Source organism: Dermacentor andersoni, chromosome 6, assembly GCF_023375885.2.
Source record: "Dermacentor andersoni chromosome 6, qqDerAnde1_hic_scaffold, whole genome shotgun sequence".
Lineage (NCBI taxonomy): Eukaryota > Metazoa > Arthropoda > Arachnida > Ixodida > Ixodidae > Dermacentor > Dermacentor andersoni.
In genome coordinates, this window is record NC_092819.1 from 185418818 (window position 1) to 185562996 (window position 144179).

The 144179-nt window shown below is 45.5% G+C and overlaps 3 protein-coding genes and 3 long non-coding RNA genes across 28 annotated transcripts; 2 read left to right on the forward strand and 4 right to left on the reverse strand.

Annotated features, from left to right (window-relative positions):
- Positions 1–33957: 33957 nt before the first annotated feature.
- LOC140219051 (uncharacterized) lies at positions 33958–37329 on the reverse strand. Its single transcript, XR_011895342.1, has 2 exons — positions 37160–37329; positions 33958–34122 (listed from the first exon to the last, which is right to left on the reverse strand). It is a non-coding gene; the product is annotated as an uncharacterized lncRNA (long non-coding RNA).
- Positions 37330–38811: 1482 nt separating this feature from the next.
- Positions 38812–41137, forward strand: LOC129382830 (uncharacterized). The gene is made up of 2 exons (XR_008610875.1): positions 38812–39723; positions 40786–41137. It is a non-coding gene; the product is annotated as an uncharacterized lncRNA (long non-coding RNA).
- Positions 41138–49520: 8383 nt separating this feature from the next.
- Positions 49521–86932, forward strand: LOC126524019 (uncharacterized). 9 transcript variants are annotated; one of them, XR_011895356.1, is made up of 4 exons: positions 49521–49800; positions 55433–55597; positions 67796–67936; positions 77636–81371. It is a non-coding gene; the product is annotated as an uncharacterized lncRNA (long non-coding RNA). The 9 variants fall into 9 exon arrangements; XR_011895354.1 differs by lacking the exons at positions 49521–49800; positions 55433–55597 and adding exons at positions 83925–84347; positions 85988–86932 and having other exon boundaries at positions 67597–67936; positions 77636–81247; XR_011895359.1 differs by lacking the exon at positions 55433–55597 and having other exon boundaries at positions 49528–49800.
- On the reverse strand, positions 74765–107440 carry LOC126524009 (uncharacterized). 15 transcript variants are annotated; one of them, XM_055067028.2, is made up of 6 exons: positions 107225–107439; positions 103409–103696; positions 94562–94638; positions 93248–93299; positions 87971–88037; positions 80512–80640 (listed from the first exon to the last, which is right to left on the reverse strand). In XM_055067028.2, the coding sequence occupies exons 1-6, from the start codon at positions 107261–107263 to the stop codon at positions 80594–80596; spliced, it is 570 nt and encodes a 189-aa protein (XP_054923003.1). In that variant the 5' UTR covers positions 107264–107439; the 3' UTR covers positions 80512–80593. The 15 variants fall into 15 exon arrangements, 5 of the variants coding, with proteins under 5 accessions (XP_072145006.1, XP_054923001.1, XP_054923003.1 ...); XM_055067029.2 differs by lacking the exon at positions 80512–80640 and adding an exon at positions 84311–84393 and having other exon boundaries at positions 107225–107440; XM_055067026.2 differs by lacking the exon at positions 94562–94638 and having other exon boundaries at positions 79047–80640; positions 107225–107429.
- A 27984-nt stretch (positions 107441–135424) lies between these two features.
- Positions 135425–138629, reverse strand: LOC126524004 (uncharacterized). The gene has a single exon (XM_050172389.3). The coding sequence runs from the start codon at positions 138610–138612 to the stop codon at positions 135523–135525; it is 3090 nt and encodes a 1029-aa protein (XP_050028346.1). The 5' UTR covers positions 138613–138629; the 3' UTR covers positions 135425–135522.
- A 440-nt stretch (positions 138630–139069) lies between these two features.
- LOC126524018 (uncharacterized) lies at positions 139070–141160 on the reverse strand. Its single transcript, XM_050172398.3, has one exon. The coding sequence runs from the start codon at positions 140891–140893 to the stop codon at positions 139070–139072; it is 1824 nt and encodes a 607-aa protein (XP_050028355.1). The 5' UTR covers positions 140894–141160.
- Positions 141161–144179: the final 3019 nt, after the last annotated feature.

Sequence of the window (144179 nt, forward strand, 5' to 3'; positions counted from 1 at the left end):
AGAGCTTCATGAATAAAAAATAAATAATGAGAAACACTCAGGCCTTAAAGGTCTGCAATTTTCGGTCGTTCTTGGCGTTGCGTAATTTGTCGTTTTCTGTGCGGCACAAGTTGTTCAGCAGTGTATTCGCTGCAGCACTTACAACATGCCCCATTACCTCCTGTGCAGGATGACCGAATTCACACACATCGACATCCTCAAAATCATGAAGGGTAGCGAATACAAGGCGACAAGAGTATCTTTCTGCCTAGGAAGGCTGAAAAATCGTACGGCATATTCTGGTGTCCTGAGCTTGTCCAATATAATTTCAGTAAAGAGTACAGCATTAACTACAACTGCTCGTGGAAACTTCAGGCCACCCCTTGTCATCTTCGTGATTAATGCATTCTCAGGGTCATCTAGATCGACGTCTTGCATCACAAGGCTTTCACTGCAAGATGCGCATGTCAGCTTTTTTAGAGCTGCATGGGCACAATAGCCGGCAACATAGATTAGTGCCGGTAGCCTTGACGTCTTTTTTCTCAATGTCGGAGTCGGTCACAGTGACTTGAAACTGGCCGTTTCCTGAATGTACACTTGTCTCCAACGTGTTCGCGCTCGGTGGTAGTAGAATGTCCAAATCTGGCAGGTCCAGAACCTTCTGCAAACGCAATTTGTTTTCAGATTCGTATATCTGCCTTGTAGACACGTGGTAATTGGCACCAGACAATTGCCGGTACTTTCCAAAGCGATCCTCTAAGCTATCAGTTTGAAATTTGCCCAAAAGAACATACTCGAAATGAAGCTCTTTGAGACAGTATATGGCAAGTTCGTGCAAGGCATGGGTAGTGTGGCTGAAAGCTATGTGCGTTTCACGTGTCAAGCGGCCATTGTCATGTTCGAGGCTTCTCCAGTGATCAAGCCATTGAACTATTCTCTCTAAGAATTGTAGTTGAGGACATGACGATGAAACTATTGGACCTTGCAATTGATCTCGCAACCGCTGTCCTTTTGTTGGCGTCTTGACGTTAACAATGTTCCACCAAGTCAAAATGGTGTCGACATATTGAGAGGTTTCCTTTGCATGCTGGAACGTTGCAACACTGAGAGCAGCAACAGTAGATGAGTTAAAAATCTGTAAGGCCAGTTTAACGTTCTGCCGTTCCATGTTTGAGGGGTTCAGTGCCTTCAAAGTGAGCGTTGGTGCTAGTTTCAAGAGCTCATGCTTTTCAGCTTCGTGCAGCTGGCATAATACCTTGAAAGATGCTGTAAGTATCTTTGGTTCAGCCTCATCACTCTTCAGTTCAGGAAAGTACGTACATGCATTTGCCAATGTTTCTTTGATTCAGCCAGTTATTTCTTATACACTTTAGTATGTGAACTGGGTCCACCACAAAAAACAGGGGTCGTGATGGGTCAGCAGGATGCTGGTAAACAATGCTGACACTTGCCGGCTTAGCGAAGTAGGACATGGCTTTTCTGTTCATGGAGTTATTGTCCAAGATCACTGCGATTATTCTAAAACCAGATGCCTCTAGATCAAGAACAATCTTCCGAAGGAAGTCGTGCAGCGCTTTAGCATCGATTTGTGCCATAGGAAGGATGTGTACAACATCCTTGTTTGAAGAAAGCAGGCTCTGTATCATAAATACGTGGGCAGTTTTTGCTGCAGTCGATGAATTTACCGCAGCACCAGTAACCAACCCAGCGTTGTAATCAAAAAATGATTGAAGGTGAATCTCATCAATCATTAACGTTACAGTCTTTTCATGCTCTTTATATGTGCTTACAATACGCTTTGCATAGGAAAGAAAGCTACATTCTTGCTGCTCCGTTTCAGGGCGTACATCGTACGATGAACACAGTCTTCTGATCGTATCAGGATGCGGCATCTTAAGCTTCATCGAACTTCTCAGGAATCTATATGCATGAGGTGAAATTGTGAACAAAAGGCTAGCAAAAACCAATAAATCGGGGGGATATCGGCCAGCATCATTCAAAACAAGATCAACTTGACTCTTCAAGAATTTAAGCACTTCCAAATGCCATTCTTGCAACTCGTATGCGAAATGTTTTCCACTTACTTCCTCTAGCATTGTCGAAACCAATGTCAGTAGATGACGGGCCTTTTCAGAACGCTCAATGCTGATATCCTTACGTGTCTGTTCGATCATGTGTAACACACTTTTCAAATCTCTCAAGTCGCACAGCTTTTCAGGAACTAAAACATCACCACACTTCCTCACACCCGTTTCACAAAAAAATTCTTCGACGCGCAGGTCTGTGGACACGATCACCGAAGTACGGACTGCAGGAGCAAATTGTAGCGACAAGTCCAAAAAGAAAACCTTGGAGCCCTTGTTCAAAACTGTCCAGAAGTCCGAACACTGAAAGCTTGGCAAGGCCTTCAGCAAGTCCGCAAAGCTACCAACCAGATTTTTGGCATCCTCTTCTGCTTGGGTTTGCTGAGAAAGCATTATTGCTTTTTGCAAATATGTGGCTTCCAAGCGTGCTCTTTTGGCACCCGGCGCTTCTCGAACGCAGGCTTGCGGACGCGATAAATAGGCAGGGCAATTGGGAAACAAGCTCGGAACTGCAGTTTTCTTCAGACGGATGTTTTTCATAGCAACTTCGACCACTTTTCCTGTCTTGACGTCCGTGTAAGATGTCGTCTTCAAGTAATCCGATGGCAAGAAATGCTTTTCACAGAGCTGAAATAAAAAAAAAAAAAAAAACAAGCCGTTACAGGTATGAAGCACGACGAAAACGTTGAATTTACAAGCGCGTCGACAGGTGCAGAGACCCATCTATTGTGCACGCGTGCACGAATGCATTGCGCACTATGCTGACGATACCTATTCGTCTGGAAACCCAGAATAACAATAGAGAGAAGAAATACTTACCACTGTGTACTTCGTTGGCGAGAAGTCTTTCCGAGCAACTGCTCTCGTCCATGCTTCCCGAGTGGCTCGGTAAGATGGGAACTTGTGCACTCGGACACTTTGTCCTCCGTCATAATTGGACTTGCAGTTTGGCGCGCAACAGCCAGACATCGTTGCGCTTCCGTGTACGACGAACCACGCACAATCGAAGAAAAGCAATCGCGTTTACGGTGCAGCATGCCCCACCAAAGCCACCAAGCAAATGCTCCACGCGTTGCCGCTCTAGCGTTGCTGCCACGGAGAAAATTTGTTTTCAGAACGCGCGCCGCGTTCTAGAAACGCAGCGCTCCCCCATCCACCGCTACCATCCGACTCTCGTGACGTATTGACAGGGGAGAGGAGGTGATGCGGAGGCCTTACATTTTTTTCTAGGTGGCTTTGGCCGAACTCCATTGTTGGGCCTGCGCGACGAAAGTACGGCAGGCGGACTGACGGAGTGCGTTAGCGTAATAGAATGTGTAGAGCCGAGAACTTAATTGTGGTGCCATGCTGCTGCGCCTTCAGTTGCCGCAACAGACACAGCGAAGGCAAAAAGCTTTTTGCTTTGCCGTCCGACGGGCGCAACGCAAAAAGAAGTGTGGATTCGCAGGATCGGGCGGGCTGACTTCGAGGAAGTGGCAAAGAACGCACGGCTTAGTGAAGTAAGGGCCACGGCTACTCACAACCTCTTATTTCGAGCCTAGTTCACGCCTTCCGCTTCGAAAAAGTGTGTGTTCATGCTCTGCGTGGTTTTTAGCGCGTTGTTTGACTTTTTTTTTCGAATGTGCTCTCTTTGTTTCATGTAGTTTCGTCTTGCGGTGAAATGCACGCATCTGCAGCTGGCCTGTGACATAAAAGCGACTTTATTCCGGGTGTGTTTTGAGCTCCACCAGAAGTTACCACATTCTCGACGCTTTTGCAAGGCTCAATAGGACTTACGATGCAGTCTTTTAGCTTCGAATCTACTGCCGCATGTGTTGATGTGGTTTGTGGTGATTAACGTTTTTAACGTTCCGAAGCGACAGTTCAGTATACGTAGAGGACAACATAGAACCGGACCTTCTCGAGGAGCGATGGCTAAGCGCTCTGACTAGCTCAGAACTAAACGACCAATTATGGGCTATCCAGCGGGCCCGGGCAGCGGTGGAAAGGCTATGCCTCACCGCACACAATGCCCGGGTGGCCTGAGCCCGGGCTGGCAACCTCGCAGGTCCTTTTTCCATTAAAGTTTTTTCCGTCCGTCCGACTAAAGGTAGGATGCAGGTCGTAGTGGATGGCGCCGGATAACTTTATCTAGCTCGCCTGGGGATGTTTAACGTGCACTTTGATCGAAGAGTCATATGTGGGCCGGTAAATTCCTCGTTGGCGTTTCATAATACTCGCGTGGGCGCGCTAGCGCTGCTTTAGAAGTTGGCGCCTCGGCGCGATTGTATTTCTTCAATATATGTTATTTACTAGTTGTAACATTTTGTCATTATTTCGTATTATTGACGGCGCCTCCAGGGCACCAAAGCGGCAACGGGAACACCAAAGCTAGAACCAGGGCTTGATGGGGCTCGCCGAAGCCTGTGCATGCCAAGGGGGTATAAGATCGCGGACAGCCAATTTTAACGCGTGAATGCGGTGTTGTCTTAGAAATGTGCCGTACAAAGTTATACTGCGGTGTATATCGGTAATTATGAGCATGTAACTTACAGAAGTTGCAGTTACACCAGTAGCGAAGTACGTTTCCGCTACGTTTCTTCTGCGCTTTCCGCACACGCAGAGCCATCTTGCGGCAAACACAGAAGACTCCCTCCTTTCAATGTACGGCGCTGCCCCGACAGATGGCGCGCCACGCGCGCATTGGGGCTGTGCGGGGACCGCTGCGAGGCGCGTCGCGGCCCCGACTCCCTCTCCCCTGACGACGCTTCGCCGTGCTCTCTCACGGGTTGCAGAATCAAGCGTCCTTGCTTTCTTTAGATCACTATCTATATATCTCTCTGCCCGTGCCGATCACGACGTTTGGCTGGCGTAGATCGTTTCCCCCTCCGAGACACCGAGTCCTTTGGTTCGTTCCGCTTGCTCAGGCGCACGTTTCGTTGCCGCGCCGAACGCTGCGTTGCTCGACCCTCACCGCGTGATTGGTGGGTGCAAAGTCCGATGCGGGGCGCCTCGTAAGTGATCGCTGCGCCGTAGCGCATTGTCTTACACCCCTTGGCGGGTCGACGGGAACGCTGTCGCGTTTCACTCTTCAAGGCGAAGCTTAAGCGTCCTCCAATTTTAGTATGCGAACACTCCCTGCGACGCCTGCATTATTGTAATGTCATGTGTTCTTCAGAGGCCTCCGTTAGCCATTACATGTGCCCTCCTGGAGCAGTACTTGTAAAAAAAAAAAACAATCTATCGTCACGATTACCAAAGCACCCGCAATGAAAAAATCGGCCCTGTTGCCAGGCATTGCTGACCGCACACAGCCATTCAGGCTGTGTGCGGTCAGCAATCTCTCACGCGTCGGCCGAACAAAAGTATCCTGCAGGTAGCTAAATCAACCTACGAAACCAAGTACACATATTTTCACGCTGTCAACACCTCAAGCTTTGGTAATTACGCCCGTGTTTGAGTACACCGCGTGCTTGCGTCGTGTTTCAGCAACACGAACTCTCAACGTCGCGCGCTTTACGCTTTGAATAATGGTCCTTTTCTCTATTTCTTCCGCAATTCCAACACGAAATTCTAAAGGCCAGTTACCGACTCACGAAGAAAGATGTCGATTGAAAAAACTGCTCCGCAGGGCTCGAACAAACTTTTCCTCTGATTTCCTCCCGTAGCCGTCGTCTGCTACGGCTGGCCCACCGCCAGCGGCGCCACCGTCGAGGCCACGCCGAGCGGAGGAGGAGGGAAGTCAATGGCGCTACTTTGGGAGTTGAGGGGTTTTAAGCGTCTTGCGCTGACAGCGCCACTACGGCGTCTAAGAAAAACGATTAAAAATAATTAAATAAAATATACCATCTTAAGATATGAATAGCAATTTTGACTTGCGTGTATTCGCGTTTAATTACAATTTAGAGGTTATTCTTCATGCAGCAAACAATTAGTTGTGCTTAGTTTGGAGCAACAAAACCAACTTTACGTGCCTTCACCAGCCAAGCTTAGCCGTGTTAGGCCTACGAGCCATAAAATCCACACTCGAATTCGGAATCAGCGGCGTCTAATGAATCAATCTTCATAACACACGCTAGTTGAGAGAAAGCGATAACTGCAGTCACTTCTCCTAGCTTGCGAACTTCACGCATTACCGCGAATCGAACCCACTTTGGTGCTAGGTTAGAGCCGTCGCTTCGATGGGTGCCGCCATGTTTGTTGACGCAAAGCTTTTGGGAACGCCATAGGAACGCTATTTGAGCTCCCGCTAAATTGGTGAAATAGCGTTACCAACGCATAACCCAAACGCAGTTTGCGTCCCGCGCATGCGCAGTGGCTTCGACGCTATTTCTTTGGGGCCCCAAAATGTTTGGGGCCCCTATTCTAAAACTCTCTATTATTGTTCTAATCGTGAAGATGTCAATTAGGCGGTTGTAGAGAATCATAAGACACGTCACAATGAGGTGTTTCTTTTCCTGCAAGGTACACATTGTGCGTTTACTTTTTTCCGGAAAATGGAGAGAGCCCGCGAAATATGAAAAATACCATGTGACTGCGCACTAAGGTCCCTGGATAAACAAGCGCGCACTAGGGTCAGGGCTGGACAAAGATACTTTGCAATTATATCGTGGTACGATACAAGATACTCTGGAAACAAGTATTTGAGATACAGATACAGTATCCTACCGCAATTATTGTATCCGATACGATACCTTCGATTTGTATCTAAGATATACTTCGATACTTTCGCAAATTTCTTAGACGTACAAAGTGTAGCAGCAAATGCGTATGCACAAAAATGTTCGCTTGGAAATTCCTTAACTGCGACCAATGTATAGCCCTGCACTGTGTGCTTTCTTTTTCTTTGTTTTATTTCTCGATTTCAGCCGTAACTTCAGATTCTGGTCCTGTTCAACCATGTAACCACCCCAAAGGACCTTAGGGTAAATAAATAAACCTCGTTTTATTTGAACGATATATGTCTGTTAGTATCTCAAAATTTTTGTCTTTTTTGCTCAAAGCATAATATTTACATTCCGAAACAATTTATTGCAGTTGTTTTAGCTGCTTAACGTGAAAGCTCTTTATACGCTGCGCCGTCAGCGGTCCTTGCTTACGATTTTGTAATCGATGGGAGTCACTGCTCAGCTTGCCGACCAGCTGGCTGGTCGCCATCTACAAGGAATGTCAATAAGCCTCTGCACGATGGCGCAACTACCGCTGTGGAGTTTTACCTGATGCGTAAACGTGTTACTGTGAACGGAATACCGAATCAGCGGACGGGTGTACGCTGTAATGGTTGGAGTCGGGCATGAAGTAAATGGTAGCTGGCCTATGCCGTCGTCCAACTTATCCACGCTAGCCGGGGACCTTGTTGAACGGAAATACTTGTTCTCATCGGGAACGATGAATATGGGTTTATTTACGGCATTTACATGAGAACGTCACAGTTCATCAGTCTAACAAGACTGAAAGAGGAATGCACCCTGAGGAGCCACCAACAGTTCTTAAGGGACGCGGCTTTCGCATCGCGAAATATTGCCAGAAAATCGATTTTTGAAAATCACATTTTCAGTTTCTATAACCTTCCTTCTATCTGATACCCAAATATCATCACTGTAAACCGCTTAGAAGTGCTCTGAAAGTTCGTTTTATCAGCCAAGATGGCGGAAAATCTCGCGGAAATCAAGAAAGAACATCGTTTTTCAAGCCACAATATCTCCGGAACGGCGCGACCGAGCATCTTGGTCTCGTTGGAAAGCGCGTTTCTCCGTCTTCAAATTTGCCGCTTCAGCGATCTCCTCCATACAGAAACAAGCGCGCAAAAAGCAAATGAGTGAAGGTTGTGCCGGAGTATGCGATTGGCCGCACCCGCCACGTGACTCCAGCGCGGTTCGCCATTCGTCCGGTGTTCGCGTCGTCTGCTCGGCTCTTTGCACCTCGCGAGTCTGGACGTCTCCACTCGCCGTAATCTCGACGTGTCAAAACGGGCGCTACGCGGACATCGAAGTAGCGTGGCCGATCCCTACGCTTGTGGACGTTTCAGCTTCGCGGCTAAGCATGCCGAGCATCGGCGATGCGGACTTCGCGACCAAGATTCACACGCGGAATCCTCGGACATGCGGCTAAGCCTTTCAGCACTCGGTGTTTCGGAATTCGTGACGAAGCACATCGCGCACGCAATCCTCGGGCACGCGGCTAAACATGTCGCGCATAGGGAGTCTCTGACTCTGCGATCATGCACACCGCGCGCGGACTTCTCGGACCCCCATCTAAGCATTTTCTGCACCGGCGCCTTGGACTGCGCGAGTAAGCGTATCGAGTGTCAACTCCTCGAGCCCGCGACTAGGCATTTCGTGCGTCGGCACCTCGAACTGCGCAACTAAGCACATTGCGCGTCGGCTCCTTTTATCTGCGGCTGGGCATGGACAAGAACGGCACCGAGAGCGGCGCTGCTGCGCCGGCGTTGATAGTGTTCCTGTATATGCTCCCGCAGGGAGCAGAGTTGCGCATACCTTTTCCGGCGCCGCTCGCACCGCTATTGGCCGAGCGCGAAAAATGACGTCAAATGATCCGCGCCGCTGCGAAGCCAACTTTACGGGCGCATCGCCGACTCTTGCGAACTCGTCGTTTCCGTCAGTACCATCGCCATTGCAATCAGTGGACCGTCGCTCGTGCGTTCAGAGGAGCAGCTAGAAGCTCTTGCATCTTGAATCTTTTTCTATTTGCAGATTTGCTGCTACTAAATAGTAACCACTACTAAATAGTAAGTACTACTAAATAGTAATAGTAAATAAAAGTAAGCTTTACTTAAAATGTGCACATGTCAACATTTGAAATGCGCTTAAATCTGTGTCTGCACCGCATGTATCGAAAACGTGCAGCTGTTGTGAACGATGGTTAGTGATAAATGGCGCTCTGTTAACGGTCACTGACATAACTGCAGGCACGATAGCTCTCTTGGCGACGGTCATTAATCGGCTGGTTTCGGCAGCCAAAATGCGCTAAGTGTCCACCTTACGTGTGTGAAGTTTTAAACACTCTTTAAAACATTTCTTGCGTTCTGGCCATGATAAGACAACTTCATATGCATGCTGAAAATCATTGCACCGCTGTTTGTGGCAACGCACTGCGCGTTTGCGAGCGAACTTTGGAGCTGTTCGAGCCACGGGAGTATATTATTTTGGGGAATCGAAGGCGGTCCCACCCCATATTTGTACGTTCGTGTGTGTGTTTGTATATGCGTGTTTACATAGGTACATACAAAGTTTCGGTTGGTTGGAAGCCCACCCCCTCCGGCTGCACGAATGACTCGTTCGAGCGTAGCCTGTATTAACAAGTGCCCTTTGCTAAGCGCCTGCGAACAATTAGCGCTTGTAGCTCGCGACCACCAGAGAAAAAGGCGGAACACCGCGCGGCATTTGGCTCCTGCGCGCGCGAGGAGTGGCTTCGCTGCAGAGCTGGATCACGGCGGCGGAACTATGCGCAACTCTGCTCCCTGCGGGAGCATATACAGGAACACTAGGCGTTGAGAGCGCCGCATGCGAAGCAAAATTCTTTTAGCGGGTGGTACCCCTCTCCCATCTCTCGTTCGCACCGCCTTGATTGCCTCCTGCACTGCGCGTGTTTGGGCACGTTTCGTGCCGCGCGCGGTGTCTGCCTACGGGTGTGCGCGTGGACATTTCATTCGAAGGGCGATGTACAGTCTGTTTGACATTTAGGGGGAAACTCGGAGCGCATTGCATCGCGATGCGGCGAGCGCTTGAGTCCGGCGGCGGCAGCAGCTCGCGCAGGTGCTCGAGGGGCGGGATCTTGAACGGCGTCGTCTGCTACGGCGGCGCGCGCTGGCCGCACTGTCGGGAAACCGTCTACTGTCAGTTGCAGGGCGCCCATCTCATCGTTACTGCGTGAAATGAGCCAGTATTCTTTACTAAGCGTTGTGCGACGCCCACTGATACGCCTCGAAGGTAAGTTCATCGCTGCAGGGCAGTCATAGACGACGTACTGATTCCATACATTCTTGACGGCCCGTTTCTGGAAGGCGACTACATATTCTAACGCGATAGGTCGCCGATCCACACTGCTCGCGTTGTGCAAGAACTGCTGGAAGAGCGCGCAGTCACTCTCTTGAAGTAGTCGCCTCAAGCCCCGGGTGCCAACATCATTTAAAATGTCTGGGGCTCGTTGAAAGTGTCGCTGCCGCACCATCCCCTCTATCAGTCGCCCGAAGATAGGCTTCGATCCACCATCGTTAGCGACTGAGACGTGCTGCGAATGAACACATCCCTGATCAAGTCATTCTACACTTCACTGCCTTCAGGATGAGCGCTGTCATCGCTGCCGCTGGCGACATGACGAGATACTAACCGAAGTTCCGAGCGTGACGTGTCCAATTCCCTACGGGCGGGCAGGGTCTGTCTGGTGTAGTGATTGATTGTCGAGAAAAATCACTTCCACCTCATTGTCTTAACCTAAAACATTCCTTTAATCGTACCCGTTTGTTTCATCGTGTTCGACCCCCATAGTAATCATTATTGAGTGCTTTGTTTTCCTTTCGAGTTAAACAAAGACTGAGCACGTTGCGCGCACATCTTGGTGCGTCTTGTCGCTGCTTATTAGGGTAGCACACAAAGTGAAGAAATATACGTGCACGTGCTCAGTACCCCACCCTTTCGAAAGAACAAACGAAGCATGCTGTTAAAAGAAGTTTGTGGAACTCCATTATTGCTAATGAAGGCTCAGAGTTTGGCGACGCACAACGTTTAGTAAAGAATATCAGCTCAGTTCCCGCAGTACCGATGAAGTCGGTGCATTGCCCCCTGACAGTAGCACGCTTCCCGACAATGCGGCCAGCGCGCGCCGCCGTAGCAGACGACGCAGATCACGACTCCGCTCCTCGAGCGTCTGCGCCTGCTCGAGCTGCTGCCACCGCACGACTCCATTGCTTGCCGCATCGCAATGCAATACGTTCCGAGTTTTCCCCTAAGTGTGAAACAGACTGTACACGCTTCTATTTGCCTTTAAGAAGATCGGTACGCTTGACGATTATTTTTATGGCTGCAATGCGGCGAAAGGGCAGCGTCTGCTTAACCATGTAAGTGACGCTGAGCAGGTAATTGGAAACGACATCGTATGTGCCGCCGGAAAAATCGTCAGCACATACGATGCGGCACATGCATACGGCACATACAAGCTAAAGTCATTTTTGCAGTTTCTCACAATATGTTTGCTACAAATCCGTGTTGTCTCTTATGGCGACAACGGATTTCCATCGACACTGTGCGGAAATAAACAAAATATAGCGCTGCACAGCACAAGTACGACATGCGCACACAACTTCAACTAGTACGTCTCCTACGATATGGAATAGAGGCAGCAATGTAGACAGCTTGGCCATTTTTTAACAGTGCTCAAGAGGCGGAAGTTGAAAGTATTAGTAATCATTGCCGCTTCTGCAATGCCGGCGCGACCAAGACGCGGGCGTGTATCGTCCAGTAACTCGATCGATCGGTGCAGTGGTGAAACGGGAATGAACTCCGGTCATGATCAATGCATCGTGCACATATTCAATTCCTCGGCACGCGTGGACTTCGGCCACTGCTAGCGCATACAACAAAAGTGGTTTCCATTCTTGGGCAGCGCACACACAAACGAAACACGAGAAAGAAGACAGGACAAGCGCTCGTCGAACAAATGAAAGTTTTTATATGAATAAAAGGATTATGTACCGAGTAATTCTTAAATTCATGTGGGTTACATATAAAAACCGTCATACACTTAGGAGTGATCAATGAACGAGCTCGCTTCGTTTGCCAGTTGTTTACTTCGCTCGGCGCACCGCAGTAATCCATGTCTGTCGTCTGCTTTTTTCGTACCATTTTCTTGTGAATCGGCAGAATTTCACTGGTGACATCAACCCTTTCATGTTTACATTGCTGTCGTGACAGTTAACAACACAATAATAATTTCCGGTCATCCGAAGAGGCGCCGTCGCAAACAAGAGACGTTTCGCCCGCAGCGCGAACTGAACGCGGGCGCGATCGCGAAGGGATGCGGCGGCGGAAACCTACCCCCGTTGGAGGTGAAATCGTTCCGCCAGGGGAGAAACGAGCGCTGGCGTCTAGGATGAAACTTGGCGTGCGGTCGTCCATTTCGCGCGTCGTCATCTCGGACCCGCAACCAAGCATATTGCGCGTTCACTCTATTGTCACGATACCTCGTAGCAATATCTGTCATATCACCCCTTCATAAAGAGAACCTCATCATGAGCTCTGTTCACTAGGCCCCTTGGGCTGGCACAGACACCTGGCTGCAGAAGTGATCGAGGCATCATACAAAAGTACAATTCTGGAACGCACCTAGCAGCTGCATATCTATCACTGGCTCTCTGATCCTAAGTTTTACAGCCATTGTCAAGTAAAGATGACTTGGGAGGCTGCTGACACTCAGAGCCTTCATTCAGTAACATGGTCAATTCCACACACACAAGAAAAAGCCTCACTGGTTGTACTGGAGATTGCTATCAATCGGGCAGCCTGCGGGTACAGGCTGCCTGAATGTACACTGGAACTATATTCATGCCCACACAGAGTTCTGCACGCCACTTGGTTTGTGCGGTAACCCATAAACTTGACAAGCAAGCTATTTCCTTTAGTGCGCACGTGGGCACTCCTTCTGTCGCACCTTCCCTCTCCCCTTACCATTTCCGAGCGTGAATAAACCCGGCGTTCTTCGGCTGGCAAGACTGTCTCCTTCACTACGCGAGGGCCATTGCCTGCGCCCGTCAACCATCGTAACAGTTTGAAACCTAGACACCATGCTCTTTGTAGAGCAAAAGCAGCAAAGAATGCCCTCTAAAAAGAAAAAAGGGGGGGGAAGCACACCAGACCAGAGGCCACATGCACAAGATCACACGTACAACACCCCCAAGACTACAATTATGCTGCCTTTTAGAGAACTGGTGAAAGTTTGAGATCCGTTTTCTCAAAACTGTTTTTCTGCCTTTCTGCTCAGTTTCTGGAGCTGATTTCTTTGTTACCATTTAACATATTTTGACTCCGTTTTTTTGTCACGTTCCTTGGGCTGCTGTGCAGGTCGTGACATTATCGCTTTCTTATCTTGACCCTTTGTAAGTTTACGATATGGCTATTCGTCTACCCTGAAAGTGTGCTTGATGTGAAGGTAACATAAAATATGGCACTGAAAAAATTTGTGTTGCGAAAAAAAATGCAAGAATGTCCCGACCTTCAGCACGTATTTAGCTATGCAGTCAATACTTAACAAGCCTTCTATCACATTTTTTTAAATTTCCCCAGGCTTTTCAGAAAGTAAGAGGGAGAAAAATTCTGCTCAATAAAATTGAATAAAATGTTCTCAAGATATCACTCTAAAACATTTATGGAAGCATCAAGAAGACATTCTAAACATTTGTGCCAATTTTCATCAAAATCCATGAATGAATAAGGAAGTCGATTTTCAAAGCCACGTCTCCCTTAAATACACTCTGTCCTCCCTAGATCCCTAGGTGAGGGAAAACGGCCGTTCTACCAAACGGAGCGTCCAAAGCCATCGTAGCCGACCCACCCGCCTTCGAGGGGAAGGGTTGACGCCCTCACTTCCGCACAGGTATCACTGACCACACCGAGGTGAAAGGGTTCTCGCAGACACGGGTCCTGCCCCGAGCAGGCGCCTCTTCATCCCAATGTTAACCCTGCAGACAATGGCCGCCGTGTCTGTCCATGACTTCTAAGCCCCGTGAGACGGCCGCAAGACATCATCTCCCAAGATTTCCACCGCTTCTAACAAGCCGTGACGGCGACGGCGAATCCACTAACAATACTTGGTCCGCCGACCGCGTTTAGTCATAGTGGCGCCGAGGGAGTGTTGATGCGGCACATCGTCGCCCCTACAATACGAGTCGCCGCAGCAGGTGGGGAAGGGTTCCACGGCCGCTTCACGGAAGCTCGCCACCTCCGCAGCTGCGGCTGGCTCGGAAAATTTTGTAGGTCGGTACCCTTGCAGGCCGTTCGTAACAACGCCAGCAACAACGCTGTTATTTTGTGACACATGGTGTACACACAGAGCACACAAAGCTGCAGTCACCTCTCATATTCTACTTATCTACTGGCGTAAACCCTTCGTTAGCAACACATTCATTACAGTGCAATCCTTTTACGAGTTCCCTTTTACGAGACATATCCAAGTTTTCTGGACACGTACCAACTAGCACCCCAAGCGGCCCCAGCCCGAAGTTAGCGCGTTTTCAATGGAACGAGCGGGTTTTTCGCGAATAACAAAAGCTGCAGGTCGGTTATTGAAAAAGGGAGGTAACAGACATGTTCTGGAAGATAATCCACACGAGCCAAATGCAGTGATCACGCTGTGGCAGCCAAGAATTCTGTTCCCAGAGCGGTTAAAGATTCTGCAGGTTTCTTTTACATTTGACTGTGTGTTTCCACTTGACTATACGCAAGATGACGGACGTGATACCTTCACCTTAAAGAATACCAGGGCGTCAAAATTAATCCGGAGTCCGCCAATACCTCATAATCCGATTGTGGTTTATGGCGTTTTTCACTGGTCGATCTGGAGCGGCCGCCGAAATCCTCGAGCGAGCGCTCGGGTTTCACAAATCCGAATCGGCCAGCGGAGCGCAAGAACGCTCCGCGGTGGATCACACAGGAAGTCTGCGTACACGTCGCACGAACCGGTTCCGAAAACTATGCCCGACTTCCGTTCTGTACGTTTCCACGGCAACCAAACTCGCCGTCCCCCGCGAGTAATTTGACCGTGGCAGTCGCATAGTCCGTCATTTCCATGTCGCGCCCGCAAGGATTGTGCATGGACAACGTGCATAGAAGGCTTCGTACAGCACCTGCGTCACTTCGTAATCGCTGTCGTCCGAGCTCTCATCGCTAAACGCGAGCGCTGCAGCAGCACCGAACGGCCGCCGTTCCTGCGACCCGGTCGACGGAGTGGAAAGGGGGGGTAAGCGTTATAGTGCCCTGGTCGTTCGAACGCTTAGGGCCCGAAAGCGTTAGGTTATAGTGCCTAGAATATACTGGCTAGTGTGCCGTGCACCCGCTCTTTTCAATGGAGGAACGTGGCGCCGCCTGCGATGAATGCCCACGGTGGCCGACAGAGGTCGCTGCCACACGGGTGGGTGCAGACTGCGCGTGTTGTCTGCTTCGCATATCAGTTTCGCAGCTGTTGCGTCGGTTTCTATGTTGGCGTTTTCAGTGTTATTACAGCGTTGCGTGTTTGTTCTTGGTGTTGTCAAAAAGTGAGTGCGTCGCTGCTGTGTTCGTGTGTCTGTCATTACGAGAACTATGCGGCGGCGGTGAAAAAATGCCGAAGAGACAGTGCAATGGAGAGGACCTGCTTTGTGCCGTTGTGTCGAAGCGGTTACCGCTCGAACAAAGGGCGTGTATCCTTGTTCACTCCACCACTGATACGAAGCGGCAGCAGAATGGGCAAGAATGATCAGGAGAGCGTACAGAAGGCCGGCACCAACTGCTGTGGTTTGTAAAAAACATTTCGAAAACAGCTTAGTCGAGCGCGCGTTCTCTATCACCGTGGACGGCGTTGTCTACGAGATTCCCCGCGATAAACCACGCCTGAAACCCTACGCTATACCCACGATGTTTCCTGAGTATCCTAAGCATGCACCTTACTTTTCGTGAGTTCCAGGGGGAAAAAAACAAGAAAAAAGGAGCAGTAGTGCTTTGATCTACTATACTGTTATGTTGCAAGAAAGATCACTGCCCAAAATTCTTGACCACAGTGTGCAGGCTTCCTTTGCGTGAGTAAAGCTGAAGCTAGTGCCGACGCTGCTTCGCTATTGCACTACGCATTTTGACAATGGAGGCCTTGTCTATCTTAGTCAGACCTTGTCAACCGCTGTGAAGGCCGTGGAAGATGCTTTTACTGTGTTCTTTAGCAAAAACAAGTTACATGTAGCAAGTCTAGCTGATTTTTCAGGTCAGCTGCAGACACTGGCCTTTCCCCAATTAGGGTGCCCAGAGCATGAAAAACCAGCTTTGACAAGAAGTTCTACGTTTTCTTGAGGTTTCGGTTTTTTGTAAAAGGCATCAACAAAGAGAGGGAAGCGCAAAGGCAACGGCAGAAGCTCTTTAAACTGCGTCACGGCCACTAGATCTATCTTCTTCAGGTATGTGTGCATTATCTCATCTAGGGCTGTCTTAAATGCCCGCGTTTGACTGTTGTTACGCGAGAATAAAATATTTGTTACGCTTAAATGAAAGATCTGTTTCCCATTTTCGTTCACTTATATCAGACATAAAAAGAAATCTGCACGTGTTTGCCAGGTATTAAAAAATGTATAGTACACAGAACACCGCATGCAGTCCATTTTACAGGCGAAATTTTTTACTTATTATCCTATCTTTGTGGCCCAATGGGCATTATGAGGAGATGGGTACATGGTTTACAGACAATAAAAAACATTTAAACCTATGAGGACAACAATACGATAATAGGCAGAAATAGCAGCAAATAAAAAGAGAGGACAGTGAAATTCAAGTCATTTCAATGGATGATCGGTTACAGCGGTTTTCAATGGTTATGCATTAATATAACATCAATAGAACAGTAACGTAACCTTAGAATTCCTTTACTTTATTAGAACGATAAATGTAACCTAAAACTTACCCTTAAAAAAATTACGCTGCCATCATGGCTAGAATAAAAAACAAGTGTCCTTAGCTACCGCCGAAGAGAGAGAGAGAGAAAAAACTTTATTTTCATGTTCGGTGGTAACGTGGAAAGGCCCTCAAAAGAAGAGACACGTACGAAGGCGAACGCCTTGTAAAGCCTACTGTAATTCACCTTAATGCACCCTAATCCTCCTTCATCCACCCTAATCCTCCTTAATTAATACACCTTAATCCCCCTAATTCAACCTAATACCCTTTAATCCAATCACTATAATCAATAATTAAATTTGCTAATCATTTAGCATCTCTTATGCACGGCTGGACATGCTTTGGCTCGTTTCTGGCCTTCCTTGGATCGTGTGATGTGTTCTGTACCTCGCAAAACGGCTTTGGAACATGGAGATCTAAGGCATTTGCCTTAAAAATTACGTTTTCTCTTCGCCAGCATAGAAACACATCAGGTTCCCCGCTCGAAGCCGAGCTGAGATAGCACACGCTTTTCACACAAGCGACAAGCGCTAGAGAAGCCTGTTGTTCTCAAAACAAACCACGATTTATAAATCAGCTGCCCACATTAGAACTGTGCTGCTGCTACAGCTTAATAAAAACAAAAAGCGCAACAGCCCGCTAGCCGATGCGGTGGAAACACGGCGGCCTACGAAGACCGGATGGTGCCGCGGCACCCACCTGCACTGCAGCGCTCCTAGCGGTAGCCGCCGGCATTCATTGCATCCGGTGCCACCCGGGAGGCCGTGGACGGCACACTAGCCAGTATATTCTAGGCACCATAGTTAGGTTCACCCAAATAGACGCTAAATAATGGTTTGGCTTGGCTCCGTATATTATTTTTAAATAGGTGGCGCTAAAGCGATGAACGCGAATCGGTGCTTCCGTTCTGCCCGTGCGGTATGGTGCGGTCTTCGCTTGTGTCCGTGGCTGTGGAGTAGTGATTGTAGCTGTTTGATGTCGTTAAATGTGAGAGCTTGTGGCGAAGTCATTGAGTATGGCCGTAGTAGTTCTGCCCATGTAGTGTTTTGCGGACTTCACCTGTGCCTGTGACTGATCGTGTTGCCCAATAGCTTTGTGGAAAGCGACGTGGTTTGTGTGGATGTCATCGCAGCGTTTGCCAGCTCCTGGGTGGCCCCTGTGCCAGTTATTGATGGCGTTGCGCAGAAGCTTTGTGGAAGTTGATGTACCTTGTGTGGATTTCGTTGGCGCTTATGACTGCCTTAATTATAGGTGGTCACACTGCGTTTTGAAGCGCGTCCGAGCGCGAGAAACTTCACCGAATTTTTTGTAAACAACGTGGACGTCTCGAAATGTTAACTAGAAATCAACCAGCAGCAACCAAGTCTGTATTTTGTGGTTTTTCGAGCTTATGCTCATGCGAGCAGCAGAAGGACAAAAGATCCGTTACATAATGTCAGTTCCATAAAATTAGCTTTGCCGCAATACAGTCATGTTATGCGGTGAAGCATACGTAATGTATTGCGGTAAAGTATATGAAAAAGTACGCAGGGACCACTGCGTTATTATGATCATGGCCGTGCGCGAACAAGGAAGAATCACAGTCGAAGCGCATGGCACAAACCTTGCCAATGCTTCAATTGGAAGAAGAAAGAAAACGAATTGGAGTGGGTGATGCCAAAAACAAAGCCTTGACTTTTGTATTATCAAAGCAGTTCCGAGAATAGTCAATCATATTCCAAGCTCCTGCATTATTTATGATTGTTTAAAGTATATGCATATATTGTGCACCAGCCTTAGCACCAATTCTAATGTACTTTAATGATGTAAGTTTAATAACACGTGGCAAATATATAATTTGTGCTGTATGGTGTTGTGCTGTTTATAAACTGCTGCTTTCATGTGGTAATGTGTACATCAATGGCTGGAAGAGTTGATGCATCCTCCTTATAGAACTCATTGAAACCACCTGTCAAGCCATCATTGTTCTTGCAGTTGTACAGCATATTTCACAAACATTGGGATAGTTATATAGAACGAGTAGCTGAGGCTTAACATATCCACATGCATGCACAGGAGTGCGGGAGTCGACCATCTATCTCTCTAACTCAGGTTGAATGTGCATACTTGAGTAACATGTAACACTTGTTGGGTGTCAGGTTTCTTTTATTGTTAGCCTAGTTTGTGTTTTTTCTCCCATTTGTAGGTTTTAGTGTGTGTTGCTGTGTATGTATATAATTGCTTCCAGAGTGGCCTTCTTGTTGCTAATAAATTTAGAGAAGGCAGCGTTCTTCATTTTGTGCATCAGACAGCAAGTGAGCATGTTTCAAAGGATGTTGGATTTTGTTGCCATAAGCAACAAAAAGGCATAAGCATATAGACTGCTTGCTGGAGGTACTCTTTATAGCATTAAGGATATTATCATGCTGATAACTCTGTGCACAATAACTATAAAGATCACATCATGTCTGACATGTCTTCTTGCCACCATGAAATCTTGTCAGATGCACAACACGGGACATACACCACAGATCTTGGCCAGCCATTCTCATTTGTCGTCTCGACCTCCTACCACTGAGCAGACTGGTCCAAGAGACAAAACATGCAACTTTTATCTGATTAAATGTAGTGCATGTTGCACAAAATTAGATGTCAGGTGTTATTGTTGACACAGATACATATCTGTGAGCCTCATAAACTAATGTCAAAAGAAAGAGAGTAATACCCATGAAATGCACTCTTGGTAGCATGGCAGGACCATTCTCTTGCAGAGTTAAATAACAACCATGCAGCAGTATCATGATATCAAGCTGAACAATAATTCACTCCAAGAATAGGTTTCTTCATGCAACATTGCACTGATAGTCTTGAAATACAATACCCATTGCTAACAGAAGGCCTTCCAAATTATGCATGACAGGAGGGCATATTTTAGGAAGCAAGAATGAAAACGGAGCCGGTTAACTATGAAAGTTGTGAATGCAACTCTGCAGAAGTTAGAAAAATGAACCAAATGGAATAGTTTAAAAGTAAGGGGTTTTGAGACAAAAGGCCGTTTTATTCCATGCCAGAAAAGCAAGCATAGGTTGAAATGCTTTCCACATACATACCTTCAAGGTGCATGTACAGGGTCTGTCCTGAGAGTAGTGTCAGTAAGGCGATTAAAAATCATTTATTGAATTTGTTGTTACAAAAAGTTTAAAAATCTTCAAATACTCTCCTTTTGCGTCAATACATCGGCTCCAGCGAGACTTGCAGCTCTCGAATGCGTTGCGGTAGTCCTCCTCCAGAATGGCCTTTAATGCTGTGGTGCTAGCTACTTTGATCACGTCCGCTGTCCCAAAATGATTGCCTTTCAGGGGTGTTTTGAGGCATGGAAACAAAAAAGTCGAGGGGGAGCCAAGCCCGGGCTGTACGGGGGCTGGGGGATCGTTGGCACCCCTTCTTTAACCAGGTAGTCGGTGACGATGAAGGCACTGTGGGCCAGCACATTATCGTGGTGCAAGTTCCAGTTGTGTGCAATGTGTGCAGTTGTGTGCAATTAAATGTTGCCTTGATTGGCTAGGCAACAAGAAAACTTACCCGTTTATTTCACAAATTCTAAATTGAAACATGTTTTTATTACCTCCATGTAGCTCATTGATATATACGTGTGTGCGTGTGTGTGTTCTGAGGCTGCCTTTTACAGGAATAGTAAAGATTGGTTTGGCAAGTTGGCACCTGTACCTTGAGGTTGTAGTTCATTCTCAATGAGATACAAGGAGGTAATAACATATGTTTCAATCGAGAATTTGTGAAATAAATGGGTAAGTTTTTTTGTTGACAAGCCTGGCCAATCAAGGCAAGTTTTAATTGTTGATATGCTTGCGGTATGGGAATAAGCAGCTACAATAAAATTTACAGGTTGGTTTTGTATGGCTTCAACTAAATATGAGAGTTGTGTTTTTTGTCGGTGTATCCCGGATTGATGAAGCATACTCCAGTTTTGATCTTGCAAGCATATTATACAGTATAAGTTTAAGGGAAGCAGGAGTCCAAGAAAACTTGCAGCACAAAAAGCCATGTGTTCAGTTATTAGCATTAGTCAAAAAGTTGATATGCATTTACACTGAAAGATCACTAGCAAAAAATCTGATAGGGCGACCTAATAAAAATTATATCAGTTTTTTTCTATTGCATTATGAAACGATACAACTGATACACTGATAAAATTACTTTTAGTTCTATTCTGGACGTATTTGTGCTATTCTGCTTGTACCAGTCTACTAGTGTATTCCTTTTATTAGTGTAATAATGTATTCATATTAGTTTGCCAGATCTATAGTCTATCAGTATCTATATGTGTTGTATAGGTGTAATGTGCTTCAAGGAGAAGCAAGCTTCCTCATTTGCCCAAAAAATGAGTCAGAAATAATGCATTTATATTATCACAAAAGACAATACATACAAATCAAATATGAAGCCCAGGATTCAGAAAGGAAAGATTGTTGGAACAACTACACACCATGCAACAGCTTAAAAAGAATAAAAATGTGATCACATTTAAAAGAGAAGAGATGTTTACATTGGTTCACAACAAAGTTTAGCCTCTTTAAACAGGAGGTTATTGGCAGTCAAGCCACCGAATTGGTTCACACGTACACCACGAAGATTATCAGACTTCACAATCTGGAAAGCTAGTGAATGGAAGTGGTGGGTTCTTCATTATTCATTACCATGCCTTCATGGCTTTTTGCCAGATAAGTATGTCAGACATTCCAGTTTGCTTGTGGAGGGTGTCTATATACTTCTACTGGACACCGTCACTTCAGATGACCATAATGAGATCATCTGATCTTCTCTCGGAGTTTGTTGTGAGAGCACAGTCTTTGTATGGATTGGGTGCAATGACATACAATGTATACCAAATCCTACATCTTCTTAAAAGTGCGGCTAAACTAGGACCTCATTGGTCGCATTCTTCATTTGTATTTGAAGGCGGAAATGAACTTCTTGTGAAATTGGTACGCAGAGCTAATGATGTTCCTTTACAAATGTTGGAATGTTATGTACTTGCTCGAAAGTTACAGGCAGGTAAAGCTAGTTTAAATCTTTCACCAGAAGCAGTGAGTTTTTTTGGTGTACAGGAGAGGAGAGCTGGTCAGCAGACAGTTTTGTTAGGCACTGGAAAGCTGTGCTTGAACATGGATGAAAGTGAAAAACAGGCTGTAGTCTACAACCGTGGCGGTGACTCAACAAGTGTCACGGAATATTACCGAATGGTCATCAACCAACAAACATTCCACTCTCTCCAGTACACTTGAACTATAAAGACTAAAAACAGTGCATTTGTCAGCTTCTCAGGTGCGTTTTCTCTCATTTGTAGAATTCTTACTGGAGCGAATTCTTGTATAATTCTGAAATGCAAGAAACTATTTCCTGTTGAAATTCTCCATGCAAAGCACCTTTCAGTCTGCGTCAGAAGAGAGGAGTCACTAGTTTACGTAACACCCAGCGAAGTTATGCGCCTTTATGTGTTTATAGAAATAGACAACTATATTTTTGAATGAAAAATATGAAACCATTATGAAAGAGACTAATTCCCGTGCTCAAGACATGACAACGATGAACAGTATGTCTTCAGCCATGGTACATGAATGTCTGGTAATAACAGGTTATAGCTTTAAAAAACAACAGTTGGTAACAGTGCACCACGCTTTATGGCATTCTGTAATAATCAGCTTTTTGATGTTTGAATATATTACACAAGCCAGAGCCATCAAAATTCTAGAGTGTTTATTTTTTCTTGCGATAGCTTCTTGTTTTCCTAATGAACCAGCTAGCCCAATTTGCCACTCTTCATTATTGTACTCTTGTTGATTAAGTGCTTGGGGAATTGCATGGTCTGCATGTTGGCAGTAGTGATGCAGCTGCTGATGAACAGTTGCAGTAGCCAAAACATGACAATATTTTACAGGACTTATGCACAGTTTCGGGTCGGTGTCCTTACATGTAGCGAAGGGCTCTACTTAACCACGTGACTGCCTTGAGTGGGTGATCACAGTGAACAAACAGTGCTTCACTAGCAGATGGTGAAGAGGTAAAGCTTCTCAGTCTGTATGCAGAGGCATAGAAAGCAGCTGAATGTTAAGTGAGCAGTTATGCTACTTGATACAACAGCATCATTTTCACACCATGCATCTGTCTTCCTCACTTTATTTTCTCCTTTGACTCAATGTAGCTGGTGCAAGTTTATCCGTTAACTGTGGCGGCATGACTAAGACACTATCTTTTTTCTGAATGAAACAAGCAAACTCTGAAATTTTATTTTAACAGTGTATTACGGTTTGAATCAAAGACTCCAAACACTATATATGAAGCCTGTTCTGATAGTCTTCTTTGCTGTCGCGTGCTGAAAGCTACACAGGTTAAAATACTTTTACACATTTCGACGTGCGGTGGTTGAACTAGCACCCAGTGAAGAATTGTGTCTTCTGATTTTGCAATATGTGCACTGATGTTTAGCTGTTTTTGTTCATGAATATGTGGTTTTAAAAATGGTAAATCCATGTTCTTACTTGAATAAATTCTCAGATCTGTACTCACTTTTGATTAAATAATATTGCTGTATTGTCATGTTCTGATATATTGCTGTAGATCTTGTACCAATAGCGATGCTTGTCCCGTTTCCTTGCTTCCTGTCAGTGTGCCATGCCAGTTTGTTCTTTTTGCACAAGCTCACTTGTGTTCTGTCACATATCACAACACTTTTGGGATGAATGCAAAAGTGCATAGTCTAAAGAAAATAGCTTCATATGAAGTTGTAATATGATAAAGCATGTGCCAATTAGACCTGGTGTTCTATCCAGCATCTGTGAGCACAAATGGGCATGGTGAAGTTGGTACTTCAGTCTGTGTTCTTCCTCTTATGTGCTTGTTTAAATGTGGCTAAAGTTGCTTGCTTATTCTTTAGATAATGGAGTGTAAAATAAACCCTAGTCATGTTGGTAGTCACGTTGCTTGTGTCTTGTCCTTGTTCCTTTGTGGATGGATGCATTAGCGTTGTCATAATTTTCAAATCAAGTATGCACCAACTAGCCCAGAAAGTAGCTTTAATGAAATCACGCTGGTAGTGTCTAATTTATGGCATTCACAAACTCAGCCTGACACGTTAGACCTACAGTTAGTATCCACAGTCTTGAAAGTGCTTTGTTTTGCTTTTCTAAATAAACTTTAGTACAACAGTAGGAAGATACCTATGAAGAAAGGAGTCAGACAAGTAGACACAATCTCTGCAATGCTATTCACTGCGTGCTTGGAAGAAGTATTCAAGCTATTAAACTGGGGAGGTTTAGGAGTAGGGATCGACGGCGAACACCTCAGCAACATTCGGTTTGCCGATGACATTGTTCTATTCAGCAACACTGCGGACGAGTTACAACAAATGATTGAGGACCTCAACAGGGAGAGTGTAAGAGTGGGGCTGAAGATTAATATGCAAAAGACAAAGATAATGATAAATAACCGGGCAAAGGAACAAGAGTTCCAGATCGCTAGTCAGCCTCTAGAGTCTGTGAAGGTGTACGTCTACCCAGGTCAACTAATCACAGGAAACCCTGACCATGAGAAGGAAATTCACAGAAGAATAAAAATGGGCTGGATCGCATACGGCAGACATTGTGAGCTCCTGACTGGGAGCTTACCATTATCATTGAAAAGGAAAGTGTACAATCAGTGCATTTTACGGGTGCTGACATATGGCGCAGAGATTTGGAGACTGACAAAGAAGCTTGAGAACAAGTTAAGGACCGTGCAAAGAGTGATGGAACGAAGAATGCTAAGTATAAATTTAAGAGACAGAAAGAAAGCAGTTTGGACAAGAGAGCAAATGGGTATAGATGATATTCTAATAGACATTAAGAGAAAAAAATGGCGCTGGGCAGGTCATGTAATGCGCAGATTAGATAACAGTTGGACCATTAGGGTGACAGAATGGGTACCAAGAGAAGGGAAGTGCAGTAGAGGATGGCAGAAGTCTAGGTGGTGCGCCAAAATTAGGAAATTTGCGGGTGCTAGTTGGAATCGGTTGGCGCAGGACAGAGGTAATTAGAGATCGAAGGGAGAGGCTTTCGTCCTGCAGTGGACATAAATATGATGATGATGATGATGATGATGATGACAGTAATCCTGTTTTGGATATGCATTAAATGTTGCACATCCGTCTCGCAAAATTTGTAAATGTAATTTTGTATTAAAAGAACTGGAGCACACCTGCTACAAAGATGGACTGATACTTTTCTCATGCAACTTCCCCAATGTAGTTTCACAGGCTAAGTAACGCTGCTGTGCTTTGAAAACGTGTGCTTTAATTTATGTTGAAACATGTTTAGGATAATATATCTGCATACAAGCTGTAAAAAGTTTTGATAATTGCACAGTTTACACACTTCATTTTTATTTGATACTCTAATATCCCAACTGTGTTTGTTAATCTGTTCACGTGGCAGGCAATGCATTCAGGGTTGTATATTCAGTTCATTTTAAAAACGTCTCTTCAGGCGTGTGGGCACCGGCATGTGTGCTATTTCTAACATGCTTTATCAGTGCCTCAATCAGATTCCTGTATGTCATATGATGATCTCTATCTGGGTTTAAAAGACTGATACATCATGCTATTTGGTCTTGTAGGCAGCACAGTGAGATCTATCTGCTGCCTGCCAGTCTGGTAAAGAGTTCTATGGGTCAGGTAGGAATATATATCACTCTTAGAAGGACCCATACAACCTATACATATTCCTAAGAGACTTGTAGAAATTTCTATCAGTTTTTTTTGCTAGGGTACTGATATTAGGTTTTAAACTAGTGATGGCACTCCGAAGAGACATTAGTGGAGACATTGCCCCACTGGGCACGTGCAGCAGCTAAGCCCAGTGGGGGGGGGGGGATATGGACTGGGCGCCGGCTTGCGAGAGCAAGGATGACGTGGCATTGCGGCGGCGCCCTCTCCCCTCACGCAACACCTGGCGCACTAGAGTGATGGCAGATGTACCCTTTCACCCGATCTGCTCCGTAGAGGCACGCTCGCAATGTGGTCACAACCAATGGGATTTGAGGCTCCATTTCGCTGAGACGACAGACGCTGGCTTTTTTACTCAGTGGGCCATTTGTTTAGTCTGTTTGAACAGAAACGGACCTGCCAGAGTTTGGTTGTTTCACGACAAAACACACAGTCATCAACAGAAAGTTTAGTTTTCTACGTTAAGTTCTTTGCGAGATCTAAAATGAGAAAAATCAAGGGCCTAAACACTCAGCATTGTGGCATGCCAGAAGTGACAAAAGACAGATTTGTGAATTGGAGTTGTTAACATACAAATTGTGTTTAGTCATGAAGAAAGCATTCAGTGAATTTTAGTAATTGCATGTGGATCAATATTAAGTTAGCTTATTCAGGAGAAGGAGGCAGTGGCACAAAGTATCAGAATTTAAAACGCTAGAAGCATCCATTCAACGCAAGAACTAAGTTCAATGGAGGAGATCAAGTTAGTGAACATGACAATATAGTTACGTTTTTCATGAGAGACAAGGTCTTATGGCAACCATGTTGACATTTGTTGTAGAAGTTTTGTGACATAATTTAGGATTATACTATTATGGAGATTGAAATAAATGATGTTAGGGAGGTTTGGCGATTGAGGCCAGCAATTGTTCCGCCCAAGTGTCTCTCATAATATTACTGCGGCAGATCACCACGTGCATTCTGTTCTAGAAGCTGAAAAGGTAATGCTAAGCTGTGTAATGCATCTGTCGAATGCCGACAACAGTATGATGCTGATGCGGTGACAACAATGGCATGACAATTCTAGAGTCATCACGATTGAGGCATAACGACTTTGGGATGATGAGTGCATGCATGGCAATGACTGCGTATCTACCACACAGCGTGAAGGCGGCAGCATCCAACGGCGTGATATTACAACTAATTTGAAATGACAATGCAATGATGGCGACAGATTGAAGACTGTGAATGGTGAACAATGATGCGTCCACTTGGCAACTAAAGAAAAACATATGAGGACAGCTAAGCATGTCTTATCTGAGTTGTGATTGTGAAAGCATTAATGCCCAATTGAACGCCACTGAGCAGTCCGAGTTTTACGCTGCAAGTGATGCACCCTAGAGCTACATTGGGCCCGAGATAGCAAGCAGCAGCAGCCTGCGGTGCCAACACCGCATGCCACCGACATGCTGCATGACCAGAGACCAGGAAACAGCAGTGACCACCAAGGCCGGCAGGCACGCGCAGCAGCTAAGCCCAGTGGAGGGGGGGGGGAGATATGGACCGGGCGGCGGCTTGCGAGAGCAGCGATGACGTGGCATCGCGGCGATGCTCTCTCCCCTCATGCAACACCTGGTGCACTATAGCGACAGCAGGTGTACCCTTTCACCTGCTCTGTTTCGTCGAGGCGCGCTCGTGACGTGGTCGCAGCCAATGGGATTTGAGGCGCTGTTTCGCTGAGACGACAGACGCCGGCTTTTTTGCTCAATGGGCCATTTGACGCTTTCGCATAAATAATCGCTATACAGAATAATGACGACGTGGTTATGTTGAGCTCGCGTTCACACTTCATCTGCACGGACCGCCCTACCTGTGTACTTTTGGTACTGGGGCCAATTCTGTACCATGCAATACACTCAGCCATGGAGCACCCGCAACAATGATGCGATAGGCAAAAAACGCTGTGCTTTAAACATGCACCCATAGAGTGCTCCAATATTGCAACCAGCCAATCCGCGCATAGTGAAGCGTCCGCATGGCCGCGTTTGCCACGTGGCCGTGCTATGCGAGTTTGTGGCTGATATATTAATTGAGTAATCGAAAGACTGGTTCCGAATGCATTTACTAACCAATTTGAGTCCACGGCACTTTTATGTGCTGCTTTGAATAACTGCGTGTGGTACCGCGGTTCCCACAGTTGCCCAATGCATGTGGCGCATACTTTAGCAGCAGCGCTCGGCGTGTTTCGACTAAAGCAATTTTATTTCAATTCTGCTCGCCACTCATGGCGGCTGTAGCTGCTTATAGTTATACAGTACTTTGGTTATAAAGTACAGTAAGTCTAGTTAATAAATTTTATTGGGATGTGAGGTTTTATTTTGTTAAATCGAGAACTTCGTCAAATTGAAACCACTTGATTAGATCACGCAACATGCCATAAAATTGATGCAAGGGCCAAAAATGTCGTTTTTGCCTACGTTCACACTTATTGTAGCAGTTGAGCATGTACTCTGCCTTAACGGAAGAAACGATTAAACATTCTTAAAAGCTATATGTCAGTGATACTAAAATCCCCAGAACTCAATTAGACCTACTATACCCACATTTTTCTTTTTAATTATGGCAAATCAGGCAAGATATTAGTTGATTCTAGGTTTTCAGTGCTCATGAATGTGACAGTGAAAGTATCGAATGTCGTGTAGTGTAATGCAACGAAAACAAGGACACAAGAAAAAGGAAAACACAGACATAATTAGGCGCTTGTGTCTGTGTTTCATTTCTTCTTGTGTTCTTGTTTTTGCTGTGCTACACTACATGCCGTTCCATGATGATCAACGAACAAGCCCACATTGCCACCCCCCTGTAGAGAACAGGAAATTTCTTTATACACTTAAACCTTGATATAACAAAGTAGGTAAAATCGGCAATTCGCTTCGTTATATAGAAATTTCCTTGTATTGAAATTCGATCTGTTATGCAAATGAGTACAGTCGCCGATCGTTTTTGTTGCACGGAGAGGGGCCATGCAATTTTCCGAATTATTGGGCAATAAAAAAAAGTAAGTTTGAATGAGAAAACATTTTATTTTGACAAATATAGGAGTCAGCGATGAATGATACGGTTTCATATGCCACGTTGATATTTTTACATCAGCGGTACGAATTGAGTGGCGCCATGCTTTCGCGTGCACTCCGCCCCCAAAGCGTCGCCCGGTCGCACTGCGACGACGCTATCATGAAAAGCGCCGGCAGCTGGGAGCGAATGCTTCGTCTGCTTCTCGTTCTAACGGGTCATCAAAACTCGAGATTGCGCAACCTTCAATACTAAACGTGCGGGAAAACAGCTTACATGGTGCCACGCCGTCTTGGCATGCCCGCTCTTTCCACACGCAGCAGATTACCTCTAGAGCAGGGTGCGCGGCTGCGTATGCGCCCAGCCGCGTCTCGGCCAGTCATGGCCGAGACGCGCGCCAACTTACCCCCCCCCCCCCCACTCCGCCCCCTCGCGCGCGCTTGATCGCGTTACCGCGAGCTCGCTTTCCTTCCCCACTTTGCCATTGCTCGCGTGGGAAGGCCGCACTTATGAAGCCACCATCTTTCTTGTCTCACCCTCGCACACACTTTCACTCGCACCTAAAGCACAATTAAGTGCACGGGGCGCGATAGGATCTGATCGCACTTGGACTTAATTTATACGGAACATGATGCGGCTCCAAGCTGTTGTTCTTGTCGCGCTGCACGCAGTTTGAGAGGTGCGTTTGCAAGGAGCCGCTTGTAATTCAGTCATTTGACTATCTGCGTCCGCGGAAGTTACCATTGATTGTCTCAAGTGGCACTCCTCTGCGGCAGAAGCGAAATTTCGTTATATTGAAATTGCACACAAACACACTTCTTTATATTGAGGCTCTAATTGCGTGGTGTAATATGGAGAAGAGGTTATGAAAAGTTAAATTCTTCGTTATGTCTAGAATTTCGTTATACTGAGGTTTAACTGTATAGAGATTTGAATTTATATACCTTGTTGTGCAGCTCCTTGGGTCATGGTTTCTATGACTATGACTCTGTATCTGTTGCGTAGGAAACCTCTCTCACCCTGTTTCCCTATGGTTCTCCTTTTGGAGGAGGCCCCCTTTTGATGCTATCCTTGTTCCACTCTTGGCCCACATCATTTCATAATCGAGGCATCTAAGGCCACAGTTCCTTATGCTATGCAGCTCTGACATCATGCGTACCATACAGAATTGTACATGAGCCTGAGCCCATGCATAACCATTCTTCTGATCAAATGTTAATTTTTAGACTGACGTCCTTTCCTCTTGCATGACAGTTATCTCTGCTGTATTGTTGCTGCTCTCTCATGTACGTATACCAATAAATTATCTTAGTCAATTTCTTCTTGAACATTGAGTCCAATCTTTGCCAACTTAAGTGTGTGTTGAATGTTAATTTTTTAAGACCTGCCTTCACAATCTGCCTCCACCTCATCCATTTTAGCATCCTCAATTCAGTCACTTCTCCATCCTGACTTCTAGGTGACTTTATTAAACTTGTTTAGGTTCCATACAGTATTGCTGGTCATGTATTGTCTTATAAGTTTATTAGACAGTGAAAATCTTCAACTTGACTGGAACCTGTGTAACATAAATATCACAATGCATCTTTTCAGTTTTTCCAACCTATGCCGATTCTGCTGATTCTGTGGGCTGTCCAAATTTTCCATGTTGGTGTTTTCAGTTATCATTGAACCAAGGTATCCGTCTTCTCTATGGTTTACCCTCAAGGCTTCCCTTTCATCTACTCTGAGAAATTGGCATGCGGCTACCAGATGTGGGCAGCTTGCCTCACAACACATGCACATGCTCAGCTACTTTCGCCAACCTTTGTGCCAGATGTCAATCAGCATGAGCGAAGCAGTGAGAATGGGGAATTATGAAATTAAGGCAGAGGTTCAAGCATTAAGGGAAGTCATACTTATGAGGTGAGTACATGTGAAGAAAAGTATTCAGAAATGTTGGGAATTTGCAGTTTCCTGTTTATTGGTCTATTAAACTCTCCCTAGCTATTTCAGTTATTTCATCATGTGTTGCAAAATTTAGTTGCAATATGTTTTTCTTAAGTGCTGCCACACTTACTACAAGAAGTTTGAGAACCTATATTTCTTATTCACTTGGTTCATTCATACCTACAAGCAGCAGTCTTTTCACTTTACATCAGCTATTGAATGCAATGCCCAGATATGTTCTCAGTCTACTTCAGTGGGAGTCACTAACACAGTGAATGATCATGAAGCATGTGTGTTCTTAGAAAGTGCCTTCACGTGATGCAGCTGTAAGTTAAGGTAGGGGATGCTTTGGAAAGCATGTTATGTGGCTTACATGATAATTATTTTATGCCAGAAAGCACACAAATATTCGTGTTTATTTCTGGTGTTCTTCTTCCTTAATTACCTTCTTGATTCAGCGCATATATATGAAGCAAGAGATCCTGGCTTGTTCTTTCTTTACATTAGCAAATTACATTAATCATATAATAGCACACTTTACATAATTGAGCACACTAAAAGTCACTTGGCGAGCAAAACATGTACTTGTCTTTTTGAATATCCCAGCTTAATGTTTTAGTGTGTGCAGTTTGGACGTGATTCTTCAGAAGCACTACATCTGCTTCAAGTATATGAGGTATAATTACTTTTGCTTAAAAATAATCCTAATCTTCCTTGATAGCTGTCCTTTTTTTACTAGACAATATAAGCATGGTGCTTAATTCCAAGATAAATATGCCTGCGGTAACTGTATGCATCAGTGTTTGACTATTCGTTACCTACTATTCCTATTAGAAAAATTTATTTGCCAACCTCCAATTATTTGCATTGAAGTAGTGAAGAGTTTGATGGCAGCCTGTCTGGCTTGGTCAAAAGAGGCACGGTAAGTAGTTTAAAATTAGATGCCAGCCGTAAAAATGAAAAATAAGAACTGGTTCAACTGGAGCTTTGTTCACAACCTTTGTGAACAAGGCTTTCAAGTGGGAGCCGAAACATCTATCTTGTATGCCCGATCTTCATTTGCTTATTATTATTATTTGAATTCATCTAGCCCTAAAGAGGTGGCAATTTATTTCGGATACTACTCTTTGCATTTTGTTTCCATTGCTGAGTTGTTTTTTTTTAAAGTAACTTCATGCACCACACAAGTGCAACTCAAACATTTTCATTCTTTCAAGGACGTCACAACTAGTGGAAGGTATTCTGCACTAACATAATTATTTTGAGATTTCCAGTAAATATGTAGTCCTCATAAAAAGTAGCTAAATAATTTTGGCCTAAGCGGTTATACATTAACCATGTAGGCTTCATGAACTTCTGATATCACTTGGTCTTGGCAAACTTGTGAGCTGACAAGTTTGAGCATGCAGTCACTTCCCTCCATATTTGTTTCGATGAAGGCTTGCCCTTTGGTGCTACTCTGGATCCACCCCCGTTTCCTGTGATTACCACTACGGGCTTTAAGGCACACACCCTCAGGAAAACTTTTCATGCACAAACCTGGTTCTTTCACACTTTTACTAAGACAGACATTGAAAGCAAGGATGGCATAGCAGGCATGTTGGTTACAGAAGTACTTTATTAAATAGCTTTGTAAGTATTCATCTAGTGGACATGTCCATATCCTCTTCTGCTGAAGTGCAAATTAGCTGGGGGAGCATGTCTCCTTCTCATGCATACGCCAGCCCAGCCAATCAGAACTTCAGGAGCGGATGAAATGGACATTTCCACTAGGTGGACACAGAATACATCCCCTGTTCTCTGTCCTATCTTTCCACCCTTCTCCATGTATTTTACTCAGTAAACTACTGGTTCAGCATGTTGGTCACCTTAATCAATCTTCCAGTAGCTCAGCACTTAAAAGGTATACAATACAAATAAGGCACTGTAAACCCAAGCAGTTAGGCTGGCGATTGCTGCTGTTATGCACCATACAGGCTGAAGCAATGGCTTCACCGTAGCTTTCTAAGTTAACTTTACTGAACTTTGAATTTAGAGAAAACAGAATATAAAAACAGACTAGCATTTTTTTTTATGTGCTTCACCACGCTGCTTTTTTGTGTTACTAAAATAAGTATATTGAACCTAAATGAAGTAAAAAGACAAGGAAATTGTGTCACTAATTTCATTTCACTGTCTTTTTAAAAGTATAGCAAGATGTTTTAATTGCATTACGAGTTGTTACTTATGTTTTGATCTTAATGTTCATTTCTCATGCTCCAAATAGGGCTACAACTGTTCCCTCATCCACAGCTATCAAGGCCTTATGGCAACCTTGGAAGCTCTCTGAACTGAGTAAATGCTATGCATTGCATAATTTTTTAAAACATTTTCATGGGTGCCTTTAACCTCTATAGTTCCTCATTAAAGCCAGCATCTCTCTTGTGGCCACCTTTAAAGACCTTGTAGTAATGTATACCTAACAAGAAAGATGGGTGCTTTGTAGTGCTAGTATGCTCTAAGTAAATCGTTTTATGCAAAAATTGCTGACATAATTGTCTGACAAATACTGCATCATGTTTGCTATTTTGCCTTCTGTTTCAATTTCACTGCATCTATACATTTTACCAGTGCATGAGTAGGGTTCAAGGCTGTTCTTTAAAATGCTCATGAGCACTTATCATGATCAGTTCCCCATATAAGTGGTTTTGCTGAAGAGAATACAGGAATATGAGCAAAATTGACAAGGAACCAACATATAGATAACGTCTGCATGACTGCCTATCAAAAGTTATATTTTCTTAGAAAAAAAAAAAAAACTGGAACGTGCATCGCGTAATTTAAAACTTATTGCATACACCACCTTCATTAGGATGATACTAGAATATTCAGCGTTGTTTGGAGTCCCCATCAAGTGACGCTTAAGAGGAAGTTGGAAAGAGTCTGGCGGCGCGTTTTATTTGTTCGACATAACGAAGGAAGGAATCGGTCACGCTTATGTTACAGCGTTGCAACTTCGATCTTCTTGAGGTACGTAGGAAAAAATATAGGCTGAAGGTGCTTTATCAAATAATGCAGGATCAACTTAAGATTGATAAGCTCAAATATCTACATGCTCCAGACAAAAGATACCCGCGAACTAACCACGACTACGTCATAAAGCCGGAGCATACCAACAGTGATACATATCGATACTCATTTTTCCTGGATGCGATAGAAATGTGGAACCAATTGCCAAACGCTATTGTTAGCCTAAAAGATGTCACCGACTTTGAAAATGCTGCTGAGGCATATTTATGGGAGTTTTCGATTTAGTTTTGAAGTGCCAAGTGATATGTGCGACTTGATATTCATTGTACGTATTTTGATAAACGTCAGAAGTGTGCTGAACAGCATTCAAGTGAACATCTTATTAACTGTGAATTGACAAGTGTTAAGCAACTTTACGTACATTGACATTGTCCATATTTGATTTATGTAATTGTATTGTCCTCTCTGTTATGACCCTCTATGAGGGTTGACAGTATTAATAAATAAATAAATAGACAACGAGGAATGTGGGTAAGAACACTTTATTTTCAGCACACGTTTTTTTAATGAACTGCTGTTATACTGCTAAAATCTGCACATTTAATAAAAGTACACTGCTCTGCTTCATCACTCCATGCTAAGTGCAAGTATCCTGTACCAGGAAGTCAAACCAAGATGTGGGATGTTCAGTCTGCAAAAATAAAAACGAGTTTGAAACATTAACGTGCAAAAACTAAAGCACACTCAAGAAAATAAACACAGCACAGGAACATATCCAATGAATCAGAATTACCTTTGAGAGCAAACATATAGTTTCTATGGCACAGTGAAGAAACCTTATTCCTCCGGCTTTTTTTGAGCGCGAGAAAATATGAAAGTGCATGCGTTCTCCCCATATTGTGTATCTGTCACCTTTTCACACGCAACAAAGATGTTGTCTCAGTGTGCCCAACTGTCTTTGCATATCCATTTCTCTGCTCTCATACCATGATACCTACAGTTAAAGGCTGTAGCAATGCTTAGCTTGAATGAACCAACACAAGCTACATGCACTGTGCTGTTGAACATGGCATTGTAAGTTAGATAAATGCACAACACATTCATGTGCTAATCGTGATTGTAGGCGAGATAAATAAAAAGAAGGTATGTAAATAAGAATGTTCCCTAATAAGCTATGCAGAAGTGCTCTCCCGTTTGGACAGAAGCTGAGCACAACTTCAGTGAACAAGAAGCCAACTTATACAGCATTTAAAATCTAGGTTCTAAATGTGCTACAGATTTTTCTGAAATCATGGTCGAAAATGTAGGTGTTAAAGGTGACAAACATTTAAACAGGTCTCTGTTCGGACTGGTAATGCTATGTGTCGCCTAGTTTGATAAAATATGCCGTATCACTGGTCTCCCAAGCTAAGGCTGCTGTCCAGTTGCCAGTGCAAATCACTCAATTATGTCTAGGGCACGTTTGAGCAAAAGGCAGCCAAGATTACTGTGCCACTGAGGTCTATTTCCTGACATCTGATTTCTTCTCAGAAAGTGACCTCTCTAAAAAAAACCTTCACAACAAAATAACCCAAACCTTTCTTGAGAAAAGCCACCACACTGGTCCTTGAACACTAATTACACAGTGGCTCTTTGTGATGTAATGTTATGTACGTCAGCACCTAACGAAGTACAGGAAAATTTAATAATGGCAGCGTGACAGGTACACAAAAAAGTAAAGGGATAAAACATCACATAGGCTGCCATCAGTGTTCATATCTCCATTTCAATGTGGATGTTTTTAGCAGTGAATACATGTTCTCATTAAACTGAGTCATATTATTACAAAAGCGAAGGGCAAGGGTCTTTACATTCTAAACTGACAAATGTGCTTTATTACGATTCACCACAATACAGGAGGTGTTTTGCAGTGAACCATCACATAAGGTTTTGGCTAACTACGGCGGGCGTGTCCTGCAGCGGGGCCTCTTGTGTATTGCGGTAAAGCGTATTATTGTGACAAGAGCTAACCTGGCATGTATGGCTTTAGCCAACAAAAGTTCTCAAGACATCATGCATCCTGCCACGAAAATCTGCTTTGATGAGAGTGGAACATTAGGTTAGTCGCTGACAGAAACCATACATTCCAGATTCACGTAAATCTTTCCCAATAACGGCATGCTTCACCGCAACACACAAATATGTTGCGGTGATAACGGTGGTCGGACAGGCTGGTGCAAATGTTTCGACAGGGGAGCGTGCCTTCATCAGGGCAACTGCTTTCCTTGGCAGTTTTCATATACGTGAGTCCCCCAAACTCCCAACAGGGGAGATTTACCTGGACCTTTGCCAAGAGACGTACTGACAAGCGTTTGGTAGTGGCTGGTAGAGATGCAGGAGTCTAAAAAGCGTTGCGAAATTCGGTTCCGTAAGGTTAGCTTCACCGCAATACAAATATGTTAAGCGGTAAGACATACAAAATATGTTGCGGTGAATCATAGCAAGGGTACCTGGCCTTTGATGCAAAGCAGCTTCCCAAGAGGCACGGTAATCCCGTGGCTAGTTATGCAGTTCCCCGCATGCGAGTGAGTTCCCTGCGTTCGGCGGTTTCCCAGTGACATACAAAATTACATTGATTGACTGTGTTGTAAATGGGCGACGGCACTATATGCTGATGCAAGAGCGTCGTTTCGCTTTCCAAAACTGCGCTCGGCTAAAGAGAACAACCTTGACTCGCATATGACCAAAGCAGTTGAACAGGAAACTACGAAATTACGTAGCTATTATGGAAGAAATCAACAGCTCAGAAAAAAATGGCCGTGTAAACATTAACTGGCTTACGAGGTCGACAAACCAACGGTTCAAAGCATCACAGCCACGTCCGAAATAGCGCTGAAGGCCGGCCAGTACACTCAGGCGCCTCAGCGCGCGTAATGTAACAGGAGACGGCAGGTGCACGCGTACATCATTAAGGAACACATATTATTTATGTCGGTGAAAGCGGTCACTCTTCAGTTCTGACATGCTTCAACGCGTAACACTAGTCTACTGCGGCGAAGCTGACTTCAGGACGCCGATTTCTTCAACTCATCTAGCGAGGCAGGTCCGTTTATCACGCTTGGCAACGTTTGACATTTTCTGCCTTAATTTCGTTTGTTCTTTTTAATTTTCTTATCACAGTGACCCTGTATCACGCAGTAGCAGAGCTAGTGCCGCGTCTTAACTGCGTTAGGAAAGGCAAGCGTGTATGCAGCAGGCACGGCGGCATTGGCTCTTGTTTGGAAACTTCAAGAGACGCTCTTCCGCGCAGCGATGTCATTTGTATTATTAAAAGAATGCAGGTGATGATTAAATGAGCCGCAGCAAAGCTGTAAAAAAGCAGTAGTAATGCTGTTCTAAGATCCTCTCGCTCGAGCGAGATGGTCTTAGAAAAAAAGCGCGATGTAACGCGATCTGACGGAACAGCTCGTCATGCCAGTGTTTTCTTACGTCCTCGTTCTTTCGCGCATCCTCCCCTGAACCAGACTACTGAATGGTTCGGTGCACGCACTGACGATCCTGACGGAGGCAATACCACTCACATGAGCAGCTCCATATAAGATGCCACGGCCCATTCCACATGCCGGCTGCAATTTGACGCGGCCAGGAGGCAAAATATGCGCACAAGGTACCTAATGGTAACGCATCAAACTGCTCACAGCCCCAATCCTTTATTACACGCATATAGCGTGGAAAGATGAATTACTCACGCTCTAAGTGGGCATGGAATACGGACCGTTTCGCAGCGCAGCCGGCTCCGTAAGACGGCCGCCATGGAAATGAGCGGATGTGACATCATGGGTTATAGCGGACGTGACGTCATAGGTGAACGTAGACATTTCGGGCACCTTTCGTCTGCTGTGCCCCGGGCACAGCAGACACGGCCGCACCGAACGCAGCCATTTTGTGAAGCAACACAATGTTGTGCGTACAAACGGGTACCGATTTCGCTTGAAGACAGAAGTGACGCGAGCTATTTCTGCCCGAATCCGCGCCTCGGCGGCGGAGCAAGTGAGAGCGATCCGGCGCGGAGCGAGTTGATCCGAAACGACCAGCGGAACGCGCGAACCCGCTCCAGATCGACCAGTGAAATTCGGATTCGTTGCCGCGGAGCAAGAAATCCTGCTCCGAATCGACCAGTGAAAAACGGCATTAGGCACGTAAAGCCCCATAATCCAAGTTTAATACTTCTGCCCCGATGCGATATGCCATGTGAGGCAATGACAATGCTCGACCCTCTCAGATATTATGAGCAATGGCACAAAACAACTCCTCAACCAAACACCTCTCCCTTTGTATCTTGTGTACTACACAGACAAAGAGCAGGAGTGCACCCAAGGTGATGTTTAAAGGGACCCTGAAACGCTTTTGACGATTTTCTACAAGCGTACTGAGTCGTTAGAGTAGGTCCTTCTGATCATTAATTGACACATCTAAGTGCTCTGCGTAAAGCGTGTAATTTATCATAAGGTTTTAAAAATGCACATCGCTGCCGATCGCAGCGCACTGCTCGGCGGAATTTTAAGCCGCCCCTACCCATATGACCGAAATAACCCATATGACGTCAGTGGGGCGAGCTATCCGATTGGCTGACCAAGGCGCGTGATCGATAGTTTTTCCAACTTTATGGTAAACAAATGATCTTCGTAATAGTTGGAATGTTAGTTAATTTGTTTTTATAAAGAGAAAGTAGCAGAAAGAGAATGCACAAGAACAATTTTTCAGTACACTTAAGCACTTCCGGCACACAGCAAGTGTCGTCTGCTTGTGTTACAACGTACTCCATTTTGACGAGAGCTCCGCGGTCAGAGTTGGTCTCAGTCTTTTCGCGAGCACTATGATTCGACTTTGTTGCCTTGTGGACTGCAAACGTAGCGACTGGCAATATGTCAAGCTGTGACATCGTGTCCCTCTGCAGGGCAGCGTACGAGCGAACTGGCTGCCGCGCATCGGACTGCCGCTATCCGACCGGCGTCAGGATTTGCACGTTTGTAGCCGTCACTTTACACCGGAAGATTACTAACGCACTAGCGTTTCGCGAGTCCCGTATTAAGGCAAACGTAAGCGCAAGGGGACAGGGTCTGGCCGCTTGACTGTGCCGTAACGGGATGAGCCGAGATGAGCAGAAGGGGAATGGTCTGCATGGTGCAGCCACCTGGTGGCATAGAGCTCAACCATTCACAGTAGCAGCAACGAAGCGTATTCTTTTTTGCTGCTCGTGCGTATTTTTCGCAGGAGTGTAATCATCAACACGTTGTTTTTATAAATGTTTAAAATGTTTTACACTTGGCTAGAGCAATATTAGCGCTTTGTTTGGCTGGTTAAGCGCTGCGCCAACAAGTGTCTGGATCGTGCAGACCGATCAGGCCGCTCACGTACGTCTGCGCCAAAGTTCCTTCATCAGGGGTGCTATGCAGGATGCGCCGAGTTTGGCGAAACTCGGGATCTTCACGAGCTCTGGCGACACCCCAAGATGAAAGCACGAATGGTACCGAGACACAGTTTGTCTTTCGACAAGCCTCCAGTTTCATTGGTTTATCTAGATTCACTCTGGCTGGCTATCATTCCTTGGGCGTTGCCTTCTGGGCGGTCGACAAACTGGGGCTCACGTGATCATACCGTCGGTGCATGGTCGTGCCTTCTTTCACTTGTTTGTCGTTCCACCGAGTGCATTACATGCAGAAGCAAGTTGTAAAACAAATGCATTTAGTACAATATTATTAGTTACTTTAACGTGGTTTAGAAGCATTTTGAAACTTACGAGATGTGCACTGAATGCGTCTTAGACTAATTTGTAATTTAGTACGCTTCGCATTACACCACGAGGGAACGCTGTAGTGGCGTCATCACATCCATTCACTGGGCAAGCATGGCGGCTAAGCATCAGAGAGGCCCAGTGTAAACAAACCCGTACAACGAGCTTGCAGTGCGCGACGTAGTGATCAGGCTCGACGATGGCCACTATTTCTTGGATAGTTCTGTTCCTCCGTGGGCAATCTTCCCGTGCACCCGGTAAGACTGCCAATAGCTTCGGCGATTTTACAGATCGCAACGCGCACCTACTGTTCACGGCGAAGTGCTGAAGAAACAACTTGTCCGGTGCTGCTTCTGCGAGTGCGCCGAGTTCCTCCACTCTGCGTGACTGCGAGCGTCACGAACATTACATAGTGTGGGCAAAAGGCAGACATCCTATATAGCTGCGATGCGAAAAGGAGGTGGTACCGACGATGGATCTCGCTACCAACACAGTGAAGGAGACATCGACAAACTGCAGGTAAGTATATTTCTACTGTTTCATATTTAGCATACTAAGAGTGCACGGATTAAGTCACTTTCGTAGTAACGAACTGAATGTCCAGCAGTTTAAAGAAGGGAGTGAGAACCAATGAGTGTTCGTGCTTTTACATGCAAGTGGGCCCGCGAAAATATGGAAAAGATGAAGGTAACCTTCACTAACTTGGTGAGATAACAGAAATTCATGAGTCACATTAAGCCAGCAAAATTTATGGAAGAGTATCTTTATCCAAGTGAAATATCAATAGCAAGTACTGATATAAAGCAGGAAACTTAGACAAAAATTTCATGGGTTGAACAGCACATGGAAGGCATTGCCGAATCGTGATCGCCACGTTACCGATATCCTTGAAAAAAAGTCTAGAATCATTGCATTCCACCTGTTATGCGATATGGGACATAAACCTGGAGGTTAACAAAGAAACTTGAGATGTCAAGGACTGTGCAGAAAGCGAAGTAACAAAAATTGTTGGAGATAGCGTTAAGGCAGGAAGACAGTGGCGTAGAAAACCGTGGCAACTGATAAGCTAGCTGAGATTAAGAAAAAAAGGAATCGGCAGACAGGCCATGCACGTATTCGATCACTTGTTGCCAATTCATATCAGGTGATTACATAAGCATGACAGAATGGATGTCAAGGAGAGAGAACTACAGCCGAGGATGGTAGAAAATTGCGTATTGGGACAAAAATATGATGTTTGTAGGCATAGGATGCAATCAGCTCGTATAAGACGGGATTGTAGGGTGAGGCATTTGTTTTCCAGCGAACAAAAATAGGTTTGTGGTGCTGACAGTAGAGACTCGTGAAGGTGCAGGGCCACCTCAGCTGCTGGCACACTAATCAACATGACAATTGGATCTGAAAAAGAAAACCCCAGTTATGAAAAATAAAGCGACGTTGTACCAACGCATTGTTTTATTATGCATACTACACTAGAGGCTTCCACAGTTAAGGGCACTTAGTACTAATAGTGCAACGAGCATTTTTCTTTGTAAATAATGGTTTGTATGCGGCTGATTCATTCCGATACACTTTTTGCAGCAAAACATTCTGCTGCTGGAGGCACTCAACCGCCTGGTGGCAGTAGGCGAGCGCCAGGCACGTGCTCTTGAGAGTGTGGCAGAGGTCCAGAGGGCTGCTCTGCAACAGTAGTATTGGTGCCCTCACTGCTCTCCTGTCGAGCCCACAGAAGGCACCTTATAAAGGAGCTTTCAGTTTAATATTTTGTTTATTATTCAAGAACATGAATAAAATTATTGCAGTAAACATTGTGCTGTGCATATTAGGAGACTTGTAACATGCACTTGGTGTCCCTTCAAAATAGGCAAAAACGTAAGAAAACCTGTGCCACTCTTGGACCATGTAAATAAAAAATACACCTATGCAGCATACACGTCATCATGCTGTTTGTTCTTTCTATGTGCAAGAATACAGTGCGTGTTGATTAGCCACAAGATGAACGGTGTGTGTAATTCACAATGAAGACAGGAAACAGCAGGAGCTTAATAATGCTATCACCTATAGACTGTGCATATGACTGCAACACTCCCCGATTCAAATGTGCCATTACATGCATGTTCGATACCACATATTCTTTAACATTGTCTTATAATTGCATGTACCATATTTCACACATCTTAAGCCCTTGCATAGCACACTTCTGATGTATCCATTTCATAGGCCAAATAATTGTACACTTTGTCCTTTTGTGTTGTATGAAAAGCAGCATCCTTTACAGTCGGATAAAACTTCAGAAGACAGGAGAGGCCCCACCCAGATGACAAAAGCGCAGCAGCCGATTGCCTACACGTCTAAAGAAATAGTCCCTCTCCAACGAGCAAGTATTAGTCTGTCCGGCGGCACGATGTCAGTCTAGAGTGCGTGCCCATTGGTGCAGGCTTGTGTTCACCTGCCTTGAAGTGCAGATTCCGCAGCCTCCTAAAGTTGTATCCGACTATAGAAACACGTAATGCCTTGCACCAGTTGCATAGACTTCTGCAACTTGATAGCACACAATGATCAGGAGCAGAAATCTATAAAGGCATCCAAGCAAAGCTGGCTGGCCACACTTCCATTATGAGGGGCTGAAAAAGGTCTCGCCAAATATTCCCATGACGTCCTTGAAAAAGAGGTGGTGTTTGTCACTTCTTTAGAATCAAAAACAGATTACACTGAATGTTGTGTAGCACGTCAAAACAAACTGAGCTTGGTTATTTGCACAGCATGTAATGGGAGGTTGTGCTTCACATAGGAAACAAACTGCTCTGTGCAGTACAATTTTGAGGCCGGTATGGCACCTATTATGTCAACAGTGTCTACATACAAATTACTTTTCACAGGCCATTGATTTCACCATTATTTTTGTGTGATGGTTCTTTCAATCAGCGCTTGTATTACATGAGCAGGTGGATTTGAAAGCAAAGCTTTGTTCGCAAACCTTCAGACTTCCATAATTGTGTGGCAAGGCACTGGCATGCTGTCGAATAGCTCACACTTCCTCGGTCCTGCACCAAAGAAGCCCAATGCTCTATTTGAAGTTGGATCGCACAACAATTTCACGGCACACAAAGAAGTGTAACACACACAGCAAAGCATTCTGCTGTGTGTATTTCTCTTTGTGTCCCGTCGAATTGTTGTGCAATTAAACTTCAAGCTTCTATACCAATACACCGTCTTCAACCTCACCAATGCTCTAGTTATTAGGCCACAATGGTGCACATCTTTGAAATTTCCCAACACAAATTAGCTCCCCAAAAAATCACAAATGTTAAATTTTGCAGCACAGCTGTATGTATGCACGTGCCATATTCTTTACCACTAAACTCACAGGAATCAAAGAGGCAAGCATTAACCAGCCTTGCTGCTGCCGTTACCATTATCATCATGACACCAATGGAAAGACAATGCCACGTTTCAGTAAAGGGAGTGCTGGAGGGAAAGGTGTGACAGCGAGGGCTTACAATAAAAATAACGGTTACGAGACATGTTCAATGCCAATATATGCTGCATGTCGCTCAGCCTACTTTGGCATTGCGGCAAGGGTTTACTCGTTTGGGCATATCACGTTTTGTGTAATCATTGCTCTAAAGCTGTACAAATGGTCTATTTGCTCTGCAATTTTTATTTTTATCATGGTGGGTTAAAGACCCACTTTTCATTGGCATCTGCACCACATTTCTCCCGATATGTAATTTTGCCTTGGTGGTTCATGACATCTTCACGTACAGAGAGTTCTGCAGAGTATTGGATGTGCATTGTTCTACTGCTTAAGAATTAGAGCCCCATTATGAGACGAAAATATTCAATTGATCCATCCAGAATAACGCTGCCCCCCCAAAAAAAAGAAGATGCACTGAACCTCTGGCACATGCATCGACAGTGAACAGAGCAAACAATCTGAAGTATTTTCTTCATGCAAGCCAACACACTAAGATTCTCAATGCATTTTCATTTCGCCACAAATGCATAGGCACAACCGGCTTGGTGCAACATCCACATCTCGCGCTGCAACAAATTGTGCAATGCCTCGCTGTTTCATAGTGCGGCCGATAGATTACGCATGACCAAAATTCAGCATTGTGCATACTTAGTAACTTCACCAATGAAGAACCCCAAGTTCTTTCTGAGATTAGGATTCATAGGTTACTTCACACAATTTGTGATATCCATTTATCTATTTATACTTAATTAACCTCTTTCCCAAGAAAGTGAGCCATTTGGAAGGCACCCTGACAGACAAGTAGAACAATCGGCAAAAAGTGATCAACCAGCGAAAAAGTCTGTTAATCACAGTAACGCTGACATTGAAGGCGCCTTAATTCCTACGTACGCTCCGTCGACACACCCGACTACGTTCGTAATGTTCCCACGAAGTAGGAAGCATTCTTTTATATATGCCCGCTCCGCCGCAGTATTCTGGAAAGCTAGCCACCGCTTACGCACTGCCGCATCGATAAGCGCGTCAGACACATCTCTGACACAGTTGCTAACAGTTGCTAACAGTAGTTTGATGGCGTCCAATGTAACGCTCGGCGCCGACGCTTCCCTGAAAACTCCCAGTCCCGTAGAAACGGAGGGCACAGATGACTTGCTCTACGACGGTGAGCGAATGAAGCCCGCCACGCTGTCTCCGCAGACGAGAGTCTTCACCTAGCTCGTCACACTGATGTCTTCGACAGGCGAAAATGACGCTGAAACTCCCCGTCGGTCATGCAGGTGAACAGGTCCGGACGGTCATACTAACGCTTGCTGCCGCTGGATGCAATGAAACAGGCTGCTGCTGCCGCCGCCATGTTCCCGAGTTGAACTCGGAGGGGGTTTCGCGATGTACGAGTTTAGCACGAGTTCGCCTGTCAATCAAAACCAGAGGTCACGCCCCGCGCGAGGCATGTAACTATTGCGCGCGCACCCACTACAATTGGGCCACGCCCAACTTATCTTCCGGCAACAGCGACGCGGTGTCGAGCTGAGAGGCATCAACAATCTTGACCGCCGACATAAAACACGCACAACGCACTCTCATCGGTGATGTACTGAGCACCACTATCAAAAACAAAGCGTTGACTGTCGCTGGCTTATGCATACATCTTCTCGGGCTGAGATGGCCGCACAACACGGTTTCATTGCCTGCATTGTGGCGCGTAGCGCACAGTAAATAATTATCGGCACGTCAGTGTAGCTGCTTGCAAGACGTCGATGGGTCGAAGGGGACGACGATGCTGAGGAGTGCGTATTGCAGCAGTCGTTTGAGATGGCTGCTCTGTCATCGGTGATGAAACGGAGCCACAGCGTCGTAAACACGATCAGCGTCCGAGAATCGCTCGCTCTTCTAGACCCAGTGCAATGGCATTTCTTCATCACAAGCACAGCGCACTCATCAGTTCCAACACCTCTCTCCGTTCGAAATCTGATTTCATAACTGCACACAAGAGCCCTCACCTGCCGAAATGCGAGTGCTGCGGCGTCGTTACGATATCCATCTGCGATCGCTGCTGGCTCCAGCAGAGGTAATCCGCAAGCACCTTCGACTGCACAACACACTCATATACTGCGTACATGCGCTCAGAGGCGCCTTCACTGGGCAAGCGATGACAAGCGATGAATTGTGTCGCTGGGGAAGCACGCACTTTTCGCAATGTATCGCAGAGGCTTCGCGCACAAAGACAAACTGGTAAATTTTCACTGAACTGCGTCACTACGCACTCTAAAATAACATACCGCCATTTTCCAGCGACAGCTGTTGTGTCGTTTTTAGTTGGTAAAGCGGGGGCCTCAATTGCCTAGTGCCTAGTGAAGCGCCTGCGATGAACAGCCGTACCGCGGCGCTGCGTTTCTATTCCCCTAATAAAGAAAGAGTGGCCATGACCCTCCATGGATCATGACCGACTTTATTGAGAATAGCACTGCAGCGCCCCTAGGCGACTTATCACCGTATGAACGCCCTCGTGCGTGCGACCCGCTTCAATGTACCGCTTCTAAGCTTTCGCCTCCCTGTCGCCACTCGCGGCAAGAAGTGCAAAATTTAATAATTTGCTCTATATCCGTTTGTCATCACAAATTTCTAGCGTTGAAAACGAAAAACAGATACCTAAAGAAATAAAACTGTTCGTTATTTTATTTGTTGTATTTTAACGTATTCGTTTGAGTGACAGTGTAGGTGCAAGAATGCCCCGCATGTACCCTGTTCGCATTCGATGGCGGATAGAAAGACAGTGCCCGAAAGATGAGGCACGCCCTTGACGCGCCCGGGAAAGGCGTGGCAAGCGGCTCACGGCAAGTGTGCAGACAGACAGCGGGGCAGTCACGGTATCGCTAAGTTGCGATAATCCGTTGATAACAATACGCGGCGCTGGCGCGTTTCGTTGTGCAGCCTTCTGCGCTTGAAACGTAGAAGCAGTACCCTGCGCGGCACGCGCAGGGTGCGTTCATGTTGTCATACGCGGCTTTTTGTCTACATATTTTTTTGCCTGCACCTTCCGCGCGTTCCGCACTATCTCCGTTCACTGACTGCCGTCGAGCAAACTCGGGTAAAACTCGGGTGAACGAGAAGCTCGGCGCATCCTGCATAGCACCCCAGCTTGAGTTTATGCCTCCAGTCATTTGCCGATATGACCAGCTTGCCTGTGGCTAACGGAATACCAGACACGTTCGGCGCTACGACAGAATGCTCGCAACGCACGCTGCTTCGATAGCTCTCGCTTGGGGTCGACAGCAAAGCGGCTAGCGGAGAGGTTTCACGCGGGCGGGGGCTGGCTTCAAAACAACCGGAAGTTGACGATGTGACGTCGCATCGTGACGCAGGACCAGTGAAGGCGGAGCTTAGCCCCACTCGCTCGGCGAACGAGTTGAGGAGGAAAAGCATGGCTGGGGAGGAGGGTAACTTCTAATCGCGTGTAGCTCCATTAATACGTAACGCCTCACTTAAATTGTGGTGCGAATGTTCTACTTAAGCTGTACCCTACGCGTCTACAAAATTTATCCGAACCGTTTCAGGGGCCCTTTAACACCAACTGGCCACTCTCGTGTTTTAACGTTGAAGAAATTAAACATTCTCCGTCAACATGACCGCTAATTATCGTCAATCGAAGTAAACAGCACAGAAAGCTTCGCTTACAGATTCGCACAGTGCATGGGATCCGCATATTTTTTTCTTCTTTTTCGTTCCGGTGTCTCTGACTTTCATCATGTTAAAGGGACCCTGAAACGCTTTTGACGATTTTCTACAAACGTACTGAGTCGTTAGAGTAGGTCCTCCTGATTATTAATTGACACATCTAAGTGCCCCGCGTAAAGCGTGTAATTTATTATAAGGTTTTAAAAATGCACATCGCTGTCGATCGCAGCGCACTGCTCGGCGGAATTTTAAGCCATATGACCGAAATCACCCATACGACGTCAGTGGGGCGAGCTATCCGATTGGCTGACAAGGGCGCGTGATCGATAATTTTTCCAACTTTATGGTAAACAAATGATCTTCGCAATAGTTGGAATGTTAGTTAATTTGCTTTCATGAAAAGAAAGTAACATAAAGAGTATGCACAAGAACAATTTTTCAGCACACTTAAGCACTTCCGGCACACAGCAAGTGTCGTCTGCTTGTGTTACAACGTACTCCATTTTGACGAGAGCTCCGCGGTCAGAGTCGGTCTCAGTCTTTTCGCGAGCACTAAGATTCGGCTTTGTTGCCTTGTGGACTGCAAACGTAGCGACTGGCAATATGTCAAGCTGCGACATCGTGTCCCTCTGCAAGGCAGCGTACGAGCGAACTGGCTGCTGCGCATCGGACTGCCGCTATCCGATCGGCGTCAGGATTGGCGCGTTTGTGGTCGTCACTTTACACCGGAAGATTACTAACGCAATAGCGTTTCGCGAGTCCGGTATTAGAGCAAACGCAAGCGAAAGGGGACAGAGTCTGGCCGCTTGACTGTGCCGTAACGGGATGAGCCATGAGATGAGCAGAAGGGCAAATGCGAATGGTCTGCACGGTGCAGCCACCTGGTGGCACAGAGCTCAACCATACACAGTAGCAGGAACGAAGTGTATTCTTCTTTGCTGCTGGTGTGTATTTTTCGCAGGAGTGTAATCATCAACACGTTGATTTTATAAATGTTTAAAATGTTTTACACTTGGTTAGAGCAATATTAGCGCTTTGTTTGGATGGTTAAGCGCTGCGCCAACAAGTGTGTGGACCGTGCAGACCGATCAGGCCGCTCACGTATGTCTACGCTAAAGTTCCTTCATCAGCTTGAGTTTATGCCTCCAGTAATTTGCTGAAATGACCAGCTTGCCTGTGGTTACCGGAATACAAGACACGTTCGGCGCTACGACAGAATGCTCGCAACGCACGCTGCTTCGATAGCTCTCGCTTGGGGTCGACGGCCAAGCGGCTAGCGGAGAGGTCTCGCGCGGGCGGGCTCCAAAACAACCGGAAGTGGACGATGTGAAGTCGCGTCGTGACGCAGAACCAGTGAAGGCGGAGCTTAGCCCCGCTCGCTCGGCGAACGAGTTGAGGAGGAAAAGCGTGGCTAGGGAGGAGGGTAACTTCTAATCGCTTGTAGCTCCATTAATACGTAACGCTTCACTTAAATTGTGGTGCGAATGTTCTACTTAAACTGTACCCTACGCGTCTACAAAATTTGTCCGAACCGTTTCAGGGGCCCTCTAATAAAGTTGAAAACAGCTTGCTGTCAGGCTCTTTAGTACACACTGTTAATAATGAAAACAGCGCAAAAAATCAGAACAACAAAGAACGCTGATTTGCGCGCGCCAAGATGTATCAAGGACGGGGGTGCTGGGCCAAGGAAATTAAGAAACCACCACAAAAAGCAGGTGGGAGGGCAGGTAGGTGAATGGCCTCGAAGCCCACGCAAAAACAGAAATACAGGAACGTCAGGGCCACCGCACCGCTACACAACCCGGTGAATGTTGCAGAGTGCGACAGTGACTAAAGGAAAAGAATTTTAAGAAGGGGAGTGGGGTGATGGATACGAGAGGGGCGGGGGGGGGGGGCGCACGTGCATAAAAGGCGTCAAGAACGAAGTTGGCGGAAAATTATGAACACAGAGAGAGCACCTCGTTACTGACCAATCGCTCAATCGCCAGTCGCCTTGCCGAGGCTCACCCACACGCCGTCGTAACACGTGGTGCGGAGAGCCCATCCTGACTGAACGTCTCGGTAATTTTCCGAATACACTGGTCTCGGTAACCACGACGCTTTCAAATCTCTCGGAGCTACTGGCGCTTGTTTTACTGCCAACTACGGATGCCGTAATTTTCACAAAGGCTTCTAGACAGTAAGCAACCTTGCTTCGGACTGCCTGCCTCGTCAATTCCCGAGTGTGATCAAATAGCAATGTGCGTCGCGTGATGTCTACAATACCACGATCGCAAGTTACTTCCAAGCATCCCTTCATACAAGTCGAACAGCAGGTCACCGAAAGTGAGCGAAACTTGCATCATATGATACTATCGACGTTCTAGAGCGAAGCCTCGTTCCCGTATATTTGAATCTAGAATAATGTAGCATGCCCACAACGCCGAAAGCGCGATTGAGTGATAGGCGACTGGCAAAATAATGCCCGCCCTCTTCCGTTACCGTAGCCGTACCACTCGACCAGCGGGCATAGAGAAAGGGATAGAACAAGAGCGGACACTCCCATAGAGCCCAGCGGCCGAATTGACTGCAGCGCACCAAGCCATGGGTGTTAAAACCTGAAGCACACTTCCGGTTTTGTGCGCGCGCGTTTTGAATACTAGCTGATGCGCATCACGCCGGCTTCGGTTTTTTTTTGCTTTTGCAGCAAATAATTATTTCTTATTTATTAAATATTTATTCGCAAATCATTTTAAGTAAAATTGATTGCGAACGATATTCACAACCTCCATTGAATATGTGCCACGTGCAATTTCATAAAGACGCAAGACACCTTGCGAAATGAGGAAAAATTAATGTTTGCTTTATTCTTTGTAAATGCTAGTCGCGGGCTTTTTGTGCATTCATCCAACGTTGTGGCACCAGGTAAGCAGCAGTAGTTTCCGCAGGAAGCTCCACCAGACGACGTGAGCTGAAAAAATTACAAGCGTTATTTTGGTACTAAATGTAAGAATAAAGCCTGCAGAGGCGAAGCGTGCGAAAGTGGTGAGTGGGCGGCATTACAAACAAAAGCAGTTCGCATTTACACACACGGCGTAGAAAATACCCGACTCATCCCAAGCAATACCGTACTATCGGGGACAAAAGTCTCCGGACCGCCGCGCACGGCCGCCGGAGCAGACGAGACGGTCATTAGAGGAAACGCCAGTTCACGGGATTGGCCAGTCGTTTCAGCGGGTGCGAGAGAGAAAATCTGGGGGCGTTTGCGCCTGAAATTTCTCCCTTTGCCTAGGTACTACGGAGGAGAAGCCGATTTGCTTGTTTCGTATGCGTTTGTCCCTAGGCGCGCATTTTGCCGTGTGTCGGCTGGCGATCCTTCAAATCAATGTCTCCTTTCTTGACGAAGCCGTGCGTGCCGTGCGTCGTGCATAAGTGTTCCTCCTGCGTCTCCTTGGATGTTGCCGGTAGGTTTGTTGCGCTTTTTGGTAACATACGGAACGTGCGACGGGATCAGTGAACCTGTGATATCGAGGGCCAATCGGATAACTTAATGCCACGGCGTAATGCCAAAGCATTACGCCGTGTCCATCATGTGTTGGTTATCGGTGCATACTGCACCCTTCAAGAGATACGCGTGAACATGCATGTCTGCATGTCGAAACACATTTAGCACCCTGTAGCTGGGAAAAGCGAAAGTCGTTATGCAATTTATGGCCGTAGACCACTCTGAAACGTGATGGCGGCCGCAGTGTTCCGACTGGTGTTATAGAAGTGGCGGGGTGCTTTTTTCGTCCCGACGATATAATGGATTTTTACCAGTACTGCGACAGGACGGCATACATCACCGGCAAACGGAGCCCTCACGAGAGCACCTGAGCTTATAATAACGCTCTGTCTAAATGTACATCCGATCCCGGCCACGGCGGCCGCATTTCGATGGGGGCGAAATGCGAAAACACCCGTGTGCTTAGGTTTACGTGCATGTTAAAGAACCCCAGGTGGTCGAAATTTCCTGAGTCCTCCACTACGGCGTGCCTCATAATCAGAAAGTGGTTTTGGCACGTAAAACCCCATAATTTAATTTAAATGTACGTCCGACTTGCCTGCTTTGCTTCCGTTTCTCTAGCTCTGCGGCTCCCGCTTACCGATTTATTGCACATGGTTTTGCTGAAGAACCTTTATTTATATCGAAGGGGACCATTCAAATATTCCATTTAAAAGTCGGAGAGCAGCGTACAAAAAGCGGTGCACGAGCGAAGGTACTGCTCCAGGAGAGCATGCCTGGTCTACACTATATGGCCCCTATTCCTCGCCCGGGAAGAGACGCAAAACATCTTTAATGAGACGAAAGATGGCTCATTAAATCAATAATCCGCCATCACCAACTCGGCACGAGCGCCGCACGGGCGAGAAAGTCTTTCCGACGTACACCCACTTTAGCAGTACATTTCAACTCGACATAGGTGACAGATTTCAAGAAGCACAGGCTGGTACTCTTGGCTCACTATAGCCCAGTACTGCCCGGTACTGCCATTTTTATGAGACACCTGCTGCTATCCCTTGCCACAACTGCGCCTTCACTTCCTTAACAGCGCCAGGACTGATGCTTGGCATCAGTAGCATTCGTGACAGAAAGTGCTTGCTCTTTGGCAACTGATGACTCAATTAATTTGCTACTTTCTTCTGAAATTTGTGCTCATAAGTGCTGCTCTTGTCGTCACTGTCAAACTGATCTCCTTTGTGTGATCCCTTGTAGTTTTTCTGTACCCTTCTCCCTGCACATGCTTGATCACATTTTGTTGCTCTTCCCTGTCGCCATTCCTCTACAGTGGCACTGTCTTTTGCTATATGTGCCTGGTTGTCTATTGCTTATGCCGCATGTTCACTGTAATGATTTCCTTCGCCAGATACGTGAATTATTAATTGCTAAAAAAACTATCTGCAGGGTCTCCTGGAAATACATCCACAGCTGGAAACCAAAATTGTGCTTCATCCCAGACCACAGCTTATCTCCACATCAAAGCCTCATATCACCATTACATCTCCAGTCTCACTCACGTTCACTCTGGAAAAAAAAAAAGAACAGTTGCTGCACTTCAGTAGGCAAGAATCCATCTCATCATTTTCTCCTGGGGGGGGGGGGGGTATTCTGTAAGAGTACACCTAGTGGGCTGTCCATTTCGGCCACTGCCGATTGGATTCAGCTGTGAGAGGAGGAGACGAGCAGCCCTAGCCAATCAGTAGCGGCCGAAATGGACAGTCCACTAGGTGGGCTCTTACAAAATACTCCTCCCCACCCCCCTGCTCACCACATCTTGCCTGCTGCTTTCTCTTATCATGTATGACTTTGCACATACTTTTCGTTCATGTTCTCCTTTCTGCTTTGGCACTACACCTATGCTTTTTTTTTTTTTTTGTTCAAGCAATAGCTCTTCATTGCCATTGCTATTTTCTCGGCCTTCGCGTATTCTATTACAGTCACTAGCATCATACTTACTAATCAGTGCGGAAACAATGGAAGACACACGGAAGGGCACTGGACGAGTGCTGTCTAATAACTGAAATTTATTGAACACTAGCATCAAATGTCTCTTACCTTTGGTTGCTCCATATAACTTGCTAGAAATGCAATAGAAATTTTCATCATAGGGCATTCAGTCTTGGAGCATACTGAAATTATAGCTATTTGCTTTGTGATGAAGTATTGCTTTAGTAAAAAACAACTAATTAACTTGGAAAGTTGTTTCCAAAGGCTACATCCTTTGCATGTCCAAATGTCCACACCTTGCAAGTTCCTAAAGAACTTCACAGCTTCAAAGGCTTTTGCTTCATAATTTTGCAGCTTAATTTAGCATTTTACCCCCGTTGTTCATCTCATTATTGTGGTTGTTGTGTGACAGTACCGAACTTAGACCTTAGCATGAAGCAATGCTTAAAAACCGTTGTGCTCTTACACGCTTTATCAAATCACTGCTTTGTTTTAATGTTACTGGTGCTGTGGCTTTGGTGTTGGCTGCTAAGCCCAAGGCCGTGCGATCAAATCCAAGCCCTTGCGGCCACATTTCGATCGGGGCAAAGTGCAAAAAATGCTGTGCGCCTTGCATTGGGTGCATGTTAAACCCAGGTAGTCAGAATTAATCCAGAGTTTCTCATTATTGCATCCCTCATCATCATTTAGTGATTTTGGCATGTAAAACAACTGAACTTAATTTTTAAGTATTGTCTTTGCCAAGTACAAATCTAGATTTTGGATGTCACTGCAAATGTAACCAATACACAAATTTACATACTTTGTCATCTAAAGAAAAATGGGACACTATAAAATGCAGTAATCACCATTATGTGCCTTGCAGCCAGAACAATATCAGCACGCTAGGAAGCACCATCGCCATTGCCTGTTGCTTGACGACTCCATTACACCTCGTCACAGTCAAACAGAACAGCTTTCACCTCCAACTTTTGTCCACTCTCCTTTGCCTGTTGTCTAATCATCTCGCCAAATTCTATGGTTGCTATCCTGTTCTCCAGCTGTGAATCGTGGTTGAACCACTTCAAACGTCTGTCGACTTGTTTATCTGACACAGTGAAGTAAAAGTGTACTTACTCACTGTGAAGTAAAAATGCACTGCAGTGATGTTGCAGTGATACTGTTGCCAGAATAACCTACTTTTCATGAAACCAGAGTAGTAGTCAGAAGACTGGCATTTATGCCAGCTGCATTGCCAAGCTCCTGCACAAGAGCAGAGCTTAGCATCTGAGCATTCGCATCATTCTGAGTATTCTTGCATATCATTTTCGCTCGTTAAACCTTGCTACAAGACATTAATTTTCAGCAGCCAAGCCTGACAGCTTTGGTCAATCTTTCGTGCTCTGAGCTGGTTTGATGCAATACTTTTAACGGAATTTCTTTATTGCCGTTTGTTATGTGGTCAGTGACAGGATATTTTTTTATGCAAGAATGTTAAATGGTTCCTTCAGTGAAAAAGCCGGCAGCACCTGTAGCAGCAAAACGGTGCCTAATTTCCCGTTGACTGTGACGCCATGTGAGCACACGAGGCGCGCTCATGACACTAGCTTGCACTTGCTGGCTCGTGTCTCAGCAGAGGAAAGCGAGTGAAGGGGAACATCTGCTGCTGCGCTACTTCGCGAGGGGAGAGTGCATTGCTACGACAAAACATCACCTTCCCTCTCGCAAGCCTGTGTTACCACCTGTTCCTTGTCTACTCAAGCTCTTGTGTGTGTTCTAACTGCGCCTCGGTGAGGCTAAATCAATATGTACCAAGCGTCTTAACGTGTCCGCTTGCCCGCGAGGAGTTCATAACTCAGACTGCTCAGTGGCGTTCAGTTGGATATTAAAGTATTCACAACTCATAAGAAGTGCTTAGGTATCCTTGGATTTTCTTCGTACTTAATGCACAAACTTCGAAGTCATTTTTCCTGGCGAAATTAGTTAAATATCATCGTCCTTTGTCTGCTGTCCGGCCTTTGTGTGAGCCTTATACATCTTCGCAGCCACTCCTGTCATGCACAGTAATTTGTGTACTTGTGCTTGTATCTTCCATGGCATATGATTAATTAATGCATTTTATTTGCATGATCCAACTAAACATGATCTCAAAAAGCTTCACTTGAGTGCTCACTTGTCCCTGTGGCTACATTGTGTGGATGTACTATCAGCGTCAAATGAAACGCAAACAGCAGAGTGCATGCCTGTAGCATCACTGAATGTATAGTGCACACACTTGGCCAATCATCACCCTCACAGGCATGCACATCTGGTTTCACAACACTGTGCAATGATGCCCTATACTGAGATATTTTTCTTTCTGTTTTGCTTCTTGCTTTCTTAGATTTTTGTATTTTTTGCTTTGAAATAAAAGGAAAGCATAACAGAAAGAAAATTTGACTGCATTCAATGTGTTAGAAAACGTTCACTTCAATATTTTTTTCTCACACTTCAATCAAAAGCAGTGTGGCAACACTGAGTCTTGATGAAATGAATTGGCACCCTCGGAAACTGTTCCCACTGGTAATCGAAGCTGATCTTGAAGGCCATGCTTTTGTCTACTGCAAAAACTGGAACTGATTTCAGGAGCTGGGAAATACGTTATGGCCCTCATTCATTGTTTTGCTTTTGCATCTTGCCAGTTTGCTGCTGCTATTTATAGCACAAGTGAAGGAATTGTAGCACAAGTAACACTGACACCTGTGCTGCCCTTTTTGGTGCCAGAGTGTGTGAAGGAAGGCTGCTATCTGGTCTTGAAATCCATCGAAGCAGCCTTATTCCCAGACATCACACAGCCTTGCCAAAATGGCGGTTGGCACGAAGGGTCTAGAGGCAGCGACTTGAAATAGAATTTTCGACTTACCATACCAGAAATGGTTTTATTTCCAACAAACTTACTTTGTTGGGTGTCCTCCAGGCGAAAAGCTGCAACATACAGCTTTAATGTGCCTGAAGGCCCTCGCATGGCAGCAGTAAGTCTCCTATCGGCAAACGTATAACATACGAAACACTAATCTATTAGGATATACATTTACAATGTAGCAAAAGAAATGTGTGAAATCTAAAGAAACATTCATCTTTTCAGATAATTATATAGTATTTATAAAATAAATTCTTCTTAATGCACAACAAAGCTAAGATGCATATTATATGTATTATACATCCCAAAGGATCACATTTCAAAAATAAGAAAAAACAACATGTCTAGCATGTACACTCGCCCACAAAATGTTACAGGGTGCGCAAGCGTGTGGCAAAACGACCTTTCTTCCCTTCTAGCTGTGCACCCATGGTATCGAGTTTGCACGCATGCGCGTCCCTCTGAGACTGCAAGCGTGCATGTTTCTGCACTTCCTCCTTGTGCGCCGGTGATATCCGAATGTAGCCGTGAAGTGCCCCTCTTGCGATGGGCGCGAAACTATGTGAAGCCTGAGCTTGCACGTGCCGCTGTGGCTGCTTTTTGTCGAGTCACGAGCGCCAACGCATACGGCCCAGTGGCGAACCCAGCAAGTAATTTTTTTTTAATGAGCTGCACCATTTTGTGTCCAATCTTTGTTGTTTCTTTTTATGAATGGGGCATTCTCCCACAGAAGAGCATGTCAGAAAATGCCCCCTATAGAAGGAGACAGTGTCAACTCCCATTGAAGACCAGCAGTTAGGACACATGGACCTGTGACAGAAAAGCTGCCGGATGGATCTGGGACAGCGACGCTGGCCTGTACTTTCCTATCGTCTCCATTATCCATGGCAACCTGGTATGAAGAGCATGCGTTGGCCATTTATGCTTGAACTACTTTTTCCTGGAAACAGTTAACAAAATGTTTTGCATGGAACAAAGAAGGTATGTTCACCTTCGCAAGTAGTGGCTCATAGGGAAGGCTGGCACATTGGCTGGAGGGATCAAGGTTGGACATGTTGATCTCGACTGCACTTTTAACTCGAAGTCTATGGCAGCCTGAAAGCAAGAGTGCTTATGCTAATTTTCTGTTTGCCCTACGACATAGAATACACTGCCTACTTAAAGTACTCGGTAAAGCTGTTGAACAAGTTCAACTTAGGAGGAATTGTAGAAGCCCGGTAACCTGGGAAAGTTGGTATGATTTCACTGAGAGGGAAAATTAATTTGGACCCATTCAAATGTGAACTACTGGAGGCACCAGCACCTAAGCCAGAGAACCAGGGGTAGAGAGGCTGGCCAAGACTGCTTTCATCAAAACTCGTAGTAACATGATGGGAAGACGTCTGCCAGCCAATAACCGCTTCAACTAAAACTGTGCAGCATAATGTGGACAAAGCAAGACATAAAAGCTATAGAGACAAGCCCACGATAAGTATGCTCATCCCTGTAATGTTGTTTTCCTTTTTCGACGATGCATGGCACAGTTTTACTTCAAGCTCATGTTTACAAAATGGCCTCATACTATGTTTTATTGTGGAGTAACCGTTTATTCCATCACATAGTCAGCGAGATCATTACAACAGTCAAGTGAAACGTTTACCTCTGCAAGCAGCAACAAGCTTTCAGCACAAGCTTGCATGGGCTGTGAATATGCACAGAGTAAGTGTACGACATGGCTTGTTGTGTCAGGTGCACTGTCACATTGGCCAACTGTATGAGGAAGCTGGGAGATTCCAAGCTTGAGAGTATTAGTTATAGTAATGGAAAGAATGTCGTATAGCAATAATTCATTACAATTAAACCTTGTTATATGAAACAATTATAAATAGAATTACTGCTTAAATAACAGGTGGTGAATCACCAAGAGAATTACATGTATATGAAACTTCATACATCAAACTTGCTCAGACATTAAATGGATATATTGAACTCCGTAGCATTGGACATTGGGACACATATTAAAGGCTTCACTGCAGTACATCGGCAGATCCTGGTGGCGCAAATAGGACCTACAAATTCTGCATGGGCTAAAGGGTAGAAAGCGCTGCTCTGAATGTATCTATGTAGTCAAACGCCTTTTTAACAAAGTGCTCGCACCTTCAAAATCCTTCGCTATGCAGGTCACTTTGTTTTAAAGGTTGCGCAGCTCACTGCTCACAATAGCTAAGCACTTTCAACAAAAGAAAATCTTTAACAAGAATTCAAGAGACACTTAATGAAACAGACCGCTAAATTTTCTCTGCAAAATATCCCTGACAGCACGTTCTACTGTAGCCACCCTATGCTCCATTGAGGTTCCCAGCTTGCTCTCCAACCAAATGCAGGAACCATGCAAAGCAAAGCCCCTGATTGTCTAGTGCCCCTAAGCCTCCCTTGCTGCAAAATTTTTGGTCGCCTTCGTTGACATTCGCGGCCTATCCATGCATTCGTCAGCCGTTGATCCATCACAACAAGTAGCATACGAGGTGAGTGAATCCTGGAGCAGGGCAACAGAACTAGTAATATCAGCACGCTCTTCAAATACACTGCTGTTAGCGCTAGCGCACAGCTTACCCTGGTGACATCTTCGCGGGGCAGTGGCGGCACTGGTGCGGAATTCGTTTTATAAACGTAAATCAGCCTCCAGGGACGCATAAGTTTCTTTGTTTTACAGGCAAATTAATTGTGGTCTTCATTGTAGAGCTGTTCAACTGTAATCTAGTGCTTATGCTGACGCTACTTGCTGCATGCAGCGGTTCGTTTTCCTCACATGATAGTGTGCGACGCTGTTGTATCTCAGCTTTCGGACTTTAAAACCACCAAGCATCTAAAATGTGCTGCATAATAGACAGGTTTAGTTTAGCGTACGCTATAAAATAGTGGGTCATCACTGCGCATGCGCAGAACGCTAAACGACCCATTGCGTATAGCGTACGCGCACTATTTCTCAGATTTAGCATTAGTGTCTTTGCGTGGCTTGCGGAATTTGCGTGAAACATGGCGGCGGCCTCGGCTGCCAGCTTCGAATTGAATTTGGCGTTGCTTTTGTAAAATGGACTTCGTTCTTTGCAACTGACTGTGTAAATGATAACCTTGTAAATGATAACTGTGATAACCTTGTGGTGTTTTCGAGATCGCTTCTCGTTTCGAGTGAGTTGAAACCTAACGAAAGAAACATCCGACATGTTAGCACCACCTATAGCTACAGTCGGGAGATAGCCGCAATGACGGCACATGGCCTCTAAGATCTGAACATCTCACAGGCCAACTCAACCTAAAGAAATGTGCTGCTTAGCATACGCTATATATACTTTAGCGTATAGCATACGCTATAGTTGCGTATGCTAAATTAAAACTGTAATGTCAGACCCATAAGTTAGCTTCATCCCAATACAGTGGTGTTACGCATTCAACCATGCACTTAGCATTGTGATGAAGTATACCAACAGTGGGAAGGGGTCACAAACACTGGACATAGCAAGGTTACGCAGTCAAGCATACCATAGCGCTGAAGCATACTGAAAGTGGAAAAAGATAAAATTACATGCAGAGTATCCTGTGGGAGTTATCTAAATGATGCATAAGCATTTGCGACTGATCACCTACTGTTTTGTCGTCATATGCTGCTGCGTTTCATATAATTGCGAGAAACGCCACGAAAAAAATCATTAAATGGAGAAGCGCATTTGCAACACCAAAATTTTAAACTGAGACCAGCATGAGTATGAAGCAGAGGCCAGTAGTAGCACTGTTCACTCCTTTTATATCATGGTGCATTTGGATGATGTTGCTGCTTCATGGAAGATGAGCATTGGCCAATGCGTGCTGTTCTACGTGACGTAATTGAACAGTGTCACGTTAGGTAGACGTCATACGTAGATGTGGTCAATGATGCTGCCTCCTCTCGATGCAAACCATTATCAACTGTACATCAGCGGCCGCTGCTTATGGCATGGCTGCGCAGGCCCGATCTTACAATTCGCTCGCTCATGCGGGCCTTATCTTGAAAGCAATCATCTTACGTGACGGACGGGTTTCCTCATTGGGTAAGCATAGAAACCTTTACGCATTTTGTTTTAAAGTGAAGCTTTCTTTGTCTCTTCCTTTGACTTTCCCACTCCAGCTGCTGCTGTGGACTGCTGCTGATGTCACACACACCACGTCGGGGGGGAGGGGGGTGTGTTCAGAGTGTGTATATACATGACAGGCACAAGTAAGAGAGGAAAGGAGATGGGAGAAGCTTGTTTTCACCCCACCGCATCGAATGTGCACAATGCCCTCTGGAGCTCCCTGGCCGTTGTCACATTAGCCACCTGACAGCTGCAATTATCCGTGACTCCCCTCAGAAGCACTGAAGAAACTGCAGCGCTTATGTGTGAGGCGAGAGGGGACACAGATAGAACTGTAGAGAGAAGAAGAGGGAGGAGAAGTGGCAGTTCCCATATAAGATGGGGGAAGTGACATGAGAAGGCAAGGAAATTCCACTAACATACAACAGCAGTTGCGGTGTGCTTATGTTCAAGGCACAATACAATACGTTGCTGCTATTCCTGAAAAAATAAATGCCATGCAAATATGTCAAGCGGGCAACTCACACAGGGCGTGCAGAAGCAGAGCCGCATTAATTAAAGCGCACCGCAGCATCCAGGAAACACTACAGAAGTGGTTGACCGTCAAATCAACACTTCTTTCTGTGCCCGCCGCATTAACTCTGCTGCTATGGCATTGCTACAGGTGATGGATTTGATCCCAACCGCGGGAGCCATATTTCGACGGGGGCGAAATAGAAAACCCATGTGCACTTAGATTTTGGGACACATTAAAGAACATCATGGTGTCAAAATTAATCTGGAGTCTGCCACTATGCCGTGCTTCATAATCTGAGTGTCGTTTTGGCACGTACAGCCCCATAATCCAATTCAAGTTTAAAACTTCTGCCATAACGCGATGTGCCATATGAGGAAATGACAACACTCAACCCTCTCGGGTTATAAGATATGGCCCACAACAATGCCTCATGCAAACACCTCTCCCTGTGTGTTCCGCCTATTACGCAAACAGCAGTGGTGCCCACAAGGTAACGTTTAACATCAATTCGCCAATCTCGTGTTAGCCTAAACGTTGAAGAAATTAAGCTTTAGCCGTCAACACTGCTAATTATCGTCAATCAGAGCATCCAGCATGGAGAGCTTCACTTACATCAATTCCCACAGGGTGTGGGATCTGCATAATTTTTCCCTTATTCCTAATTTTTGTGTGCATAGCATGAACAGGAAGATGTTCCAATGAGCTCAGTTTTGAAAATATAGTAATATGTGCAATCTCCGGTTATGGTAAAAGCACCGAAACCCTTAAGGAGTGTACAGGCAGGGATTTAGAGCTATTTCCGGCAGGGTTGTAGTGATTTGGGCCCTTGCTTCGCCCATCTTGCAAGCTTCATATACGAGACTGCAACACAGCCTTGCACATGTTCCCGACTATACATGCGCACATGTGCCATCATCTGTCACAGTATGAGCACCGAGACATCTAATAACTCACATGACACCCATTCAAAGCTGGTTCTGACGTTGCTGCAGTGATGGACCGCAATACATTACAGAAGCTCCAGTGCATAACACAACTGCATTGCGGTGAAGCTCAGTCTAGGGCATTGGCATTGAAACTTGTTTAAGAAATCACATTTCCTCAAGCCACAACCAGCATGCGTATTTGTGCTCTTAAACTGCACAAGGGCCATCCATATGCCGACATGTCGGAATGTTAAGTCAGGTGTAGTTCTGACCAGAATGCACATATTGTTTGGCATATCTAGAAAGTGTTCCTAAAGTCACCTCTGCCACATTACAGTTGAGTTAAGCAGGGAAGCTTATAGCCCCGTTTACATGAATGCGACAGTGGCGCATCGCATTTCCCAGCGCATTTGGGAAAGGCGATGCGACGCCGTTTACATGTAGCGCATTAACTCTCGCGAAAACGCAGCGCCACAAGGTGTCGCATAAGGGAAGTGCAGCCGACTTCCGGTCTAACTGGTATATCCGGTAGTGGGCGGAGTGCACGTTGGTGGCTGAGTGCCGAGAAATAGACAGTTTTGGTTTAGCGTACGCAACTTATAGCGTACACTATACGCTATAGTGTAGCGTACGCTAAGCAGCGCACGTTTTTTACAGTTTCAGTTGACCAGCGAGATCTTCGGATCTCAGAGGCCATATGCCGTCGTTGTGGCTATTTCCCGGCTCTAGAGATAGGTAGCGCTGACATCTCGAATGTTTTTTTCGTTAGGCTTCGACCCGTTCGAAACGAGCTGCGATCTCGAAAACACTACAAGGTTAGCCATAATACTCTGTCGTCGAAGCGGCCTGAGACTAAGCGAAAGCCGTTTACACAATCATTTGCTGCGAACGAAGTGCATTTTACAAAAGCAACGCCAAATTCAATTCGAAGCGGGCAGCCGGGACCGCCGCCATGTTGGTGGCCAATTCCTTCCCATCATTCCTAATGCGACGATCCTGCGTTTACATGCTCCGCGAGAGTCGACTCGCGCCCGTAAATCTACCCTCGCCTGGCGCACTAATGCGATGCGCCTTCCTAGCGCATTACTGCTGTTTACATGAATGTGATGCGCTATAAATGCAATGCGACGTTGTCGCATTCATGTAAACGCGGCTTATGCAATGTATTGCACTGAAGCATATTAAAAGCGAAAAATTGCAATTTCATTGCTGTGGTGATTTAAGCCCCTTGTTTGGGGGGCCATGACCGTGCCCCTCTGGAGGGCACAAAGGAGCGAGGAATCATGGTTGGAGAGCATGACACAAACCCTGGCGATGGAGAAACAGCTTTGATGACCTGCTCTACCGAAACTGCACTGCTTGTTCAGCAGGTGTTAATCAAGAAGCTAGAAAAATGAAACCTAGTAGTCCGGATATTTATGGACTACAGCAAGGCTTTTCACAGTCCGCAACACAAGATTCTATTAACAGAGTAGACTGCCAATGGTGTACATGGAATGACATATTTTGTTGTGTTCGTATCTGCTTGATTGCAGGCAATGCGTTGTCATTGGAAATAGTATTTCCTCGGACGGCAATATTGTTAGGTGTCCCGCAGGGCAGCATTTTAGGTCCCCTTCGACATTTACGTTAATGACATGATAGACATACGGGGGAGTCCCCTTGGCGTGCAAAAAGCGAATTGCGGAACAAATCTCGTACTTGGCGCGATCAACAATGGGAACCTCCATATCGGACGGCTGCTGAGCCAAGAATGAGCGGTGCAGCGAAGCAAAGTGCGGCTGGGGGGAATGGAGAGTGGGGGAACAGCCGCCTGCATGAGTGTTGCCGGATTTCACCTCGCACCTTCCCGTGCAGCTGGAGCTCTTTGGGAACCTTATTGCTCGATGAACCCTTGCAGAAAGCGAGGCAACAACCATTCTATATGTGGATGATACCAGCCTGTTTGTCTCTGGTCTGGAGGCTTGCGATGTCATTCCTAAAGCGAACGCACTCCTTTCCACTTCATTGGGATGGTCCAGCCACAACGGCCTTAAAAATATTATTTCTTTCCAGAACAGTTGAAATTACAAATTTACCAGGCACTATTTGCGTCTCATATTAACTACTGCATGCATGTGTGGGGCACCACTGTGAACACTAACACAAGCTTTTTCTTCAGAAACGTGCACGTCGGAATTATTGCTAACGTTCCATACCTCCACACAACATCACCACTTTTCACCAAATTTAACGCGATTTCAAACTGCCAGATCTGTATGGCTTTCCTTTACTCTATTCATATTTTTTTCCTCTAACAAAGTCTCTTCACTTGTACAATCACTGTCGGGACTACAGCCAGGATAGATGGCTCGTGCCAAAAACGCTAACAATTTATCTAATGCAATCGCTAACCTGTAATGTTCCTTTACTTCTTAATAAGTATGAAAACCAAGGCATTATTAATGTTCATGTATTTATCCGGAAAGAAACGCGAAATATTTTTTGGTCTACAATCATTCATTACATGATGCCTGCGCGTGGGAACAAATGTATGGATATCCATAACTGGGAGTTACTAATGCGCTGTTCTTTCTCTCTCTCTCTCTCTCTCTATAATATATATATATATACATATATATTTTGATGGGCTCAGACACTGAACCAGTGTTTACAGTCCTCTTCTCTGAAGAAGGACAAGAAGCCCCCGGAAAGGCTGGTGACGGTCATCGGAGACGTTGATCTTCCCAACGATGTCAGGCATGTGTTGAACAAAGGTCCGAAATTCAGCCACGAGCCACGGATAGAAGCACATGAGTTCCTAGCGCTTAATAGGCGCATAGCAGGAAAGGCGTTGGAAGAAAACCGTGAAAGATGCCTTCTGGATGGTGTGGATACGCTTATAAGATCTACGACCAGCACTAACACGTTGACTAGCAAAGATTCTATGGGAAAAGTCGTGTCGTATTTCAGGAAGAATAGACTCCGGCTTCTTCAAGCTGACAAGGATGGTGGGTTTGTGGTGCTCACCGAGGAAGAGATTCAAAAAAGAGCCGGCGAAGCAATTGCAAAGAACTTCATCCCTCTGAAAGCTAGTGCGACGCGAGTGAGAGGCAAGGCGGCTGCGATGTGCAAAGAATTAGATCTGAGCACGCTGGCCAATGACATTGGTAACAGCAAAAGCAATGCCCTTTCCATGTTCTTTACGGCCAAAACGCACAAACTGTCCGTGCCATTCAGAACAGCGGTCAGCGAAAATGGAACTTGGCTGATTGTGTTAAGCAAGTTTCTTCAAAAGCACCTTGCATCCCTTAAAGTTCAAGATCCGTACGCCACAAAGAGTTCAAAAGATGTTGTTAGGTTTCTTGAGGGATGTACTTCCAATGGTTATGTGTTTTCAGTAGATGTTGAAGACTTGTTTTACTCTGTGCCCCACGATGCCTTATTTCGTTCTGTCAGAGATGCTATGGAAAGTAACGGTGCAGTAGAGTTCCAAAACTCCTCTGGCGTGTCAATATATAATTTTATGAAAATGCTAGAATTTTACCTTGATGTGACGTTAATCTCTTTCGAGAACAAGTTTTATCGACAAAGACAAGGGATTTGTATTGGATCCTGCGTAGCCCCGGTGCTTACTAACATTTTCTTAAACTGTATTGACAGCGCCTTGGAGCCAATTTTAACATGGTGCTTGTCCTGTGTCGTTCTCCCCACTTGTGAACGTCTTCGTTGGCGCTGTTCCTTCCTAAATCAAGTATGCACCATCTAGCCCAAATGAATGTTGTCCTGAACTTCTAGACTCGTTGATTTTTTCATCGCCGCGTCTAGCCATAACCACTATGGTCTAGCCCCAGGGAGCCCAAACAGAGGAAACGAAGGTAGAAATGAACGATAAAGGTAATTTAAAATGACGCAGGAACTAGGCAGCCACCGTACCTGCGGTTAATCAAACATTCAAATTTTGACACTTCACGTGCCAAAGCCGAAAACTGATAATGAGGCACACCGTAGCGGTGAACTGCGGATTAATTTTCACCGCGCGGGATTCGTTAACATGTATTCAACGTACGGTACACGGGCATTGCATTTTTACTTCGTCGAACCCCGTCGAAATGCGGCCTCCACGACCGAGATGTGATCCCACAACCTCACTTTCGCAGCGCAACGCCAAAACCACTAATACAACATGGTGGGTCTAGAAGCCATCAGGACAGTTTCAGTTGGCTGGACCAATAAACCATATTGCTTTTCACAAAATCCCGCAAAAGTTGCGGAGTCCAACATGACGGTCTAATGTGAAGAGTTTATTTTAAACTTGTTTCAATGCCAGGGCAGAATACTCAGACTTCGCCAACGTTACATCGCGATTGCATCTTTTGTCAGAATAGTAGATGCTTTCGAATTGCTACAGGCGCGCCCGTGCAGCCCACGCAGTTCGTGCGTGGTTGCGGGCCGGAGGAGAGAGATATGCACAAGAGAGGATATCTGCCACGCCTTCCGACGTCACTCATGCTTCGCAAAGAGTGACGTCAGCATCTCTCAGCCTTTTCTTTCCTCCATGGTCAGAGCACCCGCAGATATAAAAGGCCCGCTTGCACGCACTGAGCATAGTTACGTAATCGGTTTTTAGGAAACACCATGCTTCTCTTCGCGGTCTCGCAATGGCGAAAGTTGCTTCCTTTGAATGTCAGTACTGTGACCGGCGGTTAGTGAACAATCGCAGTCTGCAGAGGCACATAAAACTTGTGCACAAAATCACTCACCTGAAGTACAACTGCGACGAGTGTGAAGTAGCCCTGACTTTGAAAGAACTGGAGTACCGCCATATCAGCGTGCATTTCTTCGAGCCGGAATATGAGAGGTATCACTTTCTGACAATGCCAGGTAAGACACTTGCTTATTCTCTCAAAGCAACGCGTGATTACCGCTGCACCTGTTATTTTTGCATTACGGGCTTGCAGAGTGAACGATTCACTTGTTCACTTATTGCTTGAAATGTGCTCATTTATGGTGCTTTCATGCTTAACATTTTTTCTGACCATGCACTAGCTGCAACTTATACCATCATACATTAAATTGCATGCTTATCATTGCTGTTTTGAATCGAAGCAACGCAGAATCATTGCTGATGGATCTTTTTTAGGAATCGCATATTTAAGTTTTAAAAAAATGTGCCCGCCGCGGCGGCCGCATTTAGATGGGAGCGAAATGCAAGAAACGCTTGTGTGGCACGTTAAAGGGACACTAAAGTGAAAAATTATTTCTTCTGCATCGGTAAATTACTGTTCTACAACACCAAAAACACCACTGTTACAATGATAAGACGTTTGGTAAGCCAGAAAAAGCGCAAGAACGAAATACGGGTGGCGACGCCTACTTGAGTTCCCGCACCTGGGGGCTGTGACGTCGTGGATTTTGATGGCATCTTCTAGGGCCTACTAATTATATATAGCGGTACAGATTGACTATATTGAGTTCCAAAGGAACCAAATATTAAACATGGCAAGTTTCGGGAACCTTTATTCAGCCAACGCGGCCCAAATGCGAAAACATACTTTGGAATCCCTGACGTCACGCTAACATACCGGCGCTGGGGTTTCGGCGCGAAATTCAAATACTAATACTTGGACCTTCATTTTCTCATCTAATAATCAAACTATTTTTTTGAAATCACTGCCTGCAGGGTTCTCAAACAATGCTTCATTAGTCTAAACTGATTTATTGTTTCACTTTAGTGTCCCTTTAAAGATCCCCTCGTGGTCAAAATTAATCCGGACTGCGCCACTATGGCATGCCTCATAATCAAATCGTGGTTTTAGCGCATAAAACCCTAGAATACATTCTATAAAAGAAAAGTGACTGGAGGAGCATGAATGAAGTTAATGATTTGCTATTTTTACTTTAACTAATGAAAAAAAGAAAACAAATATACAAAGTATGAACCCTGCTTCTAGTTCCCAACTTCTGTAAGGTAAACCATGCGATACAATATATGCAGATTTGGTAGCATGAATATTAGCCATAGTGGTGGCCATGCCATGCAGGAAAGCACTCGCTTTGCAAACTTGGAAATGGGTAAGCACCTATAGTATGGTACAGGAAAAATTTGTTTCTCCCCATTGCAGCAAGCACCTACTTTTTTTTTTTACTGCATTCTTTAGGGTCTAGAAGCAATAGTTGTCAGGTCAGGTAGCATGGACAAGCCTCCTTGTACATTAATAATGTGTTAAATCAGCTTTTCTGTTCAAGAAATCTGGTCTAATCTCGTGCCTTAAACTGGTGCTGGAGCTTTCATATGCTTTACAGTCGTCGTATAGTTATGCACAGGCTTGCGCGGTATTGCACACTAATGAATAGAGGCAAGTGCACAGGTATGAGATTGCACTTCTGCCTAAGGCCGATCTGCAATCGAGTACATGGCTTTGTGTGAGCGAGAACTCCATACAATGGAAAGGATTGCGTCTAAAAACATGTACACACAGCAGAAAAAACAAAGTAGCACTTCATATCAATCTTAACACAATAAGTAAAAGCTGAGTCAACCAAAGCGCAAATTTTGCATTGTTTGATTAAAGAAGTGCTAGAAGTACTGTACACTAGTTCTAATGATAGCTCCTGTCGAAGTTTTATATTTCCTGAATCCCCAATGTGCAAAAAATTTAAATCTACTAATTGTTCAGTTAAAACACGAGGAAAACATGGTGTCAACCACGTGCCAACGCACGCGTGTTAGCCGGCATGTCAACGGCGTCTGACACGCCGGCTGAGAAAAAGAAGAGGAAAGAAAAAAAGAAGGATACGCCAAGAAACCAAACTAAGTGTGTTGCCTATAGCTTGAAATTTAGCATAGCGGATAGATTATAAAGCTCCTTTTGAAATGTTTATGCCTATTTGTTGCAATGCCTTGAACTTATAGATAAGGCATGATTCTCTGTATTTTCTTTCTCGTTCAGAACGGAAATTTGTAAGATGTAGAGTTGTCATTTTCAGTTGTCATTTCATGCAGTTCTTGGCGTTGCTCACGAAAAAAATTTTGATGGCAGTCACTTTGTGCTGCTATAATTAGACGCCATGTCACAGTGTCAACCTCAAATTAATAAAGCAAATTAGCTTACAGTTTCTATACATACTGTCTTTGCAGGAGTTTGATCTCTGTATGAAAGCTGCAAAATGTACTCAAACAAAGCATAGTTTAAAAATGTACAAGAAGCAACATCATTCTTGTCACTTTTTTATATCTTCTTTTTCTTCAATTCCATTATGCTTCGCTCTAAAATTTTGCCCTGAGAAAAACAAATGCTTGATCCTCATCAGGAAAAGAGAAAAGATGTCACTGAACCTCTTCTTCATAACTACTGAGTTCCACAACATGTCTACAATTCAACTTTGTAACGCTAGTTCTGTGCATTACACACCCTGAAATGCAGACTGAACATACAAGTGTCCAGGGTACTTAATCTTCTTTCTTCTTCTAAATTACCCCATAAGATATTCTGCACAGCCAACGTGGGCTTACAATAAACCGATTCCCCTTGACACACTGCATACATGTAACATTTGCTTTATTTTATTATCCTGATCAGCTTTCAAGTCATAGAAGGAAAAGGTGGAGAAAGACACACGCAGTCGCTTCATTGCAAGGACAGGTACAGAGACTTGCGGCCACCTGAAAAAGAAGCATTTCTACTTCGTCTGTCACCGGTCTGGAAGTTATGCTTCACAAGGTATCGTGAAATGCCCGTATCATGACCACCAGTCTGAGTCTCTGGCTTTGATGGGTTTTTAAAAACCACAGAGATTTTTGTTCAGTCATGTTTATACGATTACTCAAAGAAGCGTTAACAGCATATCAGAATGAACCTCAACCTGGACAGTTATCTCAGTATGCTCACCCAAGCTGGGAATCATGTGTGCCTAAAGTTGGGCTTAAACATACTCCAAGGCCATCTTGGCCAAGATTATACATATGATTCTATTTCCTTCCTATCATTCAACACACCATCTATGCAGTAACACTGAATGAAGTGCGAGTGATGCGAAAGAAAATAGAACAGAATAAAAATTGTATACACTAGCCTAACCCTAATCACCTCAAAGCCTATGCATCAATATTAAACTACTTACACCCGAGTCCAAGCGTACCACTGTCCAAGTGGCTGCCCTTTAAACAAAGCTCTAGTAATGCTGGACCTTGCTGTTAAAGAACTCCTATAATCAACCACAAGACATCGGCTGTAACCGCAAACCAGACCTATGACAGCACCAATGTTAAACTATTTGTTGTCACCAATATGAGTTAAGCACATTTGTTTTAGAACTACACTGTACTATTTCTGTGTCAGTGATTGCAGGGGAGTCCTCGTGTATCGTGTTAGGCATAAAAGGATTTAAAGAGATGCCTACAGAGACATTGCGAAAGTAGCTGGTATTAGTAGATTGCACCAATGATTGGAACATCTTTTTGGAGCACATGTTATAAGCACATGTAATAAATAATGAACAGTGACACAATACATCCAGCGGTCAGATGCAAGTAGTACTGCTCAACATGACAACAGATCACGCTATTCACCACTGTCGGAGTGGCAAAGTTTAAAGTTTGTTTCCAAAAGCATTGCCTGCCTGGGTTACATGTCGTCATAACCTTCCCATGTTATGGATACGTAAAATTTATAGCAGGCCCATCCCAAAAATTTGGGGACGTCCAAAGCCAGTATATCAAAAAAATGTCTTCTGTTTGATTCTACTCTAACCTTATAGTCCACCGATTTCAAGTGACTGGCCCAGCTAGTAATGCAGGTGGCATGCAGCTCTAACAAGTAGTGCGGCTGGAATAGGAATACTTTATTGTGGCACTGGTGGCCTGAATTCAAAGCCTTTTCATTAAATAACAAAGCTCAAAAAGAACAGTGCCACAGTTATTTTTGTCTTACTGAGACTTGGCTAATACAGCCCACACCCACAGTGGGTGGTGTGTCAGCATGCAGCGGTGGCCTAGCCAGTTAAGGATTTGGGCTAGGAAATAAGTAGTCATGGTGCACGTTGGAGCAGAAAAATTGGCCCTTTTGGAATAGTTCGAGTAGTACAGCAGTAATGTGTAGCCATTTGGTGCAGCTCATTATTACTGTGCACTCACTAAATGCTGCTCAACAGCAAAGGAAGACACCAAGGCCAACAGCCAGCAGCAGCCAATTCGTACCACGTCAGTATGTTGCAAACACTTTTCTTTGAATAGGTAAGAAACCTTCATAAACAATTGAAAAATTCATGCAGAAACTCCTCTGGGACTTAAGTACGCTTAAGCATTGTACCACTTGCTCATCTCTACGCAGCCCAATGTCATTATCAACTCATTTTCAAGGATACGGCAGCCTGTAATGGAAAATTTCAGAAAGACATCCTAGGGAAAGTAAAAGACGTCCAAACGAATGTTACTGAACTTCTTTCCTAAATGGAAGGAACCTCTGGCGTCACGAGGTAATTCATATGCTTGACACCCAGACAAACTGGAAAGCATAAAATCAGGACAATTGCAACACAAGTTTGGTGGTAGACGACCTCAGTAACAGATTGAGTCACAACAACCTTATCTTTAAAGCAGTCATTGAGCAAGACTCAGACGTGGCAGGAAAAGGAAGGGCTTGTAACTGAGTTAGTTTCTAAATATTTAGGCATTGCAGCTGGTGAAATTGAACATGCCCATAGAATAGGGCAGAAAAGACAAGGCTATACTTGGCTGATAATTGTGAAATTCCTAAACTTAAAAAAGAAAACACATACTGAAAAATGCATTTAAACTAAAAAAGGTTTGAATCGTCTCATGTGGATTGATAAGGATTTTTCAATGAGGATGCAGTCCAGAAACTCCGAGATTTCGGACGTTCCAAACAGAAGCCCGCTGAAAGGTTCAAACTTCTGTTTGACAAGCTTCTACTAAACAACACTATTTGTCTTTGACCATACCACTAATGAAGTAAGTGCCCTCCCGAAACGTCACGTCCTCGTGAAAACCCAGTGATGTAAAAAATGAACGCTGTGATGCATGTGTGTCAATTCTTGTGTCAAACTTCCGCAGCTTATTTCGTAACCAAGATCACCTCTGTTCTTATCTTGAATCCTGTTCAGTAGACGTTCTAGGCACCGAAACCTGGTTGTCATTCGACATTTTGGATCGTCCTTGTCTCGTCAGTTTTCATTATTTAGAAAACATAAAACTGAATCGAGAGGTGGCGGTGTGTTAATCGCAGTAAAATCTAGTTTGGAAGCTTGCGTTATTGAAACTAATTCCTGCCTCAAAATTGTAAGGGTTGCTCTCTGTCTGCCCACACATTCTACCTCTGTCATTGGAGTCTGCTATCGTCCACTTGATTCATCCCACTACTTTCCGGATTATCTAAACAAGTCTTTAAGTTTTGTCCAGAACAAGTACCCGACATCACCAATATTTCTTGTCGGCGATTTCGACTATCCCAATATTGAATGGCATTGATGCCGACCCCTGTATGGCACAAGAAAAACGTCAATGCCAATATTTTCCTGACATGCTCTCAACTTTCAATTTGCATCAAATTGTTTCTGTTCCCACTCATGGTGATTCACTCTGACCTCATACTAGCCACAGAACCAAATAATGTTACGGAAAATGTATTGGATGGTATCAGTGGCCACAATATCTTGCATTGTGAATTCATAGGTGCCCTAAAGAAACATGAAAATAGAAAAATTAATATTTGATTACACCCGCGTGAATGTCAGCGGGCTTGTTAGTGACCTTTCCACCTTTTCTGTCGGCTTCTTGCAGTCATTCCCTCATTGCAACTTAAACACAAACTGGGTTTTTCTTCATAATGGGCTGATCACACTTAAAAAGAAAAGCATATTCCAAAATTCAATATAACAGCCTGCACAGAAAGCACTTGGTTTGCGACGCATGTGAAACCTATATATTGCAGAGCTGAACTATGAGCATCTGTGGAAGATTGGAGGCCCTATCGTGAGCACGCACACTTATGCAGGACCGTAACAACAACAGCCAAAGTTAAATTTTTCAACCATGACATTTCAGACATGCTTAGCAATGACACAAAAATTTAGGAAACCCAAATTATCGAACTTGACGGTACCATTATCTAAGGATGGTAACATTCTTTCTCTGGCACGTGTTGCTATTGAATTCAAAAAGTTTTTTTTTTCATCCGTTTTCACGGATGAGACTCCTGTACCTAGTAGCTTTCAGGCCCCTATTTTGCATTCAAGCATGCACAACATTAATATCGCTTCTGAAGTAGTACAGTCCTGTATCGATTGTCTTCCAACTAACTCTGCTCCTGGTCGTGATGGCATCTGCCCTAAACTTCTTAAGATATCCAAACCTGCAATATGTCCCATTTTAGCCAAGCTTTTTCAGCAATGTATTGACACGGGATGCGTCCCAAATGATTGGAAGGCAGCTTGCATAATTCTCATATTTAAATATGTTGATTCGTCTAACCCATCAAATTACAGACCAATTTCTTTAACCAGCATGTGCTGCAAACTTCTCGAACACATCATTTCATCTGCTCTAATGAAGTTTCTTACAGAACATAACTTTTTCTTTATCAGTCGGCATGGACTTTTACACGATTGATATGAATTAATGACTTGCATAACTCCACTCATTCTTTTTATCGAATCGATGTAATATCTCTAGACTTCGCGAAGGCTTTTGACAAGGTTCCTCAATTCTGGCTTATTCATAAACTGACAGATCTTAACTTGTGAGGATAAGTAGGTGGACTACCATCTTTTTAACTAACCGGTAGCAATCAGTTTTCATCAATGACCATTTGTCTCCATTAAATCATGTCAAATCTGGAGTACCGCAAGGTTCCATGCTCAGGCCTATTTTGTGTTTAGATTATATTAACGATATTAGTAATGGTAGGCGTTTCATAGACTATTTGCTGATGATTGCGTGATCTACTAACCCTGAGGACACCTGCTACCTTCCATCTTACTTAGACAATCTCCGTAAGTGGGGCAGTAAGCAAGCGGAAATCAACATTAATATAACAAAAGCTATCAGATTCGGGACTACAGCTAAACCCTTGTTATGCAATTGCATAATTATAAAACATGCCCGTAGCCTCGGTATTCACAATATCTGGGTGTTCATTTGTCATCCGATCTGTCATGGAACATTTGCGTAGATGTGATTTTCACTAGAGTGTTTTAGTTTAGTGTCATTACGGTCCACCCCGCTCCAAGTTGCCCCGCTAAGCCACATGGTGGATTGGTGGTTGATTGCATGTTTTAGTTGTATGTCTAGCCTAGCGGAGCAGAGGGACGGATGGATAGGTGCTACGAGTGTCCCCTTTGGAAAGATGTGTGGGTTGCGCCATGAAGCTCTTGTATTGCCTAATGTTCTACCTATGTTAACAAAGAAAAAAAACCCACGACGACTTCCCATAACCAAACTTTGTGAACTTTGTCTTTGCAAGCCTCTGTTGTTTGACGTTTCCCTACTTTTTGTCCACCAATCTTCCTTTCGCTGCTTACCAATCTTTACTGCATACATTTTTACTTTCCCTCTGCTCTTGCTGAACCCAAGGGCTTCAAGCAGGCCAGTGGTGTATGTGTGTGAAAACTTTTATTGTAATGATGTCCGGAGGCTAGACTTCTCAAGCCAAGGCGGGCCGCTCCCACGTTGGCACTGTCAGGCCAAGCCTTTCAGCGACATCATGGGCCCCCTGGACTGCCCTTAGTTGGTCCTGAAACAATGGGCTTTGAATCCTTTTCTCCCACTGTGTTCATTCTTCAACGAGTTTGGGGAGAGTCGCGGGACACCCCGCCAGCATATGTCTGATTCCAATGATGCCATTACAATCATTGCAGTCCATCTTAATCTCCCTCTCTGGATATATTTTATTAATGGTATATAGGCCAGTGGTGCCTAAATCTACTGCTGGGGAGATATTTCACATTCTAGTAAAGCATGCTCTATTGTTTCCATAGCTTTACCGCAGCAAGCACATGCTTCTTCCTTCTTATATCTTGCTGTATAAGTGCGTGTTCTAAGGCATCCCGAGCTCATTTCAGAAAGTAATAAGCTTCCCTTTGAGTTATAATAGATTGTTTCTTTCCCGATATTGTTATTTCCTCTTCAGTAGTTACTCATAGCAGGTTTATTTTCCATTGCCGCCAGCCACGAGATTATCTCGGCTTCTCTGGCTTTCCGCTTGATGTTCCTTTCGTATTTGCAGTGCCTTTTGGCCGAATTCAGGGTAATGAAACAAAATAAAATCACCTATAAGTAAAACTTATAAGTAAACCTTTTATAAGTAAAACGAATACATATAGCTTATTTGTCCACAAAGCATCTAAACGTGAACTTGTAATGCATTACTGGTCCATTTTATCCAGTGGAAAATAAAGCCCCATCTTGGGTAATGCCACATGATAGCCAGCGAGCTTGCATTTTGCATCCAATCTGATCCTTTCTGATGCCAACATGTTGCACAGCATGCATCACATACTCCCGCGCTGCGAGGTTTTCAAATGGGTCAGCATGCGCACCTTCTAGCAGACATAAGTCTTCGTCTGTGCAAATCTGTCTTGTAAAGAGCAAGGCAGGCAAGGTGCCTCGATGCACGTGCCAGAGTGGGTGTGTGCATCGACCACCCTTGCTAGAAAAAAATGGCAGCAACCTTCTGCTCAGGCAGCTTGTAAGCGGACCGTGTTTCTGACTCCACCAGCCTGCTTGCAGCTAAGCGGAGGGCGCATGTGCATTCACGCTTTCGCTCCGCTCAGCTGCTTAGCCGAGTGTAAAAACGGCAAACTAGAACACTCTACTAAAGCAACCAGATCACTTGGCTTCATAAGGCACTATTTGCACTCGGCTAACTCCGAGACCAAATTTCTGGCTTACACCACCTTAGTATGCTCTAAAATCGAATATGCCTTCTTGATTTGGAATCCACACATGAGGCCTACCTCGAACACCAACTAGAGTCTCTGCAAAATAATGTTGCTCGCTTCATCACAAGAAACTACTCGCATACATATAGTTACAGAAATCGAATATTAGATTAATTTAGCTCCTCTCAATATACGCAGGCTTCTGACACTATTGTCCTTCTTTCATAAACTTTACTCCAATCGGTTGTCCCACGTGGCTCTAAATATCAGACTGGCTCGTGACATGTGTCTTGACGGCTTGATCACCAACTTAAAATCGCACCCATCTTCACCCACACTAATCCGTTTTTCCACTCACCTCTTCTCCTCGCCATTTGTCACGACTCATTTGTACATAATTTGAAGTTGTTCCTAGAAATCTGAACTACCTCTTACCTTGCTGTTCCGTTCCAGTTGCATTTCTTGATGTTCTTATTTAATATGCAATTTTGCTTTCCTGTTTAGTAATGTATACTTTAATTTTCTTCCATTGTTTTGTAATGTAAAACAGCTCATTGTGATAAGTCAAGTATTTTAGGAACCTTGAACCTTGTCATTACTATGTTTTTTCACACATTGTATATACCCTGTAATAAGTCGTTTTTTTGCACTAATTCATGTTGTTCCAATTCATATTTCTTGTTTAGTTGTGTACTTTTGGTATGTTTTGCTCCTTTCATTGTAATCCCTGTAAGAGATGGTGTCTGCCATGAAAAGGGTACCTGGCCCATACCATCGTCCGACTCATTCATGCTAAGGATGTTGTTGAAGGGAGGAATGAGGAGTAGGGGATTTATTTACAATATCTACATGAAGGGTGGAGAACATTACATCTGATCAGTCTAGCATGACTGAAATGCACACTGAACAGCCGAAAATGTCTGCTTAAACACTCTCTGTCCTTACTAGATCCCTAGGCCAGGGAAAGCTGCCATCCAACCTTCATCCAATCAAAGCGTCCAAAGTCGTCGAAGTACCCGCCTTTGAGGGCGAAGGTTCACACACTCTCTTGCACTTTTGTTTTACTGAACACACCAAAACCAGTGAGGCCTCATAGACAGGTGTTGTCACGCTTGACTCAAGCTCGCATGTCTTGGTTCCTGAGCTGACTCTGCAGTTTGCTGCTGAATCTGTCATGACCGTGACTATTACCAGAGTACATGGGGGAATGCCATAGAACAAACATTTCCAGGAGTTTTCTTGCTCCAATTGGTCCCTGAAGGTGACAGCGAACCAGCTAACAATCCTGTCCGCCAAACGTGTCTAGCCTTACTGGCTCCGAAGGGCTATTCGAAGGGGGCGTGTTGTTGGCTTCACGAAGCGATTCATTGCAGTGAAGCCAGAAGGTCACTATCCCCGCTGGCCAATCGTAACATCCCCCACCCCTATGCCTCCTGGGCTCTTTAGGGTACTTGAACAAAAAAGAGTGTTATGGAAGTTAATATGACCGGTATAAACAGCAGCGTCGCAGCAACACGGACTGCTGCAGACGGCGGCGCCAGGTGTGCTGATGACGTTCTGATCATTATAAGCTGATACTGCTCTTTAGTGCCTTATCCATCCACGTCAAACCATTATGCACCGCGTGGACCATATCTTGAACTCCGTGTTCTCGTCGCTTTGCCTTGAAGAGCGGGCCCATATCTTGAAAGCGATCTACGAAAGGTGCAGGGTGGGGTGTGTGCTGAGAGATTTGCGAGCGCTGCTTCGATCTCGTGGTAGCGACAGGCAGAACAAAGGTAAAGCCACTCGCTGCTGCATGCTCTATCTATATTGTATGCACTTTTCACTTTGTTGGGTGCTTGAAGGCTGTTCACCTCCGCCGTAGGTCGGCCCAGTATTGCACTATCTCTGGGATCGGCCCACATTTTTATCTTGCGTGATGGACGTTTGGTAAGCATAGAAATGCTTACACATTTAAGAAAATTTTAACACCCAGAACCAGCCAATTACTACCATGCCAGTATGTTGCAAGTACTTTCATTTGAGTAGGTAGAAAGCCTTTGTAAATAAATAAATATTTTGTGGGCTAATGAAAGCAGCTGTGTGCCTAGGCATCAGAGAGGCAAGAAATTACAACTGCACTAGAACAATTTGCTCTGTCACACATAACAAAAGAAGTGAAGGTGAATGTCTTATGTGCATTGCAAATGACACATGTGCTTTCATATGCACTATGACATATGCACAAGTGTATTACACCCGATAACAATGCAAGAAGCTCAACAAGAGACTGCCGCGAGGCTATGAACGGCGTCCAGAAGGAGGTGCCATAGCACAAATGGATGCAAAGATGGCAGTGGTGGACACAAACAACATTGCTACCATTCCATGCACTCAATTTTGTTACAAGGTGGTTTGCTGGCCTCTGCAAATAGATATGAGTCGATTCAACTGCAAATAGATATGAGTCAATTCATCAGCTAACTGTAGCTCTAGTTACTGATACCCAACCGACCTGATGAAGCAGTGCTGATTAGGGCCAATGGTCAGGGTAGTGTGCCATGAAATTAGCTTTTGGTGATTGTGATATGGGCTGCAAGCAGTTACAGGAAGCTTGGTGTTAATATATTGGTACAATTGGCAATTGTTTCCGAGATCATTAGTACGAGTTTTTGATAACTGATGAAGCACTGCTGTACGAGTCCACAAGATCACAGCAGATCTGCTTTCCATGTGAAGCTTTCATCACTTTAACTTGTATATTATTCTACTATATGCAGGGCTCACAAACCATATACAATATTTTCCGGACAATAATTTGAACCTGGCACAAGTAACCTGCCCCTCTTTTCACAAGTCAGCAACTATCACAAGTGTGCACAGAAGTTAGTTCCTGTACTTAAAAGATCACAAATTGCCGTACAGTTCTGAACCACGTGCAAGAACACATGTATGCAATGCAAACTGTGTGCCTTCCAGTGGTCAGTGGGTCTTAGCGCATGCCATTGTGCTTGCTATGAATGCTGCTTTTGTCACCGTACCCTGTTAGCATTGCATATAGTAATTGCTTCGATTGGTGTTGACAGCCAGGACGAAACTTATACTGAGAGAGGCATGCCTGATAATCAGATCGTGGTATTGGCATGTAAAAACCCAGATTTGTTTTATTTGTTCTTGTTTCGAGACAAACAAAGTGCCCTTGAAATGCTGCATGCAATGCTTTGACCTCGGGCAATCCATTGCATTACTGCAAATATTACTCAATATTTGAAAAGTCTAGTAGATGATCCATCTCAAACTGAATTACTTGCACGTTCACTATTTGTTTCTTATATTTAAGTCTTCTCGTACCCCTGCTGAAAACGCTGCGTTGCCCTGAAAGCGTGAAAATACCACACCTTTGCGCAGTTCGCGTAGCTAGGTTGCAGGCAAGTTGAATTGTAGCTAAATGGTGTAAATGGTGTAGTAGAACCACCACTAAGCATGTGTTGGAAGTCCAGTGCTTAAGTTAGAATAAACTACCTGGTTATCTTTTTCCACAGCTACAAGTAAACAAAAGCTGAAGCGGCCTTCAAGTGTCAAGTGTGGAAAAAGATGTTTTGCGGCAATGGCTGTGACTGAAGACAACACAGGTGTGTATGTGGTTTTCCAATTCAAGCACAGAGGCCACGACTTTGAACTGGGTCGTGTTTTTCTGTCCAAGTCGGAAAGAGCTGCTATTGCTGGTAAGAAACCACTTTTGCCCTGCTTTATAATACATAAAGAGTGGTTGTTGAGTTTTCAACATCCCAAATACAAGGCAATACTCATGCCAGACCATGCAGTGAACTTGGAGCACATGAAATTCATTTGAAATTCATAATTTCCACATAATTCGAGGCCACCTTTACTGACTGCAGGGCATTATAGTTAATGACATCATAAACATGTTTATCATTTTGCTACATTGTATCAATGCCTGAAGGGTTCAGAGAAAGAGAGAGAGAAAAAAGGGAACCGTTCTCCAATTTCACAGCGGTAACAACTACCTTGGCACAGCCAGTGGCCTATATTTGACCTATATGGCTATTCTTATTGCAGGCAACGACTTTAGTTATTTTATATTTGTTTGCATCACTTCATGTACCAAGCAGGAAGGTGTAGTGCCTCCTGGTGCACTGTAGGCCACGCCGCAGACTGTGGCTTTTTCTTTTTCTGTTTTATTTTTCAGGCTTTCAGTTAACTGTATTGGTATGACTTATGATCCTAGTGCAATTCAATGTCTCAAAATAGCAGTAAGCTGGAATAATTTCCACTTGGGATTACTTAAGGTGCATTGTACATAATTATGTCTGCCATTTTGACTAAACTGAAGTGCAAGTATTACAGACATCGATGAAACTGCGACCTCTCGCCACTACTGTAGGTCATCCACAGCAGATGTGCTTTCCATGTGAAACTTTCATCAGCTCAAGTTGTATTTTACTCTACTATATGTAGGGCTCACAAACCATGTGCCATATTTTCTGGACTATAATTTGAACTGTTGTACAAGTCACCCCCTTTCCCCCCTCTTTTCACAACTTTCAAAGAAAAAATATGTGTATATAACTCATTGTATAAGATGCCTCTATCTTAACTTGGGTCAGCATCGTGAAATGCGATTGTGCATGTTTATACACTTATCCTAAAATGTTGTACTTACCCATTTCAGGGCACTAAACTTCAGTAAAAAAAATTTTATGAGCCGCACATTCTAGCAGACAAAATAAACTGCAAGTACATTGCTGGAGAAAAAGAATGTCTCATGTTGGTCTTGCATATATAAGTTACACTGTTCTACAATACGCTTGGACGAAAATGAAAAGAAAATGGTGGCACCTATGGTTTGGAAAATATGGTACCTAAATATTTTGAATGCTTATGAATCAGCTATGTGAATGAAACATGATTGAAACGATCACGATAATTAGGCTTATACCCCTGTCACACGGCGAAAACTAATGTCATTTGAAAATGATGACAATGACGAGAGTAAAAAAAAATAAAAGACACGCCTCAAACCCACTTTTGTCCAATAATTATTTTCCAGTATGCTAAATTCTACTAGAATATGTGATCATTGCTTTCAAACCGTAGTGTTCGATTACTAACTTGTCGACATTGCCAACGAAGTCGAGTCGAGCTAAGGCAAGCAACAGGGCGAAGAGAACGATAGGCGCGTCCGCTACATCTGCTAAAGTGGTACGAGAAGGGCAGTTGCATGTCATCGCCTTTCTGATGTGCATGCGAGCTTCTAATATCCTCATTCTTGGCGCGTGCCACAGGAAAAAACGCGCACGCTTTTATGCCAAGTCAATTGAAGTGGCCGCGGCCGATGCTCCGGTGAGAACCAACACGACTGCTGCAGCGAAAGCTAAAGATGGCTGTCTGGTCACTGGACTGAGAGTAGTTTTCTGTATTTACCTATGTGATGGACTTCAATGTCGTTAAAGCAATAATTAGGTAATAAAATGGATAGAATAGTGATTTTTTGTTAAAACAAAAAAAGAAGCACGTACTGTTTGCGAAACACTGGTAAACTCGTGGTGTCGAGGATACACATTCAGTTCCAAACGAATGCGAATGAGTTTGGCGAACTGATTTGTTTGTAAATGTCATTTTCGTAAATGTCCTTACGTTTTACCGTGTGACACCAAAGAAATGGCATTATCAGCGAATGTCATTCGTTGTAAATGACATTAGATTTGCCGTGTGACAGGGGTATTAGACATGAACTTGTAAAACAGCTTCAAGTGTCCAGTGAGTACTCTACTTGACTGAAATAATACCTTTAACTCAAAAACCCACATGACTGCATAGCCTTCAAAGCATACGTTCACAGGTGTGTCTGCTCTGTAAATATGGATGAATGACTGATAAATCAACCATTAAAAATAATTGCTGAAAGCTTTAATTGACAATTTTTATATTGACATTAATCAAATTATGTGCATCAATTCAGTCAGTAACAGTGATGTTTATATTTAAGTTAATCTGGAAATGCTGCACATGTTTTCGATTGCAGACTGTTTTGCCCGTCTATGGTGGCATGCCACTATGGAAGTGGCAATAACTTATGCTATGGAATGTAATTGGAAAATTAAGTTCTAACTGTAGGATAGAAATTGATAACAATGGCAATATTTAGTAAAGGAACTAAAAGTGGAAGACATTTTTGCCCTGGGTAGGATCTGAACCACAATCTGCACATGTCCAGTCCAGTGCAATGCTTTTACAATGGTTCAGTAATGTCTTGTGCGAACAAGGTTACCAACAGTGAAGGATGAAATTGGCAACCTAGCTGTAAACTTGGTACACACAATAAATTTCTTCACTTACGTACCTGATAACACTGGTGCAGATAATCCCTATGACGGTTTATCAATGACACCAAACATTGAAACACTTAAATATGTAATCTTGCCTCTTCAAATGTAATGTAATCGTGTAGTGTAATTCAGAAATGTAATCTTGCCTCTTCAGCAGCTGAAGGCTGCATAGCACCATGTCCTTGCAAAGAGCTGACCTAAAAAGAACAAAAATTGCGACAGCTTGAACTATTTAACACACACCATTGCAAAAGGTTTTTGTAAGTCAATGTAACTCATTATTCAATTAAAGGAATTCTAAATAATGATATTAAAAATGTTCATCAGTGCCCATTTCACTTCCTTGCGTGCTCGGTAATTTTTACTTATGCTTCAACTAATATACACTTTTTCTCTACTCTCTCAAGACAAGCTGCGAGAAGGCGTGTCCATGGATGCAGTACTGGATAATGTGCGGTCCAACGTGGATGAAACATTCCACCGCATTAACCTGTTAAGCAAGCAGGATCTCCGCAAAATAATGAGGGATGCCAGAGTCTCGAAGACCGAGCGGCTGCACGATAATGACTATGTGAGCATGCAACTCTGGGTTGAGAGGATGCATAGTGAAAAGGAAAACCCATTGCTCTTCATTAAACACCAAAGACAACCCGACAAAAAGTGACATTTTCTTAGAGAAAAAAAATGAGGACCTTTTGGATGACAGAGATCTTATGCTAGTCATCATGACCACACCACAACAGGAGCTTTTCAAGAGGCTTGAAACTGATCGTATATGTGTCGATGGAACACATGGAACAGCAGGTGAGCAGTACTATATAAATGCATTAATAATAAAAGCAAGAAAGAGGGAATGCTGTCCGAGAATAATTGCAATAGATATGATGAGTAGTATTCCTTCACACATGATATTTCTCTTAATTTTTCATTTGATGGAGTTCTCAATTATCAGTAACAGAGCAAGAATGAATTTAGCGCTCTGTACACTGGTGATATCATTCCATTGCTACTGATCTCATCGCTACATGCCCTGCATATCCTGTCTGTATTGTCACCACGGAGTTATAATAGGTCACATAATACAGCTCTTATCACATTTGTCTTGTGGGGATGCGCGACTGTCACACGTCCCCTGATATGTTGTTTTTCCCGCATAGCTTCCGTCTCCTGCATTGCGGCTTCGCCGCGGGCCCCAGGCCACGCGAGAGATGGCGCGAGTGTTGCGCTGCTAACGCCGCCTCATGGCAGGGTTACTTGGGGGCGCAAGGGAGAACACGTTTCCTCTTTGGTTCGGGACGGCAAGCAGCACAAACGTGCCGCCCGTGCGCCGATCCATGCTTCTGCGAGATCGTCTCGTGAGGCCTTGTGCGAAAGAGCCACCGTTCGCGTGACCGTACGCGTGAACGACCAGGCATTGGGATCCAGCAAGGGGCGAACATAATTCGCTCGCTATCCGGTCGCGGTGAGTCGGACTTCCGCGATTTGTCGCACGCCCATCGGCATGTTTTGTGGATAGCAACTCGGCTAGCAGGCATTGATTTATGAAAGGTGCAATAAATGCCCTTGTGATTGTCGTTCCTTTGACCCAAGGTACGGGATGAGAATCCCACAGTCTAGAGTGCAGAAACAGTGCATTGCACTGTGTATTAGTGCCTTCTGTCAGAGGTACAGCTGTCAAGAGGCTGTTTGGCATCCTGAACTGTTTGCCAATTAGGCGAATCACTGATTACTGCTACAGTCAAAAGTGCTTTTTCTTGGTGGCGATGGGTGGTTCCCCGAGGACTGCAAAAACAAAACATTTAGAAAATCAGGCAGTCCAAAAAAAAAAATTAATGCATGCCTTTTACTGCCATTTAAAGGGAGGTGCTAGTCTAAAACATAACAAGAACCTAGAACTATGAAACCCCAGCTGTTTACATACTCTTATGGTAATTTCAAATACTATATAAATCAGTTTTATAGCAAGTTGCATAGGTTGTGTTCTGTACAATGACAATGTGTAAAACGTAGGCATTATTGCCCCCATTTTTTTATCTCTAAACTTCCATAATTGCAGACCAGTGATGGCGCATAATCCTCCAAATCAACTGTAGAATACTGAAATATGTTACCGAAATCGTTATTCACTGTTGCTTTAAAAAGTGCATATAAGTGTTAAATTAGAACCTGTGAAACCATTTCAAAATGTTTAGACAACCAGTAAGTGTTACTCAAGATTTTATCTTAAGTATATAAGTGATGTTGAAGATCAACTCCTCAGTGGTGGTCAAGACAGTTTAGGGTTTCAAGCACAAAGTTGACATTCTGGAGCAGTTAAGGAGCAGAAATGTTTTTTCTACTTCGTGTTCCAAAAGTCTTCTTGGAACACTTGGAGTAGTACAGAAGTAATCTAGCCATTTGGTGGAGCTTATTATTACTGTGCAGTCAGTAAGTGCTGCTCAAGAGTGAAGCAAGACACAAAGCCAACAGCAACCAATTAAGCTTGCCTTCCCAAGGATGGTATACCACGCACATCATGTTGCAAACATTTTTGTTTGGGTAGGCAAGGAACTTAATTTGTACCCGCCCTAGTTGCTTAGTGGCTGTGGTGTTGGGCTGCTAAGCACGAGGTCGCAGGATCGAATCTCGGCCAGAGCTGCCGCATTTCAATAGGGGCAAAAGGCGAAAACACCCGTGCACTTAAATTTACTGTAGGTGCACGTTAAAGAACCCCAGTTGGTAGAAATTTCCGGAGTCCCACACTACGGCATGCCTCATTATCAGAAAGTGGTTTTGGCATGTAAGACCCCATAATTTTTCTTAATTTTGTAGACCAACCACAACACTTATCAGGCTTCTTGGTGCTTGTGCTGTAACAAAAGAGAGTATGTATGTGTGTAAATAAAAAATGTAAATCATGCCATCTTACAATGGCCCCTTTTCACTGCTGGTATGCTCCACCACGATACATTGCATAAGCCTCTTCCCGTAGCAAGCTATATTGCAGCAAAGTTGACGCTTGAAAACCGGCATTATACAACACTTTCTACAATGGTTGTGCCTTCCGCACTTTGAAGGCAAAGCATTTCAGCATCCGAAATTTCAGCTGTGCTTATAATTAATTGCCTCTGTGAGGTACGTGGCAGTGTTGCAAGGGTACCCGAATTCTCATGCATGTCCGAAAAATAGTTTGTTGGGTGTATTTCTGCTTGGTAATGAAGACGGCTACGACAGTGCACATTAGTGACACAACAGTGGCCAAATGCTCAGATTCCTTTTAAGTAGAGTGCTGTGTGCTTTTATGACTTTGGTGAAGTTAGCATCTGAATTTGCCATACACACACCTGCAAATTATCTATTTATTAAACTCACGCACACATAATATCACTATAATGAGAAATGCATAGTGTTTTAGCTGTTCCCTGCAGAATGTTTTCTGACAACTGCTTTGATGATGGATGGATCGATAAATTTCTTGACATCCGTCGGTACGTGCGATTAGTGCGCAGTGGGCCACTCCCACGTCGGAACAGAGAGGCCATGCCCCTCTGCCGCGTCGCGGGCCCGATGGACAGCCCAGAGCTGTGCTTCAAGGTCCGAGCTGTGTGGAGCTCGGTCCCACTCTTCCTTGGTGGTCCTGGCACCAGGGGGCAAGCCCAGAGCATGTGATCAAGGCTAGCTATATCCTTACAGTAGTGACACGCATTGTGAGGGTGCACGTCCGGAAAGATTTTGTGCAGGAAGGCCGGGCATGCGTAGGTGCCTGTCTGAAGCCACCTGTACGTGACTTCTTGTGCTTTATTGGGTGCTTTGTGCGGTAGCGGCATGGTTCTCTTGACTAACTTGTAATGCTGGGTGAGATCGTTGTGACGAGGGGATCGCACTCGCTTGCCCATCCTGCCGAGAGGGAGTCCGGGCTCACACGGTGAGTTAGATCTTGTGCAGTCTCGTGTGCTGTCTCGTTGAGGTCACTTTTTAAGAACAATATTTGATCACGAATATACTCTTAATGCTTCACACACAAAACAATTTGTTACCTTGTTGTGTCCATGAAATGGTTGTATTAAGAATAATTTTTTGGCAGCCTTGTTGACAGTTTGACAGCATCAATCAGTAAATCCTTAACAGGCACTCTGCAACACTTTTTCAAGAAGGAAAGCCAACCTACTGAGTCTCCAACACATGCGATTTTACATTTTGTCACAACCTTAATGCAGCTGGCACATCTGGGTGCAAGCTTATATAGTGCTAACTTAGGCAAGTTGGCACATGTTGCAGCACTTCATTTGTCTCCTTTATGTCCTACGTGTTGTAATGCTATGTTATTTATTCAAGCTCATACTTCTGAGCAGCAAGCAAAATGCAGTTGACTTCATTCCGTTAATTCGACTCTGACGGGACTGACGAAACAGATTGAATTATCTGGTGGGTCAAATTTAAGAAGATGCAGAAGAAATGCCAACACACATGACTGATTTATTTGCCATGGTTTACGTACAGATTCTAACATGCCCCAGAGTGAAACACACGCCCGCTGTCTGTGTGTCCAAAGTGTTAACTAGCATAGAAAGGACAAAAGCCCCTAAAATGAAACAGAAATCAAATGCGCACACAATTTTTGTTTTTAAAAAAACGGACAAGGGTCCAATGTGTTGCACATTGCAACCAATTTTCCAAAGTCAGCTTCGCCGCAATACATCCGTGTTATGCGGTAAAGCATACGAAAATCGCCAAGTTTTGTTAAAGATGGCACATTAGAAATGGGTGAATACCACAATCAGACGTTTTGATCTGTGATTATTGCTTGAAGCTCCTCCTGGGCAGGCAGAAAATAGGCATTTCCTGCAGGAGATAAAGTCTGTTTCACACATCTACTGTCCTCTAAGGTATGTCACCAAAGGGGCCGCTTATTGGGTTCACTGTAGGGGTCAGCATGCATGCTGACTGCTCAAGTTGAAATTATTGGGTGAAAGCCTATTTTAGTATCAAAATAACCAAAGTTTGGACCTATAGAAATGCACGTGTGTCGGCTGGGACTTTCAGACGGGATCAAATTTATGGGAGTCTACTGTTCTGCAGCCACTGAGCACTGCAGCATGCCAATATTCTGCTATGTGTAGTAGGAGATACATTCTTCCTGCAAAGTCCAATGCCATATGGTACAGTCGACTTCTGTTAATTCGACTCCGGGTAATTCAATCCTGGCCAAAGGTCTTGGCCGGCAGTCATACATTTCTACAGTCCCGAATCTCTTATTTTGATTGTAAAATTGGCCTTCACAGGATAACTTGAACTTGGAACAGTGACTCGCTGTTGACCCCTATGGTGAACCCAATAGCGACCCCTTTAGTGGCAGCACGTCTAGCTCGGCGATGCTTAGGAAACAATGTATGCATTCAACACGTGTGATCGCGTGTCGACAACTCCCATTTATGCTTGCCATAGGAAACTTTTGAAGCAAGAACCATATATCACAAAGTTTAATTACGGTATTTACCCGATTCTAATGTGTGCCTCATAAGTTAGCACTAGTAGAATGCAATAGTTGTACACTTTTCTTTTCAGTGACACCCACCGTGGTTGCTCAGTGACTATGGTGTTCGGCTGCTGAGCACGAGGATGGGGATCGAATCCCGGCCACGGCGGCCGCATTTCGATGGGGGCGAAATGCGAAAACACCCGTGTACTTAGATTTAGGTGCACGTTAAAGAACCCTAGGTGGTCGAAATTTCCAGAGTCCTCCACTACGGCGTGCCTCATAATCAGAAAGTGGTTTTGGCAAGTAAAACCCCATAATTTAATTTTTTTTCTTTCAATGACAGTGGTAAGCTCCCAGCCATGATTTGGTAATGCCTGCCATATGCATTCCACCCCATTTTTATTCTTAGGTAAATTGCCTTTTCATGATCAGGGTCCCTTACGAGCAACTGACTTACTCCTGTACAGACTCTAGAGGCTGACTGGCGATGTGAATTATTCAACATTGTCTTCTGCATATTAATCTTCAAACCCACTCTAACACTTTTTCGGTTAAGGTCCTCAATCACTAGTAATTTGTCCCCACTGTTGGCGAGATATTCACCATTGATCCGCACTCCGAATGTGCTGCAACTGCAGATTTGATATGGCATTAATCAAAGCCAACACCGCCGTGTTATCTCACCACCTTGAACTGACACTCTCACACGCAGATCCACTGGCCACTGTAATCACCATGGCGGGAACGCTAGGCTATTATGCTATTACGTATGCTATTACGGTTCTTGACATTCGGTGCTGTCTTTTTCACTGAAAGAATTCACCGCTGTCAGCAAAGGTACCCACTCTGCCTCTGCAATCCTCGTAAAGCACGGCGCGTTGCATATTGCTAGTCCTCGAAAGGCAGCTTTGCCTCAGCACAGTGATGCTACGCGGTGAAGTGTATGGGATGCAGTACATATATTGTTAGACTCGCGTGCACTTGCCGTCTCCTGTCAGAGTGCAAGCACCTATATGCCTAATAAGTGTACTGGCAGACCCTCAGAGCTTTTTCGGACGTGCCTGTGGCGATTTGGGCCCTTAAGGGCAGTAAAAGACATGCATTCATTTTTTTTTTCGGACATTGTAGCGGCCCTTAGGGAGTCTGAAAAATCTGACTGTACAACTGACCAAAAGGATGCTTCATCCATGGGGCGAACACGCAGCGTAACAAGGACAAGAATAGGAAGGACCATTGCATTGAGGAATGATCAGGAAAGGAACTGTGCCGCCGCCTCTTTGAAGGAGCTTGCGCTCAAAAAGCAAAGTGTTGGCTGATGCTAAGATGCAGGTTACCCACATCCAAACCAAAATAACCCCCTTAAAGCAGTGAAATGCAACACTGAGGCATTATGCGCAGGCTGAGAGTATGTCAGGACAGTTGAGGTTGACTTTCCAGTTGCTTGGAGAATCTCATATGTGACAAAGTTTGGGATGATACCAATGAGCTTGCTATCAGTTGATACAAATAGCTCTATTTGCTTTTGTATGCATCTCTTTTTATTCGCATTTTAAAATGTTTGACTCTATTTGCCGTGAGCTAGACCACTTTTTTACAGTGAAGCTGTCTATGGTGAGGATCTGGCAGATCGCATCCGCGCATAGACCAACAATTTTTCATACGGTGGGCCGATCCCGAAGAAAGTGCAATACCAGGCCAACCCGAGGCAGAAGTGAAGCAAGCATTAAGCACTCCCCATATGTGGGCTGATCCCGAAGGTCGTGAAATGCCAGTCAAACCTGCGGCGGAGATGAAGCAGGCTTTAAGCACTCGCCACACGTGCGCCAATACCATAGGTAGTGCAATACCAGGCCGACCCACGGTAGAGGTGCAGTTCACCATTAAGGGGCCCACGTACGCAGCTTTGCTGGTCATCCTTCACAGAGTAAAAGGGCACCGAGTTTCTTTCGAAGATATTTTAGTAGCTGTGCTATTTACAAACACCTCTTTTCAGTTTTCTATTTTGAATAAAATAAACACTACTCCTTACTGTTCAAACTGGATTGTTTTTATTTTTTTAACATGCTTACCAGAGAGTGACAGCATCAGGTGACATGGTGTCAGCCCATCTTGACATAAAACAAAGTTCTGTGAAACCTGAAAAAATCAGGGAATTTGAAAATGTCAACTTGGTATACACGTTGTTCTTCTAAGCATGCAGTATGGCACATAAGCCTGGAGGTTAACGAAGAATCTCGAGAACATGTTAAGGGCCGTACAAAGAGCAATACAATGATAAATGACAATGAGACAGGAAGAGAGCAGTGCGGATAGTCAATATTCTAGTAGACATTAAGAGGAAAAAATGAAGCTGGGCAGGCCATGTAATGCATAGGGTAGATAACCAGTGGACCAAGGGAAGGGAAGTTCTGTCAAGGATGACAGAAAACTAGGTGAGATGATGAAATATGAAAGCACAAGTTCGCATCAGCTAGCGCAAGACAATGATAATTGGAGATTGCAGGGAGGCACCTTCATTCTGCATTGAACTTTAAAATAGGATGATGAATGCGTGCAACTCTTTAAAAAGAAATTTGGGCCGGAAATAGCTTGCACAGTTCACCAAGACACGAAACCAAATTCGTATGCTTTGCCACTAACACAGATGTATTCCAGCGAAGCTAACTTATGAAAAGCGGCCACCATTGTATAATCATCTATTTCATTGTTGGAACAGCTTGCGAAACATAGCATGTTGGAAGGAGCTCTAACTTTTTTTCTTTATAGCCGGCTATATTATGCACATGCTGAATTTTTTATAATTAATGCTATGTGATGTGCAAATTAAGCAGTAATTTTATGCAGTATTAAAACGTACCTTAGTGTAACAGTACAATGAGAGACGTAATCAAGAATTTGTATGTATGCACATCTGAGTTCGCATGCAATGCGTGCTGTCATCCTTGAGTGCGCACAGACGTGAAACTGGTGCACTGGTCTTAGTGCAGCTTGGTAGGTCATAAGTTTGTGAGGGGATTCGTAATGGCAGTGCTCCACCACGCCACAATGCAGCAGTCAACGCTGAAGAGAGGAAATGCTAATTTTACCAACGCTACACATGCTCAACAGGCCAATGAGAGTGCTGACAGGTGAGCTTGAAGCTCGCCAGATCCATCTCACAATTTGTGCGTCGTACATGACAGCATAATCAACATTTAATCATCGATTTATTTCAACTACCGTGTACGTCGACGTTGCTTCTTTAGTGTTGATACTTTGTTGGCCCCCCTCCCCTTTTTTCTTCAAGGATACTTCTGACAGTGAAAAATAACACTGAATGTCCACATGAACAGGAACTGGCATAAGATGCAACCATTTGTGACCTTTTTAACAGAAGCTTGTATTGCCTCACTGGTGTCGGTGTTACCGCACGAAAAAACCCAAGCTGCGCAAAAATAGAAATTGCTTATCAGGCTGCGGATTCGAACCACCGACCTCTGGGTTGCGAGACCACCATGCTAAGCGATTCAGCCACTGTCAGTTCATCAAACGCTGCCTTTAAGGTGGGTAAGTAGAAGCAGCGCAAGGCATGAGCCAATCACGGGCGTCCCCTTCCTCCAGAGGAGGGAAAGGGTGTGTTCGCTCGCCTGACACCCACAGTTTCCCACACCAGTTCAGGTGGGGAGGCTGCGTTTGGTCTGTTCTGCCGAAGAGCAGGCTGTGTTGAAGGAATAGCAGTGGGAGCAGGCCACGTGTTGTGCCTTTGGCCAAAGAACAGGCAGTGTTTGATTGATGCCACCGGGAACCTGAGAAAGGGGTCGACGTTGACGTGCCGCCCTCGCCGTGAGGAGTTACAAAGAGCCGCAGATCCCAAGTTTCGCTTGCACCCCACTTCGCAGCAGTGGAAGGGCAGTAACTTTTTGGCCTCCATCCTTGTGTCATAGTCCAAGCATGCTCTTGCTAAATAGAATCATTCTTGGCAACAAAAGCTTAGTGTTTAGGTGCAATTAAAGCTCGTCATTGGAACAGTCTCCAGTACTTCAGAATTTCACAATAAGTACAATACCATTTTGTTGGCAAGTACCACGGCAGAGATAGTGACCTATAGGTAGATACTGAAAGAGCCAGTATAGTAAGAATTTCATTTAAAGTTGGAGGAATGGTACAACTCATGGCATTCTGGGGAGTTAAAAAGAGTGGAATTAAGAGATCTCAACTTTGTCAAGCAGGAATGAAATGGAGGGCCCGCCCCATTCTGCAACTTTACTGTGGACCAGTGTATGCCAACATGGCAAGTAAGAAAAAAAATTGGGTATTTCATGGTGCGTGTAGATCCATAGACTTTTGTTCCCAGTGGTATCTTTTGATGACATGCCCAGGCTTTTTTTTTCTAGTCACTTGTTACACTTTAATGCGATAAAATCTACTTGAACCTCTTGTGGTTGCAAGATCCGCAGGCGAGCTCGTTCCCTCAATCGGCTGCCATCACCCAGTCTCTACTCGTCCCATAACCATATCTTGTGAACATTATATACATTTTTTTTTTGCCTCTTAGCATTTTGGGTGATATCCTGAGTGATGAAAACAAGCACTACATAAAATCAGCAACATCTATCACTACGACAGATTCATAACAATAGTGCAGCCACTACATTGTTTTAGCTTTCCATACTAAATAAACTCACTGTGTCTGCGTTCAGTGTGGGCAGAGGTAAGCTTGCACACGTAAGTTTTTGGTAACATTCATAACAAAGCAAACAAGCTTTCAGGACTATAAACCTTTGAGTCACATCAGCTATGTGGGAGCAAAATATACATTCAAAAAACAGGAAAAAAAAAGTCACACTGTTATGTGCCACTAATCCTTTCTTAAAAAGCTGCAAGAATTTTAGGCGGTTTTGATAGAATTATAGCATGGCACAAAACTGATGGTGCTGTGCATTTGGTCACCGCAAGCAGCTGTACATTGTTAACCTCTCTGGTCAATCATGTCTGCTGCAGAAGCATCCCTAGTATGTCTCCAAATTTCAAGATACTTGATTTAGTGCAGTATGACTCTTTGTTGGCCTTTTTATCAGACTGACGCAGAAGTGGGAGCACTGTACACTGTTCACATTTTCTTTGTGCGCAAAAGATAAATATGCGTTGCATTCACCACTAAGAGAATGTATTTAATGCTGTTCTTAAGTTTACAGCCTTACAGCACATGACACAGATATTCATGACAAATCTGTGCATGTCATACAGACAGCTGAAATTTCAAATGAAACGCCACTTTCCTCCCTCTCGAGAAAGCGCCACACCCAGCCAGAGTCAAGGCAACACAAACAAACAGTGCGATGCAAAACACAGTCGTGTCGCTCGCCATGACGCATTACTTCGATAAATCGCCCAATTCAGAATGCACAATGCCACGGTGGAAAATGTGCCACGCAACAAAAATGGATTAGAAAAAAAAAAGCGGGTGGTGCTAGTCACGTGAACCCGATGTGGTTCTTCGGCTCAAGTATGTGACAAGGCGAGGAAGGAATGTCGCTTGCGGATGCTACTCAAGGCAGAGGGAGAGTGTGTCTCTGTTGGCAGTCACGCTCACCTCATGGTGGTCTGGTAAGAGGGCATCCAATTTCTTCTGTCTCCTCTAATAATAAACCAGTTTAAAAGATTATTTCGGTAAAGCAATGCCAGAAGTCTGAAGTCATTACTCCAAACATTCATCGTGGATATGAAGTCCAATGCATGTGGAACTGTCGAAAGTGGTTCACTCATATTCTTCTCATCTACTTTCAAGAAATTTCACACTAAATTGATCTAGACCTCTGCATTGTCACAAACAGCAGGAAGCAACCTTGAAGTCTGTTTTGAATTCCTCATTAATGCATGAAAATCCAGGATGCAGCAGCCAAGTAACAGTCTACTACACATAACTCCATCTTCACCTCTGTGTTCAGGCAATGAAACACAGTTTTTACCATAGCGAACATGAGATGTTCACTTGTTGGAGATGCAGCTCTTAGCCTGTCTACGTATGATTGACATTTAAAGAAGATGCCAGTTATTTAAAACTATGTTATTAAAAAAACATCTTTCATGTTCGTAACATGCCTGGAGGCAATAATAACCAGCTTGAAAAGTAATTATGTCGCATGGCTGTATTCGGGTCTCAAGAAGCTTTAAATTGCAGTGTAAGCTAAAGCTTGCTAGGGGGCCTGATGTAAGGCCCTCAAAAAACAGACCAAACGGGGCTAAATGTTTCTTCAATAGGATAGAAAGTGCGCTGGAAAGTGAACACCAAATATAAATGAAAATATATTAATTCAGACTTTCACAATTCGAGTCTTGTTCTCCAAGGTGCATTGTCATTCTGACTTGTCCAGCTAGTAAGAAATGCAGTTCGTATTGCCTCCGCCAATGTGTTGCACATGCACAAGTGATGAACTCTACAAAATGAGAGCAGCATTGAAGATAAACTGAGCAGCTGTAAGTGCACGCACTGTTGCTTCTACGCACAATATGGAAACTAAACAGCAGAGGTAAATTTCGTTAATAGAATTGCGTAACACTTCATTCCCGTTCATATTGAAACATAAGACGACTCTGAATATAAGACAACCCCCTACTTAAAGACATCGCATTACAGTCCCCTTTATAATGGAAAACTACATGTTCTATAAAAAATTGGGCACTGAAAGCACCATGCCCCGCTTTGCTTCATTTGTTTCGCTTAAATCTTTTGTGTACCCAGCAGAAATTCTAGATTCTAAGCTTTTGTTTTAAATGTAACAAACCTCGTCAAATTTGGTGCAGTGGTTGCCGAGAAAAACTAATAGTGCGTTTACATGTATTTAGATTGGAACACCCGAGCTAAAGCTTTCTCTTAAACGCGCCCGCCACGCGGAGGCATTGCCGAGCCCAAACCGACGGAGCAGTATGGGATCCACATTTTGTCTGCTGGAGGCACCGCCAAATTATACTAAACAAAGAAACGTTGCGTACACTTAGTACACGTACAAATTTCCTCTTTATAGCGACAATGTAGGGGACTGCGGCTTGCACTGGCAGCCGGCTTTACCTATGCGCCGCCAGTCTGGTTCCTCAGACGTGTAACGATTGCGACAGTGTACGCGGCGGAAAAAGCACCTGGGACTCCTGCAAGACCAGACAAAATATTGCCTCTGTGCATTATCTAACTCCTTCTCATTACCGTTAAACAAAACTCGAGAACGCAGTCAAGAATTTCGTATTGAGCTGAGAGTATGCTGCACAAGGTCTACTGAAAGACGGAACTTTTAACGACAGCTTGTAGGCTAACTTCAAGATGTATCGATAAGTAACTGTTCAATAACTGTAGAATAAATACGTGCACTTGCCTGTCTGTTCACGCCAATACCGCAAGCTCTTTTCAGAAGCACGAGACGGGCGCTGAAAAGCGTCGAGACATTTCATTCGGCGAAATTAACCGCTTGCATTTCCAATGCAGCGAAAAATCAAGTGAACGATTAGAGTGTATTAACGATTTCGACGATGCAGTCGGCCATTTTGGGAAGCTTTAGGCATGGATCGGCTTGGCTATAGATGCGCACAATCTTTGGAAGCGACTTTTTTTTTTTGTCACCAGACGAAAATCACTGTGTTAAACTTTTTTTTTTTTACAGAGAAGATATGTTTATACTAAGGGCATGGTGGCTAGCATACACTCTTAAGCATAATTACACCCTTTTGCCACACAACGATAATCGTCATCTGCTTGTCCGCATTTCCTTTGTTTAACGCGGCGAGCCCGGTACTTTCCTGTAACGAACGGCATGCGCGTTATCATTCCCGACAGGAAAGTAACAGGCAATGCTATCATGCTGATAACGCGTGTGCCGTTCGTTACTGTAAACGCCGCCAGAAGTGGGGAGCAATTCCGTGTGTCTTGAATGACGCTTGTACAGTTATCGGTCAAACCGCCTAATGTTGCCACTTCTCTGTTGTGCTTATGTGGGCTTTTTTCTAACCTTCACGGTGGGTGCAGCATGTCTAGAGCCGCAGCGTCCTGCGCTCTGTGCGGTTGCACGGGACTGGCGGCCACGCATCGTTACACAACCTCCCAAATAACAATAAGAGTCAGTTTTGGCACTTGGTAGAGCAGTAAACGAGGGATCCAAAAGAAATGTGATTGTTCCGCAAATATATATTTCTCTATAATTCTTCTAGAGGTAATTAAAAAAACGAAACTATAGTCGGATGCAACTTAAGTATGCAGCGAAGCCCCGCCCACGGCCTCATAGCTGCCAGCCACTGTTCCTCTGCGAGGCTGCAAATAATTCATACTTCAAACTTTTCCTGTTAGGCAAATAAGGCGGTAACCACAAAAATAATATTATTAGCGCATAATTTTATACATTTTCCCTCGCCTATTAAAGTATAATAGGCGAGTATAAGTACAAATCTATCGTCCTCTACTGCGTCACAAACTACGTGCCCACTAAAACCAAGCGGCCGCCAAAAAATAATCCCTGGATAACCCAAGAAGTTATTCAGGCAAAGCGCCGTCTGAAAAGACTGCGTAGAACAATAAAAATTAAAGGAGGAGACGAATCCAGGGTGACGAAACTTCCTAATGCCATCGCGGAATTCAAGCTTGCAGCCAAACGAGCAAAAGAATATTATTTTAATGTAAAGTTACCGAGCTTTCTTACTAATAATCCCGGAAGGTTCTGGAGGCACTTTCGCACCAATGATGGAGAAGCGTCCCACTTAAGCCCAGAGGAAGAAACTGTGAAAGTCAACGCATATAACATTTTTTTTCAATCAGTATTTACTACAGACAATAACATTATTCCCCCCATTCTAACGAGACAGGGCGTAAGCATTGGCAAATTACACATTACGGACGCTGGCATACTTAATCTTCTGCTTAATCTTGACCCTAAAAAAGGCAGCGGTCCTGACAACATACCTAACGACTTTCTGAAAAGGTATGCGGAATGGTGCAGTAGATACCTCGGCATAATTTTTCGTAAATCACTCACGACTTCACAGCTACCGAACGACTGGAAAATTGCAAAGATAATACCTATCCATAAATCAGGCGACACAGCAGAAATTTCAAATTTTAGACCCATTTCATTAACTAGTACATCCTGTAAGCTTCTAGAGCACATAATCTTAAAGCACATAACGGTTTTTCTAGAGAGCATTGGCTTCTTGTCTCCCTACCAACATGGTTTTCGCAGTGGTTTATCAACAATAACCCAACTAACAGAACTAGTCCACGATCTTGCATATACTATCAATCACCGCGGCCAGACTGACATGATTTTACTTGATCTATCTAAGGCATTTGATTGTGTATGCCATAACAAATTAATCGCTAAAGTTGAAAGTGTTGTTGGGAAAGGGCTCCTTTCAGCCTGGATAAAAGAATTTCTAGCCAATCGTTCACAATTTGTAACCTACGAAAAAATGCCACCTAACACTGTCACCGTTACTTCGGGAGTTCCCCAAGGCTCAGTTCTTGGGCCATTACTCTTCTTAATAATCTATATTAATGACATCACAGCTAACATTGGTTGTAATAGAAAACTGTTCGCCGACGACTGCGTTATCTATAGTGAAATCACTAATTATAACTATAACATCGCACTTAATACATCCCTCAACACTCTAGCTATATGGTGCTCTAATTGGCAGATGTCAATTAACGTAAAAAAGTCTGTGGTCATGACCGTAACAAGGAAAACAAGACCATCTAACTTTACATATGAGATTAACGGCATACCACTAACTAAAGTTGAACAACATAAATACCTGGGAGTTACATTAACCTCAGACCTCAGGTGGGATAAACACATTTCAAATATCACGGCAGGTGCATTACGCAAACTATTCTTCCTCAAAAGAAGCCTTGAGCTCTCTACAACATCAACGAAGCTACTGGCCTACACAATGTTCGTTAGGCCGGTTCTCGAATATGCAAATACAGTCTGGTTTCCTCATAGAACAACTAACATAACAAAATTAGAGGCAGTACAAAGAAAGGCTATAAGGTTCATTCACAACAAATATATACGCACTGACTCACCGACTAATCTTCTAACGCAGTCTGGATTGCAAATGCTATCTACCAGGGCAAAATACGCTCGCCTGAAGTTCTTGTTTCAGCTTCTAAAAAATAACTATAAGATAGATGTGTCCAGGTAGATTTCATTTTCTGAGGCTCGAAAAACACGTAACAAACATGCGCACACTTTAACAGAATACACATGCAACAATGACACGTTTAAGTATTCATTCTTCCCCCTTACAATTGCTGAATGGAACCGACTTGATCCTGCTATAACCGCCATCGAATCGTTGTCCGAATTTACTTCACAAGTGGAAGCTGCAGTGCGTAAATAAAACAATTTATCATCGCACGTGTCATCGTCAGAAATTTCGCATTGTGTTGCTTTCGACTTCCCAGTTTTCTTTTTCCATTTTTGTTTGATTGTCGTTATGTGGACATATGGTACACTGTGTTCCCAAAATAAATTTTCATTACTGTACTACTGCTAGTCCTAAGATAATTGTTATAACTGCCGTTTCCTGCTGATTGCTTGCCTAGATTGTTCTTTCTTTTTCCATTCGTGTTTCTCGCTCTCAAAGTGTATGCTTTAAAGCGTATCCCTTCACATAACTTTAAAATTTCTTCACGCGTTAAGTGTTATCTTTCAGTTCGCTCCTATTTTATGTATAAACTAGTTAATTACGTGTTCTTAACTGCCAGAATCATGTTAATTAACTGTCATGTGAAAACTTGCATTTTTGTTTCTAAACTCAGCTTCTTTCTTATATTACCATCCTCGGGCAATTGTTTTCTTTTTTCTTCCTTTTTTCAATTAACTGTTCTGCCTAAATGCGTATTCATATACATGTCTACTGTATCGCCCAACTGCCACGCTCTCAAATGAGAGTAGCAGTATTGTAAATAAAATAAATAAATAAAATAATGGCGAAAGTCGAATTCTTTATTCAACTGAAAATTATAAAATGCTTGCTTTGCTGCAACTATTTGTTTTCAAGTTTCAGTGCAGTTGGCAGTGATGTTTCATGAGTAAAACTGGTTCAGCAGTGAAATGAACTGTACCGCAGACTTTTGAAGAGTGAAATGCTCAGACTCCATACACTTTGTCCATGTCTGTTGCACACCTCATTGCTTCTGCCGATAAAAGGCTCTTCAAGAACAGCAGACTCTCCGGATCTATCAAGTACGACGCATTGTTGAAAAGGCCACATGACGATGATTTTATATTTATTTATTTATTTCAAGATTACTGCCAGCCTCTGGTTAGAGGCCTTAAGCAGGAGTGGTTACATACATGACGAACAAGACTGAGTACAAGGTGTGAAGCGTGAGCAAAATGAAATAGCACTGAATTTGAAAATATAAGCAGCGTGTCATTTGCGAAAACGTAGCAATTAGCGCTAACAATGTGAAATTATTCCAGAAGGAAATGTAAACTGCTCTTAGCGCCAAGTTCACAAACACTTAAGAGACAGAAAAACTAAACTAGAATAATATAAGCATACCATTCGTGGTAAACGATTACAGAACATACATCCTGTCAGAGAAATATAATGTGGTAGTGTGTAAAAATGTGTAGCCGTGGCAGAAGCATCAGAAAACACGTGCGTTCAGCTATGTGGAAGGACAAGCCGAAAAGAAAAGAAAAAAAGGAAAGGAGGGCAGGTATGTACCCCGGTCATTTACACAATTTCTTTGAGCAGCTTTAAGAATGATTCGATGGTGTCGCAGGCAACCACCGCAGCAGGAAGTGCATTCCATTCCCTAATGGTTCGGGGAAAATATGAATTTCTAAAGGCTTCTGTTTTGCAGTAGTAATCTTTAAGCTGCTTAGCGCGGCTAGACCGAGTTGATCGACGAGTTAGAGGCTCGGTATACGTGTCCTTGTCGATGCCCAATTTTCCATGATAGAGCAGATACATGTACTTTAATCGTTCTTTAAATCGCCGTTTTTGCAGGGTAACCAGTTCTGCTGTTTCGAGCATAGCACTTGGTGATGCATACCGGCTGAAGGAATTGAATACAAACCTTATCGCCTTTCTCTGAATTTTTTCCACCTTTTGTATGTTAATATCGCTATGTGGATCCCAGACGACAGACCCATACTCAAGAATCGGGCGGACGAAAGTTTTGTAAGCTAGTAGCTTTATCTCATGGGGTGAATTTCTTAAGCAACGCCTCAAGTAACCAAGCTTCTGCATGGCTTTCTTTTCTATGTATGACACGTGCTCATTCCATTTTAAATCCGAGCTGATAACTACACCCAAATATTTATAGCTTGTCACGCGGTCTAAAATTTGCCCATCGATCGAATACCGGTTGTTTAAAGGGTGTCGTTTCCGCGTCACGGTCATCGCTACAGTTTTTTTCGCATTGATTTTCATTTGCCATGTGCTGCACCATGATTGCACTGTAGACAGCGAGGTATTTAACAGCGATTGGTCAGCGGGACTACGGATTTCTTTATATAAAACGCAGTCGTCAGCAAACAATTTTATTTTAACTGGCAATTCCTGTGCAATATCATTGATGAAAATTAAGAAAAATAAGGGCCCAAGCACTGATCCCTGTGGGATTCCGGATAGTACAGGTCTTGAACGTGAATGTGTTCCGTCTATGTTTACAGTTTGTCGTCTCGAAGTAAGGTATGCTTGAATCCAAGAAAGAAGGGACTCATTTTTAAGTATAGGTTTCAATTTTATCATGAGTTTGGTATGTGATACCCGGTCAAACGCTTTCTCGAAATCTAGAAAAATAATAACAATTTGCCCTTGCTCATCCAGAATAGCTGCGAAATCATGAATGGTTTCTATAAGCTGAGTAGTAGTTGAAAGCCTTTTACGAAATCCATGCTGCCTGGGGTCAAGAAAACCATGAAGCTCAAGATAAGCTGTTAGATGTTTAAAGATAATGTGTTCAAGAAGTTTGGAACATGTGCAGAGTATAGAAATGGGTCGATAGGAAGAAAGCAGCGATGGGTCTCCTCCTTTTGGCACTGGAACAATCTTTCCAAACTTCCAGTCATGAGGCAACTCGGATAGTTGTAACGACTTATTAAAAATCACACATAAGAATTTAGAGCACCACTCGGCATACCGGAATAGGAATGTGTTGGGTATCGCATCGACGCCAGAAGATTTTTTTGTATCAATGTTAAGTAGAAGCTTTTTGTTTTGTTTATACATTCACACTTGTAACTACTATTCCTAGAATCCGGGTTTCCGCTGCAGTGATTGTGCCCGAACCACGTGGCAGGGTTTCGTGTTGTAAACTGGATGCTGCAAAGGGCGTCTTCGCGTTTGTTAAAATTCAAGGATGTGATGACGCCCTGGGCTACGTTGCCGTGATGTCTGTCGCGAAAGCAGCAGCCTATATGCAGATTTTCTTTTTTTATGTTTTTTAACATAGATGCACATATATATTTGCAAGTATGTAAAATAATTTCTGAAAAAAAAAGAATGTTTCCTGATGGTAACTTAACTTGTGTTTATTGTAAACTTCTGTGAAATTTGTTATATTTATATATGTATGTGTGTGTATGTATATATATGTATACATATATTGCTTTTGCATTCTTATTTAGTTATTTATTTTACAATATTGCAGGCCATCGTCGGGCCCATGCATGAGTGGTTACAACATGGAATACAGTACAAAAAAAGAATAAAGTGAAACTAGTGTATCCAAAACAAAGAGCATTAGCACACACAAAAAAGAACACACTCAATAAATATATACACTGTTTAAATGAGCCGCCCGGGAAGCAGGAGAAACAGCGTTTACTATAAGAATGTATCTACAGAGGCTGCATATGAAATACAGGTAATATCACCATTCGAATTCCAGATTCTCAATACTGTCAATAATTGCGTTGGCAGATGGGCAATTTACGGCTCTGGAGGGTAGTATGTTCCAATGGGAAATGGCGTGTGGGAATAAAGAGTACTTGTGAGTGTTATTATGGCTGGGATGGTGTCGTATTGATTTATTATGGTTGGTTCGGGCAGAAAGTCTGAATGGCGCTTGAATTTATGTTGCTTGTGGTATTCGATAGGAGCCGTGATAAAGTAAGTATAGAAATTTTAATCTGGAAATCATTCTATGTTGAGCCAGTGATTGAATGTTAGCCTTGACGCGCAGGTTCGTAATGCTCGTTTGACGTGAATATTGTGAATATATAAATCTCAATGCTAAGTTCTATATGCGTTCTAGTTTCTCGGTGAAATGCTTCTGGTGCGGGGCCCAAATAATGTCAGCATACTCTAAAGAGGGTATAATGAGGGTTTTGCATGCATTTAATTTAACACTAGGAGGTGTGTTTCTAAGTTTTCTTCTCAAGAAATGTAGTTTACCTAGGGCCTTGTCATATATGTTATCTATATGAGTTTCCCAATTTAATTTCGTTGTAAGAGTGACCTCGAGATATGTGACCTCCTCGTATTTTCTTAGTGATATATTGTTTATTGTGTATGTAAACTAAAGCACATTTTTCTTGTGAGTGAAGGAGATACTGGTAGTTTTTGATGCATTCAGTTTCATCCCCCAAATGTTGCACCAATTTTGTACAGCAGCTAACGAATCATCTAGTTTTACCTGATCCTCTCTGGTATTCACTGTTGCGTACACTACGCAATCATCGACGAATAGGCGGCTGAACGCATGAACGAATATCATTGATGTAGATCAGAAATAGGAGGGGCGCAAGAACCGAGCCTTGTGGAACACCAGAAAAAACGTTGACGTAATCAGACGTAATATCATTCACAGCTACGCATTGCTTTCTGTTTTCGAGATAGTTCTTGATCCATGATACTGTTTTCTCGTGTACACCAATGGCAATTAGTTTAGTAGTAAGATCTGGATGAGGAACAACATCAAAGGCCTTTGAAAAATCTAAGAAAATGGCATCTATTTGGCTTCTGTTATTTATTGTGGTAGCTACATCATGGGTTAACTCAGCTAACTGAGTAATAGTACTTAGACCTGAACGGAATCCATGTTGCCGGCTGTATAGTAGGTTATTATTCTCTAAGTGCAATATTATGGCCTTATAAATAATATGTTCGAACAATTTACTGGATGCACATGTTAATGAAACAGATCTATAGTTACTTACGTCGAGTTTAGAGCCAGATTTGTGCACAGGTATTACTTTGGCCCTTCGCCAGTCGTCAGGTATCACTGAAGCTTCTAAAGATCGCCTGTAAATTACGTATAAGTATTTTGACGTCCAAACTGCATGTTTTTGCAAAAATGCATCTGATATAAGATCAGGGCCACAGGGTTTCTCTACATCCAGTTTTTGTAAGAGTCGAAGAATTCCTTGTTGGTCGATATCTATTTCAGGCATTGGATTCTCGAAATGATAATGTAGTTCTGTTAAATACAGATAGAAAAAATTCATTAAATTTGCTTGCTATGACGTCAGGCTGAACAATCGTCTCGTTTGAAACAGTAATCTGCGATACGGTGTGCCACTCCCTCCATAGGTAGCAGCAGGATTTTTGTGGTTTATTCGTTGTGTAAGAAGGCAGAGTAACAGTGAAAAAACGCTCCTTGGCCATATGTTTATCTTATCTTGTAATAAGCGTACGAGATCTTGAAGGTCACGTGTGGTTTTCTTTCTGCGCTTCCTTTTAATTTCTCGTTTTAAATGTATTATTTCGAGCGATACCCAAGGATGTTCTCTGTTCACTCTTTTCTTTCTGGAGGGAATGTAGTTTTCTTCACAAAAGTGTACAATATGCTTAAAACATAACCATAATTCATTTACGTCATGAAGTAATGAAACCTGCAGAAAGCAGGCGTTTAAATATTCTGAGATAGCATTGTCATCCGCTCTTGTGTAATCCCTGATAACAGCAATCGATGGCTTAACGCGTTCACAGTTTCCTAAAATCGGACAGGAGAATACAATAGTTTTATGGTCCGAAATGCTATTTTCAACGTTTAATGTGTTATTTTGAAATAGACTGCTTACGAACATCAGATCAAGCACAGAACATGACTGACCAGCTATTCTAGTCGGTTCGGAAACTAGCTGGTCTAGAGAGAAGGTAAATGACATGAACAATAGTGATTCAGCACTTTTTGCGTCGGAGCTGTTGTGCGAAAGATTAGACGAATTGATTCCTGGTAAATTGAAATCACCCGTGATAATAATATTGGAACGTGAATAAGTGTGTTGTGCAATGTAATCATGCATAACGTCTAGGTATTCAGGGGGCGCATTCGGAGGTCGGTATACGCCACCCAGAAATATGCTTTTTCCATTAAATGTAAGGTTACACCATACGCTTTCATGGTCAGGTATGCTGTTTAAAACTGTGAATTTTATGTTAGATTTAATTGCGACAGCTACACCTCCCCCCCCCCGCAATTCTCTGTCTTTCCGTATGAGCCGATAAGAAGGTGGAAACACTTCGGAATCCTGGACGCTTTCCTGAAGCCAGGTTTCCGTGATGACTATAACGTGCGGTTGATGGGCTGCAACTATGCTTTCAAGTAGGCTGGACTTATTGACTACGCTGCGCGCATTCAGTGATAACACTCTGATACATTTCGTACGTTGTTGTCACGTGCCATCGCAAGCTGCTGGGCCAGCGTGTGCAGAAGTTTTCGGTTTAGATAGTTCAATTCTTCTGACCTCACACTCATTCCATATAAAGGTGTTGCCATTTATTTTTAGCTTATCAAATAACAGAGATACCTTTGCCCCTTTCGCCTTGTCACTTACTGCAGAACACCATAATTTAGCACGTGTGTCGCATACTTTCTTTGAGAAATCCTCGGATATTGAAACCCGGGTGTTTTTCACCTTGAAGCAGCTTGATAATATTTTGTTTTTCTCAGCGAAGTTGAATAGCCTGATAATAACGGGGCGTGTCCTTTAGCTTTGCTTTGTACCAATTCTGTGAACTCGTTCTATTGAGTTAATTTCTATTCCTAGGATCTTCTTAAGTATACCGTGCACTTCTTCTTCAAGTGTTTTAACATCTTCATCAGAGCTCTCTCTTCATCCATAAATTACTAGGTTATTCCGCCTACTTCTATTTTCTAAATCATCGACCTTCGATGCCAGAAATTCTACTTGCATCATGGTAGATTTACAAGATTCCTCGCAGTGTACTATCCTGTCTTCGCATTCTTTCCATAATCCCCTTTCATTCTCAATAACTGTCATTCTTTCTTGCAAATCTGCAACTATTGTCTCCACATGCTTGATATTTGAAGACAGTTGTTTCAGTGTTTTGTTCGTTTCCTTTTGTTCTCTTAGAATGTGTTTCATTAGTTCCCGCTGCGAACATTCATCTGAATGAGAGTAAGGGCCTGGATTTTGTTCGTCTCCGGATGTTAGTAACATTAAGCGGACAACATTAAAACAACCCCGCAAAATAGCAACACAGCATTGTGGACTTGGGAGCACCGTTAACGTTACGCCGTTGTCTCTAACTGAAGAGACTAAATGCTGGTCACTAACCTGTGCGATCAGAAAAAATTTGATCAGCATCCGTGCTCGTTCGGTGCTTCCAAGTCCACTGAAGGGAACGTCGAAAAGGCTGCTGCTTTTATCCGGGTGCCACGATGTCTCCGTCGACGTCACCGTGCTGGTCAGGTGGTCCCAGTGCAGTGCACGTGGTACAGCTTCCTGCGACTTGTTTTGTCCGATGAAGCCAGCAGGGCAGACAGCCGGAGGTAGCAGTAGATAGGCCTGATGCAGTGCATGCTCAGACCCTGCGTCGACGAATCCGGTCCTCGACAGCACGATCTGTGCGATCAGAAAAAATTTGATCAGCATCCGTACTCGTTCGGTGCTTCCAAGTCCACTATGATATATGCAACTGAGTCTGTGTTAAATAATAATATGCAAGATAACAGATTATAATTGTATACTGGGAGTCATTTGACACAACTGTATTACAACTAGTTTCCATGTAATAACATGAAAATTTCTATATGTATTTGTGTTTAAAAAACTCTTATTTCCACACTTTATGCGTAATTGTATTGCTACACCAGCCGCTTCCGTGCCTGTCTGGGAGACCGGAACTTTGTCAAGCCGAAGAGATTTCGGCTTTTTTCCCGGCTCTCCCTTTTTCACCTTGTATCCAGTGGTAAAAATAAAAATCATGATGATGATGATGTAGCAGAATATGATCACAGAACTGAAATGCCACTGTACTGAATTTTGTTAAACTGAAAGGCATTTGCATTGGGTTGAATGGGGTTTCGATGGGGGATACAAAAAAAGTTCGTACAGCTGAATAATTTGCTTAAGTGACGTTCAAGTGGTAGTTTACTGTATATTGGTTTTCTTGGATAAAAGATTTAGTTGGAAACAGTGCCTTGTATGTCCTCATTTTTTCTGAAACATTGCTCGATGAACAAGAGGCGCAAAAAGACGCCTTTCTATTTTGTCTCTTCCGACCTAACTGGCATTTGGCGAATACCTCTTGCGTGCGGGAGAAAGTAAGGAGGGGGGGGGGTATATTGGAAAAAATTTGGCAGTGTCTGGCTCCTCCTGGGGTGGTGTTAGAGGTGTGTATGAACCACTGCTTAGATAAATCGAACTCGGTACCTTTTTCTCAGTACAAACATTCGTGAATGTTAACTTCTTATTCTAGCAGTTTAAAAATGTCTGGATAGGCCCTATACCACAATGTCCCAAGCCTCCTATTTTTTTATTTAAAAGGACTTGAAAGCATTCGAACTTCAATGTTAATGAAAAGAATGTTACAACTTTCAATAGCAAGGGATTGCTATTATCAAGACTCCACAAAATGATGCAAAAAGGGCTGTTCTGCCATGAACAATTTTCAATATTGTAATTCTGAGAAGCGGTTATTAAGTTTTGAGGAGAAAGTTAGTTGAATGTATGTTCCAGCTTGTAAACCGCGCACAAACTATTTGAGGGCGGTAAGACGATTCTCTATTGTTTAATATCAAGAGTTGACGAACAGCCACAGTTCAGCAATGTCATGTGTTTTCTCATTTTGAAGAGCAAAAATTATTTCAACATATCTGAGCTATCAACACTACAATAGTAATGACGCTAGCCATTAATCAAGTGGGGGACCAAGATTAAAATTTTTTTTTCAGGGTGGGGGGCTCAGCCCCCCCCCCCCCCCCCTGAAAATCTCCGGAGGGGGCTCGGGCCCCGGAGCCCCCCACATAGTCACCGTCTATGCTGCTATGTTAACATGGATGGTATTATATGTGCATTTCTCAAGTGAATAAATTAAACAAAGTACACGTAGTTCATTTTCATGGGAAGCAACATTGAAGCAATCAATTTTGCGTCTTTCCGTTTTAAGGTGAAAGCCTTAGATGCCTATGCTTTAAGGTCTCATTGTGAGGTACAGAAAATATCATGTGACCCAAGGAAGGCCAGAAGCGAACGAAAACATGTCCAGCCATGTATAAGACATGATTAATGATTATCAGAGTTATCACTCTGTGGTACCTGTTTCCAAGTTCCTGTGATGATGTCAAAGGTTATTTCAGATACACCGCTTCATCACTATCATTATATACAGTTCTTTCATATGTGAATGCATAGCTTGTAGAAGACAGGTAGGTAGAACCATAATGCAGAATGGACCATCTGTTAAAGAATTGGTTTTCTTCAAATGACGATCCATCTATAAGATTTTTATAATGAGTGGGACATTGCACCAAACTGGTAGCCCATGACGGTGAGGTGCCCATTGTTACCAACCTTCTAGTGAAAAAAATATACTTTCGAAGAACTCCCAAGAAAAGAAATGTATAGATATAGAGTGAAATGCACATTATTGCAGGGACCTGAACTTTAATCAAAGTGGTGACAATAGTGGTCAAAGTTTTCTTATTATTTGTACTAATGCAATGTGAAGATGGGGATCACGATCCTGGCAACGAAAAATGAAAATCAATGATGACAGCGGTCATTGTCAGCTTAAAGAACTGTGTGGACAGACAGACATGGGAAACCAGCACTCACGTGGTGTCGGAGCAAAGCTGGAACTTATGGCTGAGCCAAATAACTTATAAGGGCTGTGGCGCACACGATAGCTGCGCGCGGGTATGATATACTAGAAATCATCAAGCAGTATCTGCCACATGGTGCTAGCGCATGCTGCCTGCACTAATAGATCTCCCACCGAGCTCCTACATCTATACGAATACACAGCTACAACATGCATGCCGAGATGCAGGATCCGTCCAGTAAAGGGAACAAATTCGCCAGTCGCTTAATATGACATTGACCGACACCTACAGAAGTCGCTTAATCATTTAAATAATTAGGTGAGAATGACTTGGTTCGACAGGCAAGGTTCTGACTGGTGTTGTCGCTTTTTGTGACTGTTGTCGCGGGTCGCTTTTGCAGTCGCGACGATAGATTGGATTTTTTACAAGCACTGCTCCAGGAGGGCACATGCAACCGGAGGCCTCAGGAGAGGACCTGAGGTTATAATAAAGCAGGCGGCGCAGGATCCCCAGGACACCCAAGGGGTAGTGGGGAGATCAAAGCTGGAAGCAGGATGGCCCGTAGGATTGGAGTGGCGGAGGCCTAAGCGTGCTGGACTTAATATAAATATTATTACGTCCAGCCGCCAACTTGTGACGCCAAGACTTCTGCAACAGCAGTCAGAAGTTTGCCGTTTGACATACTAAGGCAGCAGCGGAAGCGGATGAAGACACAGAAACGTGAAAAAGAGACCCCACGCTACAAGTTAGTAGTATTTTAATATTTAAATTATGGCAATTTAATAACGCGCAACTGAGCCCTCTCGAAGCGTTCGACGCATGGAAAAATTCGCGAGGACGGTAAGATACCAGTGTGACAGGGGCACAAGCAAGGAACGAAAAAGCACACACAGGGCAAACTGTGAAGATGCTATATATTTTGCTGTATATGTAATATATGCTATATCTATCAAGTGACTAGTGCCATGCTATAATCTTCAAAGGTCGCAATGCTTTCGCAATGAAATTGTTGACAGTGTGCGCTGTGTGTGTATCTTGTGTTCCGGCTCACTGCTCATCGCGATCACGCCCGATCCTGATCGAATTTCGCGGTCGTGATTGCCTTCTTTTGACAAAATGAGCGAGAGACCCAATCACAGTCGAGAATTTCGATCCGGATCGGTGCCGATCGCGATGAGAAGTATACGTGTGACACTGGTAGTGACAGGGCAACGCCATATCATACTCGCCTTCACGGGAGACCACTGACCAAACGACAACAATCGTTCGCGCCAGTGCACTGCGCCAGCAACACCCAAGGAGACGCACGAGAAAAACTTGTACGCACCGTGCTTGTACGCGACGCACAGATCGCCAGCCGACACATGGCAAAATGCCGGCACGCCAGGGCACGCCTAGGGACAGAACGACCAAAGAAACTGCTCCTCCGTGGTACCTAGGCAAAGGGAGAAATTTCAAGCGCGAACGCCCCCAGATTTTCTCTCTCGCACCCGCTGAAACGACTGGCCAATCCCGTGAACTGGCGTTTCCTCTAATGACCGTCTCGTCCGGAGCAGCAGCGAGTAGAGTCACTGGAAAAAATTTCAGAGTACCGCATTCGTTTTCCCCGCGCCGCCGACACGTTCATTGGCCCAACCGTACCACGTGACCTCTCGGGTGCCATATACCTTCCAAGCGCCGGGCAGGCCGGCTGAGTTAGAGCGCAGGCAGCGCAGGTTCCCAACGTATTTGCGTGCGTGCGTGCGCGCGCGCGCGCGTGTGTGTGTGTGTGTGTGTTTCCGATTGTCGCGCTCGCATTTGACTGCAACGAAATCATGCCTGGCTGCTGCACCTTCGGACGCAGCAACCGAACTGAGTCTGGAAAGACTTTTTTCTCTATTCCGACTGGGAAAAATGACCGAGAGCGTCATTCTGCGTGGTTACACAGAATCGGCCGGGAGAACTTCAAGCCTACAGAAAACACCCGCGTGTGTGAGATATAAGTACACCTTGCTTGTGCTTTTCGGCACTGTTTAGATGATATTTAGGCGAAGTGCACGCGGTGTTAGCGATGCTATGAAAATAGGAGTTCATTGCAGGGATCGTTCGCGTCTTGCACGCTTGACGTGGGTACAAGTGTACGCGTTTGTTGCTCAAAACACGTGGTTATTCCGTGCTCGTGGCACGCGAAGGCACACTGGTCGCGCGAGAATTCCGCGTCCTCACGTGCACCAGGTACTCGCATGATTTCTCCGCGCACGTGAGCGCGCTCTCGCCTCGAGTCGCTCGACCCATATGGTACTTGTTTTTTGCAGATCGTGACGATCGCAGTCAATAAAAACATGGTCAATACGAGGCCCATGATACTTACTTTTTTCCACTTATCCTTTGCTCATTTATACATACGCATTTCGACCTTGAAACCAATGGCCAGGTGATATTCACAACACATGCTTCAAATTTTGAGCTTGTAAACCGAGCACATGCAATGAACTGAAGTCAGCATACATATTATGTTTTATGTTGAAATGGTACGGTGCATACCCAAATAATGTTGTGCTTGATGCATAACAAGAAATACAAAACAGAACACCCAGTAGCTTTAGTTTCACTCTGTCACTATGCATGTTACATAAGCCGGTCTAAAAGCACACGAATTTCATACATCGCCTATGTAAGTTAGAAAAAACAGTGCTGCGTCACCAGCGGGCGTTCCTGCTTTTTTTTTTTTACACAGGCAGCAAATCTTGGCATTCTAAGAAAACAGTCATAAATAAGTTGAGAAGAGTAGCCGCTCATGAACGCACTAGACAGCCGCCTTCATAAATCGCAATGTAGCAAACTCTCGCTCATTATCAGTGTACAGAAGTACATATACGTTGCTGTAATCACGCAAATGGCTCATATTGGCCTTCCACAAGATTTAGTGCGCAAAATGGTCATCGAAGTTGGTTTTTACGCCTGCTGTGCACAGAAATCTCACGAATCACGGCTAAACACCGGTGCGCACATGGCATGCAGTCGTAGTGTGTCGTGCGTGTACGGCCGACGAAGTCGCCCGGCAGAATCGAGAACGCGCGGTATCCGTTTACAAACTAAATTAAATGTATCCCATTAAGCTTGTGAAAGTATACAATGAACGTACGTGCCTGTTACACTGTCAGGTGTTAGTTTCGTCCTGCTTGGAAACATTCAATAGAAGCCGATGGCGGTCCACGATGTTCAAGCCCAAAAGCACAAGCTTCCCTCATTCCGGCTCGAAGTGACGAAATGTTTCCTTCGTAGCTCGCTCCGCGGAAGGAAAAAAAAAAACGCGTGCATAAGCTCCCGATAGCGGCGGTAAGCTGATGCCCACAATCGTAGCACAGTTCCAGCAGTAAACACGATCGGCGTGCAAAACAACCACCGGCTGCATTACTTCGCACAACATAGCATTTTATTTTCGTTCTTAGCAACCATTATCTCCGGGCACAAAGTATTTGTACTTCAGTAAACACCCAACCCGATGTGTCACCGAATATCAAGCTCTTCCAACACGGCGGCCTTCCCGCGACGCAGTCGGCTTGGAAGGTATATGGCGGTGGACGCTCAGTGTTGCCAGTCAAATCCCGACCTTTGCGGTACTCTGAAATTTTTTCCAGTGACTCTACTCGCTGCTGCTCCGGCGGCCGTGCGCGGCGGTCCGGAGACTTTTGTCCCCGATAGTACTTATCTTAATCGGGCGACCACGTTTGGCCGCTTAACAAATGTTATCGCGCAGCGCAGGACGCGCCTGCATGTAAAAGAAGTTTCTGGAATGTTATCGATGGTTCCGTCCACTGTCTTTCACCGCAACTTGTGTAATCTGATTGCATGTATGCGCGGCGCGAATAGTGTAGAACTTTGTGGAAGACACGCGGGTCCCATCGGTTAATCTGGAACATTCGACGACTCATCTATAAAAGCCGACGCGCTTGACCCGCTGATCAGATTTTCGACAGTCGTTGACCGTGTTCGCCGCTATCGTTGTGCTATAAGTGTAGCCTCTTTTGTGGGCACAGGTTCGCCCAATAAAAGTTAGTTTTGTGTTTCACAGTATTGCTACTGTGTTCTTTGACGTCACGACCACGTGACATCTGGTGGAGGTGCTTTGCGTTGATGTACCGGACGCCCCCACAAAGCCGTGACCCAAGCCTTCACGCGGAAGACACCAACGTCGCCAAGAACCAGCGAGGTAGCCGCAGGCTGCAAGGACTGCCCCCGGAGCACGGACTTTTGCCTGAGACGACTAGGAAGATCGCCACCAAGTCCACCCCAATGGCAGCCCCAGCGTCCCCCGTCGTGCTGCAGCAGCCCATGGAGACTCCGACGTTCCGCGGTTCAACTTTCGAGGACCCGGAAAGCTAGCTTGAGACGTATGAGAGAGTCGCTGCGTTTAACAACTGGAACAGCGACGACAAACTACGACATGTCTTCTTCGCATTGGAAGACGCGGCCAGAACGTGGTTCGAGAACCGAGAAGCCACCTTAACGACCTGGGAACTTTTCCGTAGCGGCTTCCTGCAGACATTTGCAAGCGTCGTGCGCCGAGAACGAGCCCAAGCGCTATTAGAAACCCGGGTGCAGCTACCTAATGAGTCAACCGCGATCTTCACGGAGGAAATGAGCCGTCTCTTCCGCCACGCCGACCCTGAAATGCCCGAGGAGAAGAAAGTCCGCCTACTCATGCGTGGTGTGAAGGAGGAACTTTTTGCCGGAATGGTACGAAGCCCACCGAAGACCGTCGACGAGTTTCTTTGCGAGGCCACCAGCACCGAGAAGACACTCGAGATGCGAAACCGGCAATTCGACCGCCGCACGAACTCGAGAAACTACGCCGGAGTTCAGTCACTGGCCACCGACGACCTACGCGAGACTATCCTAGCTGTCGTGCGGGAGGAGCTACAGAACTTGTTCCGATCATCACAGCCTCAAGTGGCTTCTGTTGCCGACGCCGTACGTGAGCAGCTCCAACAACAACTCGGAGTAGCCCTTGAATCGCCGCAGCCTCAGCCGCAAGCGATGACCTACGCCGCCGTCGCCCGCCGTCAGGGTCCCCCTGCACGACCGCGCCAAGGCCCAGTAACTCCGCAATTCCGTCGACCACCACCGCCGCCGCCAGCACGCCCACCCGTCGCCCAGTGCAGCTACCCGAGGAAGACAGACGTTTGGCGCGCTCCTGACCACCGCCCGTTCTGCTACCACTGCGGAGAAGCGGGTCACGTCTACCGACGATGCCCATACCGGGAGATGGGACTGCGAGGTTTCGCCGTGAACGCTCCGCGCCCGCAGCAAGGTGAACGCCCTCGCGATATCGTCGACTACCTCGCCGCTACTCAGTGGAGCTCTCGACGACCGTCGCGTTCGCCATCACCAGGCCGCTACCTGTCGCCGCAGCGCCGACCATACATTGGCCCAGCCCGGGGCCGGTCAGCGAGCCCGTATCCAGAAAACTAAAAGCAGCAACCGATGGAGGTGCGGTTGCTGTTCGTCTAACTGACGAAGATCCTCCGCCGCCGACGAAGACACCGAAGAAACTACCTCGATGACACAACGACACGCCGCCGTCCCGCCGAAGTCTGGAAGCAAAGAATACGACGACGAAAGACGACCTGACGACGCAACGTTCCAGCTTCAGTTCAACACGACGCAGCCGCGATCCGACGCCGAGACCTAACTGCAACGGCAGACAAAGAACCACCGACCTCGACGTGCTTCTCGACGGCCACGCAGTTACCGCCTTAATGGACACAGGGGCCGATTACTCCGTAATGAGTGGACACATCCTGTATTGGCAAAGTAGCCGAACATGCTATTCATAACAGGATAATAGAACACATAGAAAACCAGGAGCTTTTCAGACACAATCTCATAGGCTTTCGGAAGGCATTATCCACACAGGACGCCATGCTCATGATCAAACGGGCTATTATTGACGACCCTAGCAGGGACGTAAAGGGCCTCCTGGGTCTGGATCTTAACAAAGCATTTGATACGGTTGCACATAAACATATCCTACATGAAATCTCAACCTTGAAGCTGGGAAGCAATGTTTACAATTATGTGAGGTCATTTCTAGCTAATCGGACAGCTCGGGTCAAACTCGGGATAGTCACAGGCGGTCCGTACAATTTAGGCAACAACGGCACACCACAAGGTTCAGTATTGTCCCCACTCCTCTTTAACATTGCCATGCACAGGCTGTCGGAGGAATTGTCCAAAATCCCCAGCTTGGGGCACGTCATATACGCTGACGATGTCACAGTGTGGGTCCCAAGGGGGTCACTCGCAGCGCTAGAGCAGACACTACAGGCAGCGGTAGACACTACAGAATCCTTCCTTAAGGGCTCCGGACTCAGGCTATCACCTAGTAAATCTGAGCTGCTGCTCTTCAGGCAGGGGAGACAAGGTGTTAGAAACCTTGTGCCGTTAGAAACTCTGCCAATAAAAATCACAGACAACACAGGACGGGTCATACCCAGAGTAGAGCAAATAAAAATTCTCGGTCTTCTCATTGACGCAAGGAGCTGTAACGCTACGGCCCTAAACCGTCTCACAGGTCAGGCCAACAGTACTTTAAAGCTCCTGGGCAGGGTCTCAAACCGAAATGCAGGCCTCCAGGAGGACAATCTCATCAGAGCATATCATGCATTTTTCATCGGTCATGTGACGTACATTGCATCATACCTGAACTGGGGGAAGGGAGAGAAGGCTAAGCTAAACGCACTTATACGCTCCGGACTCAAAAGGGCTCTGGGACTCCCGCACGGAACGAGTACCGAACTCCTCAACAAGTTAGGACTTCATAACACTATAGATGAGCTCATTGAGGCACATTCGATGTCACAAATTGCAAGACTCTCCAACACTAAGCCAGGGTGTAAAATTCTAGATGAAGTCGGAATACTGCCTCGAGGAGGAGACGTCTCTAAGTTCAAAATACCGAAGGAGGTGGAGACACAATTAGTTGTAGACCCCATACCTAGAAATATTCATCCTGTGTACAACAAGGGCAGAAGGGACGCCAGGGCCAAATGCATTCTGGGTAAACTGCACCAACAACACAGCTCAGCTCTTTTTGTCGATGCAACTAGTTATGGATCGGGCAACCGCTACGCTATTGCCGTGGTCGATGAGAGCGGTAAATTAATAAACGCGGCGTTACTAAGAACGAGCTCCATTCATGCCGCCGAAGAAGCAAGCATAGCACTTGCAATTACAATGAGGAGAGGCTCCACGATTTTCTCCGATTCCCGTACAGCTATTAGGAATTACTCAGCCGGCTTCGTCTCAGTGGAAGCACACACGACCAACTGGATAGCTCACACCTAGTCTGGTTTCCGGCTCATCAGGGCCACTCGGTCAGCCCCAGTGGCTGCAATCCTAACGAGCAAGCTCACTCTGCTGTGCGAGATCTCACAGATCAGGAACTGCTCCAGGATGACTGCGGCTCCTACAAAGACCCACTTACTACTTTTCACGAGATCACCTCACACTATAGGGACGGCAGGAGGTTTTTTCCTCCCCCCCCCATCAGAAGCTCAACCGAGCTCAGGCAGTCACATTAAGAAAGATTCAAACTAAATCTTATCCCACACCTTTTGTGCTTAACAAAATTGACCGGGATTTTCCCGCGGCATGTAAACGTTGTGGACACACTCCGTGTCTATTTGATCATATGTTCTGGCTGGGCCCCAACCAAAGGGCTTCGGATCTCAACAGTGAAGAGGACTGGAGTCGGCGCATATCCAGCGAAGTCCTCCAAGATCAACTCCTGGCCGTCCGGAGAGCTCACGACATCGGGAAAGCCTTTGGCCTACCGGTGCCTACGCGGGCGGAGCCACCGACTTAGCCTGGGGGCTTGTGCCCTCGGACCCTAGTTTCTCTGGACTAAAATAAAGTTCTTGCCATGCCATGCCTTATGTCAGCTGTCTTACGTTTGTTGATTAACTTCGAAGGTTCTATTCTAGCTGTAGGCTTAGAGGCTTTCATACATTGGCGTTTCTTGATCAGATCTTTCGTCTCCTGCTATAGCTTACTAGTATCCTGTCTAACGGAGTTACCGCCGACTTCTATTGCACACTCCTTAATGATGCCCACAAGGTTTTCGTTCATTGCTTCAACACTAAGGTCCTGTTGCTGAGTTAAAGCCGAATACCTGTTCTGTAGCTTGATCTGGAATTCCTCCATTTTCCCTCTTACCGCTAACTCATGGATCGGCTTTTATGTACCAGTTTCTTCCGTTCCCTCCTCAGGTCTAGGCTAATTCGAGTTCTTACCATCCTATGGTCACTGCAGCGCACCTTGCTGAGCACGTCCACATCTTGTATGATGCCCGGGTTAGCGCAGAGTATGAGGTCTATTTCATTTCTAGTCTCGCCGTTCGGGCTCCTCCACGTCCACTTTCGGCTATCCCGCTTGCGGAAGAAGGTATTGATTATCCGCATATTATTCTGTTCCGCAAACTCTTCTAATAACTCTCCCCTGCTATTCCTAGAGCCTATGCCATATTCCCCTACTGACTTGTCTCCAGCCTGCTTCTTGCCTACCTTGGCATTGAGGTCACCCATCAGTATAGTGTATTTTGTTTTGACTTTACCTATCGCCAATTCCACGTCTTCATAGAAGCTTTCGACTTCCTGGTTATCATGACTAGATGTAGGGGCGTAGACCTGTATGACCTCCAATTTGTACCTCTTATTAAGTTTCACAACAAGACCTGCCACCCTCTCGTTAATGCTATACAATTCCTGTATGTTACCAGCTATATGCTTATTAAACAGGAATCCGACTCCTAGTTCTCGTCTCTCCGCTAAGCCCTGGTGGCACAGGATGTGCCCGCTTTTTAGCATTGTATATGGTTCACTTGTCCTCCCAACCTCACTGAGCTCTATTATATCCCATTTAATGCCCGCTAATTCCTCCAATAGCACTGCTAGACTCGCCTCACTAGATAATGTTCTAGCGTTAAACGTTGCCAGGTTCATATACCAATGACGGCCTGTCCGGAGCCAGGGATTCTTAGCACCCTCTGCTGCGTCGCAAGTCTGACCGCCGCCGTGGTCAGTTGCTTCGCAGCTGCTGGGGACTGAGGGCCGGGGTTTGATTGTGGTGTTCGTATAGAAGGTTGTGGCCAAGTACTGCACCAGGGTGGCCAATCCGGCTCTGGTGAGGGATTTTGTTGCCGGTCCTGGTCACCGGGACTGCAGGCCTGTTTATGCAATTTTATCAACACGCAAATTTTTTTTTAATCCGGTGGAAAATTGCGCGGCACCGGGATTCGAACCACGGACCTCTCGCACGCGAGGCGGATGTTCTACCTCTACGCCACCGCTGCAGCCTCCTTAATACAACCATCCTTAATGCAACCTAATCAACCTACATCGCCCCTAATGCACCTTAGCCTACCCTATACGGTCGTAATCCTCCTGTATCAACCCTAATCCATCATGATCCTCCATCCACCTTAATCCTTATTCATGCACCTTAACCCTGCCTAATAGTCCCAATCTAACTTAATACACCATAATTCACCTCTATCAAACCTAATCCAGCCCATGGTCCCTAATCCATCTTAATGCTCCTTTATCAACCCCCAATTCACCTTAATCCACATTAATTGCCCTTAATCTTCCTTTATCCACCTTAATCCTTTTTCATGCACCCTAATCGGTCTTGATACCCTCTCATCAACCCTTCACCTTAATCCACAATAATCCGCCTTAATCCACCTCCACCCACCTTAACCTTTATTCATGCATCTTAATCCTTCTTATTGCACTCTAATCCATCTTAATCTTCTTTAATACACTATAATCAACCTTAATCCTCCCTAATCCAACTTATGTCAATCACTAATGCTTCATTAATTTCCTTGGGTAATCATTTTTTATACAGGGGTGGACATGCTTTGTGTCACCTCCGGCCTTCCTTGGGCCCCGTAATACTTCCAGTTTACAACGCGACCTTGAAAGAGAGATCTAAAGGCTTTCTTTCGGCTTAAAACAAAAAAAAACCTCAATGTTGACTATAACGCTCATCACCTGCAATACCACGGGTATACCTGCCGCTAATTTTTTCACGGCGCAAAGCAGAATCTATAATGCTGCACTTCCGACTGAATAACAACAGTTACGTGCGAAGTGATGGAGCCGCCCTAGAATATTAAGCATACTGAGGACAACCGCAACAAAAACGCTGGTGAGCAGGCAGGAAGAATGAAAAAAAAAAATGTAGCATTACGGTATGCTTTGCTACGAGCTATAAGAAAGACGCCTCAGCTCGCAAACAACGCTGTTCTTTGTCGGAACAAAGTTCTTTCGGCCAATATCATGTAGCCACTGCTTCCTGCGCAAGCCGTCACGCTTTCCTTGTCTTATCATAAAAACGGCATAACTATCTTCAGGCTTTTTGCTGCAGTTATATGCGCAACAGCCCGGCATAGCGCTAGCACATAGAGCAGGAAACACAGCGTACAAGGTTCGCTACGCCGAGCTAAAGCGCCGAGCCAACCGGGCTCAGGAGAAAAATGGCGCGAACGAAAAAGAAAAACACAAGCAAAACTCAAGATCCGCGCGTTTCCAAGGGCAACGGCAGGGAGACCAATCGTCGTGCAGAAAAACGGGGGCAAAACCAACACCCTCTAGAGAACTTAAGGCCTTGGCTGACTCTCTCCCCTTGAGCGACGACACGCACAAGAGGCCAACATAGAAGTTCCGTGCAGCGTGCTACGAAGCTACGAGCGGCGCACCAGTTTTGAAAATGAAGGGCGGAAGATATACAATGGTTAACCCCGGCTATTCGGAGAAGACCGAGGGGACGAAAGCGGCGACAACAATTCAATTAGTTCCAGGAGCCCTGCCGCTCCTTGAATAGCTTTGGGGTTAAACAAGTCCCGGCATGCTCGGCCATGCTATTGCATGCTTCCGAACGCACATTTTTTTCTAGACGTGACCAGTGCATGTAGTCTCAACACTTGTGCTATGCTTGCGATTGTGTGTACCGCGAGTCTTCATTGCCCCGGAATGTGGAGTGCCATGCCAAGATGTGCCTATTAAGTGCTGCGTGCCCAATTGCCGGAGCAATTACATGTACAAATCAATGCAGAAAAATAATGTCTTCAAGTTTCCGCAAGATGAAGAAGCCCAGAGTGCCTGGATTAGGGCGCTACCACGTGCAGACTTCATTGTATTAGCGCACTCCAGGGTAAGATGTTCAGAACTTCTTTAAGTAGTTACTTTTGAAAAATACGGAAAGTTAATTGCTCAATTACAGCAAGTGCATTTACAGAAAGTGATGATTCCTCAGAGTTCGACGCCTGCGAGGATAGACATAAATCTGAATTTGTGTTAAGGCACCTTTTGTGGTCTAGGACGAATATTTTATTGAAGAACTACTGCTGCAAGATGAATGACAAAATATTGGATGCCAATGCTAAGGCAAGGAAGAGAAAAGCTGAAACTCTGCGCAATAAGGCAGCTGTTTACGTGTAAATAGCTGCACAAATGTTTTATATCCCATTTCTAAACTCATTTGAGTTGTTGTAAATTAGTGGACTGCGGTAATTAGTGCGTCAAAAGCGAAATTATTCGTTTGACCATAATCTAGATTGTAATAAATACATGTGTCCCCAATAATATTCATACGCAATTGTGAAGCTAATCGAGTGCATTACATTCGTCATTGCCGTGCCGTAAAAACCACAAGTACAAAATACGGAAGGAGAGGTTTTTATGGATTCAATTTACTTGAAGTAATAGGTATGAAATATGGGGTACAATGAATAATAATTCACAAAAAACGTACATTACAAAGACGACAAAGCGCGATGCTACAAAAGCTTCTGGCATCAATACATGCACAAGCTTTACAAAGCTGTTTTGTATCTGTGCCTCTAAATAAATGCTTTGTAAGGGGCCTGCTGCTCATTCCGCAGTTTCGACTGAAGGAAACGTGTGCAGTGGTCAATAAAAGCATACGGCTGCTAGGTGAACCAAGCCGCGATCCCTTCACTGAACCCGTATCCCCGAGCGTACCGATGGCCTCTTGCCCGTGACGTCACTCGCCGAGCACTCCGGCCTTGGCGCCCAGCTTGCTAGGCTTTCGACGACGCCTCCGGGGCGCACGATCCTAGAGAAGCTAGGCTTTGCACAAGGACACATAGAAAAAGACTTTGCGGACCTCCCACGGGACATACGCGCCAGGATCACGGTCCGCCCTATACCCAGAAACGTACACCCCGAAAACAACAGGGGCAGACGACAAGCGAGAGGACAATTCCTTCTTAACCAAGCCTTGGCGAACCGTGAACGCTCAGCTTTTGTGGACGCGGCGGCATACACGGGAAACAAAGCTTTCGCAGTGGCGGTTGTGGACGGCCGCGGATCCACAAGATATGCAGCCACGGTAATTGCAAGGAAGGCTGAACAGGCCGAACAGGTTGCGATCGCTGTTGCGCTCACCGACGACAATCTTTCCCATATCTACAGCGACTCCATAGCCGCTATCAGAGCTTTCCAGAAGGGCACGGTCTGCGCACAGGCTCTCAAAATTGTTTCAAAGAAAGAGATTAAGAAACACTTCATATACTGGTTCCCGGCACACTTAGGACCAAAGCTCGGCGACGTCCCCAACCTTAACGAGGCGGCACACGAGGCTGCGCGCGCGCTTACAGACCGCGCGGCTTCACCCGACCACTCGGAGAATAAGGACGCGCCCACTACATACAACGAAGTCACTAAACACTACTACCTACAACGCAGACAATATAGCACGCCACACCGCACGCTCACTCGAGCTCAAGCGGTTACACTCAGAATGCTACAAACAGACACATACCCCACTCAAAACAGATTACACCATTACATGCCTGAGCTCTACGACAAGTCTTATTGCACCAATTGCAATACATCCCTTAACGTTTATCATTTACTCTGGCCGTGCTCGCAAGCTCACGTAAACTACGAACAGGACAAGCGCAAGTTTGAAGAGGCAATCCGGAGCGAAGAACTCGCTCCCCAACTCTGGGCCGTCCAGCAGGTCCACGACGCCGCCAGGAAACTCAACCTCCCGGTTCCGTCGTGGGAGACGCCCACTCCATGAGAGCCCAAAGCTCTCGTGGCCTGCAGGACCTGAATAAAGTTGATTTCCTTCCTTCCTTCCTTGGCAAAACTGGTTGCCGCGGGGGAACGCACAAGGGGCGAGGAGGAGGCGAGGAGGTCGCGCGGCGGCTGCAGAGTTCAAAGAGTGTCGCTACTTTCAAGTTATCAAGGGATTTTACTTCATCCTAGACGCCAGCGCTCGTTTCTCCCCTGGCGGAACGATTTCATCTCCAACGGGTGTAGGTTTCCGCCGCCGCTTCCCTTCACGACGGTCGCGCCCGCGTTCAGTTCGCGCTGCGCGCGAAACATCTCTTGTTTGCGACGGCGCCTCTTCGGATGACCGGAAATTATTATTGTGTTGTTAACTGTCACGACAGCAATGTAAATACGGAAGGGTTGATGCCACCCGTCAAATTCTGCCGATTCACAAGAAAATGGTACGAAAAAAGCAGACGACAGACATGGATTACTGCGGTGCGCCGAGCGAAGTAAACAACTGGCAAACGAAGGGAGCTCGTTCATTGATCACTCCTGAGTGTATGACGGTTTTTATATGTAACCCACATGAATTTAATAATTACTCGGTGTATAATCCTTTTATTCATATAAAAACTTTCAGTTGTTCGACGAGCGCTTGCCCTGTCTTCTTTCTCGTGTTTCGTTTGTGTGTGCGCTGCCCAAAAATGGAAACCACTTCTGTTGTATGCGCTAGCAGTGGCCGAAGTTAACGCGTGCCGAGAAATTGAATATGTGCACGATGCATTGAACATTGCCTGAGTTCATTCCCGCATCACCACCGCACCGATCGATCGAGTTACTGGACGATACACGCCCGCGTCTTGGTCACGCTGGCATTGCTGAAGCAGGAATGATTACATGATTACAACTACTTTCAACTTCCTTCTCTTGAGCACTGTTAAAAAAATGGACAAGCTATCTACATTGCTGCCTCTATTCCATATTGTAGGGGACGTACTAGTTGTGTGCGTCGTACTTGTGCTATGCAGCGATATATTTTGTTTATTTCCGCACAGTGTCGATGGAAGTGCGTTGTCGCTCTCAGAGACAACACGGATTTGTAGCAAACATATTGTAAGAAACTGGAAAAATGACTTTAGCTCGTATGTGCCGTATGTATGTGCCGCATCATATGTACTGACAATTTTTCCGGCGGCACATACGTTGTCGTTTCCAATTACCTGCTCAGCGTCACTTACATGGCTAAGCAGACGCTGCCCTTTCGCCGCATTGCAGCCATAAAAATAATCGTCAAGCGTACCGATCTTCTTAAAGGCAAATAGAAGCGTGTACAGTCTGTTTCACACTTAGGGGAAAAATTGGAGGACGCTTAAGCTTCGCCTTCAAGAGTGGAACGCGATAGCGTTATCGCACCCCGTTCGCATCGCCTACTAAAACGCGCCAGCCAAACGTCGCGATCGGCACAGATAGCCGGACCCCGACGCGCCATGAAGGCGGACGCGATCATGGGGCGAGTGGCGCGCCACGTGTCGGCGCAGCGCCGTACATTGCGAGGAGGGGGTCTTCTGTGTTTGCCGCAAGATGGCTCTGCGTGTGCGCTGAGCGCAGAAGAAATGTAGCGGAAACGTACTTCGCTACTCATGAAACTGCGACTTGTGTAAGTTACATGGTCATAATTACCGATATACACCGCAGTACATCTTTCCACAGCACGTTTCTAAGGCAACACCGCATTCACTAGAGGCGATTTTGTCCCGTTTTGGAGGAACGAACTCGTGGCTGACGCTCAACCGCGTTCGGCTTTCGAGGAGGAAGGACGCGTGATAGACCTCAGACTCTGCCCAGGCGGCGCTGCGGATAAACCCGTCACCAGCGCCCCCATCGGAGCCTTGGCGAGAATTGAGTAGTGCAAGGAGAGCTGTCCGCAAGCGAATGTGCATAGGCCACAATGGACCCTTCTCTTTCGTTTGTGTTGAGGCACGGCTCCTAAAAATCAAGGACCTGGAAAGCTTCTTCCGCCCATCCACGCTTCGGGAAGGAAGCTCAGCAGGGCGAAGTACGTGTACAATATAAAATAAAGGCTCAAGTGTTATTTCGGCGTGCTGCAACTCGCAAGTACAGAGAGCATCAGGTTCGTCTATTGGCATACAGCATAAAAATCTAAGCATTTCAAATTGGTTCGTATTGAATATGTCCTGAACACAAGACTTAACTATCTCGTATACCTTTATGTATTTTTCGTAATGTTTTGTCTCGCAATTATTTACAGAGAGTAAATCCTTTCATAGCCTTTTTCAGGGCAGCAAACAGAAAACGTTTTCCAAGGCAGCAAACAGCGTGCGATCATAACGAAAGTAAGCTTCCTACAGTGCCTACGCGCTGCATCTTTCTTTCTCGGAGGAGCTACAGCATCACTCAGTACCTTAATTTGAACTTTTCGCAGACGCTTCGAGCAACAAGCGCGCACAAATAAATGTAAATAAACGCTACATTTTTTTCTTTACACATGTGCGTTACTTCGTAATTACTCATCCGGTGCTCCTACAGCAACTTTATTGCTCACATTTGAAAAACGCAGTCGAGCAGGCTCAGCCAGTGCCTCCTGGCACTAGATCAGCACACCGCGAAGCGTGCTTGTTGTATCGGCGCAGGACATTCAATATACCGAAAGTAGAAATGAGCTCGCGATACAACGATGCTCTAGAACAGGATTTTGAATTCGTAAACGAACCAAAAAGTTTGGTTAAGCTGACATGTCAAATCTCTCCGTTCCACTTGTTGAGTCAAGTGGAGGCGGACGTCAGTTAAAAAGTGGAGATATCGATGGCACATAAACAGGATGGTTCGCAACGTTGTTTTTTCTGTTACCAACGAAGTGGCGGCTGCAGATTCTTGAGTTTTCGCTTGGTCACCACGGTCCTCCATCAGGGCTACGGAACACAATTACAGAAGAACAAAATTGTCGCACTTTCTCATGCGAGCCGCAGTGTTGTGGGGAATGCAAGTAATCCGATTACCCAACAGGTTGAACGGCCCCTATCCAGCGCTCTCGCCATTCCCCTTCATACGATCGCGATTGAAATCGGCAAAACTGAACGTTGTTATTCCGTCCTTCACGTTCATGGCAATTTACAACACAACAGTAGCGTCGGTTGCGGCGTATCTTCGTAGCGCGCGGAGCTATCGCGGTTGCCGTCGCTTCTATACCATCAGTCTGACGAGTGAGCCAGGAAACGCTTTATGGCAGTTCGACGGCGCGTCCGACTAGCGTAGAAATTCATAGCTCTCTGTCTGGGTGTTAAATGCGTAAAACACTCGCAATATAGACCAAAATCTAGTTAAATCGTTGTTTCGCAGTCGCTAGCTGCATAGGCAACTTAGCAAGGGAGTCGGGCTTCGCACTACTCAATTACTGCCTCTTCGCACCGGCAGGTGGCGCTATGCGTCTTGCGAAACTCCAGAGTCTGACGTGCATGGCTCGCTCCGTGCGAGGTTCTTTGGCGGCCGCCGTTGGCCGCGGTGGCAGGTTTTCTTCTGCACCCTCGGATTATAGGATGTTGCGGCCAACATTGCCTTCAGGCGGGAGCATACAGCAGTGCGTTTTTTTGCACGGGGACCTGGCAAGAAGACCATATCGGCTGGAAGATTTTCGCGAGCCATTGGAGGAAGCTGGCATCATCAAGGACATCACGGGTATTGGAGCCTACCAGATGAATCACGTCTGGCTAGTCCAGTTGCGCAGCAAGGTGGACAAGGATTCTCTCGTGAAAACGGGTGGACTTCAAGTCAAGGGCGGCTTCTGCGCTGTCATTGACCCCGTCCAACGGGACGTCACTGTGAAAGTGCACTGGGTCGACTTTGCTGTCCAAAGTGAGAGCTTTCGGCAAGCGTTGAGTAGCTTTGGTGACGTTCTTGACGTGTCGAATGACAACTGGTCCGTCACCGGTTTTGAGCATGCGACGTCCACGACGAGAGTCGTGCGAATGAGACTTAAGGAAGGATCTTGATGACCTGCCTCATCCTTTCAAGTTAGGAAGTGGCACTGTACTTCTTGTGGCTTCGGGCCGGTCCCCGCTATGTTTGAGGTGCCGCAGGCAAGGACACATTCGACGGGACTGCCAGACGCCACGTTGTGGTGTGTGCCGGGCGTTCGGACACGAAACCAATGATTGTGCAAAGAGCTACGCTAGAGTAACCAAAACGGTTCTCCCTACAGAAGAAGACCAAAAGAATATAATGGACGCGGAGGAGGCCGAAAAGTCGGCCCCGAACAGCAACACCAAGGAACGCGAAGACAAGGCCCGGGAGACGGACGCCGAGAAAGCTGGAGGGACGACACCTGACAGCCGCGATTTGAGGAAGGCAACTGAGGAACGTGCCGAAATAGGCGACACGCAAGAGTCAAGCAAGTGAAGAGGAAGACATGAGCGACAGCACCGAGATCACTACGGCCGAAGATCAAGCAGACGCTACGGGGGCGACCGCGGCACGCGGGAAGCGTCCCAGAACAGGCATTCCGAAGTTGACGGAGGACAGCACCGAACGCAAGGTCAAACGCCTGGAGCGTCAGTGGCATCGCGCTGCTGGCGCCAAGGGTAAAAAATATGTCCCCGAAGTCCGGTCGGCGTCTTCGTCGCCGGTTCGGGGTCAGGGATGCGACAAGTAATACCCCGGTATTCCCACTGCAGGGTAGAGCCACGGTAAGCGTTGTACTGGTGGTTCGCGCTTACAATCACCATGATTAGTATACATGCACCACAGGGGCGTAGCCAGGGGGGGGCTTATGGGGCTTCAGCCCCCCCCCGAAATTTTTTCGTGCTGTCCATGCACCGCCTACCAAAGCAACCCCCGGCGCTGGAAATCATTCTGGATTTTGTCTAGAGCGTCTTTTTCACGCTCGAAAAGCCATTTCACCGCGAAAATTGCGAACTCGGGCTGAATTTCGCGGCAACGCCCATGCACCGGGAGTTACATAACGCAAGTATCCGAGCACAAAGTTTCAAGGACGTTTTGATGGCGAACGGGCTCGCCGCGGCATCTCGCGGAGGCCGAGGAATCTACACTCTATCATGGAATTTACGGAGCGCGTGGATATCAACTCCGAAACTTTATGGGTATGAAGTTCTCATAAGCGTTTTATGTGGAATGTGCATTGACATTTCGAAACGTGCGCTTTAGATTTTCAATTGCGGAACATTGTAAGTTTAATGCTCCCATAAATATTTGACGCCAAAGGTTCATTGACTTTTCCAAAGTCGTACATCGGGCCATACAACGAAACAAGCCAAATTAACACACTATCAGACAAGTTGACAAAGCCCGCAGCGAGGCCTGATGAGACGAAGCGTTGTGGTGGTTCATTCGTGCCGTCATGTCACATAAAAAAATATCAACATTTTTTTTTCACCTGCGCCAAAGCATCCAGTGAAGACACTAAAGCCAGCAAAGGCAACTACGTTCTTATTTATTGTTTCTACTTTTGCTTTTAATCGCGACGACACGTTGAGCCTCTTCAATTTTTTTGTTCTCGCTCCCCTACCCGCGCGCTGCTAGAGCCAGCCAGAGCGCATGCGTTTTTCTCGTGTTGCCCCGTCCATCAAGCAGCGCACTTCGGTGCGCGTTCGGTTTTCTCTAGACGAGTGCATTTTCGCCTGGCAGAGTTTTGGATGCTTTCAGGCTAGCAGACGAGAAAAAGAAACAATGGTCGCTAGCCGCCATCACTGTGGGGGCTCGACGGATTGCACCGCGTTCGCTTGTGCGCAACCTCTCCAGAAAATCTTGTCTCGCCGGTGTAGGATACCGAGCAGTATGCGCATGGTTCTTGGTGGACCAAGCGTCTCGTGTTTTCTTTGACGTTCCTTTAATAGCCATATTATTTGCCCAAAGTAAGCATTCGATTGTGACCAACATACTTTGCGTTTTCTTTATTACGGTGCCCCCGCCTCACGAAAGGAAAAAAGCGTTGTTGCGGTGCAGCGAATTGCCGCATCGTGAAAGTTCTATTTCCTTACTTCTTTTGCGGAAAGAAATGGACCATGGGACGCTTCAGTTGCCGGATACTTTTACTATATTATTGCTATAGCAATTATAAGGACACTCTAGGCGCATTCCTGCCGTCGCCGTCGTCCTCATGTTCCGCATAAAGTCCAAGTGCGATAACATCGTGACCCCGCGCCGCATGCTGTATGTGCAAGTGAAAGCGTGCGGGGGGTTGGGGGGAATGGGTGAGCCGACGATGGTGGCTGTCTTGTGTGCGCAAGGGAGAAAAGTGAGGAGCAAGCGCGCCGCCTTCCGTCGCGCGCGATACATCGGATGAAGTGAATGGAATGGGGCCAGGATCTAGGATTCTGTGAATCTGTGATTGCGCAACATGTTTATTTTCCTTGTTTGACGCATTATATACCGTGACTTTTTCTTAGATGCGTAGATTTATTAGAGACTTATTTATACGTATGCTTAAATATCTTGTTGCGAGGTTTTGTGTATACGTGCAGTGAACTTTGTTTCCAGTGGCACTTTTTTGCCCTTTATCAAGCTGTTTCTTCCCATTTGTATATTCCATTGTATCTTCGCATTTCTAATGTACGAGGGCGAGTCAAATGAAAGTGAGCCTACCCACCGCACGCAATTATGGTTCTGTTGATTATCTGCAAGGCCTGCGCGTAGCACACAGGGATCTCTCATTTACAAAAGTGACACGCAGGTGTGAGGATAAATGTTCTTTAATGCTCTCATACACTGGGTTGTACATGGTTGCGTGCCGTATTGGACATTCCAGAAGTTGAGCAGCATGGTGCCGTGAGGTTTTTGACAGCTGAAGGTGTTTTTCAAAAAGAAATTAGTCGCCGTATGGCTGCCGTGTACATGGAACATTGCATTTCATTGGCCACTGTGAAGCGTTGGAACAAACGGTTCAAAAAAGGACCTGAAAGTTGCAAAGACGATCCCAGACCGGGCCAAAGACATCGTGCAATCACCCCTAACAAAATTGCAAAGGTTGATGAGCTGATGAGACAAGAACGGAGGATAAGCATCGATGAACTGGCTAAGGTGTGAATATCAGTCCCGGTTTGGTTCACGCCATAATTCATGAACATCTCGGTTATCGGCTCTTGTGCGCGCAGTGGATGTGCAAGATTTTGAACTACCGCCAGAATACGGCGAAGATCGGCGTTGCCTTTACTCATCTGATCCGCTATCACAATAAGGGTGACGATTTCTTGTCTACAATGGTGATCGGAGACGAAGCATCATGCCACTACTAAGAGTCTGAAATACGACGGCAAAGCTTACAATGGAAACATTCGAACTCACCACCCCCAAAGAAAGCAAAGGCCGTCATTTCTGTCAGAAAGGTGTTGTTGACTTTTATTTTTCGATCGTCAGGGGCCATTACTCATAGAATTTGCTAAATCTTGAGGGACTATCAATTGTTTCCGATATTGTGAAACGCGGGATCGGCTGTGTGCCCCAATCAAGAACAAGCTACGTGGAAAATTGACGAATGAGGTCATCTTGTTCCATGACAATGCCCGTCCCCACGTCGCTGATGGGGTTAATACAAAACTGGCAAAGTTTAAGCGGGAAACGCTGCAACATCTGCCACACAGCTAAGACCTGTTGCCTTGCAACTTCCACATTTTGGGGCAAACGAAAAAACAGCTCAAGGGAACCAGATTCGTCTCGGACGATGAAGTGAAAGTCAGTTGCAGAGGTTCTGAAGGAGCAACCCAAGGAGCTTTATGAGACGGGAATTGCGCGACTCGTTAGTCAATGGGACAAATGTCTAAATGCTCATGGGGGCTACTTTTAATTATAGTACCCCGTTTGTCATATATTCGCATTGGCTCACTTTCATTTGACTCGCCCTCGTATATTCTGCAGAACTCCTGCTTTCTATACGTGCTCTGTTGCGACTATAATTTCGGTGCAATTACGATACACGTCCGGTGACAGCTGCTGCTGCGTAATACGCTGGAACAAATGACAGCGTCATTGAGATTTTTCACTGGCTGTTGCATATGTACAAGAATGTAAACACGGATCTTGAATGACAAAGTGTCATTAATATATTTGTTCACAACTTGTTCATTTCATGGCCTTTAAATTTTTCATATCAGCGGAATGCACTGCTTTGCTGGCCTCGAATTGATGTAGTTCTAAAGTTCGTGTGTTATTTTCTTTCCTTATTAAATAGACAAAACACATGAAAGCATTGACATCAGTTATGTGGGGCACAATTTTTGGCACATACGAATATATTCTTTTATGAAAAAAATACATATTTTACTTGTATTGACCGTGCTTAGCGTTCAAGAATTCGTTTGCAGCATCTTTGGCAATGACAATGCAATTATTATTCATGTATTTGATCCTTAGGCAAATTGTTTGAGAGGAAGCTTTAGCTCGGGCCCTACTCCGACGCGGCCTATTCAGATACATGTAAAACGCAGAAACGCTTTTCTTTGATAACTCCTGAATCGCTTTTAACGAAATTTGTTGCATCTGAGAGAGTAAGTTAAATTCCAGTGTCTGTTGGAAGCGGAATTTCAATTTAGGGCCTGAACTTTGTTTAAAATATTTTGAAAAATTTTAAGTTCGAAAGAAATAGAAGCACGAAGTTTACAAATTAATAGCGCTGCATCAAGAACAGATATCGCGGTTCTGTAAACGGCATCCATTACACCATTCAAAGCGGACAAATTCGATATGTCAATTTGTATCTTAGGTGGATTAGTAATGTTATGTACAAGGGTTCTGCAAAAGCCGTATTTCTATAATACTTAATTTATTGAGACTCATGTGTAACATATCAATATTGTCCGCTGTAGATGTACTATTATGTGCGATTCACAGAATTGTGATATCAATTTTCATTGCTGATTTACAGAGTTCTAAACTTAATTGTCTCGTTTCCTGAAAATTTTCGATTTTTGCCACTTTCAATACAATATTGACGACCTAAATCGAAAATTCGAAACAAACGTTCACTAGAATTTAAGTTTTTCTTTTAAATCCAACCAACCTCGTCAAATTTGGTGCAGTGGTTGCCGAGAAAAACGAATTATCCTTCTACGTGTATTTACACAGGAGCATCTGACCTAATGTTTCCTCTTAAGTAGGAGGCCAAGCTGCAACGTGAGCTCCCCCCGAACAAAATTTCTGGCTACGCCACTGATGCACCATTACGGGTCGGTACGCTCAATGTACGAGGTCTAGGGGCTAGTCACAAGCAATATCAGGTCAAACGCATAACGCAAGAAAGAGACCTAGATTTGCTTGCGGTCCAGCTAGGAGACTAAGGTTAGCAGAGAGGAAGCGACCGAAGGCTTGGTAGCAAAAGTTTCTTTAAGGTACAATGTATGCGTGAGCCATGCGGTGGGAACATCAGCCGGGTGTGTATTGTTTGTTAAAAATTCAATTGGCATTGTCGTTGAAACGGTTACAAGTTGCTTGCAAGGACGCTTCGTTTTGTGCGATCTTTCTTACGGGGAAGTGAAATTTAGATTTATTTGTGTCTATGCACCTACAAAGCCCCATGAAAGATGTCTGTTCTTTCGCGAATTGAGTATGTATTTTGATTGTGAGAGGTGCTTGATTGTGTTGGGTGACTACAATTGTGTCCTTAATCAGGAAGACCGTTCAACCACTGCTAGTGTAAATGATGAAAGTGCTGTGTATCTTCAAGAATGCGTGAGCAAATTCTCTTTAAATGATGTGGCACAGTTTGCAAGAGGTGGAAGTCGCCAGCACTTCACACACTTTCAAGGCACCAGCCATGCACGACGAGATCGAGTGTATGTGTGTTCGGAGATTGCGCCTTTTTGTCATAACTACGATGTTGATGCCGTTTCTTTCAGTGATCATTGTTTAGTGACCTTCGAGATCGGCCAAAAGCAAAAAAGGAAACTTGAATGGGAAAGGTGGAAATTGAACGCCAAGGTTATCAAGGATGACGTGTTCATAGACAAAACAAAAAAAGAAATAGAGCAGTTTTTTAATGACACACTACGTAGTGCCGCAGAGAAATGGGAGTTATTTAAACAAAGGGTAAAATTGAACGCTATAGAAAGAGGTGGGCATATAAAATATCAAGCTCAAAAACATGAACAAGGTCTGCGGCAGGAGCTAGAGGACTTGATGCGAATCGAAACAGCTAATCCGGGTTTGGTGACGTAAGAACTGCAAGTCATTAAAGGAAAACTAGAAAGCTTAGAGGAGGATAAATACAGAAGTGCAATTATACGTGCACGTGCTGAAAAATATCTCGAGGGGGAAGTACCAACAAAGCGAGCTTTATCAGATGAAAAGGCGTACGCTTGAGGAAATGAAATATTGGAAATAGAATATAATGGTAAGATATCCAAAGAACAGAAAGTTATCATGACGGCATTTGAAAGTTACTATAGAGAATTGTTTGCTTGTCGTGATCCAAAGGTGCCGGGCTACGAGGATGACTTTTTGGCAGAAATGCCCAGGATAGGCAAAGAGGAAACGAATTTATTAGAAATGAATATTAGTATCGAAGAGATTGAGAGGGCTATTGAGGAACTAGGTTCGGGCAAATCTCCTTGTCCGGATGGGATTACAGCGACATTTTACAAGGCGTTCAAGACGGATATGGCAATAGCATTGCTTGAAGTATTTTCAGAGGCACTCGAGCGGGGGTCTTTACCTCCATCGTTCAATCGTGCGCACACAGTACTAATCCCAAAAGGCAAAGATAGAAGTACGTTACTTAAAGTAACAGGATACAGGCCAATCACGTTGACAAATGTAGACTACAAGGTTTTCATGAAAGTTCTTGCAGCAAGGCTGCAGGGAGTTATACGGAAGTTAGTTGGGCCGCATCAGACATGCGGCATCAGGGGTAGGAAAATATTTACAAATGTTCATACAGCTAGAAGCATTTTAGAATATTGCGATAGCGCTCTCCTCAAGGTAGCGATGCTGCAAATAGATCTAGCTAAGGCTTTTGACATGGTACCACATAGTGTTCTCTTTTTATTAATTAATTATGTAGGACTTGGTTCCATCATCTCTAAAGGCACCAAAATGGCATATCAAAGCTCAGGTACCAATTTAATTGTTAATGGTGAACTCTCACAACGCATACAAGTACTCTCTTCCGTTCGACAGGGTTGTCCGTTAAGTCATTTACTTTTTGCTTTCTTTTTGGAGCCGCTCTGTAGAAAAATAGTTAATAGTACAGAAATCAGTGGTTTTAAGATACAGTCCTGTCAAGTACGTGTTCTTGCTTATGCCGATGACGTTGCCCTATTTGCTGAAGATAGGGAGAGTGTTAGCGCACTATTAAGAATTACTGAAAGGTTTTGCGAGAAAAGCGGTAGTGAAATCAATAAGCAAAAGTGCATTGGTCTCTGGCATGGCCACTGGAGTGCCATGCCCGGTGTTTTTGAAAATATCCGGTGGCTCACGACACCTAGCACTTACCTGGGGCTGCCTTTGGATGGGTATCGTGAGAACGAGTCACTCTGGCTCGGAAAAACGGATGAAATGCGTGCGATGGCCGAAGCATGGGGTGGCCGCGAATTGTCGATTTTTGCACGTGCCACTATTTGTAACGTTCTTTTTCGCTGCGAAAATTATGTAACTTCTGCAGGCACTGTATTGTACATGTAAGCACATTCAAAAGTTTCACCGAATCTTTGCCACGTTTATCTGGTGTTCTACGTGGGAGCGAACATCAAGGACAAATTTGTTTCGTCGAGTAAAGAAAGGTGGTCTGTCGGTGTGCCACTTGTTTCTTCAGCAAGTTGTATCACGTTTCATATTGATAAGGGACGAAAGAGACCCGTTTTTGTGCAGTTTCTTTCAAACCATGTTAGCAGTTTCTATGCCTCATTTTTTCGTTTCTTCAGCCATTGGCCCTCATTACACAATTTCAAGGTTCTTGCATGAAGTTGTAACGTCCTATCGCTTCCTTAGGGCGCGATTCTCTCTTGAGTACCTCTCCAATGTAAAAAGAAAGCGTCTTATGAAGGATCTCATTGAAAGTGTGTTCCCTGTTCCATTGTATCGGTTAATGTTTCAAGAAGGGCCTGGGCAAGACGTACTAAAAAGGGTTAAAAATATGTGGATACGGGCAAACGTTAAAACATTAACGTTAAAACGGGAACCTTGCCTGTTAAAACGTGGTTGGAGGAAAGAGGAATTTATGTGACATGGGGAAGCAGATGCTTTCTGTGCAACAAAGCTGAAACGATCGAACATGTCTTCATTGATTGTAATAATGCCATATTCTTTTCGGATATATTACATCATCATCATCATCATCATCATCAGCCTAGTTACGCCCACTGCAGGGCAAAGGCCTCTCCCATACTTCTCCAACTACCCCGGTCATGTACTAATTGTGGCCATGTTGTCCCTGCAAATGTCTTAATGTCATCTGCCCACCTAACTTTCTGCCGCCCCCTGCTACGCTTCCCTTCCCTTGGAATCCAGTCCGTAGCTCTTAGTGACCATCGGTTATCTTCCCTCCTCATTACATGTCCGGCCCATGCCCATTTCTTTTTCTTGATTTCAACTAAGATGTCGTTTACCCGCGTTTGTTGCCTCACCCAATCTGCTCTTTTCTTATCCCTTAGCGTTACACCCATCATTCTTCTTTCCATAGCTCGTTGCGTCGTCCTCAATTTCAGCAGAACCATTTTCGTAAGCCTCCAGGTTTCTGCCCCATATGTGAGTACTGGTAACACACAGCTGTTGTACACTTTCCTTTTGAGGGATAGTGGCAACCTACTGTTCATGATTTGAGAATGCCTGCCAAACGCACCCCAACCCATTCTTATTCTTCTGGTTATTTCAGTCTCATGATCCGGATCCGTGGTCACTACCTGCCCTAAGTAGGTGTATTCCCTTACCACTTCCAGTGTTTCGCTACCTATCGTAAACTGCTGTTCTCTTCCGAGACTGTTAAACAGTACTTTAGTTTTCTGTAGATTAATTTTCAGACCCACCCTTCTGCTTTGCCTCTCCAGGTCAGTGAGCATGCATTGCAATTGGTCTCCTGAGTTACTAAGCAAGGCAATATCATCAGCGAATCGCAAGTTGCTAAGGTATTCTCCATCAACTTTTATCCCCAATTCTTCCCACTCCAGGCCTCTGAATACCTCCTGTAAACATGCTGTGAATAGCATTGGAGATATCGTATCTCCCTGTCTGACGCCTTTCTTTATAGGGATTTTGTTGCTTTCTTTGTGGAGGACTACGGTGGCTGTGGAGCCGCTATAGATATCTTCCAGTATTTTTACATATGGCTCATCTACACCCTGATTCCGTAATGCCTCCATGACTGCTGAGGTTTCGACTGAATCAAACGCTTTCTCGTAATCAATGAAAGCTATATATAAGGGTTGGTTATATTCTGCACATTTCTCTATCACTTGATTGATAGTGTGAATATGGTCTATTGTTGAGTAGCCTTTACGGAATCCTGCCTGGTCCTTTGGTTGACAGAAGTCTAAGGTGTTCCTGATTCTATTTGCGATTACCTTAGTAAATACTTTGTAGGCAACGGACAGTAAGCTGATCGGCCTATAATTTTTCAAGTCTTTGGCGTCCCCTTTCTTATGGATTAGGATTATGTTAGCGTTCTTCCAAGATTCCGGTACGCTCGAGGTTATGAGGCATTGCGTATACAGGGTGGCCAGTTTCTCTAGAACAATCTGACCACCATCCTTCAACAAATCTGCTGTTACCTGATCCTCCCCAGCTGCCTTCCCCCTTTTCATAGCTCCTAAGGCTTTCTTTACTTCTTCTGGCGTTACCTGTGGGATTTCTAATTCCTCTAGGCTATTCTCTCTTCCACTATCGTCGTGGGTGCCACTGGTACTGTATAAATCTCTATAGAACTCCTCAGCCACTTGAACTATCTCATCCATATTAGTAACGATATTGCCGGCTTTGTCTCTTAACGCACACATCTGATTCTTGCCTATTCCTAGTTTCTTCTTCACTGTTTTTAGGCTTCCTCCGTTCCTGAGAGCCTGTTCAATTCTATCCATATTATAGTTCCTGATGTCCGCTGTCTTACGCTTGTTGATTAACTTAGAAAGTTCTACCAGTTCTATTCTAGCTGTAGGATTAGAGGCTTTCATACGTTGGCGTTTCTTGATCAGATCTTTCGTCTCCTGCGATAGCTTACTGGTTTCCTGTCTAACGGCGTTACCACCGACTTCTATTGCGCACTCCTTAATGATGCCCATGAGGTTGTCGTTCATTGCTTCAACACTAAGGTCCTCTTCCTGAGTTAAAGCCGAATACCTGTTCTGTAGTTTGATCCGGAATTCCTCTAGTTTCCCTCTTACCGCTAACTCATTGATTGGCTTCTTGTGTACCAGTTTCTTTCGTTCCCTCCTCAAGTCTAGGCTAATTCGAGTTCTTACCATCCTGTGGTCACTGCAGCGTACCTTGCCGAGCACGTCTACATCTTGAATGATGCCAGGGTTCGCGCAGAGTATGAAGTCGATTTCATTTCTAGTCTCACCATTCGGGCTCCTCCACGTCCACTTTCGGCTAACCCGCTTGCGGAAAAAGGTATTCATTATCCGCATATTATTCTGTTCTGCAAACTCTACTAATAATTCTCCTCTGCTATTCCTAGAGCCTATGCCATATTCCCCCACTGACTTGTCTCCAGCCTGCTTCTTGCCTAACCTGGCATTGAAGTCGCCCATCAGTATAGTGTATTTTGTTTTGACTTTACTCATCGCCGATTCTGCGTCTTCATAAAAGCTTTCGACTTCCTGGTCATCATGACTAGATGTAGGAGCGTAGACCTGTACAACCTTCATTTTGTACCTCTTATTAAGTTTCACAACAAGACATGCCACCCTCTCGTTAATGCTATAGAATTCCTGTATGTTACCAGCTATTTCCTTATTAATCAGGAATCCGACTCCTAGTTCTCGTCTCTCCGCTAAGCCGCGGTAACACAGTACATGCCCGCTTTTTAGCACTGTATATGCTTCTTTTGTCCTCCTAACCTCACTGAGCCCTATTATATCCCATTTACTACCCTCTAATTCCTCCAATAACACTGCTAGACTCGCCTCACTAGATAGCGTTCTAACGTTAAACGTTGCCAGGTTCAGATTCCAATGGCGGCCTGTCCGGAGCCAGGTATTCTTAGCACCCTCTGCAGCGTCACAGATCTCACCGCCGCCGTGGTCAGTTGCTTCGCGGCTGCTGGGGACTGAGGGCCGGGGTTCGATTGTTGTATTCATATAGGAGGTTGTAGCCAAGTACTGCACCAGGGTGGCGAATCCTGCTCTGATGAGAGAGTGCGTTACCGGTTCTGGTCACCGGGATCAGGCCGCACTCCAGGCCTGTTTGTGCAATTTTCTCAACACACGGTTTTTTTTTTTATTTTCCGGTGGAGAATAGCGCGGCACCGGGATTTGAATCACGGTCCTCTTGCACTGGAGACGGATACTCTACCGTCCCCGTATATATTACAGAGAACGTTAAAGATAGACCTACCCCTCAATCCACATGGCATTCGTTTTTTACCACCTGAACACGATTTTGAACAGATGGATGTCATCTTTTTACTTGGAATGCACGCAGTCTGGCGTAGTCTGTTGGCATATAGACATTGTGATGTTAAAGGCCGCACTGTGTATGAATATTTTGTGGAAATGGTTGTGAAGGTACGTGACGTGTACAAGACGAAGGACTGTGATGAAGCTGTGGTGTCAATGCTTGACACTTTGACGCATATAAAACGAGTGTGATCTATGATCACAAACTCTTTTGAAGCTTGTAGCCAAGCTGGAAATAAAGAAAAAAAAGAACTCGTGGCTGAGTGGTAGCGTCTCCGTCTCACACTCCGAAGACCCTGGTTCGATTCCCACCAGCCCACCTTGCAATATATTTTTTTTATTTATGAAGTGCCTTCTGGGATTTATCACTCACAGCCAACACCGACGCCGACGACACCGGCTTTTCTGCGTCACGAGCTCCTTAACGCTGTCGCGTTAAAACTCGGAACGTAATGCATCGCGATGCGGCAAGCAATGGAGTCGTGCGGCGGCAGCCATACAGTTTCCTACAAAATTACTAGAGGGAACTCTGGCGCTGCAGTCTTTGTCCTACCATGGGAATGATGGGAAGTACATGGATTTGTCTGATCTTCGTGCTTGTGGATTCAGACGTTCTTGTGGCTTTGTATATTACGCTATATAAATATTATTGTCGTATATTTCGGCGCAATCTATATTCTTCGAAGTGCAAAAGACGCCGGGAACGCGTACAGTTTCTATTAATTGCAACGATTGAGCTTGTCCAGGTGGCCAAATCGAAACGCGCCAAGCGTCTCAAGGCACTGGCATGCCTGCGATAAATTCATAAGGGCGTTTCATTCGCTTGTCGATAGGTGCGTACGTGGCTTAATGGTTTCAATATCAGGCTTCTGTGCTAGAGTCTGACTGACTGAAAAACTTTATTGTTTGAAGTATTTACAGGGAGCGTGTGGAGCAGTCCTTAAGGGGCCGTTCCTTATACAGACTAGGTGGGCACCTCATTACAGGAACCCATTGGCTGTAGCCGCGGCTTGGGCACGGCCGACCAGGGCCTTCTGGCTCGCCAGGTCGGAGCAGCCGAGCAGGGCCGCCTCCCAGTCCTCCCGGGTAGGGTTGGGTATAGGGGGAAGGTGAGGGGTTGATTGGCATGCCCACACCATGTGGAAAATGTCCGAAGATTTTTCCTCACAGTGCGGGCACTTCCCTGAGCACGCAGGGTCGAAATGTTTTTGGATTGCCGGGCACAACAGTGTTTTAGTATAGAGGCGAAGGAGTAAACGCTCCTCCGCCTTCGTGAGGCCCTTACAGGGCTTAGGAAAGATTGCATGGCCGTATTGATAGTGTTGGTTGATTTCCTTGAAGGTAAATACCGGATTGGGGTCGGAGTCCGCAGCGACGGGAGGCGAAGGCGATGCCCGGAGAGTGAGCGCGCGGGCAGCGGCGTCGGCCGCCTCGTTGCCCTCGAGACCCTCGTGCGCGGGAGTCCATACTATCGTGCGGGGCGCGGGGACCCCGAGATAATTGCTGCCTTGAAGTAAGCGGTACGCCAAATAGGGAATAAAGCCCCTTTCAATGTTCCTGCAGGCCCCTCGTGAGTCGCTAATAATGACCCGCGAGTCCTGATCTGCGGCGGCGAGCGCGATGGCCACCTCTTCCGCATGTGTTATGTCTTGTGCTTTGAACGTAAGCCCGTTCACCGCGGTGTTTTGGTGGACGACTGCGGCCGTAAACCAACCCCCATGGTGTGGGCCGGAGGCGTCTACGTAGAATACTCCGTGCTTGTTCCCATAGTGACGTGCCAACGCTTCCGCGCGCGCGAGGCGCCGGCCACTATGGTCGTCTCGTGTCATGTTGGCCGGAAGAGGGCGCACGTGCAGGGCGTATCTCCAGATTTCCGGGATGCGCACGCGCTCTTCCGTCAGTGTTGGATGGTGGATGTGTAGTCGGGCAAGAAGGCGGCGACCCGACGACGTCTTTGAGAGTCTTGTGTAGTGGTTTGTCAAGTGTGCTTCTCGGAGTTCCGCGAAGGTGTTGACCATTCCCAGGCCAAGGAGGCGCTGGTTGGATGTGTTGATCGGGAGGTCGAGAGCACGCTTGTAAATTTTACGGAGAATCACCTCGAGGGCGTTCTCGTCAAACCTGCGAAGGTGGAGGTAAGGAGTCGAGTACAACACTCGACTGGTTACGAATGCATGCGCCAGCCGCAAAGCGTCTTTGCACCGTAACCCCCCGCGTTTATTGGAAACCCGGCGAACCATGCGGCCCACCTGGTCCCCCACCTTGCGCAGTTTGGCCAGTGTTGTGTCGACTCGGCGGTGTTTATGAATAAAGAGACCCAGTACTCTGATCTGATCGTATTCTGTGATGGGTCCATTTGGTAGGGACAGTTCGATTTTGGTAGTGCACTTCGGCGAGGGGCGAATGTGCACAAATTGCGATTTGGCCGGGGAGCATTGAAGGCCGCAGCGGCGGGCGTAGGCATCCACGATCTCCGCCGCTTGCTGCAGGTTGGCTTCAATGTCTCCTACCGATCCATGTTTAGCCCAGATGGTGATGTCGTCGGCATACAGCGCGTGCTGTATGCCTTCTACATTCTCCAGCTGAGCCGGGAGTTTCAGCATTGCCAAATTGAATAGTAGGGGTGAGAGGACCGCGCCCTGCGGGGTACCTCTGGTGCCTAATTGGTAGGGGCCGTGTTCTTCATCTTGTATACGGATGTACGATTGCCGGTCGGAGAGAAATTGTTTAACGTACTGAAACGTGTTGTGTCCACAGTTGGTTTGGGAGAGGTGTGTCAGAATTATGTCGTGTGTGACATTGTCGAAAGCCCCCTTCAAATCGAGGGCGAGTACTGCCTTGTCATTGAGGGGGTATTCGACGGGATTTAGAATTTCGCGGTCTAGTTGAAGCAGAACATCTTGCGCGGACCGGTGCGGGCGGAACCCGAACATGGTGTCTGCGAAAACGTTTTGGTTTTCCAGAAACTCGGACAGCCTATCTCGCACCATAGTCTCCATCAGCTTTCCCGCACAAGACGTGAGGGAGATTGGGCGGAGGTTGTCCGTGGTTATGGCTTTGCCGGCTTTCGGAATGAAAGTGACCAGGGCGGTCTTCCATTCGATTGGGAGGATTGCCTCACCGAGCCAGATTGAGTTTATGTATGCGAGGAGCGCCTCGTAGGCGGGGTCGGGAAGGTTGGCAAGTAGTTTCACTGTTATTTTGTCTCTTCCCGGCGCCGTTCCTCGCTTCATTTTAGTGAGCGCCGCCTTCAGGTCGTGGAGCTGGAACGGTTGGTCCAGCTCCGCGTTCTCGGAACCTGCATACGAGTACGCTGGCCCTCGGGGGTCCTGTTGTATACAAAGGTACTGATCGCGTAGTTTGCATGCTAATTTTGAGATGTCTCCGTCGAAGCTATGGATAGCCCGTTGGAGATGTTTTTGTGTCTCGGCTCTGGTTTGAGTCGGATCGATCAAGGCGCGAAAGAGACGCCAGGTGCTCCGGCTAGACATTTGTCTAGCGGCCGTGTTGCATCGGTCCACCCAATTCGAGTCGGCGAGCTGGGCCGCGTACTCTGCTGCTCGTTGGGTGAGCTCGGCGATGCGAATTTTGAGCCTCCGATTGTGTTTTTGGCGGCGCCACCTACGGACGAGGCTGTGCCGCGCCTCCCATAGGTGCAGGAGGTGGTTGTCGACCTCCGGCGTGGCCTCCGATAGTTGAACTTGTGTTTCCGCCGAACGAAGGTGTGCAACCAATTCTTGTGACCACGCGTGGTAACCTTGTTCGTGGATAGGGGCCGAATTAGTGTAGTTTTGCCGGAACTTGGTCCAGTCGGGTAGGCGGGCTTGGGCGTGGGATCTTGCCAATGGTTTGCTTCTGACGGTTGTGTTGAGTATGCAGTGGTCACTGCCGAGGGTTTCCTCGGTGTTGGCCCATTCTGCGTGTCTAATGTTTTTGGTGAAGGTAAGGTCCGGACACGTGTCCCGAGTCACGGAGTTACCCACCCGCGTTGGATGTGCAGGGTCGGTGTGAAGAGTCAGGCCCAGCGTGGACGCAAGTTCCGCTAGCTTGCGCCCGCGCTTTTCTTCACGCATGTACCCCCAGAGTGTGCTGTGAGCGTTGAAATCGCCCACGATCACTAGGGGGTCCCTGCCCGCAGCCTTCAGGGCGCGACTGAAGAGAGCTGCGAAAGTTACATTTTTGAGCTTGGGAGAACAATAGATGTTGAGTATATGTAATGGTGCGTTTTGTTTCTTAAGCGGAAGAAGGGTGACCATCACATAGGAATAATCAGTATTGAGTTCCAAATCAACCTGGTTGGCTGTATAATTTTTGTGCACGCAGATACAGGAAGAGGGGTCCTGCTGGAACGTGGTATAATTTGTAAGGGTGGCGCCGCTCCCTGGCTCCTGGAGGGCAACCACCGCGGGGAGTGAAGCGAATGTTGACAGGAAAAGCCGGAGGTCCGCCCGCTTGGCGCGGGAGCGGAATCCCCGGCAGTTCCATTGGGTAATTTGGATGGGGGTGGCCGAAATGGTACGGAGAGAACGCTTAATTTGAGGGCTGTCCGCCATGGTCATTGAAGGGAAAGACCGATTGCAGGGACGCTGCTCCGGAGCCAGCACTCGCGGGGAGGGGAGCATCCTCCAGTCCGGAGAGCGAGCAGCTGTCATTGTCTTCTACTTCAATTTCAATGGTGCGTCGCGACGTTTTCGGACAGCGGCCAGACACGTCTTTTATAAGACCGCCGGTTCGTCGGACGCCACGCGAGGATTGAGCGATGTGCTGTGCGACGATTGTCGGTATGCTTTCAGTTATTTTGGCGATGGCGGAGGTGATTGCCGCGGAAATTTGACTTTCTAGAGTGTTGAAACGCGCATCTATGCGGGCCTCTAGACGGGCCTCAAGTGCAGCTTCCACGCTCAGTGCTGCATTCGGTGCCGCGGGCTCACTCTCCATAGCCTCAGTTGCGGGGGTAGAGGGGGGAGTGGTAGGCTGTTTTGACTGCGATTCCAGGAGCGTAATTTTTTTGAGCAGCGTCTCAATTTGGCCCTCGAGAGCTGCAATCTTGGCTTGCTCGGCACTGCGTGCCGCAGGGGGGGAGGAGGTAGGGGAAGAGGAGGCAGCCCTGCCCGTACCGCTCACCTGCGTTCCGTGTTTCACGGCGTTGGCCCAGGCCCTGGCCTCGCCTCGTGGTGGCGACGTCGACAGTTTTCCAGTGTCGCCGTGTGGTGGCGGCTGCGTCGGCGGTCGCTTGCCGGCTCCTCCGGTAGAGCTTCTCGGTGCCGGCTTCTCGGTGTTGCTGTCGTCCCGGCTCGGTGACTCACCGGGGAGGCCAAGATGGCGGCTCTTGTTCTTGGCCGCCATTTTCCTCTTTGTCCCGCCCTTCGGGGCGGCCATCTTGTGTGTGCGGAATTTTGCCGCACACTCACGTGAGTTTGTGGCGTGTCCACCGCCACAAACAGAGCACCGTGGAACACACTCGTGAGGGGCCCGCACCCCCTCCACAAGCGGGGCTTGTTGCCCGCAGAGTCCGCACGTGTTCTGTTGCGTGTTGGGACAAGCATCCGCTCGGTGGCCGACAGCCCCACACAGGCCGCAGGCCGGGATTGTCCGGTAGTAGGTTTGCACTGGGATGAGCATGTTCTCATAGTGCACAAAACGCGGTTTCTCCCTCCCGGCGAAGGTTACCCGAGCTTTGTTAGAGGAGCCGAATTTCCTCACCTCGACAATGGTGCCTGCTCTCCATTGCACCTGCTCTCGAAGCGATTCAGTGGTGTCAGAGTTGCTGACGACGATGACGCCGTGGCAGATATCGCCTCCGTCTTGCCTAAGGTATCCGTGGAGCGGAATCGGCCCACGGTCGGTGTTGATTGAGAAGTCCCCGAGGAGCCGATCTGCCGCTGCCGGGTTCGGGGTGTGGATCAATATCAGGTTTTGTTCACGGGACGGCAGAACCGTAACAGACCTTGCCACCTCAGGCCCGAGGTAGGCCGTAATGGCGGCACCGTAGCGGTTCTCCGAAAAGGCTTGGTGCAGCGACACATGCTCGCGTGGCTTGAGCACGACCACGAAGTCATCAGGGCCCGGTTTTGGAAATGGCCGAGGCTTCCATTTGGTAAGGGTCTTGCGTTTGCTTCCCGCAGCGCGCGAAGCGGGAGGCTGCGTCTTGCCGGCCGGTGTGCCGGAGACTGGGGCGGCGATGGACGCCGCCGTCTTGGCTTGAACGAGCGAGCGACGCGCGACCGCTTCATTGAGAGATTGGTGCCGAAATGTCGGAATAGGAGCGGAGTTTTGATCTTCTGGTGTTGAAACCGTCGTCCAGGCCATGGCGTCGGGATCGTAACCCCTCAGGAATGACGTGGGAGCCGCCATTTTACCTCGGGAGGCCGGTTCCACGCCGCCGGGAGTCGGCGTCGCCGTATGGCCTAACGGCGTCGCCCACGTAGGCGGGTGTAATTCGGTCGTAAAATCTTCAAAAGTGGTCCCACCTGGTGAACATTAGTATCCACGTGGTCCAGACGGTTTGCTGCGTCGATTGACGTCGGTCTTGCTGGGGTGCAGAGGATTGAGCCGTGACTCCAGCCGAAAATCGACGGAGCCGACACACCACACGTCTTACGCCGTCGCGCGCTAGCAGCGTCTCTCCTGCTAGAGTCCCTGTGTTCGAATCCTGCCGTCGGGCAATTTTAATGATGTTTATTTAATTATTCATTCCGCAATATACTGTTGAAAATGACGAGTTAACAAAGTCACAATGCCGTTTGAAGCCAAAAGGACGAAGTTTAGGCAAGTCCATGTACTTCCCATAATTCCCATGCTGGGACAACCGCTCCCATTGCAGCTCCCGTAGACCCTAGCGCCAGAGTTCCCTCTAGTAATTCTTGTAGGAAACTCTATGGCGGCAGCTGCTCGAGCAGGCGCAGACGCTCGAGAGGCGGAGTCGTGGTCTGCGTCGTCTGCTTCGGCGGCGCGCGCTGGCCGCATTGTCGGGAAGCGTGCTACTGTCAGGGGCAGTGCACCGATTTCATCCGTACTGCGGGAACTGAGCTGATATTATTCACTAAACGTTGTGCGATGCCAATCTCTGAGCCTTCATTGGCGATAATGGAGTTCCACAAACTTCCTTTGACAGCATGCTTCGTTTATTATTTCGAAAGGCCGGGGTACTGAGCGTGTGCACGTATATTTCTTCACTGTGTGTGCTACCGTAATAAGCAGCGACAAGACGCACCAAGATGTGCGCGCAACGTGCTCAGTCATTATTTGACTCGAAAAGAAAACAAAGCACTCAACAATGATAACTATGGGGGTCGAACAAGATGAAACAAACGGATACGATTAAAAGAATGTTTTAGGTTAAGACAATGAGCTGGAAGTGATTTTTCTCGACAATTATTCACTACACCAGACAGATCCTGCCCGCCGGCGGGGAATTGGACACGTCACGCTCCGAATTTCAGTTAGTATCTCGTCATGTCCCCAGCGGCAGCGATGACAGCGCTCATCCTGGAAGGCAGTGAAGTGTAGAATGACTTGATCAGGGATGTATTCATTCGCAGCACGTCTCAGTCGCTGACAATGGTGGATCGAAGCCTATCCTCGGGCGACTGACTGATAGAGGGGATGGTGCGCCAGCGATACTTTCAACAAGCCCCAGACTTGTTAAATGATGTTGGCGCCCGGGGATTGAGGCGGCCACTCCAAGAGAGTGACTGTGCGCTCTTCCAGCAGTTTTTGCACAACACGAGCCGTGCGGATCGGCGACCTATCGCGTTAGAATATATAGTCGCCTTCCAGGAACGGGTCGTCAAGAATGTATGGGATCAGTACGTCGTCTATGACTGCCCTCCACCTTTCAGCGATGAGCTTACCTTCGAGGCTTATTAGTGGGCGTCGCACAACGCTTAGTAAAGAACACCGGCTCATTTCACGCAGTAACGACGAGATCGGCGCACTGCAACTGACAGTAGAACACTTCCCGACAATGCGGCGAGCGCGCGCTGCCGTAGCAGACGACGCCGTTCAAGACCCCGCCCCTCGAGCACCTACGCGAGCTGCTGCCGCCGCCTGGCTCAAGCGCTCGCCGTATCGCGATGCAATGCGCTCCGAGTTTTCCCCTAAATGTGAAACAGACTGTACATCGCCTTTCGAATAAAACGTCCACGCACACACACGTAGGCACACACCGCACGCGGTACGAAATATGCCCAAACACGCGCAGTGCAAGAGGCAATCAAGGCGGTGCGAATGAGAGATGGGAGAGGCGTACTACCCGCTAGTTGAATTTCACCCCGCGTGCGCCGCTCTCAACGCCGGCGCAGCAGCGCCACTCGCGGTGCCGTTCTTGTCTATTAGCGAACAGGGGCGCGATCGGAGATATTTTGTTCGATACGCGTTCTGTTCGGTTGCTGCAACGCCACAAAGTGGCAGTATGCAAAATTTGTGACAATGGGGCGGAGAGAGCAGCCAATCAGGAAGCGGTGACCTCCCCGGAAATTTACTTCCGTCGTTCGTCGTCTGCTTGCAGAGAGTATACTACAAAACGAAATGTTTCTCGTCTTCCAAATGAATGAAATCTTTATCTAAAAAAAATGTATTTTTTCTTTTCAAGCCCAAACACGTTTTCAAATAGTAGTACGTGCGACTACTGCAATTTATAACTATTACTTTCTTTGCGTCGTCCCTAGGTCGTGTCGCGCACAGCGAGAAAAAAAAAGAGAAACGACGGGAAGGGTGGCACACTTTTCAAGAGGCAGCGACAACATTCCAGTGGCTCGCTGGCACCGATGATGGGGTCGACTTCGCTGTACAACCAACAAATTATTTGTTTCGAGAAACAAAAACGACGCCAGAATTCACTTTCTGCCATTTCTTCAAACGCGTTTCGCACCGCCACCCGCTCCCCTCCTTCCTCTAGAAACGCCAGCGCAACAACCTAAGTTTCCAACGGAAGCGCCATTTTCTCGAATTAAACTATGGATTGGATCCAAACCTGCCATGCCGCAGCCGCCGGTTGGTAGACGCGCCATGCGAAGCCGTATGATCGCTTCAAACTTCCCAGCTCCCGTCGGGTTCGGCGCCTAGCACACCAAATGCTCGGTGGGAAGATGATTTACAGGGGCGTGTCGTCATTTTGACGTCACCAAAAACGTAGCCGCGCCCCGCGGCTGGCGGAGTAGGCCAATCGCGCGCGCCGGTAACCGAACGAACGCGCCAAACAACCACCTCCGATCGCACCCAGTTTTATAACTTCGCAAACAAACGACCACACTCTACACTCTAAGAAGAGATTACACCCTTTGGCGCGCCCCTTCTGCCACACAACAATAATCGTCATCTGCCTTGATGCGTTTCCTTTCGTTATCGCTGCGAGCCCGGAACTTTCCGGTAACGAACGGGACGCGCGTTATCAGCATAGAACAGTTTACACCCTTTGGAGTGCCCCTACTGATAACGCGCGTGCCGTTCGTTACCGGAAAGTTCCGGGCTCGCAGCGATAACGAAAGGAAACGCATCAAGGCAGATGACGATTATTGTTGTGTGGCAGAAGGGGCACGCCAAAGGGTGTAATCTCTTCTTAGAGTGTAAGAACAGATTACACCCTTTGGCGTGCCCCTCCTGCCACACAACGATAATCGTCATCTGCCTTGATGCGTTT

What these genes read in the sequence shown, in the direction of transcription:
- LOC126524009 (XM_055067026.2), bottom strand. Translation starts at nt 107,263, where the DNA reads ATGTGTCGGCTGGCGATCTGTGCGTCGCGTACAAGCACG. An exon ending in GTGCGTCGCGTACAAGCACG is followed by an intron (nt 103,697 to 107,224) that starts GTGCGTACAAGT and finishes CTGATCGCACAG; the next exon opens with ATCGTGCTGTCGAGGACCGG. An exon ending in GTATTGGCGTGAACAGACAG is followed by an intron (nt 88,038 to 93,247) that starts GCAAGTGCACGT and finishes TGATTTTTTCAG; the next exon opens with GTTTCACAGAACTTTGTTTT.
- LOC126524004 (XM_050172389.3), bottom strand. Translation starts at nt 138,612, where the DNA reads ATGCGTGAAGAAAAGCGCGGGCGCAAGCTAGCGGAACTTGCGTCCACG.
- LOC126524018 (XM_050172398.3), bottom strand. Translation starts at nt 140,893, where the DNA reads ATGGCGGCTCCCACGTCATTCCTGAGGGGTTACGATCCCGACGCCATG.